General features: G+C 52.1%; 3 protein-coding genes and 1 long non-coding RNA gene across 10 annotated transcripts; all 4 read left to right on the top strand.

Annotated features, from left to right (window-relative positions):
- The first annotated feature begins 643 nt into the window (after positions 1–643).
- Entpd3 (ectonucleoside triphosphate diphosphohydrolase 3) lies at positions 644–25,012 on the top strand. 5 transcript variants are annotated; one of them, XM_003476859.5, is made up of 11 exons: positions 644–765; positions 992–1,092; positions 3,658–3,788; positions 11,049–11,166; positions 17,990–18,140; positions 19,523–19,682; positions 20,091–20,324; positions 21,275–21,547; positions 21,693–21,803; positions 22,137–22,274; positions 24,216–25,012. In XM_003476859.5, the coding sequence occupies exons 2-11, from the start codon at positions 1,053–1,055 to the stop codon at positions 24,450–24,452; spliced, it is 1,593 nt and encodes a 530-aa protein (XP_003476907.2). In that variant the 5' UTR covers positions 644–765; positions 992–1,052; the 3' UTR covers positions 24,453–25,012. The 5 variants fall into 5 exon arrangements, with proteins under 5 accessions (XP_003476907.2, XP_063117021.1, XP_005006865.1 ...); XM_063260951.1 differs by having other exon boundaries at positions 654–713; XM_063260952.1 differs by lacking the exon at positions 644–765 and adding an exon at positions 869–890.
- Positions 25,013–34,277: 9,265 nt separating this feature from the next.
- Rpl14 (ribosomal protein L14) lies at positions 34,278–38,150 on the top strand. The gene is made up of 6 exons (XM_003476998.5): positions 34,278–34,496; positions 34,863–34,964; positions 35,381–35,475; positions 37,251–37,350; positions 37,441–37,494; positions 37,774–38,150. The coding sequence occupies exons 1-6, from the start codon at positions 34,293–34,295 to the stop codon at positions 38,104–38,106; spliced, it is 888 nt and encodes a 295-aa protein (XP_003477046.2). The 5' UTR covers positions 34,278–34,292; the 3' UTR covers positions 38,107–38,150.
- Positions 38,151–41,086: 2,936 nt separating this feature from the next.
- Positions 41,087–47,763, top strand: Znf621 (zinc finger protein 621). Of its 3 annotated transcripts, none has more exons than XM_013140793.3 (5): positions 41,087–42,722; positions 43,099–43,170; positions 44,457–44,639; positions 44,982–45,056; positions 46,702–47,763. In XM_013140793.3, the coding sequence occupies exons 3-5, from the start codon at positions 44,504–44,506 to the stop codon at positions 47,670–47,672; spliced, it is 1,182 nt and encodes a 393-aa protein (XP_012996247.1). In that variant the 5' UTR covers positions 41,087–42,722; positions 43,099–43,170; positions 44,457–44,503; the 3' UTR covers positions 47,673–47,763. The 3 variants fall into 3 exon arrangements, with proteins under 3 accessions (XP_012996247.1, XP_003476908.2, XP_023416111.1); XM_003476860.5 differs by having other exon boundaries at positions 41,111–42,722; positions 44,513–44,639; XM_023560343.1 differs by lacking the exon at positions 41,087–42,722 and having other exon boundaries at positions 42,729–43,170; positions 44,513–44,639.
- Positions 47,764–99,659: 51,896 nt separating this feature from the next.
- Positions 99,660–105,076, top strand: LOC134478612 (uncharacterized). Its single transcript, XR_010051364.1, has 2 exons — positions 99,660–99,816; positions 103,908–105,076. It is a non-coding gene; the product is annotated as an uncharacterized LOC134478612 (long non-coding RNA).
- The last annotated feature ends 35,076 nt before the right edge of the window (positions 105,077–140,152 follow it).

Here is a 140,152-nt window from a genome sequence, read left to right on the forward strand (position 1 = left end):
AGGACATGGGGACATGGCTCAGTAGCAGAGCAGCCCTGAGTTCCCCCCCATGACCAGAAAGGGAGAGGAGAGAAGGAGAAATAGGAGGGACAGAGAGGGAGAGGAGAAAGAGAGAAAGAAGTAGAAGGGAGAGACACCACTCCCAGATCCTCAGAGCCTGGAACCCCAGGCCTTGACTCCCTCGTGGGAAACACAGCTCACCCAGCAAGCCTAGGGTCAGCCAAGGCAGGAAGGTCTCTATATAGTACAGTCCTCACCAGGAAACAGGACAAGAGGCCTGCTATGGCACCGAAAATGAAGGAGGGACCCCAATGTGCTCCTCGGAGAGGCAAGGTACAGTCTTCGGCCTTGGGTTTTTCACCTGGGCTTGGGGCGATCTCCGCCCTACGATGGATGGGGACGGAAGTCTCCCAGTTGTGGGAACCCAGGTCATGGACCCTGAGGCTAGGGAGAGGTGTCATGACTTCGCCCCACGCCCCAAGTTCCACCCAGGGCCTGACCACACCCTCATCCACCTCCCGAGGAACATGCTCCTGACGCTTACCCACCTCCGCCTCGCCACGCCCCTTCGCCTCGCCACGCCCACTTCTCGCCCCGCTTCTGCCGCCCTCCCCGCCTTTTCTTCTCGCCACGCCCCCAACTCGCCCCGCCTCCTCCTCGCCCCGCCCGGTGCTCCAGGCCTGCGACACCTTCCGCGAGCCGGCTGCGCGCAGGTGAGATCGGCACCGCGCCGCGCTGAGGGTTAAGGACTGGGATCCCGGAGAGGTAGGGAGCCGGGGAGCTGGGCCGGGAGCGGCGGCGCGCAAGCCCTGAGCCTCGGGAGCGGGGCGGCAGGAGGCGGCCCCGTCTTCCCGGGCTCCGGGTGCGTGGTCTCGTTCCGGGGGCCAGAGGTGCGCCCTCGGGTCCGCGTGGTGGAGGCGGGATGGGGGCCGAGGGATCAGCGCCCGGAGCTCGGGGCTCCCGAGGCTGACCGCGGCGCTCCTGGTTGCAGGTGCTAATCCAGAGCGCGCCGCGTCGCTATCTCTGTCGCCGTCGCCTCGCCCGCTGCCGGGATGCTCGCCGCGGGGACCCGCCGGCCGCACGCGCACGCAGGTCGGTGTCGCGGAGGCCGTCCTGACTCGGCCGTCCGCTCGGTTCTCGCCGCCTGCAGAGGCAGCCATACTCCCCATCGTAGCCACGCGCGACCCCGGCAGCCGGGTTCTCTGGGTCTTGCGAGCCGCACGTCTGCACCGTGTGTGGTCGGTCAGGACCCTGCGGCCCGCCGCGGGCACAGTGCCCAGCACGCCAGATAGAGACCCTGCAGGCCCTGGCTCCGGGACCTCTCCTCAATAAACGCTGCTTAGGGACCCCGGCTCAGGGACTCCTACTCAGTGATCCCCGCTCAGTGACCTCACCCAGGGATTCCCGCTCAGAGACCCTGGCTCAGTGGTCCCTGCGCAGTGACCCCTGTTAGGGACTCCAGCTCAGTTACCTCCGGCTCACTGACCCCCACTCAGTGACCCCCGGCTCAGTGACCTCCAGCTCAGTGACCCCCTCAGAGACCTCCACTCAAGGACCCCGGCTCAGTGACCATGGATCAGCAAGCCCTGCTCCCCGCGCCCCGGGTCGGCACTTAAGGCGGTGCTCCACAGGAGAGGCTGGATCTGCAGTGCGCCGTCCTGCGGCGAGGGCTTGCGAGTCTGCCAGGTCGGAGCCAGTCCATGAAAACTGCTGAAGCCAGGGTTTGGGCGCCGCCGCCTGCGGTCGGGACAGGCTGGTGATAACACTGTCTCCACTGAGGGGTGCAGGGTCCAAAACTGTGCTCTTCTTCTCTTCCCAGAGGAGGTGCTTGCAGGCAGTAAAGACAATCTCTACATCCTATGTGAACTGTTTTTGTAAAGGAAGATTGTGCTTGAGCTGGCTTGCTTTGATTTTGAAGTTTTTCTCCAAAACACTGTAAACCTTAACATATGCAGTGGCATCCCGCAAGCTGACGAATCAGGTTCATTCCTTCCTAAGCCGGGCTGACTTGGCAGTGACAGCTCTACCACGTGTTGTTTGGGGTGGGGGTGGGGGGTCCCCACTACTCCTCTATCACTGGCACTGATGTAGGCATTCTTGGAAAGTTAGTGGCAGAATGTTCCTCTGGATTAACTGGTTCCTCCCTGGCTCCTGTTGTCCATTTGGGGTCACAGAGCCAGCTGCACGTTGGCCAGCTCTACTCTTGGTCCTGTTACAAAGGATTCCATGACCAGGAGTCTGTGTACAAGAGGGTAGGTGGTGAGGGACGCCAGCCTTCTGGAAGTGGGGTCTTGGGTCAGGCTGTGCCCTCCCTTAGTACTGGATGCTCTGCTCCCAGTGAGGACTATGCTGGGCACTGAGAAGTGTCCATGACCACATGCCTGTCATGGAAGTCAGACGGGGCAGCAGAAACTGGCTGGCGGGCCTGAGCCCTCTCACTCTCTTCCACTCGCCCTGAGTAGTGACTGCTGTGAAGGGGGGTGGATGTGGGTCGGGTCCGTCTTATCATGGTGGCATCTGCATGTCCTCACTGTCCTCCAGGAAAACCTGGCAGTCATGAAGAAGCAGGGTCTGGGTCATGCTGATCCCGGAGGGAACATCTGGACTGTCTGTGTGATGGACAGCCATGCTGGCCAATGTAGGCACCACAGGGCACTTGTGGCTGCCGGCAGCTTGAGGTGTGACCAGAGAGGTTGAGGAACTGCGCATGTTTAAAATTCAACTTAGTTCACACTGGACGGCCAATTGTAGGAGACACTGGGATTTACTATCTTTCTGTTACTCTGGTGTTTATAGTGTTTCAGCCATTTGGATACCATTTATATTTATGCCTTAATAGTTCTACCTAGGCTGCTATTTATCAATATTTTAATTGAGTGCTTTTTTTTATCTTTTAGAAATTTAGATATAAAGTTAGGTCTATCTATAGACGTATGATGTAGATAGACCTTAAGTCTTAACCCTAAACTGGGTGTTCTTGCCCTCTGAAAGTATGTATAAGAATAGTGGAGGAATTTATAAGCATTTTTTAAAGGAAACTGTACCTGAGAAGCCGATTTGCTTTGATTTTCAAATTTTCTCCAAAGGATTTGAGAGGCTTGAGGAAATCTGACAAATCACGCCCCTGTGTACCCCTCGATCCTATTAAATGACAGTATTTCCATCACGTGGGTGCCCCCAAGAGTGCCCTTGTACCCTTCCCCAGGAGTCTCCACCCCAAGTCATCTGTCGCCGTCCTGACCTCTACCACCTGCTTGCTTTGGAGCATGACAGAAAAGTCATTGCCATTTACTAATTTTCTCACAGCATTAATTTCTTTTACATAAGATTATTTTGAAATAAATCATCGGCTTTAACAGTAAACTTGAAATAGAAATCTGCATTTTGAATGCTTCTGTAGACCCCCCAGGGAGGAGCAGTCATTTGCATAAAAGGATTTGAGAACTTCCGGAAAACCAGACCACAGATGCCCTCCCTGCCAATGCTGTCTGAGCCTGCGGTTTGAGGGCAGGAAAAATGGGCCACTACCACATCTTAGACTTGTGGGTCCCACAGAAGCCAGGCAGGTGACTTGTGTGCGTGACTGTGGGTCCTACCAGGAGTCCAGCGCCCCATTCCTGTTCTTCCCTCATGTGTCTTCCTGCTTCTCCCATACAGGCCTCCAGACCCTCTCCCGAACCCCAGCCATCGTGGTCAGCTTGGCAGTCCTGCTGCTGAGCGTCATGGTGCTCACCACGCTCACTCTCGTCCAGACCCGCCACTCCCAGGTCATCCCTCCAGGGCTGAAGGTAAGGGGAGCGCACTGGCAGTGAAAGACAGGATGGGCGCAGCCTGACTGCTCCTACCGTGACCTGCAAGAGGACATCCTCACCCTGCCTCCTTCTAGAGCAGGAGAAAGTGGCGTAAGAAGCAAGGAGCAGGCCCACACTGCTGGGTGGTGACACTGGGGCCACTGGTTGGGGGTGAGGCTCCCCCGAGGACCGCATGGTGTTGCTTTGTCTTCTGGCTGTGACTGAAGAAGACACAGCTGATAGCCAAACACTGCATGTGGCCTCCAAGGTTTGCTAGTTGGTGAGTGCAGTGCCTGTCTCTTCCTGCGCGCCCTTGGCCATGTGCGAAGACCAGGAGAATCAGCACCTCTCCCAACTTAGCCTGGACAGACAGAAGTGAGGTCCTGGGAAGGTCTCCTTGGGCTGCAGTAGTGCCAGGTCCAGTGCATGTGCCGTGACCCCTGTGACACTCTCCCTGTAAAACCCCAGGACCTTGTGCCGGTCCCAGCACCAGCAGCCTTGATGAGTCTGTCTGCGGACAGCCTCTGTGTGGGAGAGGGAACCCTGTGTACTCCGAGAACACCCTGGGGAGGAGCTCATTGCGACACATGAACCTCAGGTGGCACTGGCACTTGCCCACGCTGTCCTTGCTCTGCTTTCCTGCTTTTGCCGCAGTTCAAAGGCTGCAGTTGAAATAGGAAAGAAACTGATATTGCCCTGAGTTCAATCTAATGGTCCATGGCCACTTTCTACAGGGTCACAATAGAGTCTCCTCTGGAGAATGGTATCTGGTTCTTAAGAACTGTGTCTTCCTGAATGATTCTGCAAAACTGTGCGGGCACGCACCGAGAGCAGATGGGCTAGACCTGAGCTGAGGCCGGGAAAGCTGTTTCCAAGCGTCAGGCCCTGCCTTCTTCTCAAAACTTTGTCCCAGATGAGCTGTGATACACCAAGTGCCCGGCTGCCCAATCTGCCTCTCTGCAGAGTGGATGTGGGCAGTGCACTTGGCAGGTTCATCAGGACCAGAGCTGGCCCCTGGTCTCAAGGCCAGGCTGTCTCTGCTGACTCCCCAGCAGCTGTGGGCAGCGCATGACCTCATCTGGGCAGGAGTGGGTTTGGCAGGTGTGGGCGCAGGCTGTGGTGTTGGGTGGGAAGGCAAGGCTGAGACCGCCCTGCACTCCAGCACCTGCCCAGCCGTGATGGCCCATTTCAGAAGGAGCCGCTCTGGCTGCACTCCAGGGTCCTCTCCACCAAGGACGAGGGAAAGGGCAAGCAGAGCCCACGCTTCCCTTGCAGATCAAGCTGAGGTACACCCAGCACCAGGCAGGTGCTGCACTACGCACTGTGTTCTGTTCCCGTGTATGATGTGCAGGTCTCCTGCTGAGTCTACCAGCAGCAGGGGTGTAGACTGGGTGTAGGGACGGGGCAAGCAGTACCTGCAGACCCTAACCCTAACCCTAAGTCTGTTCAGATTGGCCAGGTGGGAAGAGAGCGAGTTTGGCTGGGGCAGGGCCTCCCATCTTCCTCCAGCCCTCAAGTGCTTGGATGGGCAGGAACAGCAGTGCTGGCTGGCAAATTTCCCTTACTCTGGTGGTGGACAGGACCCCTGGACAGAGTGTACACGGAAGGGTAGAGGAGGGGGCTGATGTACCATGTGACCAAGTGGATGTGCACCCCAGTCCTGGAAGGGCACAAAGTCACTGAGACAGACCTGCACCCAGGACATTCCCACTACAGTGTCAGAGTGCAGTGTGTTGCCCACTGCTCCTGGGACACTGGTGTCCACAACCTGCTGCACTGCCACCAGTGTGACACAGCACAGCAGGCACAGGCAGTGTCACCCTGCACACAGCCACTCTGCTCCTGTTTCTCCTGTGTGTGCACTGCATATACACAGTGCTCTGCTCCTGTGTGTTCACTGCATGTACTCTGCATGTGCACTATGCTGTGCTACTATGTGTGCACTGCATGTGCACTGTGCTGTGCTCCATGTGTGCACTGCATGTGCACTGAGTGTGCTCTGTGTGTATACTGCATGTGCACTATGCTCTGCTCCTGTGTGTGCACTGTATGTACTCTGTGCACTATGTGTGCACTACGTGTATTCTACATGTGCACTGTGCTCTGCTCCTGTGTGTGCACTGTGTGTACTCTGCATGTGCACTGTGCTCTGTTTCTGTGTGCCCTGTGTGTACTCTGTGTGTGCACCATGCTCTGCTCCTGTGTGTGCACTGTGTGTGTACTGTGGATACTCTGCATGTGCACTGTGCTCTGCTCCTGTGTGTGCACTGCATGTACACATTGCTCTGCTCCTGTGTGTTCACTGCATGTACTCTGCATGTGCACTGTGCTGTGCTACTATGTGTGCACTGCATGTGCACTGAGTGTGCTGTGTGTGCACTGCATGTGCACTGTGCTGTGCTCCATGTGTGCACTGCATGTGCACTGAGTGTGCTCTGTGTGTGTACTGCATGTGCACTATGCTCTGCTCCTGTGTGTGCATTGTATGTACTCTGTGTGTGCACTATGTGTGCACTACGTGTATTCTTCATGTGCACTGTGCTCTGCTCCTGTGTGTGCACTGCATGTACTCTGCATGTGCACTGTGCTCTGTTTCTGTGTGCCCTGTGTGTACTCTGTGTGTGCACCATGCTCTGCTCCTGTGTGTGCACTGTGTGTGTACTGTGGATACTCTGCATGTGCACTGTGCTCTGCTCCTGTGTGTGCATTGTGTGTACTCTGTGTGTGCACCGTGCTCTGCTCCTGTGCATTGTGTGTACGGAGTATACTCTGCATGTACATTGTGCTCTGCTCCTGTGTGTGCACTGCATGTACTCTGAGTGTACACTGTGCTCTGCTCCTGTGTGTGCCCTGTGTGTACTCTGTGTGTGCACCGTACTCTGCTCCTGTGTGTGCACTGTGTGTGCACTGCATATACTCTGCATGTGCACTGTGCTCTGTTCCTGCATGTGCTGTGTGCATTCTGCATATGCACTGTGCTCTGCTCCTGTGTGTGCACTGCATGTGTACTGTGTGTACTCTGCATATGCACTGTGCTCTGCTCCTGTGTGTGCCCTGCGTGTGCACTGCATGTACTCTGCGTGTGCACTGTGCTCTGCTCTTGTGTGTGGTCACTGAAGCGAGCACTGCCTGCAGGCAGCCTCAGCCGAGTTCTCAGGACTGGCTGGAGGCCGTGGTCACCCTCGTAGGCAGCAGCGCTTGCTAGTGCCCAGCAGAGGACCAGACAGGAGGTGGAGGTGGAAGAGAGAGAATGAGGACTCTGCATCTTAGTTTTTAACAAAAAAATTCAAAAAGTTATAAAGAAAGCTTTGTTTTGTGCAGTGCTGGGCTTTTACATTGAGTTCTAGCCTCAGCCCTTTTTACATTCTTTATTTTGAGTCAGGATCTTACTGAGTCACTAAGTTGCCTAGGCTCATTCAAACTGGCCATCCTCCTGCCTCAGCCTCCCAGAGGAAAGAAAATACTTTCATACAGCTGCACAATACTTGTGCATTTTGAAGTTACCACAAAAGAGTGAAAAGGTTCACAAATGTAAATGTTTATAAAATAAAAAAATTGAGTGTGCTAGGATTAACTTACTACTGGTAAAGAACAAACATTTCAGAGCACAGTGTGGCCTGTGTGGCCCACATGGGTAAAGCCCATGGCCTGCAGGGTGCAGGATGGGCCTGGCCACCTGCTGGCCACGTAAGGCATGAGGTTTTAAGTTTCCTGCTCTGTCTTTGCTGCGCCCTCTCTGTGTTAGAGCTACAAGTCCCGTTGCTCCCATCATGTTCGCCCGGCCTGCAGCTCTGCAGCCAGTGGGTGTAGAGTGGGCTGTCCCACGCACTGGTCCCACCATGCAGGGACACCTGTCTGTGAGTCTCAGGCAGTGACTGCCCAGGGCACTGGGAAGAGGGACATCAGGATGGGTCAGGTCCCCTGGTCAGGATGGGGAGTGCTTAGGCCCTGGGCACCATGCAGGATGCAATGGTGGGAAGCTGGACCTCAAGATATCCCCTAGAGGGGTGTAGGGACCTGTGTCCCTGGCCCCACTGCAAGACACTCGGCCTGGGTCGGTAGCACTGTTATCCCCACTTTGTGGCTGAGGAAACCAAGAACAGAACGGACAGCAGTGCCCTGTGGTCATGTGGGAGGTGGGGAGAAGCAGTGAGACTATGGAGCCCCAGGGACAGGGTCCTGCCTGCGAGCAGACTCCCCAGAGGGTCGGCAGCCTCTGCAACAGCCTCCTTGTGAGCTAGGCAATGTCCCAGCCCGAGAGACCCTGTGGCCTCCCCACTCTGCCCCATGACAGCCAACACACCTGTGACTGTGCATCAGTGTTGGGCAGGGAGCACTGAGGTTGAGGTGTCATCCTGTTGTCCCCACTGTGGGTACCTAGGCAGCCCCGGCCTCTCAGGGCCCTCACGGATGCCTGGGCAAAGCCAGCCAGTCTCAGGCTTGCGAGTTGAAGAGCCGGCTGTTAACCTCAGTGGGGTCAAGATGCCCCTACCGGTCTGGCTTGCTGTGCAAGTCCAGCAGGAGCCCAAGGCTACTGCTTTTATTCTCTCCCAGACTGGTACATATTCCTTGGCATCCTCCTGAGGCCCAGCCCTCCCATTGCAGTGTCCCCACACTGGGTGTCTAGGCCCTGCAGCTCTAAGGCATCACTGTGGAACCTGGGTGGCACCAGGCTTCTGGGACAGGCTGTGCTGCCTTGGTTCCCCATGTTGGTCCCAGGGCCCAGGCCGCACAGCTCCCTCGGCATAGCCTGTGGGCCAGCCAAGCCCTGAAGCCTGGGTTTCTGCAGCTGTGGGCCCTCTGCCTCCTTGGAGAGTGGAGGTGGGTGTGTGGGTTTCCCCTCTTCTAGAAAGCCCAACTTGTGCAGCTCAGTCCTGCAGTAGACCTCATGTGCCCCTGAATCGTGGGTACCAGCTATTAGACAGCACCCACCCTGCCCAGGCACAGGGAGAACATGGCACTCGGTGTCTAGCTCTGCCCGGCCCAGCCCCAGGTCCAGCCTGTGCACTGAGCCGGACAATGCTCATGGAGGAGGTGGCTCTTTCCAAAGCACTGGACTCCCTGGAGCCAAGTGCTGGGTCGTGCCGGCTGCTGTCATGCTCCCTCCAATACCTCCTGGGACAGGGCTACTGGTGACTTCATCAAAGCCACCCACTGTCCCGTCCCCCAGGGGACCCACACCAGGGTCCTTTGATTTGGGCTAAGGACTCTGCAGCTAGCCCAGGCTCATTGTCCTCTCATGGACACACCACAGGGTGGGCCAGGATTGGGTGGATCGATGGCCACCCTTGTCCACACAGCATGGGTGCTGGCTCTGGGGACACTGGGTGAGGTGGTGCTGCTGCTGCAGAGGACACAGATACCACGGGTCACTCCCAAGAAACAATAATCTTCCTGCACAGCTTCAGAGGTGGGGAGGGCCAGGCCAGCAGGCACCACAGGGCCGGGGAGTGTAACTGACTCAGCCGTAGAAGGGAATGGCAAGATGGACACCTGCACCTGGCTTCCTCCTGCCCTGGGCTTCCACTCGCTTTAATTTCACTGTGGCTCCGCCTGGGCCGAGGGTGAACGGTGCCACCCTGTTCTACACAGGAGGGTCACTCAGGTCGGGATCTCCAGCCACAGGTGCAGCCAAAGGGCAGGCCCTGCCCATGCCCTTCTTTCCTGGGCTGCCAGGTGCTGCCCTGGCTGGGCCCAGTGTACACACTGGCCCAGTTCCTGCTTCGGTGCAGGGCAGGGCCACTCCCATGCGTGGTCCCCTGTTACTGACTCAGGCCACCGTGAGCACCAAAGGCAGCACCTGCCTGGAACCAGCAATTGCGCGGCAGGCTCAGTGTGGCTCCACACAGGTGGCTGTGTGGGACCCTGACAGCCGCCCATTTTTACCGCAGGGAGAGAGGGTGACAAGTACTGTTCAGCAAAAGCAAAACACCGTGTCCTGTGTGAACCCACGTTGCCCTAAAGACAGACACGCAGACACGTGTGTGCGCAGGTAGCCACACGCACAGAGAACCTTGGAGGAGACTAGCGGGGTGAGGCCGGGAGAGGCAGGGGAGCTGTTTGCTCTGGTCCTGCTTTTCCTCTTGGGTTGCCAGGGATGAACCAGGGTCTCAGCGAGCAGCCGGGAGCCCCCCAGAGCCGCACCCCAGCTCGCCCCTATCCCTTTTCTTTTTGCCTGATCATCTTCTCTGTAGGTAGCAGCCTTTTCCTGAGCAGCTGCTGTTCCTTGCACCCGGCTGCTGCTTAGAAAGTCATCCAGGGAGGTGGGAACACAAAGGCAGCACCACACCCAATGCTGGAACTCCAGACTGGGGGAGCCTCGTCTCTTGGGAGCAGAGGCCCCACCCAAGACTGGACCAGGACGCCCTGGTGATCCTGCTACAGCCAGGCTGCCTGTGGCTGCTCATGCCCTTCTTCCCTGGGGCCGCCGAGTGCTGCCCTGGCTGGCCCTTGTCTAGGTGTCCAGGCCCTAACCCGCCAACACCGTTCACATTCTCCGGGGTGGAAGCCATGCCAGCGTGGCTTTCTGGTTCATTCCTTTCCTCTTATGCAGGAGCACTTTTTGTTTTGCTCTTATTATTTCTCTTTTTGTTTTTAAAGACAGGGTCTAGGTCTGTGGCCCAGGCTGGCCTCAAATTTGTAGCAATCCTCCTGCCTTAGCCCCTTGAGTGCACACCACCAGGCCCCATTAACTCCGAGGGTGCCTCAGGAACTGACTTGGTGCCTGCCTCTTGACGGCTTCTTTTTGGTAGTTTAGTACATTTTTCCAGCTTGACCCACTGGCGAGGTACAGGCACGACTGTGCCCTTGGGTGGCCCTACCCTGGTGGTGAAGAGATACAGTCTTGCATGAGCTGTTGCCAAGGAACCATGGTTGGCTGGAGCCGGAAGGTATGAGAGGCAGGAAGTAGGGCCCTGTCATAAATCTGGGGGAGTCCTGAAAACCAGGCTCCTGGTGACCGACCATTCCTTCCCCCCTGGACCCAGGGCTGCCGTCCTCACGCCAAGGACTCAATGGGGGTCAGGACATGGCTGGAATCTCCTGGGACACACAATCCCTGCTGCTGCCTGGCTACACTCCAAGACCCAGTGTGCTGCCAGGGAGACTAAGGGCCATTTCCAGGATGAGCCAGCTCGCCTGTCCCCGAGGCTGGCGCAGCTGGTTTGGAGGCAGAGTCCTCAGGGTCACCCACCCAAGGTGTCTGGACGGTGTCCACAGGGGCCCAGCCTGTACCTGACTCTGTCTCCTTCAATTCAGTATGGGATCGTGCTGGACGCGGGGTCATCCCGGACCACAGTCTACGTGTACCAGTGGCCAGCGGAGAAGGAGAACAACACGGGAGTGGTCAGCCAGACCTTCAAGTGCAGTGTGAGAGGTGAGGGCACGGGGCGGCCATTCTGCCCAGCCCTGCTGGTCCCATCCCTTCTCCCCTGCCTCAGTTCCCCCCCCTGTAAATAGTGGGTGTCCAGCGTTTGCCCTGCCTCACCTCCATGCAGTTTGTAGAAGGGCCTCGCAGCAGCCAGTGCTGGCCTTTTCCTGTGCCTGCCATCCATTCCCAGCTTGCACAGGGCGATGTGAGGAGGGAGGTAACAGCGCTCTGGGTGGGTCATGGGGAGAAGAGCCTTGAGAGGGGGGCTGGGTGGAAGAGGGTTCAGGACTGCGGGCAGCAAGTCTGCCCAAGTCCTGGGCAAACACCGGCAGTCACCTACAGGGGGCGCGCTGACCTGCCTTCCTGAGAACCCGTCCTGGGGTGCCTCTCACAGGAGGAGGGGGCCCCATTCCCGTGGAGCTTCACCTGTAGACCCTGGAATTTGGAGTTTCATATAATCTCCCATGTCACAAAGTGCCACTCTCTTAATCACCCCATGGAGGAAAACCTAAGCTCCAGGCAGACTGAGGAGGAGGAGGGGGCTGCGCCAGCACCCTCTGTCCCTGCCCCCACACACCCCGGCTTCGTGCTGCTTGTGGCCTCGCTCTTCTGTCACTTTCCTTGTTCAACTGTGAGTTCGGTGCACGGATAGTGCCTGACGCTCGGATAGCGGCCTTGGCATTTCCACGAGGTTTGGGGCAGCGCGTGACCTCGGTGCATTTGTGCAGCCACGGTGTGATGTTCAGCACCGGCGTGCAGCGTGCAGCATGCGGCCGGTCATGGGGTGATATGCAGTTCTGTCTGCGGAGAGGACGCCAGGAGCCTCGGTCCTGCTCGTCCTCCCGATCCTCCAGCCCCCGGATCCCTTCCGCATGCTTGGAGCCATGCCGTGGCTTCTCCATAGGGAGTCCCGTGGCGTGTGTCCTCCTGCGTCTGATTTCTCCCTCTCCGTGGTGGGCTATGGCCAGACCCATTCAGTGCTGGGACCGGCGCTCCTCCTCTGCGCGGCCCAGGGAGATTCCTCGGTGTGCGCACGCTGCGTCCTCTTAAAGAGGGAAAAGGGAGCGGCTCCTGTGGGTCGGCGGGGTATAAGTTGGTGCAGCCCATGGCTGCTCCTGAAATTGCTGAAGCCAGATCTCCATGCAACCCCCACCACCACCACCTCTGGGTCTGTGTAGCCCCGGGAGGTGAAATCAGCACCCCAAGGAGACCCCTGTAGCCATTTGTACCTATTCAGCCCTGTTCTCAGCAGCAAAAGTGTGGGACCGTCTTGTTCTTTATAGTTTCTTGTCTTTGTGTCTTCTTGAGACAGTTTCCCGAGGTAGTTCAGGCTGGCCTTGAACTCACGGTGTAGCCCACACTTGCCTCATGGCCATCCTCCTGCCTCAGCCTGCCAAGTGCTAGGCTTACAGGTGTGCACCACCATACCTGGCTCTTTTGTAGTTTTATATATTTAGTTTTAACTGTTTGTGAAAAATCAAATCAAAAGTGCACCTGTGTACTCAAATATATTTTCTATAATTTCCCTTAGTCGCTGGCATTAGAGTTTCAAGATCCATCAGTTGTTTTTATTTTTTCTGGTCCTGTGCAGAGGTGGGGATCACACTCTGTCCAGGGAGTGGGTTTGTGAGCACAGCACGTCTTCATCTTCTCGAGGGCCTCCTTCCATCTCTGATGTCAACAGGAGTGGAAGTTGCTCATTACCTTTCCCCTGTTACTGGACGTTTCCGTTTCCCTGGTTACTAATAAGATCAGCGTCTCCGTGTACTGATGGCCGTTTCCATCATCCGTGCGTGGTGGTGGTGTGAGATTGCTGCTAGGAGCTCACTGAGGTGGTCTGTGTTGTCTGAGTCCCCTGTACCCCGGGTAATGGAGGCCTGAGTTCTTATGTTGGCGCAGGTGCTCGCCAGTTCTCGTGCGTTGCTCCCGCGTGCGGCTGCCTCCCCATCCTGCAGTGGTAAAGACAAGCTGTCACAGCTCCGAAGTTTTGCCTTGTGAGTTCACTGTGGAATGTGTGGCCTTTCTGGAGCTTCCCCTTACTCTGTGAAGGGTGACTGCAGCTGCACGGGGCCCTGGGTCCCACATGGGTCACAGGTGTCCCCACTGTGGGGCTGTGGACCTGATCAGGTGTTTTCTGAGTGTTTCATGTAATAGGCCTACAGTCTCAGCAGCTAGCCTGTGCTGACCCAGCCAGCGACCTCAAGCAACTCAGTTCAGCCACCTTCTGAGCCGTCTTCCTCCTTGCGAGCTCCTTTCCCAACTCGGGACACAGCAGACAGTGTGGTACCAGTGGCCTACCCTCCGCCCTATGCATGAGTACAGGCATCAAAGAGCTGCACCCCCTCCTCTCTGAGATGAGAGAAACAGTAACAGTGGCCCGGTCCTGGCCAGGGACTGGAGGATCAGTGAGGAACATGCATAGGAGGTGGCACATGCCCTCCCGGCCATGGCCCTCAATGATTTCACCACCACCAGTGCCCCTGGGCATCCTCCTGCCTCCAGCTACTCTGTCTCATGACTCCAGGCTTTCTCTCGCACCCATGAGTCCTGGTAGCCCCATGCCGCAAGGTCACTGGCAGGGCACAAGGAAGGCCCTCGCCCACACTGGAGCATGTGGCTTAGGGATGGGACGTGTGGTCCCAGAGTTGGCCATGCTTCCATAAATGGACCTTCCTGACTTTGATCACAGTGGCCGCAGGGATCCGTTTACACTCGGGGTGGCCCAGAGGACCTCAAGCCATAGCGTAAATTACAGAGCAGATGTCTGGTGGGGATCGTGTCCTCCAGGACACGTGGCTGTGAAGCCCTGAGACAGGGCTCTGGCTTGCAGACTTCCCAGGACCCTGCCCTGGCAGCCTCACAGGGTGGCTGGACATTGCTCGCTCTGCAGGGCCCCACGTGCACTGCCCTCAGTCCCAGGGGTGCTGCTCCTCAGCAACAATGTCCCCCATACATTCATGGGCTCTGCCGGGGCCTGGTCCTCATGCTCTGGGCCCAAGGACAGGACCTCTCTGCACTGCCCTCCACTCCTGAAAGGGCTCACGTCTGTTGCTGCCTCTCCCTCCAGGGACATTCAGAGTGTTTGTGCTTTAAACCAGCAGTCAGAAGTCTCCGAAGTTCCCTGGAACCTGGTCTCTACTGTCCTCTGCACTGAAACACCCCAGGGGGCCGATTGCAATGGGGCATCACAGTAACAAAAGAGCCTGTGCCCTGGTCGGCTGGCACAGGCTGACCACAGGACTCCACCCCTGCCCCAGCACAGAGAGCCTGTGCCATCCGCACAGCCCCTACCCCACAGCAAAATAGCAGGTCCGGTCACAGTATCTGACCCAGGTGTGGTGAGGCTCAGCTTTTCTTTCCCGAGAGGCCCAGGAGATCCGAGGAGAGGCCCCAGGTTGAGACCTGGCACCCGTCACGTGCTCTCTTGCTCTTGACCTGCCTGGCAGAGGCAGCACTGGTGCACTGTGCAGCTAACCCCAGGCTGGACTCACAGTCCCCTTGCTGCAGAGCTGGGTGCTGGTTTAACAGTCACTGATTGATTGACGTGCTCATTTAGAAACATTTACTGGGTCTGCCAAGAAGTGTTCTTGTCATTGGAAATCAGAAAGAAAAAAAAAAAGCCACAAAATTTGTGCTGGTGCATGCTATAGACCCTCCCTCCAGCTGGAACCTGGTGCATACCTATAACCCCGGCACTGAGAAGGCTGAGGCAGTAGCATTGCTGTGAGTCCAAGGCCAGGCTGGGCTACACAGCAAAAACCTGCTCAAAAAACCACAAAATGAAATGAATAAAATGACAGAATACTTCTGTTCCGGTGAGGGAAGCAGAGAGAAGATGCGTGGGCAGCAGGGCGAGGTGGGCCTGGGACTGGCCGCTCAGTCAGGAGGGAGGTGGAGCAGTTACGTGATGTCCAGGGAGAGGAAGGGCACCTTGCAGGTGTCTGGGGAGCCCATGTTGGACAGAGTCATGGTGGGGAGGAGGAAAGGGGAGGCTGCCCCCCATTGCTGGGATGGATGGGGCACCACTGGGCAAGCAGGATGGAGGGAAGTGAGAGGCATCCAGCTCCTGAGTGGCCGGGAGGAGGGAGGAGGCAGCTCGTGCTGCGCTCATGTGGGCTGCAGGAAGGCGAGGGAGGCTCTGATCCTGAACCACTGTGAGGGAAACAGACCCCCAGTAGAGAGTTCTCCTCAGAGCCATGGTGAGGAGTGTTGTGCCCGGTGGTGGCAAAGCGGACGTCATTGCCCAGAACACAGTGGTCGGCACTGGCGTCATTACAGCTCCGAAGAGCTGAGCTATGGTGGGGGTTCTGGTAATGAGCATTTCCAGCAGGGAAAAGCAGGCTGCAGATTAAGATGGAAGACGCTAAGTCAGTCTTGTGTGCAAAATTCAAATGCGTGATGCATGTTCTCCTAAAGTTTTGTCCAAGTCTGTTTGCCACAGCTTGGACTGAACACACTAGCTCCAAAACTTTGGGTGCTAAATACTATTTATCAATGAAAAGAACCACGGGTTCTTGGGAGAATGGTCAATTCCAGATCAGACAGAGAATGTACAAGGTCGGCTGACACCACATCAGAAAGCCACCAGGCTTGGGAAGATGTGGGGATTGAGTCTGAAGGCTAACGGTCAAAGACAGGATAAGAACAGTAACTCAATGAACAGAAACATCAAATACTTCCAGGCTACAGGTTCTTGAAGGAATCAAAGTTCTCGTTGGATAGATGTGTGGCGTGGTGGAGATGCAGCTTATGTTTCTAAAGCTGATGAGTCAGCAGGAACTTACCTTCCCTTCACTGCAGAGATGAGCCATAGTGCAACTGACCAGTGCCATGGCGAGGTCTTCCTCATCACAGAACACAGTTAAAATCCTGTATCTGCACCCCTCACATATCAATCCGTCTAAGCTGTGAGCATCGGCGACTGCTAATGGCACTGGAGGAAATGTTCTGTGGAAATGCATGCTCACCCATGTAGTATTCCTTCCAGAAAATTCAAACCGAATCCAACCAAGCTTCAATGTGTACTAAGAGTTTACAGGGAACCAAGTAAGCCAGATGTCAGATGGACTGCGGGAAATAGTGGGAAACTGCAGGACAAATGAAAATGCAAAATAATTTTAAAACTCTAAGGAAAAACATAATGGAAGGAAAGAACCAATATTAAAAGAGACTTCTGGTCACAGTGTAAGAATGTGTTGAGACTCTGATTCACCAGAATGAGAGCGAGAGGAGGGAGAAAGATGAAGGCACCTAGCAGAGGGGGAAGGGAGGAGGGTAGGAGGGGAGAGGAAGGGTGTGGGGGCAGTGTGAGCCGCAGTCGGCCCCCAAGGGCCAGGATGTGGACCCAGCTACCAAAGGGGAGCAGGTGGAGACCGCGCCCGTGCACAGTGGAGGGTGGTGGGCTGCGTCCAGCGCTGTGTTACACAGACCAGGCTGAGCGCAGGCAAACTGGCACTGCATGCCTCCGGACTTGTGGAGCCGGAGAAAGTCCATCCTCCCACAGCTGAGTGTAGAGCAGCGGCTACGATGTGGGGCGGGAGCCAAGGCAAAGGTTAGAGCAGAAGGGTCGTCTCTGGGTTCCATGGCCCAGTGGGATGGAGGTGCTGAACAGCAGTACCGAACAGCTCTGCAGACAGCTCAGAGGATCTGGACTGTTTTGTTACCATAAAGAAATGAGAAGCGTTGAAAGCGGCAGATGTGCTGATTACCTTGATTTGTTCATTACGCAGGGTGTATGCAAACCAAGACATCGGGTATTCCCTCATAAATATGTATAAATATTTTGTGTCAGTCAAAAACAAAGATAAAATTATTTCTAGTTTTCCTGATGTCATCATGAAACTCTAGTTATGTTGTTTTGTTGTTGTCATTGTTTTTTGAACCTGGGATTGAACTCACAACCTTGTACATGCCAGGCAGGCACTGTTTTGTTTTTGGTTTTGTTTTTGTTTTTTTGAGACAGCGTCTTGCTATGTAGCCCAAACTAGCCTCAAACTCAAGGCTCCTTCTGCCTCAGCCTTCCGAGTACGGGGATCACAGGTGTGTGCTACCACACCCAGCTTTGGTTATGTTTTTTGTTTGCTTGACAGGGGTTTGTGTGACAGGGTCACACTGCAGGCTGGCCCTGAACTTGCTGTGTAGTCCAAGCTGACCTGAAACTCACAGTGATCCTCCTGCTTCAGCCTCCCGAGTGCTGTGATTACAGGTGTGCGTCACCACGCCAAACTGATTATGCTTTTAAAGGGATTTTTCCAGTGATTGGCACTGAGGCCTTGGGCCAGTCGTGCAGCCAGTGCAGCCTGGCTCTGTGGCCCTGGCCAGGCACATGGTGTCCTTGGAGCCGAAGGACAGGAAGGTGGGCCCCACTTCAGTCAGCACCTTCAAAGCTCTTGTAAGGCAGATGGACAGACAGACAGATGGACAGCCCCTTTGTCCGTATTGTTACCCAGCGGTGTTGTTTCCCAATCCTCTCAGCAAATCAAGTTAACCAGCACATCTGCCGCCTTCGATGTTTCTCATTTCTTTATGGTAAGAACAGTCCAGATCCTCCGAGCTGTTTGCAGTGGACCCAGAAACCTGGTCCACTGCATGGGGCTCCTTTTCTTTCTCTGCTTAGGTCTGGGTTTTCCCTCAGGAAAATGTTTCTCAGGCAGCTGCAGGCTGACCTCCTTCGCCATGTAGTCCATTTTCCGCTGGGGCTGGGCAGGACAGCATCTGTGACTGCCATATCCAATCAGCAGCCCCCACAGACCCAGGCGTTTCCAGAGCTGCTTTTTCATTTCAAAGTTGTCCGGAAGACCTGTGCCAACGCTGACCACTTGCTCCCCAGGCCCCGGGATCTCCAGCTATGGGGACAACCCGCAGGACGCCCCCACAGCCTTCGAGGACTGCATGCAAAGAGTCCAGCAGCAGGTCCCAGTCTCCCTGCACCGGTCCACGCGAGTCTACCTCGGGGCCACAGCGGGGATGCGCCTGCTCAGGTGAGGGCTGCACGGAGCTGGAGGGAATGGCTCTGCCTCCGGGCGGCCACAGGGAGGGCCACACGGCCCAGTGCTCTGGCGCTCACAGGGAGCCTGTGGTCTTCAGTACCCAGAATGCAGCAGTTCTACACCCAGTCCTCTCCCTTGATTTTCCAGAGAACTCTGGAAAGACAGAGAGACAGAGATAGAGACAGAGACAGAGAGGGACAGAGAGTCAGACAGATGGATAGAGGCATCAGCGTCTGGGAGGTGATGGCGTCTGCCCCTGGGTTCCTCTGCTTTGTTAGGGGCGGGCTGTTTGGAGCCCCGTGGACACCAGCTCAGTTGTGCAGCCAATGTAGCCTGGCTCTGCGGCCCTGGCCAAGCACACGGTGTCCTGGGAGCCGGAGGACAGGAAGGTGGCCCCATTTTAGTCAGTACCTTCAAAGCTCTTGTGAGGCAGATGGATAGACAGACAGATGGACACTCCCTTTGTCAGTACTGTTACCCAGCAATGTTGTCTCCCATCCTCTCTGTCTCTCTCTGTGTCTCTATCTCTGTCTATTTGTCTGTCTGTCTGTGTGTCTGTCCTTCTCTGTCTCTGTCTCTCTCTGTTTCTGTCTCTCTGTCACATGCTCGCACTTTTCCCTTTATTGTAGTTTCTCCTTGATCTTGAAATAGAAGCACAGCAGGAACAGGTGAAGAAGGAAACATCCGCTGAGACCTACCCAGAGTAGAGCTGCCCTGGGTCTGAACTAAGGCTCTCACTAGAAGCCGGTGCTGTGCCACCTCGGGCACCCGCAGGTTATAGGAGTCTGGGCATGAAGACCGCACAAAGGCGTGAATCAGCCTGTGCTGTAACATGGTGCCCGGGAGAAATCCTGGCACGCAGCTGGCAGGCCTCTTCCGGGAGGCTCCCTGCCCGGGCCAGCTGCCCATTCTGCCTCCCAAGTTCCTTTCTACCCACTGCCGCTGAGGGGAGATCATCTCAGAAGTGAGCAGGGGGCCACGGCAGTGCTGTGCTGTGGGGACCAGACCATGGGACAGAGCACAATGGTGGTCAGTCCAGGGACAGCGTGGGGGGCCCAGGCCCCTCCCAGAGTGGAAGGCCACTCCCTTGGCCTGTGTGGGCCAGGCACTGCCAACGGAAGCCCTGGGTTATCCGATGGCTGGAGAACAGGCCAGGAAGAGGGAGGGAAGGGGGACGGGCTGTCCTCTGGAGCGATGTTTACCCCCTGGCAGTCTGACAGGTGACAAGTTCATCTGGCAGTGTAAGCTTCAACTTGCAAAACAGGTTGCAGCGTCAGGCTGTGCAGTCCCCTGTGCGATTGTCCTTGCTCCCTGAGGGAGGCTTTCAGGCTGGTGTCCAGGACTCAGCCCTTTGGGTTCTGTGCTTTCCATAGGCTGCAGAATGAAACGGCAGCTGAGGAAATCCTCGCCAGCATCCAGAGCTACTTCAGGTCCCAGCCCTTTGATTTCAGGGGCGCTCAGATCATTTCGGGGCAAGAGGAAGGGGTGTACGGATGGATCACGGCCAACTACATTCAGGGCAACTTCCTGGAGGTGTGTGGCTTGTCTTCCCATCCCTGGGGGCTCTGTATGTGGTGGAGCAGGGGTGCTGTCACTCTGCAAGGCATGTGGAAGAGGCCTTGCTTCCAAGTCTTAGCAGGAGCAGGGAGCTCGTGCCTCCCATCCCACATCCCCATAGTACCACCTCTGCACTCCCTGCTCCTGGGAACAAAGGGGAGTCACGTGTGCCACATCGCAAAAACCTAGGGCACCAGGCCATAGCCCATTCGAGGCCCCTCTGTCCCCTATTAAATTCATGTTTTAATGTTAAATTAATGGCCAACTTGAGAAAATGAGCCACGAAGGCCCGCTGGACCTCTTCCGCACGCCCTGATGCTGGTGGCAGAGCAGCACCAGCCCCTGCTGCTCAGCCCCGCACCCCCTCACGCCCCTTCCCTGCAGAAGGACCTGTGGCACACGTGGGTCCACCCGCACGGCGCAGGAACCACTGGCGCCCTCGACCTGGGCGGAGCCTCCACGCAGATCGCCTTCGCTGTCGGGGACACGGGGATGCAGAATGCCAGTGACGTCGTGCAGGTGGCACTGTACGGCTACACATATGTGCTCTACACGCACAGCTTCCAGTGCTACGGCCGCAACGAGGCCGAGAAGAGGTTCCTAGCGCTACTCCTGCAGGTGCGCGGGGCCCAGGGCTTCCCGACCCGGCCAGGGTGGGGCTCTGTCTGCCTGGGCCCCTCCGCAGTCTTGGGGGTGGTGCAGTGGTGCACGCTGCACCTTGCGCTCCCGCCCCTCCCGGTCCCCTCTTCGTCCTCTCTTCCCCCCCCACTCCTGTCCTCCTCTCATCGTCTCTTCCCCCCACACCACTTCTGGTGAGTCTGAGTATGGAGGCCAGGGAAGTTGCCTGGGCTACAGATGTCTCGAAAGAGGTTCAAGATGAACCTGGGCTTTCTATGTGGACCCCAACTGTTTTCAGCTAGTTGCTGAAGAAGCCTGAGGCCTTAGAGAGCCCTTGGCACATTAGAACCAGAGCATCGAGGGTCTGGGCGGGAGCGGGCGCAGGTGCAGCCTCTCAGGATGGGCCTGGAGCCATGGGAGGACCGGGGGGGGGGGGGGGGGATGGAGGACCTGAGGGCTGCCCAGAGACGCGTATTGGTTGTAAGATACATTTTTAAGTGAAAACGTGAAAGGCAGAGCAGTGTGCCTAAGGCATCCAGCTGTGTGATTTAAACAGAGAGGAGGAGAAGGAAATCTGCTCCGGGGGGGGGGGGGGGGGTAGACCCCCGCAGAGATGCCTTCCAGAGCCCATCTGGCCGAGGGGGCAGGAAAGTGCTTTTTCCTAGTACATCTGTTTGTACCTTGTGGGTTGTTTTCACTAGACAGAGACAGAGTCTGTTCAAAATGGTTTGTTGGTCTAAAGATACCTGTTTTCCTGACCAAAGCAGAGGTCTCAAGACCCACTTGCAGGGGCTGTCACAGGCAGGTGTCATTCCACCCTCCCTTCCCTGCCCGAGTAGGCTTCTTGCCTGGTCCCAGACAGGGTGAGGCATGGTGGTGCTGTCCAGGCTGTGTGCTGTGTTGGAGGTCAGGAAGAGGAACCAACTCCCACCTCCCTCCTGTGCCCGCAGAATTCCTCCGCTGCCACCCAGGTCACCAACCCCTGCTACCCTCGGGGTTACCGTGTCACCATCCCCATGGGCCAGGTGTTCGACAGCCTGTGCACTGTCCAGCAGAAGCCAGCCAGCTATGATCCCCTCCATAGTGTCATTTTTAAAGGAACGGGGGACCCCGGGCTGTGTCGGGAGACCATGGCCTCCATATTTGACTTCAGTGCCTGTCGTGGCCAGGAAGACTGCTCCTTCGATGGGGTCTACCAGCCAAAGGTCCAAGGGCCATTCGTGGTGAGAACACACCCCTGAGGCTGGGCTGTGAGGCTGAGAGCTCAGCCCTGGCCTGTGTCCCTGCTGCACCCGGCCCTATGCTTTTCCCCATTTACATGCTGCCGTGGCCCCGGCCTGAGCCCCTCTCTTCGTATGCTGTCTGCAGGCCTTTGCCGGCTTCTACTACACGGCCAGTGCACTCAACCTCTCAGGGAGCTTCCCCCTGGCTACCTTCAATGCCAGCACCTGGCACTTCTGCTCGCACACCTGGGCTGAGGTCAGTACCAAGGTGGACATCGGGGTCCGTGTGACAGTGTCTCAGGGTGTTCTGTCTGTGCACTTCTGCAAAATCGGGACTAGGGAGCCCCTTTCATACTTGCTTATGTGGGGTCCTGGCCACATGGCACAATGGTCAGAGCTGGCTCTGCTGACCCAAAGATCCCCATTGCTTCACATGGCTGTGCCCAGACAGCTCAGTCATTGCTCAGCCCTTTGTACCATAGTGGGTGGTGACATTTCCACAAGAACAGGTGCTGGCCCAGGTGTCCTGGGAGTGCTCCTTGGGGTGCCTACCTGCACCTCCTTTCAGGGGCCCTAACTTCCTCGGCAGCTCCCTATCCTGCTCCCCAAGTTCGATGAGGTGTACGCACGGTCCTACTGCTTCTCCGCAAACTACATCTACCACCTGCTGGTGCACGGATACAAGTTCACCCACGAGACTTGGCCCCAAATCCAGTTTGAAAAAGAAGTAAGTGGAACCTCAAGTTCCTTTCCCTTCACCTTGAAAACAGGTTCAGTGCCTGGGAGGGGCACACAGACGTGGAGGGGTTCACAGCGTGCACCCTTGGAAGTGGGTGACCCTCCCAGGAGAACAGAGAGGGCTGGGGATGGGGAGATGAGGTCCTCCTCAGAGGAGGAGAGGAGGCCAGACCGGATGAGGCAGCTGTGGGAATGACATCGCCTCCCAGCTGCTTATTCCCAGGTCCAGCGCAGGGTGGGACTTTGCAGAGTGGCTGCTGAGGCAGTGAAGAGCTGAGACTTTCATCCTAAAAGAAACCTCAACTGTAACCTAATTTTAAGCCAATAATAATAAGTTGTTCCCACTTTACAGTCAGAGTAAGATCACAGCTTGGAGCAGGAATTTGCATTATCGCATTAGCACATTGCGCAGGAAGCTCCTCCTTAGAGGAGCCTGTGCTTTCACAGCCCTCAAGGACCTTTGGGCTCAGCGTTGTATGTATAACTTGTCCCTGCCTATGAGTAATCATCACCATGTGTGAATTTATGTGACAACTGTGACTATTGTTAAGGACCAGCTGCCTGCAAAGTGGAGGGACAGCTGTTAGCAGCCCAGCAGGACTCCGCCTGGTGGAGGTATGGCCAGCCCAGCCCTGACCCAGAGGGGCTTCTTATTTCAAGAACAGTGAACCGGGGTCCTGGGGATCTGAAATCAGCCTGCTGGTACCAGCCTCAGATCATTAGATTAGATCAAGCAAGATCCTGCCTGAGGCTGGAGCAGTCTGTTTTCCCAGAAATAGAACTGAGCCATTATAGATGTCTGGCAGTGGTGTCCATCGATGTCTGAGCTTGGCTGCTGACAAACCTCTTGCTCCTGAGGGCACAAGGGTTTCTGTGGGACAGCAGTCTGCATAGGATGCTCTGGCTTTAAGTTCTTTTCCTTTAATCAAAAAATTTTATATGCGATTGAGGGCAGTGGTACACACCTGTCACTCTGAGCCCTATGCAGCAAGATCGTAACTTTGAGATCAGCCTGGGCAACATAGTGAGATCCACAATCAAAAAGAAAGTGCTAGAGAAGAATATGGTATCCAACCAAGTTAGTGCTTAAATATCAGGCTGTAAAAAGGCTGGAAATTGTGCCCCACTGAGACTTACCCTGGAAATATCTGTTTGGAAGTAGTAATCAAATAAGACAAATAAATCCAGGAAATGTTACAGAAATATAGGAAGTAAGAATAGGTAGTATGAATAAAGAAAAATAGAAGACAAATATCCATCCGTATAAGACATAGCAGCCTAAAATTCTTGTTGAAAGGAACACACAGATATCATTCTGAAGGCAAGAATGGGAAAAGAGATAAACAGAGCAAAATAACAGTAATGGAAATTGTTAAAGTAATTTGCTAGAGAAAAGTCTCTGTGTAATCATGCACAGGCTATGTCATCAGATTTTTAAAAATCTAGTCCAGTGATGCCTGAGCATAAGGACTTTTCATATGCAAACTGTTGGGTGATAAACATGACCTCAGCCACCTTTTCCCGAATCACGAAACGAGTTAGTCTGTGAACCCAGGGACCCCTACACCTGGCAGAACCATCTTTACAGTACAGAGTGTCCTTTGAGACGAAAGGCCACAGCATAATGATAGAAAGCTCAGTTCTCTTACGAAGCAAGACTTTTATGTATTAATAAAATCGCTTAAAAACGTGAAGCCAGAATGAGCAGAACCAGGTGAGAAGCTGGCACAGCTGCTTCTACGCATCGCTGTCCTTAGAGAAGAGGTCTCTCTCTAGCCGGGGGCGCTGCTGCCCTGGCACAGGTGGGCTTTGCTGCCTCTGTAGTGCTGAAGGCAGCTGGTCCTCCACAGCCCCCAGGGTCCAATGTCCCTGGGCCCCGTGGGTGGACATTGTGTGCCCAGGCCTGAGCCTTGACCCCTCCCCTCCGCAGGTGGGCAACAGCAGCATAGGCTGGTCACTTGGCTACATGCTCAGCCTCACCAACCAGATCCCAGCCGTCAGCGCTCTGGTCCGCCTGTCCATCCCGCCACCTGCCTTCATGGGCCTCCTCGCCTTCTTCACGGCCAGTACCTTGCTGAGCCTGGCCTTCCTGGCATTCCTGTGCTCTGCAGCCAGGACAGAGAAGCGCTCTGAGCACGCCCTCGAGCATGCTGTGGATGCCGACTGAGATGGGGCTGGGCTACACAGGGACACCCACCCCTCGGGACACAGCTGTCTTTTGGGAGCACAGCTGTCAGGCATTGCCTTCCTCAGGTTCACCCTAGAGCCCTGCACCACCCAGCACCACTCCTCCGGAGAGCCCTGCCAGCCTGGAGGCATAGCGACACCCCGTGCAGGGCAGGCACTTCGCCCATGTTCCCACAGAAAGGGGGTATTGGAGACGCAGCAGCTTTTGTGGGGGACCCAAGGCCAAGTTTCCATTCCCTCCTCCGTATCTCTTCTGGCAGTACAGAGGCCTGCAGTTACACAGTGACTGTCCTGACCCAGACTCCCCGTGAGCAGCTCTGAGCTGGGGACCACAGCAAGGGGTGGTCGCAGGGGCTGGGCCCTTTGTCCTCCAGGACCCAAGGCAGAGACTGCTGTGTCCCAAAGCTGTCTTCGCTGGCTGAGACTCACTCTCACTGCACTCACCCGGGGACCCGAGGAGGGCCTTATAGGGCAGGAGCTGCCGTGTGTCAGGCTGCGGGCTGGTAGCTGCCCCGTGAATAAAGAGCCCTTTCTGCCTTGTGCTGTGTGTGTGAACTCAGCTGCCCTGCTTCTAAGGGCCCAAGGCAATTGTTCAAGAAGCTAATGAGTGAGAGTGATACACGTGAGCATCGCTTCACTCCAGAGTGCTTTCGCTTATTTAGAGCGGGCTGCCGGAGGTCCCCAGGCCACATGCGGCCCTCTCTGACCTTTGCAGTTGCTAGCACCAAACCTCTCCTCAGGTCTCGACTCCCTGCCCCAAACCTGGCCCTGGCTCCTTGCTCTCAGCTGCTGCCCTTCAAGGTCCCCAAAGTGGTCCTCACACTGCCTGCACACTGCCTCTCCCTGCTCAGCCGCTCTCTGGCACTGCTCCTGCACATTCTAGTTTGTCTCGATGGGGCTGATTTCTAAGTCAGTCGCAGACAACTCAGCCCCTGTCACACATCACTCACTCACTGAAGACTCCCAGCAGCACCTCGGACGCGTCTCACACTTGCAAGTGTGACTTTGAGTCTGGGTTAATGCTGTGAGCCCAGAATTTTCTCATGTTGACTGGGTCATTTCCAAAAGTGACAGAAGGACAGGCGATGTCAGACATAACAGCACCCAGAATGCCAACAGTGTGCAAGAAAAGACTGCGTTATGGGGGCCCAAGGGCCAGAACCCCCACCACAGGCGCCCTTGCAGCACCCTCAGCCCACCTGGGGGTTCTGACACGTCATTCAGGGCGCAGTGATGACATCGACATCTGGGGGATGTCTTGGTGACTGAGGCAAGCAGCATCCTGAGACGTCCCCAGCACCCGCACTGCTCTGTGATCTTCCCTGACCATGCAGCCCCAGGAGCAGTCAGCATCGTCGGCCGAGAATGGGAGGCAGCACGGCCAGCCTGGCCTCAGACAGGCGCTCACCTGCAGCGGGGCATTTTCCCAGGAGCAGAAGTCAAGTTCAAGGGGCTGGGGATTTAGCTCAGCGGCATAAGTGCCTGCCTTGCAAGCAGGCAGTCGTGAGTTCGATCCCTGGCACCGGTAAAAATGAAAAAAACAAAAAACAAACAAAAAAAAGTCAAGTTCAAGCATGAAAAGGTTCCTCTGCTGCAGCCAGCTTGCAACTGGAGGGGGCCATGTAAAAATGGACAGAGAATCAGGGTGCCTGGCATCCTGGCACTATGGTAAGTTGAGGCAGGAGGACTGTGCAGAATTCAAGGCCAGCCTTGGCTATATAGTGAGACCCAGTACAAAAACTACCCTGGTGACGGGCTGGGGATGTGGCTCAGCGTGAATATCCCAGAAAAGAGGGCAAGTAAGGGTCTGAGAGCCACCTCAGGAACAGGGTGCCCCTGCTGACAGGCTGCGTGTGACACAGGCACTCCATTCTGCATGGCAAGGAACTGGATTCTACTGATGGCCGAGAGACCCTGATTCTCCCAGGGCCTCCAGGTGGATGTCCACTCAGGCAAGTCCACTCACAGGTGACCACAGATTCCAGCCCAGGACCTGGCGCCCAGAAGTAAGCTGAGCCTGCCCACTCTGGACTGAGCAGCCGGTGCTGTTTGAAGTCCCAAGCTCGGCCAGTTTTAGTCTCAGAAAACTGACACAGCTGTGGAGCAGGAGCCCCAGCCCCAGCCAGAGCACAGACCGCAACCAAGTGCTGGAGAGAAACCTCCAGGGAAGCAAGGGTGTCTACTCCCTCCTGGGAGCCAGGGGGACACTGCATACAATGGCAGCCTTGGCAGGGGCCTCATGAGCTGAGCCCCTGCCTGACTGTGGTGCAAACCCGTCACTATTTCAGAAGGGAAGGAGACCAAGAGATGGAGGGGGGAGTGGGGGAGCATACAAGCAATCATGATGTCACGTGGAGGCGCCAGCTCCTTAGGTGACACGAGCGCTATGTACTATACACACGGATGAATAAAATATGTTTAAATGCTGTCCACATGGGCAGTGGCGCAGCTGGCCGAGGCCTGGCTGAGGACCTGCAGTATGACAGGCAGTTCACAGGCAGATGTCTGGGGCTCCACAGAGGTGTCAGCCAGGCTGTGGGATAACAGGGAACCTGGGGGTCCCTGTGTGGAGAAAAAGTCAAATTCAAGTCCTTTCTCACTGTTTGCAAGATCCACGCCGAGCTCTAAGAGACAAGCTCTGCAGTTAAAGGTTTCAGAAGAGAATCCAGCAGAATCTCAGTGTTACCTGGTGTGTTAAAGGACAGTGTCAGCCTCGAGGATGGCCAAGAGCAACGTGTCACCAGGAAGCAGCACAGTCTGCCCCGCTGTCCTTCATCTGGCTGCCACACACTAGTGAAGCCTGGCCCCGCCTATGGCCAGGGTGCTGCAAGAGCATGACAAAGTTCTTCCTCTGAAACCTGGGCCTTGAGGGCCCTCTGCTGGCACCAGGAGAAAATCCTCTGGGCTGATCTGAGTCCTGATTTGCTTATTCCTAATTAAAGGTGGGAGGGGGCACCGACTATTAGTTCAAAAAACCTTTAGGGCTGGGAGTGGAGTTCTAGCCTTGCACACACGAGGCTGGTATGCACATCCCCCAGAGAAATTAGCTTTGTGCTCTGCATGTGTGAGGTGCACTATACAACACATTTTAAATATATTCATCAGCATATATTAATTTATCCTACTACATTCTAAAACACGAGGCTATTGGACACGTGACTACTCAGTGTTACCCAGGAATAACTGCTAACCTTTGCTAAGGTGAGGCAACGTGGTGTGGATTTTTTCCCCAAGAACACTTAGTGTAGAGCTGCACCTGGCTGAAGATCCAGCAGCCCTTCCATCCCGTTCTGCAGGTCTGTAGGTCTGCAGGTCTGCAGGCTCACAACCCAAACCCAGACTGACCTAGAGTCCATGCAACCCCGTCGAAATTCCCACACTCTGTGTTATAGAGTGATGCGGTCACCTCTAACTACAGGCAAATAAAAGGACCTATAGCCGCCAGGAAGGTCTCAGAGCTGGCACCGTGTCCCTGTGCAGAAAGCTGTCCAGGACACTCATAGCAGCTGTAGTTACGGCCCCATTCCAGAAAGTCCCAAATGCCCATCAAGAGGAGAGCAAAAGACCAATGGGACAGTCATAGAGCAAAGTGCAGCTCAGCAGCATGTGGGGTTGGACACCAAGCACCCAGAATGACCCAAGCAACTCCTAGAATCCCACTGGGCTGGCTCAGTGTCAGAGGGCATCAAAACAGTTAGTGTGTGCAGGCAGAGGCAGCAAGAGGGGTCTGCCAGGCCGGGTGACGGCAAGGTGGTAAAGGAAGAGGGACAGGTGGGCGCGAGTGTCCCGCTGTGCATGGCAACCAGGACATGAGACCTGGAAGCTCATTCCAGTGCAGGCTCGAGGTCCATGCAATTGTGCTTCAGGGGAGAGACAAAAGGACAGAGGGTTTCTAAGACAGACAACAATGGAAGAGTGGTATAGGGATGAAAACTTCCAGGTCAGGAGTTTGTATACAAAGGCTGCTTTAAGTGTAAGCCAAGCAGGCTTTTTTCTTATTTTGTGTTTTTAAATTTTTTATTGGTACATTTTAGGTATACACAATGGTCAGATTTGTCATACGGAATTTTACCTGTACATGATTCCCCTTGATTTTTTTCCCATTCCACGCCCCACCCTTCAACCCCTCTTCCCACTGTGTCAATTTTTTCCTTCTATTCTCTTTTGCAGGTTCTTTCAAAGTTACATGATTTCTTCTCAGCAGACACAGTGGCACATGCCTGTAATCCCAGCTTGCTGGGGTGCTGAGGCAGGAGATTGCTGCAAATTCAAAGCCAGCCTAGGTCCATCGTAGGGTCAAGCCTACTCTGGACAACACAGCTGAGACCTTGTCTCAAAAACACCAGAAAATAATTATTTCTTCTCCAGGAATGTGCTACTGATAAAATTACGTTAAAATTTTAGAACCAAATATTGGTTTTTCTTTTTTTGGTACTGGGGACTGAACCCCTTTTATTCTTTTCTTTTGATATGAGGTCCTGCTAAGTTGCCCAGGATGGACTTGAATGTGTGACCCTCCTGTCTCAGCCTCTTGAGCCACCGATTACAGTGGTGCTCCATCACATCCAGCTCATACCTCATCTAACACCAGCTCATTTCAGTGAATAATTCCAGCGGGCTGGTTCCAGCCACCCATTGTCCTACCATTTGTGGCTGCTTCTGCTGTAAGCAACAGGTGACCTGGTATAGCCAACGCTGTGTGTCTAGCAAAGCCTAAAACATTTACTACCACGCCTTTTACGGGCAGAAGTTGTGCCGGGTGTGGTGGCACAGGCCTGTGAGCCCAGCACTTGAGAGGCTGAGGCAGGATACTCACAGAGTTCAAAGCCAGCCTGCATGATTGCAGTGAGTTTAAGGCCAGTGCAAACTATATAGTAAAACCTTGTCTCAAAAAGCCAAGAAGTTGCCAACTTCAGTATAGTCTGTTTTACTGTAACATCCCTGCAAGGCTCACTATTTATTTTTTGAGACAGAGTCTATGTATTTCAGGTTGGCTTTCAACTCACCATGGAGCCCAAACTGGCCTTGAATTCATAGTGATTTTCCTGCCTCAGCCTCCCTAGTACTGGGATTAAAGGCCTGAGCCACCACACCCTGGCTCTAAAATACCTGGACACAGGCAAATTCAATTCACAAGCAGAAGCCAAGTTCAAAAACAGGACCGTGGGTGCACTTTGCAGTCGAGGACAAATGTCACCTTCAGTCTTGCTTTGCTTTGAGTTTAGCAAAGCAGCTTCATCTAAATTCCACCCAGAAGGGATATACTTCAGTGGCACAGCACCTGCTTGGCAAGTGTGAGGTTGTGAGTTTGATTTCCAAAACCAATAAATAAGTAAATAAATTCCACTGCAACTTTACGTTTTCACAACCCTCTGTCTCTTCCTTTTTGGTCAACTGTCCCGTGGTCTTGGGCACAACCTGCTCAGGTCAGTGGATCAACAGACCTGATTTTCATTGATTACGTTTGTTCCTGGTGGTCTCAGGCTGACTGGGTGTCCATACTACGATGCTCAGTTCCAGGGACTGCTGATCTTTTTTTTTTTTTATTTGTACATGTTTGTGGTACATAGCGATTACAGTCACTGTGGAGAACTGGCACTTGGACATAACAATCTTAACCTTTTATATCGCCTTCCCCTCCTGCAAAGTTTGAAAGTATACATCACACACTTTTCTCCGTTAGATATCACCAACCCTATCCACCAGGCCCAGCAGGAACTGCCTAGGATCCACACAGCAGGGCAGATGATTCGGCTGACATTCAATGGGACACTTTGAGCATCTAGCAGAGGATCCCAAAGCTCCCAAGAGGGAGGGCACAGCGCCCGACCACCTCTGCCACGCACACTCTCCCTGCAAGGCAGCATTGCCCCGTTACTGCACCCCCTAACTATGCGCCATCGCGCGACAACTAAGGTGGCACAAACACTTTTAAGAGAGTCAGAGTTCTGGGAGGCTGCGGCTCGCTGCTGGGATGGGCTTAGACCCCTTTTTCTTTGGGCGCCAATAAATATCTCGTCTGAGAAATGGAGGCTCCAGCTCCAGGGAAAAAACCAGGGACCAGGCGCCGCCGGCCACGTCCCGACCCACGAGCAGCAGCAGCACTGCGGTGGCTCCTAGCCTGGCTCTGCGAAATGCCAGAAATCGTCTGAGACGACCGGACGTCCGACGAGGGCAGCCTGGCACAGAGGCCGAGACCGATCCGGCCGATCAGGATACCATCATAGTCTCTGATGGCACCCTTCATCCCACTGATTGGAAGAGCCAGTGAAGCGCACCGGAAGGGGCGTGGCTGCGCAGCTAAAGGCCCACGAAGCAAAACGGGAGCCTGTGAAACTACAGTGATTGCCTTTCTTTCTTTACTATAATTAGTCTCTATTTTTGTTTATTTAATTGGTACCGGAGATCGAACTCACGATCTCGCGCTTGCTAGGCAGGTGCTCACGCAGCTGAGCTAACTCTCTGGCACGTAATTCCCTTTCTCTCGCTGATTGGAGAAACAAAACGCACGAGAAGGGGCGGTTCTACAGCTAGCCTCGAAAAGAACAGTTAGCTCCTGGAAACGCCCTCTAACTGCCCTTCCTCCCGCTGATTGGAAAAGATGATGGAGCGTATTGGAAGGGGCGTGGCTATGCAACTAGGAGCCGAAGGAACAGAGAGCAAACTCCGTGCGCCATCGTAGTTCCTGGCGACACCCTTAAACTGCCCTTCTTTTCGCTGATTGATCGAGTGGGACGGGCCTTCCAGGAGGCAGAGCGCTCTGTGTGGTCGTCTGGTGGATGACAGCATTTCCGTGGAGAAAATGGCCTTGCCCCAGTAATGGAGCACGGGGGAAACCTGAAGTAGCCCGATGGTGCTTGAGCGGGAGTCTAGAACTGCGATGACACTGCGGAAGGCTTAGCAGTTTGTCCATCCTCGCGACAAGGGTGGAGGGGGCGATAAAAGCGAACGCCTGCAGGAGTTCAGACAGGGTGACGTCACCGTTAATCAGATAATCAAAACCTCTCTAATTGTGTGGACTCCCAAAGTGCATTTAGTGAGCCTCGTGGGGACCTTGTTTTCAGACGCAGCTTATTACTCCGCCCCAACCTGCAAATTCGATTCTCTGATGTATTGCCAGGAAACTCCCAATAGAAAAAAAAAAGCATACATTTGGGAGGAAAAGGACACAGATACTAAGAACAGGGCTTTGAATTTTCACAGGCTCACAGCCCCCGACCTCAGCCACTGCGATTAACAGCCAGGGTAAACAGAAGCGAAACTTTTCACATCCAAACGTCAGTTCTGCCTGTCTTGAATTTTATATAAATAAAATCATACAGGAGCTACACTTCATGTCAGCTCACTTCACTCAGTATTGTAAGATTCGCCCATGTTCCATGTAGCAGTTGGGGACCTGGCCACAGACTGCCACGACTGATTCATTCTCTAATGAGTTTTGGGGAAGTTTAGAATTTGGGGCTGTTATAAAGAAAGCACCAACACTGCTGTTTTGTTCATGTGTTTGCTTTGTAAATCATAAAGCAACATAGCAAGACAGACTAATTCATTCCTACATATTTATTAGGCCCCTTACCAAGCACTGTCAAAGGTTTTATCAGGAGATAAAGGATGGTCAAGGTCCTGACCTCATGAAATTTACTATAATTGGCACAAAACAGCAACTCAAGTGAGTGGAAAAATACTTTGAACAACTGCATTTGCTGAAGGTGGTAGTACATGCTTGTAAACCCAGAGGCAGAATCACCTGTTCAAGACCAACCTGGCAACTTAGCATTTAGTGAGACCCTATTTTGGAATCAAATACAAAGGACTGAACATGTAGCTCAGCACAAAGTCCTTGAGCACACATACACACACACACACACACACATCAAAAAAACCCCATAATTGCAAGTGTAATAACTCAAGGAAAAAACAACTAGTCAAGTGATGGAGATGCTTTTTTTTTTAATTTAATGTGACAAGTGGGTCAATGATGGTGAAATTTCTGGAGCTATCAATGATAACCAACAGCCCACTACCACACTCATTCCATAGGTTTGCAACCACTGAACCAGGTTGTTTTAGAAAAATAATTTGGAAAAAACCAGGGGTTGGCACTGCCATACAATGTGTATGAAAAAAGGCAAGGCAGACACCATGTACAAAGACCACACAGCAGAAGAAAGCTTAGCCCATCTGAGAGCAGTACAACTGAAACAGTAGCAGGGAAGAGATGCCCTAGGGGTGTTTGGATAGGAGGATAATGGTATGACAAAAAGTCAGAGTAAGAAGTTTAGGTTTTATTCTGACGTCTGTGAAGAGCAATATAAATGCTTCAATCTGATGTAATGTGGTATGACTGACTCTTGTAGAAGATCCTTCTCTAGCTGGCCATGGCAGTGCACACCTGTAATCTCAGCACTCTGGAGCCTGAGGCAGGAGGATCTCAAGTTAGTCTGGCTACATAATGAGTTCAAGGTCAGCCTGGACAACATAGTGAGAACCTCTCTCAAAATACATGCAATACATATATACATACATGCATAAAGACAAAAGATCCGTCTCACTGCTGAACAGAGAATAAAGACAGATAGTCACTTAGGCTGCTAGCATAGTCCCAGGGAGATGTGCAGCCACAAAATTCAGAGGAAAAGCTTGAAACATTTAGAATTGGCAGCTTAAAGATCACACCTTAATCAAATGATGAGAAGTTAGGGACCACCTGGAACATGTGTTCTGACGTGATGCACAGAAGCACAGCATTTCTATCAAATGTATGATCTGACTCTAATCATAAGAAAACTCCAAAATACCCATATAGATACAACCCACGAAAGCTGGCCTGTTCTCTTAAAACCAGTATGAAAGGCTTAGTGTTACAGATTTAAAAAAGAGACCTGAGAACTAAATTCAATTTTAGCTGGACGTGGAGGTGTAAACCAATAATCCCAGCACTCTGGAGACTGAGGCAGGAAGATTGCTAAGAATTTGAGGCTATCCTGGGCTACATAGTGAGTTTAAGGCTAGCCCGAATTACAGAGAAACCTGTCTCAAAGAAAAAGAAAGAAAGAAAGAAAGAAAGAAAGAAAGAAAGAGAAAGAAAGAAATGTCCAATTTGTAATTCTCCATTAGATGATAGACAAGGAAAAATGTTCCTTCCAAGTTTGTTCCAAAGGACCTAAGTGAAACAGATGTAATGGTGCACACCTGTAATCCCAGCATTCCAGAGGCTGAGGAAGGGAGGCTCACAGAGAGCTCAAAGCCAGCCTGGGCTACATGGTGAATTGGCCAGCCTGAGCAACATGGCAAGACTCCATCCCAGAAAAATAAATAAAAGTCCAAAGTGAGGCAACTGAAGCAAATAAAGGCTGTGTATTAGACAATATTATGTAATTTCCCAATTTTAGTAATTGTAGACGATGTAACAGAATACCTTGTTTAGAGACATTTAAGAGGTATAGATAAAAGGACATCATGTTTGCTATTTCCTCTCAAATGGTTAGAATACAATGACAAAGCAAACGCAAAATGTTAGTATGTGGGGCACATAGAAAGGCTTATGAGAATTATTTGTACTATTTGGCAACAAATGTGTGAAATACTTTAAAAAGTCAACGAAGTTATTGCGATCGCATAGACGGAGTGAGGAGCCAAAAAAAAAAAAAAAGTAATGACTAACATCCGGAGTGCTGGAAGACAAGAATATTTAAAAAAGCAGTCTAAGGAGATGGGCAGTTCCATGAGAAGGCAAAGCCCTCCTCGTCCTGACCCTAGATTCTCAGAGCCGCCTCTCCTGAGACTCCCTTGTCCTCATTCCAGGTGCCCATCAAGCTACATGTGCCCAGGGAAGAACCCCAGTCTGGCCGGAACAGCCATATTTCCTACGGAGCCGGCGGGAGCCACGCACGCCCGCTACGCACGCACGCTCGGCCAATCAGCGCATACGCTGGGACAGTGCCGCGAGGGCGGGGCCATTACTACACATGCGCACGGCCGCGCAGGCCTCTTTCCTTCCCTCTCGCCGCGCGCCGCCGACATGGTGAGTCTCGCCGCCCGTGGCTCCGATGCCCGCGCTCATGCAGCTTGGCCTTCCTCTAGGCGGTGAAACTAGGGCGCACAGTGGCGCCTGCAGGCTCCTAGCAGCGCGTGGGGAGACCCCGGGCCGTCTCGGAGTGCTGCAGCGGTGGCGTGGAGGCCGGCGCCCGGGATCCGCGTGCGCGCCGGCGGCTGAGTGCCGACCGACCTGCAGGGCGGCGGGGAATGACATGCTGTGCGGCCCTGATCCTGGAGCTTGGGCTTGGCCCCGTCGTTCCCCGGAATGAGCTATGTTGCCTACGAGCTGCGGAATCTTGCAGAGGATCACAGAATGCTGTTTGAATATAAGCCTCTGTTCTCTCCCGCGTAGGTGTTCAGGCGCTTCGTGGAGGTCGGCCGAGTGGCGTACGTCTCCTTTGGACCTCACGCCGGAAAGCTGGTCGCAATAGTCGATGTCATCGATCAGAACAGGGTACTTTTGGGATCTAGATCGCTGCTCCGTACCCGTTGTGGCGGTGGCTGGGACCTATTCCGCGTAAATAGATAATGGTTCCTGTGAGGCGGCTTAGGGTGTTGGCCTTACTACCATCGAAGAGGAAGAAAGTAGGGATCTTAAACACAAACTGTAGCCAGCTGTGACGGATGGACTAGTGCTTGGGTCTTTAACCAGGTGTGGGTTAGATGCTGGTGGGTTCAAATGAGTTAACGCTTAAAACGAGTTTAGAGAATTATCCAGGCACACAGAAAGTAATTTGTGTGCGCGGTTGTGTGCCAGTGCTGAAATAGTCCTGTGAGTTTGATGGTCCAGAAAGGTGACACAGACAATATGAAATAATGTTTTCCTTACTATGAGGTGTTGGACTGAACAATCCTTGGGCTCTGTCCTAGGCACTGGTGGATGGACCCTGCACTCGGGTGAGGCGGCAGGCCATGCCTTTCAAGTGCATGCAGCTCACCGACTTTATTCTCAAGTTCCCACACAGGTAAGCATCCAGTGGCGCCTTGCCACTGTACTAGTAAATGTTCTAGCTTACTTTAAGTCTTCTCGTTGTGTTTTTATGTTGAAAATGTAGTAAACAGAAGTCTGAGCAGTTGGAGTAAAGGAATTTACATTATAAAGCAAAGAGGCATTCTCAGTATGGGATACACACCTATAATCCCAGGATTTGGTTCGAGGCAGGATTGCCAGAGTTCAAGGCCAACCTGGACTGCTAGGGAGACTCTGTTTCAAAAAAAAGTACATAGATATCATTTGTGTTTGGAATGTACTGTGGTCACTTCTCCACCGGGGACATTCTGGGTTTAGCTTTATTCAAGCTTAGAATTCTATTTCTTTGTCGACCCTTATTTGACTGGAGGGGTCTTTTTGAGACAGGGTCAGACTGGCCTTGCACTCACTGTGTAGTCCAGAAAGATAATCTTGTTTCAGTCTCCCCAGCTGCTGGATTACAGGCATGGGCTACCATCCTTAGCTTTTTTGATACTTACATATGAAGTTTTTAAGAAATTTGGGCTAGGGCTGGGGATTTAGCTCAGCCGCATAAGCGCCTGCCTGGCAAATGTGAGGTCATGAGTTAAAGTTAATCCCTGCTACCAAAAAAAAAAAAAAAAAAGAAAAGAAATTTGGGCTCATTATGAGGCAGTCACATTCAGTTTAGAACAAAAATGCCAGTTATATTCTCTTTCAGTGCCTACTATTGTTAGATGAATTTAGAGTATCTTGTCAGTTATAAAATAATCTAATTATGCTTCTGCTTATGAACAGGGAGTTGAGGCCAAGAGCAGTTCTTTCTCTCATAGGAAATAAAATTCTATGATGTGTTATTGTACTGTTAATATTGACCCACAACAACAGTTGGTTATAGTGGGACATAAAACAAGGTGGTTATGAGTAAAGAGATCTACGTTGTATAATTTAGCTGTCTGTGTGTGCCCAGAAGATAGTTATATTCTCTGTTTTAGGTCACCTCTTCCCATCTAACACAACTCGCTCAACAAAAATACCCAGTGGGCGGAAACCTGCAGTGTGCTGAGCATCCCTGGCTGTTGGTGCACACTGTGGATGTTCCACCACTGCCAGTGGAAATTCCACTCGGCTGAACAGATGTGTCCCTGCCATGGCTGCACTTTGTTTGAAGGACACTTCGGGGTGCTCTTGCCTAATGGTTTTTGATCTTGAGTGGTAGAGGTACACACTGGTTGCTTGGCCATAAATTAAACCTAAGGATTGACTTTGTATTGCTGCTTATTAAAAGGAAATCATCTACTACCCATCCACTACCCTAACTGGTATTTGTGTAGTGAGATGGTTTTGTTGAACCCTTACGTGCCTAGTGCCAAATTCTTGTTCCTTGAATTTTTCTAGGTAACATGTGAGTTTCATGCAAAAATTCAAAATATTTCTTTGGCATAAATGGGTTGTCTGTAACATGGATGGAAGAAAGGTGGACTGAATTGCAGTTTTGTTTACATTTGTACAAATGGTGATACATGTTTGTGATTGCAACTCTGAGGAGACTGCGACAGGAAGATTACTGTGAGCTCAAGACCTGTTTAAATTCAATAGGGACCCCCCCAAAATTTTTTTTACCCTTGAAATCATAGTGGCTTTGTGAGTGCTGTTCAGTAGGTAAAAGACATATTGCTGGGTGATCTGTGTGCTCTGTAGACAACTAAAAGAGGGATATAGCAAGAAACGTGCTAGATTCTGTGTAATTTCTGTGCTGGATGCTTAATCTGTGGTCTTGGACTTTTCTAGTGCCCGCCAGAAGTATGTCCGACAGGCCTGGGAGAAGGCGGACATCAACACAAAATGGGCAGCCACCAGATGGGCCAAGAAGATCGAAGCCCGAGAGAGAGTAATGTCTTAGGGTCCTGGAATTCTGACTAATTTAAGGGGTTGAGAGGGTGACTAGAGAAAGACAATTACGTCTTCTTCCTTTTAACAGAAAGCCAAGATGACAGATTTTGATCGTTACAAAGTCATGAAAGCAAAGAAAATGGTAAGTTTTTACTTGCTTGTTTTTTATTTTGCTTTGGGGGAGGGGGGGTTCCAGGGAAAGTAATGTTTTTAAGTCATAGTGTATGACCTTACTTCAGAATAGGACAGCACTAGCCAAATTCTGGGGAAATTGTCCTCATGTGCTGTATTTCACAGCAACCTTGAGGAATTACTACCTTTATTCAGACTTACTTGGAGGAATGATTAATGCCCTTTTTAAGATACTCGCAAAGATAAGTGCTGTGCTGATCTAGTGAGTGCTTCCCCTGACATTTTTCAGAGGAACAGGATAATCAAGAATGAAGTGAAGAAGCTGCAGAGGGCTGCTATCATAAAGGCTTCTCCCAAGAAGGCGTCTGTTGCGAAGGCTGCAGTTGCGGCTGCTGCTGCTGCGGCTGCTGCTGCTGCTGCTAAAGCTAAGGCTCCAGCCAAGAAGCCAGCGGCTGCTGCTGCTGGCAAGAAGGCATCAGGCCAGAAGGCAGCCGGGGAGGACAAAGCCAAGGCCAAGGTCTCTGCAGGGGAGAAGGCTGTGCCTCCCCCCAAGGCACAGAAAGGTCAGAAGGCTCCAGCCCAGAAGGCGCCAGCTCCCAAGGCATCCGGCAAGAAAGCATGAGGTCCTTAAAAGAGAATAAAGGTTCTTTTTGACACATTGGCAAATTTGTTAAGTCGATTTCGAGCTTGATTCGATGGGATTGTGGATGTCATCAGAGGAGCCTTAAATTTCCGCTGAGGAGGCAGTGTCCCCAGGAATTGTATCCACAGCAGAGCAACATTTTCCCCTTGTAGAGATTATATCGGGGTTGGGCCTTGTCCATCCCATAGGAAAACTTCCTACCTCTTTCAGGTTTTTGGTTTTTTGGCTCTTTGTATGCGTGGTATGTGCCTGACTGTCACAAGTTCTTTTTTGGGAGAATTGTTCAAGTCTCTTTCTTTGTGGGCTGGCAAAATGAGTCTCTGACAGCAACGCTGTGGAAGTTTGTCTGCCAGAGACTTAACTGCAGTCCAGTGTTGCCTTCAATTTGGAATCCCTCTGCCTCCACTTCCAGAGTGCTGCGATTAGATTCCGGTAATTTGAACAGTAGGAAAACCTCAGTGCTCTTAAGAATATAGGACATCTGCCATGTGTGGTGGTGCATTCCTATAATCCCAGCACTTGGGAAGCTGAGGCAGGAGGATCATTACAACTTCAAGATCAGCCTGGGCTACAAAGTGAGCCCCCTGCCAGCCTAAATTGCATAGTTGAGACCCTGTCTCAAAAAGACAAAAAATTTCAGGACATTTTAGAAATCTAGGAATGTGTGAAATGTGATTTTCTGATCAAAAGCTGTCTTCCTGGCACTAATCCCAGCATCTGGGAGGCTGAAGCAGAAGAGTGACATGGATTTAGCAAGACCCTGTTGCACAAGTGGGTTGGGAATGTGGCTCAGTGCAAAGTCATGGTCCAGTTCTAGGTGCCACTAGAAGAAAGCACCAGCTTCAGCATCATTGAGGTAGAGGGCACCCAGGCAGCCTCCTGGCTCTGCCCTCAGCCAGCTTGGGCCTGTCCTTCCTGCACCCCACTGTGTAGCTCTTAAGTTGGCATCCCTGATGATTGCCTGGGCGTGGCTTCACATCCTCCAGACTCAGGTGGGCACTGTGGCTGTGACTGGGATCAAGTAAGGAGCCCACGGTGCTTTGGTTGAGAGCAGAGGAAGAGAGGAATCAGGATATGATACAGAAAGCAGGACTGTAAAGAGCAACCCATGTGGCTCGAGGTTCTGGGGTTGAAGGATGGCCAGAGGATGAGAAAATGGAAGACAAACCTGGGGTCAAGTAGAGCCTGCCCTTCTGATGGGAGGAAAGGAACTACCCCTCACTGCAATTTTGGCAACTTGCTGTCATGTGACACCATTGTCCTAGCAACCTGCTGTTGGCATGGTTTTGGGGCGATGTGTTCTCTTGGCTGAAGCAGTAGCTTCTCGTGGCTTTCCGACCCTGAGCACTGTTCTTGGAGTGACCAGCCCTGCACATGTGGTAATGTGTAGAATGGTTCAGGAGAAGCAGCTAACTGAAGGAAGCTTGGACATCCTGATAGGGTGGCACATGCCTGTAATCGCAGCACTCAGATTGGAGGCTGAGGCAGGAGGATGACATGTTTGAGGTCAGTCTGGGCTACATGGGAGACTGCAAAGTGGGTCCAGAAAGGCAGATGGGTGAGCTGAAGAAGAGACGGGATATAGCTCAATAAATGGTAGAGTGCTTGCTTGGCACTTGTGAAACTCAGATCCTTTCTGTTCCCAGCACTGCAAAAGCGGAGGGGGGCGGGGTTTGGAAAAGTGCACATAGCTCTCGCCCCTGGAGGCCATCGCCTACATGGGGTGTCCATGGGACAGGTGGGCCACTGTGCTGGGCTGACCTGGAAAGCAGGTGCAGCTCCCAGAGCCCCTGTCTCTGCAGCTTTGCTGCCAGTGGTCCCGCTGGGTGAGATGATGTTCATCTGCTGGACTTAAACTGAGGGACCCCCAACTCCAGCAGGTAGCTGGATTTTTTTTTTTTTGTCTTATCGGTACCAGGGATCGAACTCACGACTGCCTGCTTGCAAGGCAGTTGCTTATGCCGCTGAGCTAAATCCCCAGCCCCTAGGTAGCTGGGTTTTTAAAATTAGCTGAGGCCAGCTGAGACAAGATTGCCACAGGTACAAGGCCAGCCTGGGCTACATAGTTCAAAGCCAGTTGGAAATATATAGCGAGACCCTGTGTCAAAAAGAAACCACCTGCCTCCTAAATTCAGATCACCTCAAATACATCTACTCGGTGGATGACTTTGGCAGAAATGAAAACACTCTTTGGTCACTTGTACTTGTGGCTGTATGCAGGGAAAGAGCTGTGCGTGCCCTCCCCTCTCCCCCTCCTCCCCTCCTCTCCTGTTCCCTTCCCCTGTGGGTACCCGTGTGGAAGCAGGCATAGGACTTGCATCTCTATCCCACGTGCCCTGTGACCTGTTTGGGGAAGCTGTCCTTCCCCGTGGGTTGGTCTTCGGCCCCATGTTATTAGCCAGAGTTCTCCAGAGAAAGTGATGGGACAATTGGGCTGTGTGCAGATGGGAGATGATGCATGACAGATGGGTGGAGGGGAAGAATGGACAAGTGCACTGGTGCCAACAGGAGAGTTGCCCAGTCTGTGAGCTCGGGTCCCTGCTGCCATGGCATTGTTCACCTGCAATGGGGATGCAGCTCTGATGTGACCTGTGCCAGAGGTGAAGCCTCAGGTGTCAGCACAGCACAGTCCACAAAGCTGAGCCCCTAAGCTGTGGATCATGCCCATCCTCAGCCACCCGATTCCTACTCCAGCAGGGTGATAGTGACGGGTGCCGGGCTCTGTGCTTCTAATGCTTGCTCTTTTTTTTTTTTTTTTTTTTTTTTTTTTTTGGTCTTTTTCATTTTTATCGGTACCAGGGATTGAACTCACGACTGCCTGCTTGCAAGGCAGGCGCTTAGGCCCCTGAGCTAAATCCCCAGCCCCCTAATGCTTGCTCTTGATATCTAGTGACAGGCTCCAAGGGTCTTGCCACTTGCTTTCATGTTCAGTGCTTCTATGCATTTTTTTCTCAACCCAGGGAGCTCTCCACCACAGCAACACATCCTAACCTCCCCTCCCTGTTTTTTTTTTTTTTTTTTTAATTTTGAGAATTGCTAAGTAGCCGGGGTCACTTTGAACTTGTATCTTTCTGCCTCAGCCTCCCAAAGTAGTTAGGGTTCATCCCCAGAGCCACAAAAACAAAGAAAATACAAGAGAACTATGGGTTTTTGTGAAACTTAATTTGTTTTCTTTTTTCAAGACACGGTTTCACCATGTAGTTCACACCAACCTTGAACTCACTGTGTAGCCCAGGCTGACCTTGAACTTGCAGTGATCCTCCTGCCTCAGCATCCCAAATCCTGGGATTACAGGCATGTGCCACCATGCCTGGATTTTTATAGTACCGAAAATCTTAAATGTCCATATCACTCAACTCTTAATTTTTTTTCTTTTGTTAATTTCTGTTCTGATAGAATTTTAAAATTTTTATTTGGATTTTGTATGCAGGTGGTGGTTATAGCTGAGCTATAATCTCTATAACGTATGGCAACGGAGGGGATCAGCAGAGACTGCAGGCACATGTGAAGGCAGCGTGGTGTGGAGTTTACTGTGCCTGGATGCAGGCAGGCAGGCAGAGCGCCAAGACTGTAGTGAACAGAGAAAACTGTCCCTTTTATAGGCATGGAGAGAAGGCAGGGGATACTAGGTAGGAAGATTAATAAACATCTGTGGTCAGAATTCTGGCTGCCTTGCACTGCAGTGGGCAGAGTCCTGGAAGTGTCCGGTGTAAAGTTTTGGGTCTCCAAATGTCAGGGATCTGCAGGATTCCTTGTCCTGTCTTATCTCCTTCATGACATCCTGTGCTTGCCCGTGACAACTTGGGTGCTGAGCTGGATTCCCTGCAGAGAGTAGCGAGCGCTTCTGCTGGTACACAGGTCGAGGGCTAGGTCAGTCTGGTCGGATTTGAACCTTATAATCCTTTGTTATTTTGAGACACAGGGTCTTGGTTAATTTTCCGAGCATGCGTGCTAACCTGAAGTTACTTATTTGGGACTTGGCGCTTTGGTGAAAGAACAGCTTTTTTCCCCTTTTCCCCCGCTCAGACGGGAACTTTTGATCTTGCCCAGGCCACTGAATATGAAAAATAAGACCCTGCAGTTCTGGCCCTAACTTTTCTCCTCCACCTGCCGCCAGACCTGCAGGGGACTAGGAGCGCCCCCAGGCTCTCATTTGTGGAGGTGTGCTTCACGGTGACCTTTTACATTATTTAAGCACCAGTCAGCAGGCGAAGTTGCTGTCGGGTTTAGAGACTCCTTGAGAAGCTGAGCAGGGGACGGCAGGGCCCGCGGCAGCTGAGAACAGCTCGACCAAGTGCTCTGGATCACAGCGAGCCCCCGGACAGACCGCAAGGCGGGTGCCCTAGGCTTGGGGACCGGGTTGCGCCTGCCTAGCTGCAGCCCTCTACACCCCGCGCGGACATCACCGAGATGCGGGCCTGCCGCGGCCTAGAGCGGCGCCGCCGTATTTCCGGGTCGGCGCTCGGTCGGGTTCCTACGGTTCCGGCGCCACGGGTTCCGGGCTCCGCAGGTTCCGGGTCCTGTGGGTCCCGGGCGGGTTTCGGTGTCCACGCCTCTCTGAACCCAGGAGACCCGGTGACCCATCGACCTTCTGCGTGTGTACTGGGTCCCTTGTGTCCTGGGTGGGGTCTCCGGGCCGCTTTCCCCAGACAACCGAGGACCTCGTGCCCTGATTGCACTCAGCCCTGTCCCCGTCCTGGTGTCCTGTGGGGTCGGAGTCCCTGTCCTCGTGTCCCGTGGGGTTACGGCCCCTCCACTCTCCTATGGGGTCGCAGTTTTCATGTCTGTTGGGGTCAGAGTTCCTGTCCCCGTGTCCCGTGGGGTCGGGATCCTCGGGATCTCCCATCCAAGGCCCCCACTGCACAGGCGGCCAGTGCTGATGCCGTTCTGAGTCAGGCACAGGGTCCCCTCCATGGGTGCCGGCAAAGAGGGACAAAGTGGCCCCACTGCTCACAGCTGTCCTTCCCTTAGTACAAGGATGTCTTGAACCTGAAGACGGCGCAGAGGCAGACATCCGCTGTGCTGCAGATGGCCTGGCCACGGGTGAGCTGCATCCTCTGCCTGTTCTGTCCTCAGCCCTGGGTCAGGAAGGACAAGCTGGCCTTGGCTCCTTGCCTGAGCCCTGCAGGTGTACAGAGCTGGAGGACACCAGCACTCTGTGTGAAGAGCGGCGGGCTTGGGAGTGTGGAGGGCCTAAGACCTGGCCAAGCATGCTTTCTGAGCTGGAGTGCAGGTTCTGCCTCAGGGGTGTAGGGAGTTCCTCCAGGCCCCCTGAAGTCTGGGAGAAAGCTGCTGCTGTCTGCGTGGGACCAGCACGGGTCAGCAACGCAGGACCTGGTGTCCAAGTCTCAGTGAGACAGGCTTCCATCTGGACCCAGTGTGCATCCTGAGGAACTTGGAATGGGATATAGGATGGTTGGGTTTCTGTATCAGAAGGGTCAGTTGATTTTGGCAGGGGGATCAGACTGGGAGGATGTTGTAGTTCAGGTCTTTTATTTATTTATTTATTTATTATCTTTTTGAGACAAAATTTAGTGCATGCAGTTCAGGCTGGCTGGCCTTGAGCTCACTTTGTAGACCTCCTACCTCAGCCTCCCAAGTGCTAGGATTACAGGCATGCACCGCCACACCGGGCTTCTTTTATTTATTTTTAAGATTGTCTTTGCTTTCAAGAAAAGTGTTGGACTCAAAGCAGAATTAGTAAGAGAGCACCGAGTCCCTAAGTACCTTCTATCACCACACATGCACTGCCCTGTGCGTCCTGCCTGGCTGGTACCCTGGCTGGGGGAGATGAGGCTGCCCTGACCATTGATCCCAGAGTCACCCACACTGTGCTGTGCCTTCTCCTACAGGAGGATAACTTCCAGTTCAAGGCCAGTCTAAACTACATGCAAAACCCTGTCTCAAAAAAAAAAAAAAAAAAATACAGAAGTGGCAAGAACAATGCAGTGGGAGATTTTGAGGGGGATTCACATCACTGTTCTTTACTATAATAAATTTTTAAAATTTAAACATGCTTTAGTCACTCCATATATGATCTACTGTGTGGGTTTTTGTGCAGATGTGTTTCAGCTCTGTTAGTAAAATATCAAAGAGAGTGATTCTGGATCCTGCAGCAACCCCAGGTCGTTCTGTGAGAAGCTGCTTCACTGCCTTCCTAAGTGTCTACATTTTTTGCATTGCCACCTGGTGGCTGACATTGCCCTTGTGGTGGAGGAGGGAGCCCTGGCTGCGAGGCCTTGGGTTGGGGTGACTGTGTGGGGCCCCAGAACTGTCTTGCCACACCTGGGTGGCCGGGCATGAGGTACTCATGTCGCCCATCCTCCCAGGGCTCAGGCCCGGTCCCTACTCGCACTCAGCAGCTGAGTGGGGCCCCATGTTTCAGGAGCCGGTGACCTTTGAGGATGTGGCTGTGACCTTCAGCGCAGAGCAGTGGGCCAGCCTGGAGCCTATGCAGAGGGCTCTGTACCGGAAGGTGATGCTGGACAACTACGCCAATGTGGCTGCCTTGGGTGAGGCGGCTTGGCTGTGGGGGGTAGAGGTGCGGTTACTGTGGGCTCCAGCAATGTGCCCACCTCAGGCTTTGGGGATTCTGGGCAGGGAACCCCTGGCCCCTGGGCTTGGAAGCCCCAGGTAAACCCTCTGTCCCTCAGGTTTGAGACAGGGTCTGGCTGAGGAGCTAAGTTGCTGCCCTGGGCTTTGGGGGGTTCTAGGAAAGGAAGCATCTGGCTTGCAGAGCCTGTGCCCGTAGTGCAGCTCCCTTATCTCCTAGGGCCCCATTTCTGTCCCCTCAGCAGAGAGGCCCAGAGGCAGCATGCCATGATCCTCACTGGCCACCCTCATTCCTCCTGCAGCTGCCTTTCCAGTCCGAAAACCCACTCTCATCGCCTGGCTGGAGCGTGGTGCATGGGAGCAGGAGGCCCTCGAGGGTGAGTGGGCTTCTCCAGGTGGGATTCTGGGCACGCTTTAGTGAGGGTCTGTGCCCACCTCTCCAAGGTCCCAGGCAGAAGGCCAAGACCACAGGATTCCAGAACCCAAAGCCACCTTGTTCCTTACTTACCACTGGAAATTCTTACTGTTTTTGTGACATTTTGGCATTTCAGTCAAATTTAAGGAAAATGCGATTCTGTGGGCCAAACTAATGTGTGTCACAGCTATAAATATTTTTCTTTCTTTTTTTTTTTTTTGGTACCGGGGATCGAACTCACAACCTCGTGCTTGCCAGGCAGTTACTTATGCCACTGACCTAAATCCCCAGCCCAAATATTTTTCTTCTTATATACTGGGGGACTGAACCAAGGGCCTTGCCACTGTGCAACATCCTCAGCCCTTTTCTATCTTTATTTTTTATTTTGAGACAGGGTCTGGCTGAGGAGCTAAGTTGCCCTTTTAATCCTCCTGCCTCAGCCTCCCAGAGTGCTGCCATCACATGTGCACCATCACACTTGGTAGAACTATGGATTTAATTTTTAGGCTTTACCAGTGAAAAGAATGATTTTATAAATTTAATTTTTTAGGTACTTTTGAGATGGGGTTTTACTGTAATTCAGGCTGGTCTGGAACTTGCAGCAATCCTGCCTCAAGCCTCCCAAATGCTGGGATCATGGGTGTGCACCACCACGCCTGTCTTTGTGGTTTTTACGTCTAAATCCTCTAAAATTCAACTTCCTGTAACCTTAGCTCTATACTGTGTTAGAGATGGGACCGTGGAGAGAAGTTGGGCTGGGAATCTTACCCAGCACAGTCCAGGATGCACAGGAGTGCTCACCCACCTGGAGCACCAAGACACCCTGCAGGGGGCGGGGGGGCGGGGATCGTGGTCCTGGGTGGCCTTGGCGAGCTAGGCATCTTTCTCTGGCAGAGCTCCAGCCTTGACTGCTCCCTTGAGTGGGATTTGGGGCACAGTGGTCCCTTAATTCTGCAGAGGCCCACAGACTTTTTTGTTGTTGTTATTAGCAGGGATGGAACCCAAGACCTCAGGCTTGCCAGGCAGGCACTGTGCCACTGAACTACACCCTCAGCCCCCCACAGACTTCTGTTCCCAGCTGCCTTTTGAGAGTAGTTTCGTCCACCCTAAAAAAATTTTTTTAAAGACAGGGTCTCGCTGTGCCATTCAGGCTGGCCTTGAGCTCCCTTTGTAGCCCAGGCTGATCTCGAATTTGCAATGATCCTCCTGCCTCAGCCTGGAGACTGCTGGGATTACAGGTGTGAGCCGCCACACACGGCTTTCACTCTAGAATTTTATGTAGAATATTTAAGAGTAATATCCAGGGTGCACTCCTGGGGGAGGTGGGGCCAAATCCGATGTTGGTTGGGCCTCTGTCTCCTACCTCGTGACCTCTCATGCTGGGTCTGTCCGCCCCCATTTCCTGCCAAACCCGCTCATCTCACCTTATGTACCCCGTGTTCCGGCTGCCCATACACTCCTGCTGTCCCTGCGGCCCTTCCTGGCCGACTCATTGGCTGTCCTCAGCGTCTCTGTCCCTCCCCTCCTCCTGCACAGTCGGCGTGGCCATCTGAGGGCCTCCCTAGCAGCCCCCAACAGTAACTAGACGCCTGTGCTCTCTCGGCCAGGGGCTGGGTGCTGGGTCCTGAAGGAGGCACCGGATCTGGAGCCGGAGGCCACGGCCGAGTCACCAGGAGCGTGCCCTGGAAGCAGCACCCCGAGCGTGGGTTCTGCGAACCCGAACCTGATTGTGCGCGGCGGGATGAAGTTCTACAGGTGCGCCCAATGCGAGAAGCTCTTCCGCTACAACTCGAAGCTGCTGCGGCATCAGATGAGCCACAGCGGCGAAAAACCCTTCGCGTGCAAGGAGTGTGGCAAGGCCTTCAAGTCGCGCTACGACTGCAGCGTGCACGAGAAGAACCACGCGGGCCAGGGGCCCTATGGGTGCGCGGTGTGCGGCCGCGCGCTGAGCTCCAGCACGGCCCTGATCCAGCACCGCAGGGTCCACACGGGCGAGAAGCCCTACACCTGCCCGCAGTGTGGCCGCGCCTTCCGCTGGAGCGCGGCCTTCCTGCAGCACCGCCGGCTGCACACGGGCGAGCAGCTCTGCCACTGCCGGGCCTGTCGCAAGGCCTCGGGCTGCCGCTCACTGCGCGCGGTGCCCCCGCCCGCCGCCCCCGGTCCGCAGCGCTTCCCCTGCCTGCAGTGCGGCGAGGCCTTCGCGCAGAAGGCTGCGGCCGCCCAGCACCAGCGTGTACACGCCGGGGAGCGGCCCTACGCCTGTGCTGCGTGCGGCAAGGCCTTCCGCTGGCATAGCAGCTTCCTGCAGCACCGCAGGCTGCACCACGTGGGCAGACCCGGCGGGGCACGCAGGCCAGGTCCCCAGGGCAGGCAGGTCGTGGCCCAGTCCTCATCGGCCTTTGCACATACCCTGCTCATTCCTGCCTCCGGGCCTGTTCTGCTGCTGCTGCTGGCAGCCCCTGCCACCTCGGGGACCCCGGGGGAACCTAGGGCACCAGTCCAGATAGTGCGGGGCCTTGGGCCCTCCCCTAGGCCAGCCCAGCCCCTCCTGGAGCTTCCCTTGCCTGGCGGAGTTTGAGCTGCTTTCTGCCTCTGTGTCCGTGTTTTTAACTATTTCTGTCTATGCTGCGTTGTATTTATATAAATAGGTAATGTCCGGGTTTGTAAAAGCTCTCTTTTTTTCTGAGTGGAAGTGGGAACCTGGGACACCAGTGGCCGTGTCTGTGACTGCTGTGAGAGCCAGAGGACTGCTATGAGAGCCAGTCTGGAGGTGGCAGCGTGTTTGGGAATTTGGGACAGCAGATCCACGTGCTGGTGGCTGGGGTGAAAGGTGCTGAGGGAGGAGGAAGGGTCCACATGGTGGGGAATGGAGAACTGGGGTGGCTTCCCATTGTGGAGCTGGTGGTTCACGCAGGCTGTTGCGTGCATCAGTGTCTAGGTGGAATATATATATATATGAATATATATATATATATATTTCCCCCTACTACTGCAGATTGAGCGCCCAGGGCTTTGCACTGAGCCACATGCCCAACCCCCTTTTTTATTTTGAGACAAGGACTGGTTGAGTTGCCTGGCTGGGCCTGAACTGGATGCTTCAGCCTCCCAGGGTGCTGGGTGATGGGTGGGGGTATTAACGAGTTCGAAGCCAGATCGTGTTGCTTCCCGTGTCTTACTGCAGAGTGGCTTCAGCCACTAGTAGTGACTGCGTGACCGTTTTGCGCAGGCCAGGACCGTTGGGTTCAAGCCGGTGTGGGCAGGGGCAAGGAGGAAGAGACCGGGGGGAGACAACAAAGAGGAACAGCAGGAAGCATGTGTGGGGACAGCCAGGACAGAGGTGGCCTCTGGAGGGAGCAGGAACCTGCTCTCATGTCCTGGGCGGTGGCATGTACAGCGCCACCCTTGGTCTGCTGTGTGACAGCCGTGCCTGTCCTCCTCCTGCAAGTGGGCACTGACTTCTTGTTCTCATCTGCCGTAGCTTGCATTCCTAGAAATGTGGTTTTAGACTCTGCTTTGGAAAGCAACAATGCACAGAAACCCCAGACTGGGAAAATATTTAAAAACATCAGCTGTAAATATCAGATATAGCCAGGCGTGGTGACACAGACCTCTCATCCCAGCACTCGGGAGACTGAGGCAGGAGGATTGAAAGTCTGAGCCCATCCTGGGTAACTCAGCAACTTAGCAAGATGCTGTCTGGAAATAAGGCTGAGGATGCAGCTCGGTGTGCAGGCCGTGTGTGTGTGTGTGTGTGTGTGTGTGTGTGTGTGTCCCAGATGTTACACTGGATGTGATGATCATCAAAAACTGAACAAGAAAATATTTTCCAAATCCCAGAAATAACTTAACTTGCAAAAATGAAACCAAAATAAAATAAAAGGATACACTGTAATATATGATTCATAGAGATTTTTAAAAATCAAAATGTACTGTTTAGGAACGTGACATTTTATCTGAAATCATAAAATCAGAAAAAATGGAGAGGTCAGGCATCAGTTGGACAGGTAAGAAAATACAAAAGAGCCTTCCTACCTAGTTTCTGTCAGTATTTTTCTCTTTCTCAAGTATATTTCAGAATACCTCATATTAGTGGTTCTCAGCACTCTGTGGTCTCTTGGTACAGAAGCCAGAGTCTGAAGATCCCACCCTCCAGGGTCCGTGGAGCCCTGGCCCCGTTCTGCCCTCCGCCAGGCTGCAGGGGGGGACAGCCCTCCCAGCCAGGCAGGGACATCCCAGCCGCAGCCCCACTGCCTGCGTTTCCCCTCCCTGGAGCTGGAGCCGCGCGGGTCTCCCAGCTGCTGGGCAGAGCTAGGCGGACCTAGCAGTTTAGCAATCATTCGCTCTTAGAGCGAGGAGCAGCTTGGTCCATGGAGCAGAAGCCGGTTACTGCAAGAGTGGAGATGTGAACGCGAGTGTCGTGCACGCGGGCAGCTTGGGAAGACAGAGCTTTCCCTCTCCCTCGCGTCTGCTGGGCCGGGACCTAGATTACGTATTTCCCGCGAGAGCTGTGCCTGATTGTTTCATGAAGCCTGGAAGAGATGTTCACACACTTCCCACAGCTTGTCCGTTTTAATCTCCGATTAGGTAAAGTGGCCTTTCAATTTAAATTAATAAAACAGTTTTCTGATTATACAAAGGTAACATCTTCAGAGCACAGAACCGTCTTGGAGAATGGCTGGGTGGCCCTGTGAAGGGTCCGCTTTTAGCGCCTGGGTGAATGCGCGTGTGCACAGCTGACCCCCAGTGCACCCACGGACCGTGACCCCCGCTTCCCTTCCGAGGCAGGGGTGCCTCGCTTTAGGCACAAGTAACGTGCATGGCCCACTGTGCATGGCTAGGAGAGGCCCTTGCTGCAGCACCAGGGTGATACTCGCAGTGTTGTCAGGCTGTTACCTGTAAAGACTCAGATTAGTTGGGATTGGGCGCTCTGAGGGTATAATGAATGACCCCTGCATACACGATTGACAATTGTGATTTTAAAGCTGGTTTTTGTAGATTAATTAGATGGAGATCGCTTCTGTTGCTTTGCTCCCTGTCCCCCCCCCCAAATTATTTTTCTCCTCAGTTAATAAAATATAGCTTTAATAACAATACATACTACTGCCTGGCATCACTTCATACATGGAAGTGTACACAGATGCTCTTGCTCCAGGGGCACTGGATGGTCCTGCTCATGGGTTCCTGTTAGTTTTTGTCCATCAATCATTTAGCAACTTCTTAAAATTAGCAGCTGGGTATGGGGTGCACATCTGTAATCCCAGCACTCAAGAGACTGAAGCAGGAGGCTTCTTGCTTGAGGCAAAGCGCTAGAAAAGCTCAGCCAAGTCAGGGGATGTTCCCAAAAAGGGAGGCCTGGTGTCCAGGAAGTGGAGGAACCGCAACATTCACTGTGGTGAGGACTGCTGTGTACCTGTTCCGGGTGGCAGGTCACAATGGAGCTGGAACCCAGAGAGGAATCCTGGAGACAGCCCAGCACAGGACGGCTGTGTCAGCACCTAAGGGACAGAGCTAGCCTAGCTCCCGGGGCTGGGTGGAAACCCGGTCACCCGGGGGCTGGGTCAGGTCAGCGCCAGGCTTCTCTGCAGCTGGGGGAAAGCAGCTTTCAGCCTGAAATCCCACCCGACTCCCACTGTTCTTCAGCAGCAGATCCGTGCAGGGTCCAAGGCCAGGGAACAGCTTTCCCATTCTGGATCCTCCTCGAGGGAAGCCAGGAAGCTTCCCATCTGGTTAATTTCCAAAGATACACTTTCAGCAGCAAATACCTGCTTTTAGGGATTTTCCTCACATTGGTAGACTCCAATTGAACTTTCTGTCTTTAGAAACACAAATACTTATTGACTGCTCCCAAGGAGAAAGAAAGCTCCAGATTCTTTTTGTATTTTTGATATCTGCCTACTCTCCTGGGAGAGAAGATAGCTTTTGCTCTTTGATGATTCATTAACAATGGCAAAAGCAAGAAAACAAGTCTTAAGCCAGTCTTTAAATTACCTTGCTGCCCACAGTATGTGTATTGTATTAGTTCCTTTATGTCACTGGGATAAAATACCTGACACCTTCACCTGAAAAGAGAAGAGGGTTATTTCAACTCACAGTTCCAGTGGGTTTAGTCCATGGTTGGCTGATACAGGTAGAAATTCGTGGTGGAGGGCATGGAGAAGGACAGCTCTGGGTTCAAGGCATCCAGGAAGCAGAGAGAGGAGAAAGAACCAGGGAGAAGAACACACCCTTCCAGGTCACCTCCTGGTGTCACCTCTTCCAATCAGGCCATCTCCCAGGAGCACAGTCAGGTGTGAACTCATTCATGCATGAGTCTCCTCATGAGCACAGTACCCCATTATCCAGTCGCTTTACAACCAAACACTCAAGGCATTGGGAGACCTCCTAGATTCAAACCCTATCAACATGTACAATCCTTGCATGAGCCTTTTATGGTGTTTCCTGTCCTGTCCTTGACTGATTTACTTTGTCTGTTACAGCATATTTCCTCCCCTCTTCAAGCGTGATGCTAATTCTATTTGATTTTCCCCCAACCAAAACTCTGAGCGGATACTGAAAAACAGGCCGGCAGAGGCCTCCAGGAAATATCAGCAGACTCCCCAAAAGCTTTGCCATTGTGGCCTCAGAGCACAAAGCTTTTCTTGCCATCCACTGACACCCTACCCCAGTGGGCACCTTCTCTCTGCCCCGAATCCCAGGAGGTGGTTCCTGCCCCTTCTCCAGCTCCTCCTTAGCCCTGTAAACCAGCAACCTTGCAGTCACTGGGGTGAAGCCAGGCTAACACTGGTCACCGCATCACCTGAGTCATGACCCTGGAAAGCCCGGGTCACAGGGTGCAGTCCCTGTCCACACTGACTCAGAGCTTAGCTCCCCATACAAGCACAGCCTCGTCCCTGAGCATTCCCAAAAAACTCAAGTAGCAAAGTGAAGCTTGCAGGTGCCTGAGGCTCTAAAGCCAACTTAGGGAGGCGAGAGCCAGGCAGAAATCTGTGCCATGGAAGCCACGGGGTACAGCAAGCTGGGGTCCATCTGGGGGGCAGTGCACACGTGCTGCACTGTGCACGTCCAGGAAAGCCCCCAAGGGCCCTGGCTGCTGACCTTGGACGACCTTCAGGCCTGTGCAGGGGAGGTGAAGGCTAAGGTGGCCCTCAGGGAAGGAGGAAAGACCTTTTCTTGGGCTAACTGCTCTTTAGGTTCCTGTCAGCCTTCACAGGTTTGTGGATCCTGCCCGTCCTTCCTTACGGCTGTGAGCAGTGGTACGTGAATGAAAGCCCTGCCCACGCTGGCCTGGCATTGCCCTGCACAGGATCTGCATGGCGACTGCTGCCAGGCCCTCGCTCCTCCCCTTCCCATCTGCAGCCTCGACTGGGAGCTTTAGCCTGGAGGTCTGACTAGGTCCTGAGTGAGTGTTTCTGGCTGGAACTCTCACATCAGTGTTGGGTCTTTCTGTAGCACCCTGGTGGAGGACCCTGAGGCCAGGCATCGTGCCTCCAAGGAGGCGAAGTTTACCGCTTGGCCATGGTGCTGGCAGCTGCAGCGCTCCACCTCTGAGGTTCATTTTCTCTTTGAATGTGTTATGTGACTGATGGGTGACACATTAACGTTATCTTAATTTCTTATTCCTCCACTGCCCTTTATCTGATAGTTTTAGAGCCATTAAGGAGCCCTGCCTGGCCAGTCATAGTGGCGCATGACTGTTATCCCAGCACTTGGGAGGCTGAGGCAGTAGGATCCCTAAGTTCAAGGCCAGCCTAGGTTCCATAGTGAGTTCAAGGGTGGCCTGAACTAAAATTGAGATCCTGTCTCAAGGAAAACAAGGACTCAATCATAAGAAGTTACTAAGGAGTGATTGTCCTATTCTGTTATTTCTTCTGCTTTATTAGCCAGCACAACCCCGTAAAGATCACTTGAGCCCCTTCCACCATGTGAACCACAGGGGACTCGGTCTGCAAAAATCCGCCACTCAGTGCGTTGTAATTGACTTCAGTCATCTCCATAGAGTTGCCCAGGCCCCTGTCATTCTGGATCCTCCCCATCTCCATTAATTTTTGAACTTTTTTTTTTTTTGTCTTTTTGAGACAGGGTCTCCATGTGCACAGTTCAGGCTGGCCTTGAGCTCACTGTGTAGCCCAGGCTAGTCTGGAACTCTCAATGTTCCTCCTGCCTCAGCCTCTCAAGTGCTGGGATTACAGGTGTGAGCCACCACACCTGGTAATTTTTGAACATTTTTGGTCTTTGTGCAACACAGTGTCCCACTTCTATGGTCCCTGCAACCCCAAGCCTGGAGCCAAACATTTCTCCTAGGACTCAGATGTGAGAAATTAGACACCAAGAGCAGGAAGAGAGAGTTATGTGATCTCCAGTGTTTTCTCTGGTTCTTTACTGAGCTTCTCTTTACAAAGGCAGAAGGTGGGGAGGGTGCTGGGGATTTAGCTCAGCTGCATATGCGCCTGCTTTGCAAGTGCCTGATCATGAGTTCAATTCCCCAGTACCAACAAAAAAAAAAAAAAAGAAAGAAAGAAAAAAGAAAAACAGAAGCAGGAAGTGGGAGGGGTAAAGCATGGATAAGTGAGGACTTAGTTGTTTACCTATTCCAGGGGCCACTTGCAGCATTCCAGGGAGACCAAGGCCCTGCATTGCCATCTGTCTGTCCTGCAGAGTGTCTTTGTCCAGCTACAGCACAGAGCCCCTGGGGCGACCTTGGGCATGGTGTTGCACCTGAATCCCAGTATGCTGGGAGGCTGAGGCAGGAATGAACTAGTTTATGCTCATCTGTGGCCACGCTGGAGCACAGATGTTGGCAGCTGGGGGTGCTGGTTCAGTGTGTTATGGGGGTGCAGCCACCTTCTCTGACCTCCCGTCCAGCTCCAAATGGAAACCAAAGTGGGGACAGCTGTGAGGTCAGCACCAACCCTCTCTTTCCATTGCAATCTGCAGCCTCTGTGGGTGTTTAGGATGAGAAAAGAGTAAGGAAATTGTGATGATGGGCTGATATAGCTAACTAGACCACTGTCTGGTTTCCACAAAGCCAACAGAGTGCTTGGCAGGTTGAAGGTTTTCAGTAAGTGCTTTTTAAATAAATAAAGTGCTAGAGCATCTTTGTGCAGTTATTGCCTTCCTCATAATTTAGGCCTGAGCTTACTGTCATCAGGAGATGAAATATGAATATACGGAGGTTCCTGAGCTGTACATTGCTATTGATTAAAACTCAGACCATTAATCGGTGCAGGTCCTGGTTTGTTTAAACACTGAGGAAACAACTGCAAATCTGGAGTTACTTTAAGGAGGTGAAGGAAAGGTATTTAAAGCATTAGATAGGCCTGGGGAGGTGAATGTTGTCAGCAAAACAGAGACCCAATGTTTGGTCTTTGTTATACACAAGCCGGAAATTTGGCAATGTTGACAGCTCTGTCTCACCCCAGGTTCTAAGAAAATTCCATTCTCAAGACAAGTGGTAGTGACTAGGAGACCCTCCTCCCTGCCTCCCTGCGTGGACAGAGGCCCAGAGAGCAGCGACTGAGAGGAGGAGAAAGCTTCAGCGCACCTCAACAGTAAGCCTTCAGGGACAGCCTGGGTCTTTCATCCCTGCTGAAACAGGATCCCACAGGCTTTTGTTTTACACATGCATGTGAGCGTGTACACACACTCAGTCTTTTTTTCTGTTTGAGATTAAGTTGCAAACATCATATCCCTTCACCTCCAATTACTGTTCAAAAACAGTAACATTTCCTTATTTATGCAAACTCAAAACTGGGCATAGTGGTGCACTTGAATCCCAGGATGCTGGGAGGCTGAGGCAGGCGAATTGCAAGCTTGAGCCAACCTGGGCCCTTTAGTGACTTGGTGAGACCCTGTCTCCAAAAATTACAACTCCAATTACATTAAAATTAAAATTAAAACGGGCAGGGGATTCCTGGGCATGGTGGTATGTACCTGTAATCCCGGCACTTTTAAAGCTGAGGCAGGAGGATTGCCCCAAGTGTGAGGCCAGCGTGAGCTGCATACTGAGGCTTCTCACCCTCCACCCCCCAAAAGAGATGGTGATGCAGCACAGTGCACAAGCACTGGGTTCGGTCCCCAGCACCATTTAAAAAATTAAAAGGAAACCATGCAAACATGGTAACTAATGTAGTTACCAAACTCGGAAAATTTAACACCGTTTCAGGTCTTTTTCCAGGCTGACATCAAGATCACAGTCTTTTCACTCACCACATTAATGTGCTTGACAGCGCTTTCCATGCCTGTGTCTGCACAGCTTCCTGGGGCTTCCATGCACTCTCGTGACTGTGATGTGACTCAATGTGCTACTGCCTGACATGGTCCCACTCTAGGCTCTGATGAGAACTGCATGTGTCTGCCAGGGTTTGTAGGTGGCTCCTGTGTGTCCACTGCCCCATGCTGGCAGCATGGTCCCTGGCATGGCCACCCAGAAGGTGGTCGCACCTTCAAGGGAGGAAGTGGTCAGGTCTCGGGGCCACTGTCCCTCAGGGACGCTAATGCTAGCATCAAGACAATGAGTTCTTGCTAGAGCAGCTTGTAACGAGAAGAGCAAGAGCGGCCGTCTTGCCCTCTGCATGCTTCTCTGCCTCGCTGGGGCCGCAATGCCCTCGGCTGGGTTGTAATGTAGCCAGGAGGGTTCCCACCAGAGGCTGGGTATGGTGCTGCTGATCTGACTTTCACCCTCCCGCTGTGAGCTGGTAGCCTCTGATTTTATCTATTTATTTACTTTTTTAGCTCAGTGGCATAAGCACCTGCCTTGCAAGCAGGCAGTCGTGAGTTCGATCCCCGGTACCGATAAAAAGGAAAAAGACCAAAAAAAAAAAAAAAAACTATATATTTATTTACTTTTTGAGACAGAGTCTCACCATGTAGCCCAGCCTGGCCTTGAACTCACAGTGATCCTCTTGCCTCAGAGGCAAGAGGTGCGGGCATCACAGGTGTGCACCACCACCTGTTCTTTAAAAGGAGCCCAGCCTCAGATACTGTGTCCTAGCAACAGAAAATGGGCAGGTGCAGTCCTGCCTCACCGGCTGAGGCCTGTGTTGTGGGTTTGTTCTGTTATCACCAATACCAATATTGATTATTTGGCAAATATGGCATACATCAGGTTTTTCCATTACTGAATTACTATTTTTCCTTTGATAATTAATAAGCACTTTGATGTGATGCACTTTGAGTCTGTGTAAATATTTTATTCCTCACCAAACTTTCCCCCGTCATTGCCCGAAGCATCTCCCTAATTTTAAAATACAAGTGAGGTGCACTGGCCTGTACAGTAGGGGGAACAGGAGATGAACCCGAGGTTGAGTTTTACAGTTCGACTAAATTTCCCTGGAGGCTAAAACAGCTGCTAGAACTTCAGCTGACTGCTTCTGTAGACAGGCAGATGGGTCAGATCATCACAGGGCATAAACAACCCTACGGAACACATGACTCAGGAGCCTTGGCCAGCCTCTCCTGGCCTTCAGCGTCGGGCAAATCCTGCCCAGGGTGACCCTTCAGCCTTGTTTTCTCAGACTGGAAAAAGCTTTGTCTCTGTGGAATGACTGAATGTTTATTTTCAGAAGTGGTTGGTTTCTTGGCCAAGATTCCTTCCTGGGGTGGAGCTTCCCTTGTTGAAAAGCCTGAAATGTATAAAGATGCCTGGAGGTCCCACCAGCCCTGAGACCGCTGGTGCCCCTGGCTTCACAATGCAGCCAGTTTGGCTACCTCTGTCCTGGTGAATGTGGCACAGGAGCCTCCTTTCTAAAGGGGGCGCTGGTTTTATTGCGTTGGTTGTAGGTGATGTGATTTCCAGGCTTGCAGCATGTGAAGCAGCAGTGATCAGAGGGAAGGTATCAAGTTAGTTGGTCAGCGAGTGTCAAAGTTTTGCTGGGTTTTTAAGGGCTGGGGCTCTAAGATGAAATTATTCCCACAGAGCAATGACAGAATTATTTTCACTTATTTGCATGCTGGCAAACAGAATTAATACATATGTCTTACACAAAAATTAAATATAGGAAAAGACTCCATAGTTGTTTTAGTTACTTTCTTGTTGATGGGGCAAAATATCTGATACCCACAAGGTAAAGGTGGAAAGGTTTATTTCAGCCCACAGTTTGCAGAGGTTTAAGTCTGCAGTTGGTTGGCTTTAAAGCAGGGCAGCATGGCAGAAGGGCATCACAGAGGAGACAGAATCCATGGCAGAGAAGGTGGACAGGAAGCGGCCACAGGCCTCCCTTTCCCTTTTATTTCATCCAAGCTACAAGCGTATTGATCGGTGCCACCTGCACCCAGATCTTCCCATTATCCAACCCAGAACTATGCTAAATTAATCAGTGGACCAATATAGTATCACACCCTTAATGCAGAATCCCATGCCCATGGTCCAGCCACCTCCCCCAAAGCTTCTCTGTAAGTGCATAAGGATTTGGGGGGCTGTCTAGATATGAGCCATAACAACAGCATTAATCATAAAGAAAAGGGACAAACAAGTGCTATTTAAGTTTTAAAAAAAAGTTGTGCAGCAACAGACTAACCCTTGCTTTAATTTAAATATAATTAACTTCCATGGGAGGCAAATATCTTGAGCATTTGATGAGTTTTGGCTTGATGGACCACCATCCAAAAAAGACTTTTTGATCACCCTAGAAAGCTCCCTCTTATCACCTCCTGTCAACACCAGTGCTCAGAGAAAGCCACTGCCCCAATGTCTGCCCTGTCCCCAGGAGCTGACCAGTGTCCTCAGAGGTTGGTTCAGCGTGTTACTGATCTCTACATGAAGGGGTCATACAGCATGCATTCTTTGTGATGCTGAGTTTCTATGACCAATATCACCTTGAGATTCATCCATGTGTCAGACTTTTTATCTCTGTAATGGGACCCAATGTTATTATGAAGCAAATTCCAGACAGTGTATCATTTCACTTATAAATATTTCAATAGGTTACTCTTAAAGCTAAGGAGTCTAGGAAGTCCCTACATTATCATACCTGAAGCCAGTGAGTACAGCTGGCTGTACTCACTGTGGTACTTACTACCACAGGTGTGGTAGGCCACACCTGTGACCCCAGGTATTGGGGAGGATAAGTCAGGAGGATCACAATTTTGAGACTTGCCTGGATGATTTAACAAGACTATATCCCAAAATAAAGACTTGAGAGGGCTGGGGGAAGTCTGCAGGGTTCAAGTCCAGGTCTGGGGTGCCTCTTCCCACATAAAGGAGTCAGGAAAGAGGGCTGAGGATCAGTCCCTTGGGGCTGTGGCCCATCCGTGACAGGGTGAGACATGGGAGGGCCAGCACTGGGGGGACCCCTGGGTGCTTTGGGAAAGGTGGGAGATGGGAGGGCGCCCAGCACCTCCTTACTGGAGCAAGTGTGTGGTGGCCCTGGAACCCCATATGCCAGGGGCCTTTTGGGCCTTTGCCCAAAGATGATTCTAAAGGTGTGAGGTTTTTCTGTTATCTTTTCTGCTGTTGTTGTCATTCAACACACAGAGCAGATGGCATATCAAGTTGGTACAGGCTTTTGCACCCAAAACAAAATATATCATTCAGGACAGAGAAGGAAAGACACCTGTTCTCCTCTTCCTGCTGGAGATACAGCACTTGATCGGATCCCCTGCTGACCCGGCCAGGACCATACAGCCCCTACAGCCCACCAGCAAGCTGGGCTGTCAGTCCACACCAGTTCTGGGAACCAAAAATTCCAATTCAAAAAATTGATTGAACCTGGACCATATGTGGTAGTATCTGGGACTGCGGCCTGTGGCAGCGAAGAGCGGGCGTGTGGACTGAGACACCTTCCCTTGCAGTGTGTGGGATCCGGAGAGGCTGTGTGTGCTGGGGCCGGGCTTCACCACGCCCAGCACCCAGCACGGGAGCTGCTGCCCAAGACCCCAGGAGGGGCTGGGGAGCTGGCACCTCAAGCAGGGCGGGAAAACCAGTGCAGCTGCGGTGAGGGGGTGACCTGGGCCTAGCACTGCCTGCCCGGTAGCTGTTGACCTTCCCCACTGTCCTGACATGAGGCCCATGCGTGCACGTGTTCAGTGCTGCCCGCGATGCAATGCCCGAGAGTCTTCCGCTTGAGCTTGTATGGGGTCTGCTTGTCTGCACCGATGGGGCGGTGGTGGCGTAGGTGTGTGAGGCGCCCCTGGGTGGCTCCCAGCCTTGGTCCTCGCATGAGACCAGGTGAGCGTGGCATGGATGTGACATCCTGGTGCTTCCTTCTGTAGGCCGCGCCAGACAGCACGCCCGGCGAGAGTCCGGGAAGGCGGGGCCCCACAGCGCAAAGCGGGTCGGGACAGGGTTTCTTTGCGCAGTGTCTGCATGGGCTTCTCCTTGCAGAGCCATCGGCCGGTGGGGCACGGTCCTGAAGCTCTGTCTGGTTGGCGGGCGCCTGAGGGTCTCTGAGAGGCCACGCCTGGGGCCACGTGGGCGCCGCCTGCCCGGGGCTCAGGTCCCTTGCTGTCCCAGGTTCTTTGGTTTTCTGGTGCTTGGTGACTAATGAGGGGCAAACCTGTTTTAACCGGTTCTGCAACCTGTTTAGATTGTGTTTTCCTTTCAAGAAGGTTAGGACTTGGTTGTTGGCTTAGTCATTGTTCTGATTAGCTGAGTGTTATAGATGAAATCCCTTTTCTCTCTCTCTCTTTTTAGTACTGGGATTGAATCCAGGGTTTAATCCAGGGCTTTTTTTTTTTTTTTTGGTACGGGGGTGGGGGGTGGGGGGGGGATCGAACTCACAACATTGCGCTTGCCAGGCAGGCACTTGTGCCACTGAGCTACATCCCCGGTCCTGAATCCAGGACTTCTGTCCTGAGCTACACGCTCAGCACTTTTCATTTTGTTTTTACTTTTTGTTTTTTCAATCGGTACCAGGGATTTAACTCATGACGGTCTGCTTGCAAGACTGGTGCTTATGCCGCTGAGCTAAATCCCCAGCCCCTTTATTTTTACTTCTAAATTTGAGACAAAGTCTTGCTAAGTCATTAAATTGTACAGGTTGGCTCAGATGTCCAGTCCTCTGGCCTAAGCTCCCCAGAGTGCTGGGGGTTCCTGGTGAGCACTGGCGGCCTGCTTGGCGGCTGAGTCATCTGGGATGGAGTCACCGGCCTGCAAGGTCAGGAGCCTCAACACAAAGCTCACTTTGCCCCGCAGTGACCCCAAGTGATCCCAAGTGATCTTCAGAATTATTTGTCTTATTTACTTCCTGTTTCCCTCTGGTTTTGTTCAGGTTTTTTTTTTTTTGAGACAGGGTCTCACTATGCAGTTCATGCTGACCTTGAGTTCACTTTGTAGCCCAGGCTGGCCTCAAATTCGCAGGGATCCTCTTGCCTCAGCCTCCTGAGTGCTAGGATTACAGGCGTATGCCACCACGCCCAGATCTGTTCTGTTTGTTTGTTTTTTTTAAATCTGTTTTTAAAGTATCTGAAATATCGTCTTACTCATTTTACATTGGGATAAACCAGATCTCCGCATCTGATACAGTTTGTGTACCACGCCTATTTGTATACCAATGAGTATTTTCAATTCCTTTCTTCCCAGTTCAGCAAGCTGTGTTGGTAATGAATTTTTATTAAAGTGGTGCAAGATTGGAAAATAAAATAAGCTTCGACACATTTTCCAGAATAATCAACACAAACTGAATGTGAGAACCAAACAATTATTACCTCTAGAATCAGCTCCAGATTATTAAATGCAATTACACTCTGAGGAGTCACCTGGCAGGGGGTTTTGTTTATTTTCCTCTCAGTCCTCTTCACACATCTTCTCAGCATCCAGGGCACTCACTCTCCAAAAATTGAACCATGCACAGTGCTCAAGCATACAGAACTCATTTCTTTCCCTATTGATTTCAAAACTACCAATAGAGAATCAGATCCATCAGGTTGTCTGCAGGTGTGTTTCACGTGATGCTTGCAGCGTGTCAGACACGGCAAGCCTGGTTGTGATGTGAAGCCTTGCCCATCGATGCTGGCCCAGCAGCTTCTTCCAGAAACCTGGGGACGCCGGCGGCTGACCCTAGAGGGCTGTGGCCTTCAGCAGTGTCCCTGAGGACACACAGGGCCCAAGTTCCAGCATGAGTCTTGCTTAGCTCAATCTGGAGTCTCTCTGCAGAGTGCATGGTGGTGGCTGGGGTGCCAGGCAGGGGACACGAGGCTGAGAGGGACCCAGCCTTTGCCAAAAGTGCACAGCTTAGCAGGATGAGGCTGTGGTGTCTGAACAGGGTGGGCTGAGGTAGGGGCGGATTCAGGGAGCTTGTGCAGGAGGCCCCTGCATCCCAGGGTCAGCTGTGGGGGCTTTGGGGAAGGGGAGGCTGGGGGAGGAGCCAGAAATTGGGTGCCTGCAGAGCCAGGGTGGGTGCAGGGGTTGTGGCCCCACTGTCCATGTGTGGCTCATCTGAGTGCTGGATGTGCCACGTGTGTACCTGGCAGGGCTGGCACTGTCACCCTGGTTTTCCAGGCACAAGAAGCTGGGGCTGGGCAGTCACATGACTCCTCCTAGCCACCAAGCTGGGGGATGTGGTGAGAGATTCTTCCTGTCACACCTGGGGGCTGCTATGCAGCCCTGGCAGAGCCTTGCTGTAGTCCAGTTTGGAGGGACCAGGAGATCTGCTCAGGGCAGATTTGCAGTTGACCAGGTCAGGGTTTCTGGGAGGAAGCTATGGAGGTGTGAAGGGCAGGTTAGAGTGGATGCACACTCTGGAGCCGCCCTGCAGTGCCAGCCGCTAGGTGGCGCTCTGAGGCAGGCACAGCTGTGGTGTCTCCAGGAGCCTGCAGCTGGCAGATGCTCCCCACCCCGCACAGCTGCAGGACCCCCACACCTCTAAACTGAGAGTCCTCGGGCTCTGTGTGCTGGAACCTGTGAGGCTGCAGGGACAGAGCTTGTCCTTGGGAGGCCTGTGTCCCTGTCACCACAGGTGGGACTGTGCCCACAGGGCCTCAGCATGCACAAAGCAAGTGGCAGGCAGCGGTGTGGACTGGGACTCCCTATCCAGGCCGGGCTTTAAAACTCCTGTCTCTGGGCCTCACCCTACGGCCTCCCCTGCTCCCATTCTGTGTAGCCATGGAGCCACAGGGCCTCCTCTATTCTGGGGACTCTTCTCCAGGCTCACGGTGGCCAGCATCTAGGGAGGAAAGGACTCTTCTCCTTAGTGCTAGCCGGGGGAGGGAAGCATGGGCAGGCAGAGCGCCTCGCAGCAGCACCCGCTCCCTGTCCCAGAGATCTCCTAACTGTACACCCTGAAGCTGTGGCCGTGGGAGGCAGGTGCTGGCTTTGTGTCCTAGGGTGGGAAAGCAGGGTTGGGCCATGAGGGGACAGGATGGGGACCCAGAGGGTCTTATGGCAGTGGGGTGTGGCTGCTGGCTCCTTTTGAAGACCCTGCTTTCCCCACCCGGCTGCTGGGGCTGAGGGTGGCTGGGGGCACTCGTTTCTGTCCCGGCTCACACCCCCCTAGGGATGTGGGTCGGGTGGCTGTTTCTATGTGTTTTTGTCAGGTTTGTCACATCGCCTGAACTTTTCTCCTTTGGGAGATTTGAGCCGAGAAACTGTTAAAAGTAATGAGAGTTCAGTAAGGCAGCCAGTTACAAAATAAATGTCCAAAAATCAATACCTTTCCTATTTCCAACAGTAGCCACTTAGAAAAAATAATGGAAAAGAAAGCTCATGTTCACAGTAGAGACGGTGACATTGATCCCCGCAACATGGATGCGCAGGAGACATAGATGCAGCTCTGTGTCCTTGTGGAGGCAGACGCTGTGTCCACATCTCTGTTCCCCAGGCCTCCAGGGTCCCAGTGGGCTTGGGGAGGTGGCCGAGTCATTGCCTAGCTGTCAGGAAGAGGTCACAGGGTGAGTGCAGCCAGCGCCGTGGGTGACAGGCCTGGGAGACGCAGGGCAGGAGGACTTGGGGGTATCCCAATGTGACTGCAATGGGTCACATCTGTTCGGTGCGGACTGAGGCTGTTTTACTCCAGGAACATTTAAGGACATCCCGGCAGCTCTGACAAAGGGCAGACAGGTGTAACCACCTTGCCATGCAAAATTACATCACACCAAACAAGGTGACCTGCTGCCTTCCCAACACTGCGTACCAGTGCCTGTGACCTGGCCTCATCCACTGTCATGGTGGCCAGCAGCAAGCAAGGGACAGCCTGGCACCATGATGGCCTGGGGGACAGCACCCCACCACCTTGTGTCCCTGAGGGTTTCAGTCTGTGGCCTGAGCTCACAGGGGTCCAGGTCCCGGCTGACCCCCACTGCTGTGCCATCCCATCTCCTCTGTGGCTTAGTGCCCTGTGGATGTCTCTGGGGTCACTTCCTGGTGAAACTACATGGGAACCCTTCTTTCTGTGTCTCTTTTAGGGTGAACTGAGTGGGATAGAGAGAGAGACAGAGACAGATGTAGACAGATACAGTGTAGACGCCGTTGATAGAGACACAGCATAGGCCTTGGTGGATAGAGATAGACATTGGGAGAGGAGGTGGTGTGCGCTGACCTCAGTCTTTGCAGGTGGAGTCTGCTGCAGCCCTGCTCTGTGCAGGTGGGAGGCAGGGGACACTCATGCTTCTGCTGGGTGCCCAGAGCCCCTGCTGCCTGGTTCCGTTCCCCGCAGCTGGAACTTTCCTGCAGTGCTGGATCTGTGCTCTTCTGCTCCCTGCACAAAGATCAGAACTTGTTTCTGTCAGGCGCCCTGAGGAGAGCTGAGATGCTGGCCACGGCTGGACCTTGTTCACCCTGTAAGCCCAGGGCATGAGGTATGTGGCTGTCTGTGTCCCCAGAGTCCATGGCAGAGGTGTGTGGCCATCTGCATCCCGGGCTGTGGCTCCCGTGGTCCGGCCTAGGCAGCCTCCTCCTCCCCTTACCCTCCCAGACTGCTCACAGCGAGCGTCTACACTGTCCACATGGCAGGGGAATGGGGCAGGGACAGCACAGCTCCCAAGGCCGGCAGGGCCCCTGCTCATGCCTGTGTGGAACGATGCCCCAGTGGTTCCTTTCTCTCTAACACAGCTGCCTTTCACATGTCTTCCTAGGATGGAGAGGACGACGCAAGGGGGGCACAGCTGCTCCTGGGCGGTCAGCAGGTTCAGGATGTGGCTGAATGAATGGTTCTCAAGTGCTTAACGTTTCTTCAGCCCTAGTTTTGGTGGTCAGCAGCTTATGCTTAGGATGTGCATATTAAACAAGGAGTGAACGGCCTGTAATTAAACTGTTACAAACTTAAAAAGTAATTTCCCTAGGAGACATGCAGAAGCTCACTCACTGATTAGAGCATGTGTTTTAAGTCTTTTATTTGACACACTGTCAAACACAGATCCATGAAAGAAATATGTGATGTAACGTGAAAGTTAACAAAGAGGGTTTGCCCTGTCAGTCTCAGGTGGGTCATCACCTTAACGCACATGAGCTCTCCAGAGCAAGTGGGTTATATAGTATATGGTAAGCCAGACACTGGATGAGAAAAACATTCTTTGCACTGAGCTCCTCCCCCAGCCCTTTTAATTCGTCTTTGTCGTTGTCTTCTTCCTCTTCTCCTTCTCCTCCTCCTCCTCCTCCTCCTCCTCCTCTTCCTCCTCCTCCTCCTCCTTCTCTTTCTCCTTCTTCTTCTTCATTTCAAGATGATCTTCCTAAGTTGCCCAGGCTGGGCAACTTGTGATCCTCCTGCCTCAGCCTCCCAGAGTACTGGGGTTTTAGACATACACTGGGACCCTTTCTTATTTTCGACTCCCACTGTCCCATGGCCTTTTGTGGAGAGGACAGTGCCTTACACTGGGCCTGTGGCGCACCTCACAGCTCCCATCCCTGCCCCTGTCACCTTGCTGAGGACTCAGAGTCCCGAGTTCACCAAGCCAGGTGCACACTGCTACTGTGGCAGGGAACCCAAGGTTCGACGTGGGTGCCCAGCTGGGTCCGACTGGCAGAAGCCCCTCGTCCATTGAATGCGAATCTCCCTCAATTCTGTACCCGTGTCTTGAGAGAGACGTGGCTGACAGAGAGGGCATCTGTGAGCTCAGTCACAGGCGCGATGTTCTGTTAGTGCGGCCCTTTGTCTTGGGAGCTTCTGTCATGGTTTTTATCGTTTTACTTCTGTTGGTCCACGTGTGCAGCCACAGTGGTCACCTTCCTTGGGGTGCAGTGCATTGACACGACACGTCTCCAGGCTTCCCGCTCCCTGAGCTCTGCACCCAGCATCTGTTCTGCTGTGGCCATGCCACGCTGTGGCCCTCATGCGCTGCATTCTGCCTGAGCTGGCTGCTTGCTTCTGGGCCCTGGCCCAGCCCTGAGTGCTGCTGCCCAGGGATTGGTGCCAGAGTGAGGTCATCAGCAGAAGACACAGGTGGATACAGGGAAGGACATGTGTGCTTGGTGACGGTGGCCATGCTTAGGCCTCAGGGTCACGCACTCAGGGACCCTCAGCAGCCTCTGCGGTGCTGGCCTGAGGGCAAAGGTGCGCAGCAAATCTGCACACTCACATCCGGGCTGTGGTTCAAGGACGAGGCTCTGTGCGGCTCCCAAGAGCGGTCATCAGGCCCTGGATCCCCAGTGTCAGTGCTGATCTTTACACATGAGGATGTTTAAAGGTCTGAGAAGAGAGGGTGGCATTGCCGAGGCCTCCTGAGACTCGCACGTGTCTCTGGCTGTGTGCACTACAGAGAGGGCAGGAGCAGAGCAGCCGTGAAGACGGTACAGGAGCAGGGTGGCTGGCATCGGAGGACGCCTGCCGGCAGGGTAGACAAGCTTCTGGGCCATGCAAGGGGCCAGGCCTGGAGGGGGCCTGGAGGGGTCTGGAGGGGACCACGGAGATGTGTCCTTGACACTAACACATGTTTAAAAATTTACACATTCACCATAGATTTGGATCATACCTCACACCTTATATCTCTAAAATGTAAATGTTCTTTGTAAAATACTCCTCAGTTGCCATTGTTCCTAGATGTTTTGGGGAGAGGTTGTTTTGTTTTGTTTTGTTTTGTTTTGTTTCTGAGTCAGAGTCTCACCATGCAGTTTAGGCTGGCCTTGGGTTTGCAGTGTAGCCCAGCTGGCCTCAAACTCACAGTGCTCCTCGGGCCTCAGCCTCCTGCAATTATAGACATGCGCCATCACCCTGGGCCCAGGTTTCTTAATATTATTGAATATCCAAAGTTCACTATTTTCAATTATCTTATTAAAATAATAATAGATTCATGCATTTAAGCATTTAATATATTTTAATTTGACATAATATAGTTAATGTCAGCGATGCTCACATTGGCCAGTAGGAGATTTCCAAACCCACTCGGTTTCAGTAGCTTCCGTTTTCCTTTTTCTTTTGAGCGACAGTCCTGCCATGCAGTTCAGACTGCTCTGTGCAACAGCAAGCCGAGAGGTAGCAGCGACTCCCAGCGTCTGGAGCAGATTCATCTACGCCGACTGGCACTGATCGGGATCATTCCCAGAACATCAGACCTGGGCTCTGGTGGTCAGGCCTTCTGTGGGAGAAGCGAGCAGGAAGTGCAGACCGGCTTGTCACCTGGGCCTGGGTGCTGCGGTGTGCGGCACAGTGCCTGGGGTTCCTAAGAGGCAGGAGCACGGGCAGCGGAACAGGACTGTCACCTGGGCAGCCGAGAGCTGAAGTACACTGGCGGCAGGGACGTGTCCTCCGCTGCAACCGAAATCACTGTGTAGTCGAGCTGAGTCTGAGCTGTAGGGACCCTCCTGCCTCAGTTTCCCGTGTGCTCTGGTGGAGAGCGTGCAGCACCGCACTGGCTCATGGGAGTTTCTTGCTTCCCGGTACAAGCAGCTGTTCCAGGCCTCTCCTGGCTCTTCCTCCGGGCCTGGGGTCAGCGCCTTGCCCAGGCAGCTTTGGCTCTGCTCAGAGATGCGTGCAGGGCCGATCTGAGATGTACGCCGAGCGGGGCCCAGGCCTCTTTCGGGGTCAGTTTCTGTCTGTCATCTGCTTGTCATTTCTATGTGGCTGCCTACTGTCACCATCCTCCATCACCTCTCTGTCACTTATCTATCATCTGTCTATCACCCATCTCTCTATCTGTCCATCTGTCTATCATCTGTCCACCGATCTATCCCCTACCTGCCTATTTGCATCTCCCTATCTTTTTCTCTTTCTTATTGGAGGTGGCTAGAGCTGGACAGAGCCGAGTTTGACTTTTGACTGTAGAAACCGTCACCTCCCACTGCTAGAAGTGGTGGCACTCAGAGGACAGCATCCCTGTGGCTCAGCTTCTCTGTGTGGAGGCCTCACCTTCCGGTGAGCTCTCAAACATTGGTGCAATCATAGCTGCTGCTGCTCCAGCCATTGCTCCACAGTCCAGAGGAGGAGGAGACTCACTACAAGAGTGCTGTCTCTCCGAGAGGAAGTTTCCTTGTCTGAAACCTACAAAAACCTATCTTCATGGCCTGAACCTGGCCACTGGCACATTCCTGGGTCAATTTCCTATTTCAGAGAAATGCCATGCACTGGTTGGCACAGACCTGAAAAAACTGGACTGGTCCCTTTTTCAGAGGTATAGGACGAGGCTGGCTGGGTTAAGGCAATAGAGCACTGTCTCCACACAGCACCCAGATTAGGGTAGACTGCTTTCCCCAAATGCCTGGAAACTAGAGCTGGAAGGAAAAGGTTAGGAAGGCTGACTCAGTTTCCCATCTTGCTGAGTGCTGGAATTGTCCTTGAACGCCCCCTTTTTTCATGCCCACTCAGACCCTTGCTGACTCCAGTAGGCCTCTCCAGACAGTGGGGGCCCCTCACCATACACCAGGGTCCTTCACACCCAGGGGCCATCCTGACCAGCTCTCTACACCTAGGCCTGCCTGCTGGGCACTGGCTCCAGCTCTCTTGGGCCTGGCCCATCTCCCTTGGAGTGGAGGAGACAGCCTGGATGTGCTCCTGTGGGGGACCTGTGAGCCATGGAGTGGAGCTGTACACTGTGATGTGCACTGTGGCATGGACCTGTGCACTGCAGTGAGGCAGCATGAAGAGCAGAGAACCGGACACATGCAGCCTGGCTCCAGGGTGGCCCTGCAGCAGGTCACTCAGCCCCAGGCCACGAGCAAGGTGCAGATAGAGGTTAGCAGCCCTCTCGCTGACACAGGTATGGCTGTGCTGTGGCTTTAACTAATGGTGGGAGAGGAGACTGAGGCAGCAAGACCAGCAAGAGGTGGCTCCAGGAACCCAGGAAGTGAGGGAGAGAAAGGGGAAGCATGGGGCTGGGGATGTAGCTCAGCGGCATAAGCACCTGCCTGGCAAACGCAAGGTCCTGAGTTCAATTCCCAGTACCAAAAAAAAGTGGGGAGCAAGAGTGGCCATCTGTGGGCGAGAGTCAGTGTAAACAACGGTGTGGTGACATGGACAGGGTCGCAGCAGGGGCAGAGTCTCAGTTTCTAGTTTGTGTGTGTGGCTGGGGCTGTTGGGGAGAGCCTGAGGCGGGAGCAGAGGAGGAGCTACAGGCTCTGTGGGTGCCACGTGGGGTGTCTCGGGCTGTCACCAGACCTCTCCTGGAGCTGGGGCACCCCGCTGGTCCTCAGTGAAGATGGCTGGGACAAGGCTGGGCCACACATGCCCTGCAGCTGAGCCATGACACAGATGGTGGGGACCCAGCCAGCCAGGGACACCGTGCAACAATGACCAGTCCTTCTGACCTAGGGAGGCCTGTCCTCCTGACCACTATACATGGCCACTTCCCATAGCAGTTGGCTCTAGATGTTTGGAACAGGCATGGTGGGCTCATGCTTACCATCCCAACACTCTGGGAGGCTGAAGCAGGAGGGTTGCAAATGGAAACCCAATCTGGGTAACTCAGTGACTGAGAGTCTGTGTGAAATAAAAAATGAGAAGCTGGGTGTGGTAGTGCACGCCTGTAATCCCAGCACTCTGAGGCTGAGGCAGGATGATTTCTTTGAGTTCGAGGCCAGCCTGGTGACTTCTAGGAGGAAGGTGGAGTGGCCTCTGGGGAAGATAGGGGAGAAACTTCAACGCAGAAGAAAGAGCTGGCAGGCTGTGCTCTGTCCCTGAGTTAGACTCACACCTGGGAGGGGCGGCTTGAGTCTGCAGATACACAGTGAATGCTGGTGATGCCAGACACATCTGTGAAAAAGTGCGCCAGTGGACAGAGCAGGGACACAGTGGACTGCAGTGGCTGGTGACTTATTGGGTTCAGACACCCCCCAGAGAGGGCAGCTGGCTGATAGCCACCTTGGAGGGGCAGGCTGAGCTCAGAACTCGGAGCAGCTTGGGGCAGCTCCATCCAGCGGCTCCTGGTGTCAGGGTGAAGCTGCTGGGTTCCAGCAGGCCGGAGGTGCGTGGAGTGCTGCAGGCTGACCAAATCGGGCTCCAGCCTCACATCCAGAAACCAGCCTGCGCTTCTGTGGGAACGGAGCTGCCAGGGTGATCCCACAACCCACTTTCCTTTGGGTTCTAAATACTAGCCACAAAGCAGTTCACCATAGGCAATTTGCATGCATCAACTAGGAATTAAACTAAAAGAACAGAAAACAGGAAGACATTTGAGCAAGGTGTGATCCCCGCATCCAGCTCTTCAAAGGCAAACCCACGGGGATAGTTTGAAGGTTGCCCACCTGGGCTCTCTGAAGGAGGACGGGTGGGAGAACCACAGATGGACAGGCTCTAGTGGCCAGCCTGGGCTACGTGGCAAGATTCTGTCTTGGGACAAAAAAGAAGAAAAGAGACCTGGAGTGCTCCGTGTGAAGACCCTGTCAATTCTTAGTACCACAAGCCATCTGTCCATCAAGCTGCCCCGGCTCTTGGGGAGCCTTGCTGTGCTTCCGCTAAGGTTGAGAAGGACGCTGCTGCTGGTGCTTTGCAGTCTAATCACGAGCAGATGCTGGAAAAGGGAGGCAGAATGCGGGCTGGGCCCGCTGTCACTCGAGGTCCCGCCGTCACACGGGGTCCCGCTGTCACTCGGGGTCCTGCTGTCATTCAGGGTCCTGCTGTCAGCCAAAGTGAGCAAGAGTGGCGACCGGAAACATCAGAATGCAGCGCGAGGCGCGTGCTCAGTCATAGTAACATCGGTGATTTTTTACCAGGTTGCCAAACAGTTTCAAATCTTATTTCAAAAATCCTACTTAAGACAGGAATATAAATACAGAGATCTTAGGGGCGGACGCAATAAGAAGTGTGCAGAAACAGTGTGTGAACACAAAAATGTCTGAGAGACATAAAACAGGGATGATTTACACAACCTCGTACTCTCAGTCAACACACACAGCACACACTCATGCTCTCACTCACTCACACTCACACTCACACACATATCAGCTAAACAGCTTGGTAAGACAGGCAGGGACAGCTAGGCCCTGCCCTGTGGTTTCCAGGTGGCTCCTGAGTTGTGATGGGGAGGACAGGAGGCCACAGCGCAGGAGAGAACAGCGCTGCCCCTGCCCCTGACTCCCTGGCAGCCTCCTCACGCCGAGGAAGCCAGGCCCGCTATAATGACAGTGTTTTATTTTTATTTATTTATTTATTTTTGGCAGTGTCTTAAAATGTCGTGCTCACCTGCAAAGGCGGCCTCCTCCAAGAAGAGAGAGAAGCAAACATGGAGAAGTCCACATGGCTCCGGGCCGTCCTGAGGCTGTGTGGGCCAGGGGAGCAGGACCAGGACAGCACAGGGCTGCCCTTGGTAACCTCTGGCCCAAGGGAGCTCCACAGACAGCTCTTTTCTGCTCTGTTTGTCACAGGAGAAACACAACCAACTCAACAAAACCACCACTCTGGCTCAGCCTGCGTCCAGCCCTGGTGTGGGCTGCAGTGCCCGTCCTCCAAGGGTCTGCGTCTCTGGCACAAACCTCATCTGTCCTCAGGAAAGGGTGGGGCACGGTGGGCAGGGCCTTCTAGCCACCACATGTGGGATGCAGGGGCCTCCGAGGCAGGGAGAACAGGGCTAAGAAGTAGACATAGGCCGGGCTCAGTCAGGTGGGTGCATAACCTCGGGGCCCCTAGGAAAGATCCCTATCTCCTTTCCTGCTAGTGGGGGTCCACCTTGGGGCCAGGAGGCCATGTGAGGAGCACTGCAGTGGCCACTGGGGGCCGCCCACACTCTCCCTCAGGACTGAGTCCCCTCCAGCTTCTCAGTGCTGCTGTGTTGCCGGAAATCCAGAGCCTGTGACACAGGCTGGTCCTCCTGCCCCCAGGAGACCGTGGTCCACCATCTGCCACAGCACCAGACTGAAGAGGCGACTGCATAGCCATGGTGTGGTGCTGACCATGACCCAAGCTCACCTCTTTGGTTCTGTCCCAGTGTGTGTTTGTGCTCACCTCCATGTCCTGCACCTGTGTCTGCAGCATCTGCCCCTACTCTCCTCCTCCCCTCCTCCACCTCCTCCCACCCCTACCCTGCAGGGAAGGCTGAGGTGGGTACCTGGTTCAGCAAAGGCTTCCTTTCCACTTATACTTGGCAAGGGGGCCGGACACTGGTTTGGGCTTGGGCTTCTCTGCCCCAGGCTGGCTCCTCAGCCTCCCTCCTCTTCCCTCCTCTCCTCTTGGGAAAGAACTTAGAGGCTGCTGGTGCACATGTCTGCCTCACCCTTCTAAACTCCCTCAGGAGACATTGTGGCTGGTGTGACCCGGAGGGAGGACGGGACACTGTCACTGCCTGGTCACTTCCCACCGCCCTTCCTGGCCCTCTGTCCCAGGAAGTCACCCCCTGCAAGGAAGCCTCTTCCTGGCTGCCTCTCCCACACCCTCCACCATCAGGTCCCTGCAGACAGGGAAGGGTTAAGCGCTGGCTCCGCTTGTGCTAATCCCTCCTGCTGTTTGCATTTCAGTGTAGTGTCTTTCTTCTGCTGCCTGCCGGCCCCCTGCCGTGCACCAGCCTGAGCCGCTGCCTCGCATCAATTTTTCAGCACTTCCTCATTGCTCATTACAGTCAGGCCTGTGGCCCCCCCACCCCACCCCCGTGCCTCCCTCAGCCTGCCACGAGTGCCCTTCCAGTCTCGAGCCTGTAGCCGCCTGTCGCTTGTCGCGGGGCCCCACCATGATTAATCACAGGATTAATCCCGGCCAAGCCAGCCTCCCCAGCCTTTCCGTCCACATGCTGGGGTGCCTGCCTGCAGAGAAGTCCTGCCTCATGGCCAGGGCCTCCACTGCCCACCCGGCTGGGACAGGCATGCAGGGCACAGACCCGTGGACACCAGGGAGCGCAGAAGTGGGGAGCTCACAGGAAACCGCGTCTCCTTTCAATGAGGATACAGGACCTCGGATGAAGTTATCTTTAGATACCAAAGTGGGCGGTTGTCATAGCAATTTGTGCATTATTAAGAGTTCATCCTGGCAGCTAATCTGATAATGAGGCTGGCTCATTATCCAGTCCAAGCGAGTTAGCCCTCGCTTCCTTTAGCTGTGGGCTGGGGCACAGGGGGGTCCCTCCTGCAGCCCCAAGCTGTCTTCTTCCTCTGTCCAGAGGGACAGAGCCGGTTGGGGGGACCCAGCCGAGCTCCTGGACTCTGGCCTAGCGGATGCCCCCCACCCAGTGAGCCTGGCTTGTGAGCGGTGCACACACAGCCGGCCGCAGCTGAAAACTCAGCTCGCTGGGCGCAGGCAGCTGCCACCCCCTCAGCGCCTGCTTCTGGGGCACAGTCGGTCCTGAGGCTCGGGAGAGTGAAGACAGGCAGGTGGCAGGCGGGAAATCCAAACTAAATTCTACTTTCAAGAAGACTGAAGCTCCTGGGCCCCAGTGCAGCCCCAAAGGTGGTATTTAGGCTCCTTTCCTTGTCACCCAAATTCTTCAGGATCGGAGGCCCATAATTGGCTTAACTGGCTGAGTGCAGGGGAGAACCTGAGCCTCAGGCAGAGGAGCACGTTGAGGGTCCAGAGAGAGCTTGCTTTATCCATCCTAAAGCAGAAACAGGGCTGGGCCCATCACTGTACACTGGGTCAGTGCTGTCTCAGGTGGTTGCCTCCCACCCTGGGGTCTCCCCACTCTGACGGGCCCAGATGTCCCCGTCCAGGGACCGAGGTTTCTCCTGCTCCACGCTCTGCTTCCTCTGAGGGTGCACCTTTACCTTTGCTTGTCTCTTACCAGCTTCCGGGAAAGGGGCCGGGACCCTGCAAAGCTGTGCCACTACAGTCTCAGCTTCTGGGACCCTGGCCCGGCCTGCGGGATCAGGCGGCACCAAATCCACCGTGGTCTTGGTTTGTTGGCAGCGCTGAGGTCCCAGGCTCGCTGCAGTTTCATGAATCTCGGTAGTGGCCCTGCTTTCTGAGGTTCGGGTGCTGGGTGACCCTCTCCCTCTGTGGTGCGATGTCCCCGCACTTGTAAGTCCATTTGAGGACCTTTGCCATGGCTTTGTCTTTTCTTGGGTTTTTCATGGGTCTCTGCAAAGGCAACTGGGCTCAAGCTCAGATTTCAGGCTGCACATGATTTTCATCCTTTTCTTGTCTTTTAAAATTAAGCTGCTTCCGATTTTGCTCACCATGTGCTCAGAGAAGCAGCTGCTGCCAGGGAGGAGAGCAGACGGAATCCCTGCCGCACGGTGCCCTCCAGGGGCCTGGTGGCCTCTGCACCTTTATTAGAGCGGTGTCAGGCTGCGTGGACCCCTCCCCTCGTTGCCCAGCCCCGCCCTGCTGTGTCCTCCCCCTCTCATAGCTGGGCACCCCGTTTTGGCAGGTTCTCAAAGCGGGGTCCCTGGCATTATCATCACCGGCCTGGGTCCCCTCTGCTGAAGGTGGATACACAGGTTTTTCCCACCGGCTTTTCTGCCTGTTTCACTTAGTAGAGTTTTTCCTTTTCCTTTTCCTTTTCCTTTTAAAAAAGCAATCCAGGGCATGGCAAGGCTGGTTCCCACTGCAAACAGGAGAAATCGTCGAATGTCCCTGTCTTGGGGACATCTGTGTCCTGCATCCTCCGTGTGTCTGTCCAGATGTCCCTTGCACGAATACGTGCAGGATCCCTTAGAGCCCACACGCTGCAGCACCCTGCACACCCCATTCTCCCCCACCTGCTCCGCGCAGAGGCCCGACTTGGCCCTTGCCGGCTCTGCTGTCTTCCTTGGCTTGGCCTGTACACGCTCGTGTGCCAGTGCAGCTCGCTCCATGGGGCTACAGCAAAGTTTCCTGCTACAGCAGGAACTTTCTCCTTAGACTTCAGGAACACGCCGGGTAAATCCACGGCAACCTTCGGGGACACAGAGACACTCAGTATGTTTAGGTCCATTCTGAGCCTGTTTCGGTTGAGTGTCCCAAAACCAGGATCCCAAGGGTGCTGCTTTATTGGGGGACCTGGAAGTAGAAGTAGAAGTAGAAGTGGGAAAGTGAGACAGCAGGGAAGGCGGCCGGTGGAGGGGTATTGAGACGGTCAGCACCATGAGCCACTGGGGCGCAGCCCGCTGGGCACCACGGGGCATCCCTGGGAGTAGGTGTGGAGCCCCCTCGGAGTTGTCACACAGGAAGGTGGGAGCCAGACAGGCTGCTTGACAGCAGAAAGTTGGGTGTCTTGTCTCCCTGCACTTCTACTCTTAAAGGGCCTGATGGTGGTGCCCCAACAGCAGCTGCCACACACCTGGAGGCCAGCACCCCCAGATTCATGTCCATTCTCAAGAGGAGTGGCAGATGCACCCCAGTGTGAAGAATCTGAGCGGTGCACTCCGTTCCTGCTCTTTCCTGTTGGTTGGTGGTCAGGAATGGATGGAGTCATCAGACATTCATAGCTTTATTTTCTTCACCTACTTCTCAGGATGGCTTTGCATGTTTAATGTTTCTGGTTTGGGAACAAGACTTTCGGAGTACTGAGTGACTGTCACTGACCACCCCCTCGCCGGACATACACACAGGGGCTTGTCCAGAGCTCCCCACTCTCAGCAGTGCCAGAGCCTCTCTCCCTGAAGTCGCGCAGTTTACTGTGCGGCATGAACTTCATCCGCTCCTCAGTTCTGGGAAAGATGGCTGTCTTGTGTTCGTGAGAGAAAGATGGCCACAATCGAGTTTGTCACCAAATGCAGAGTTCACAAACAAAAGCATTTGTGAACTGAGGTACCACTGTATTCTCTAGAAACACAAAGTCAAATTCAGAGCAAACTCTGTGGCACCAAAACGCCAACACAAGAGGAGCGAAGTGATTCCTGGAAATCTTTCCGTTGCAGGAGCAGCAAATGTGCTGACCCTGCAGCACTGGGGCCGCCATCTTTGTTTTTCTGGGCAGCCTGAACTTCGGAGCCAGAAAAAGCCTTTAACTCTGTGCAGTCCACTGTTTCCAGCACTTTTGGCCTCAGGTCCCATTCTTTGATGAGCATTTCTTAGAAGGTTCAAAGGCAGAGTGCTCCTCTGGGGGAATCTGGTGGGAACCAGGCCCCCCTGTGGGCCTGCACACCCACCTCCCCTGGGCTCACCCTGCAGGCCAGGCAGTGCAGACTGGCAAGCAGCTGGTCTGGTTACTTCATTTTCAGTAGACAAAGGAAGAGATGGCGCCACTGACATACCGTGTGGGGCTGCTTTAAATGGGTCCAGGGCACCTAGGCAAAGAGCGCTCTGGGGAGGAGAAAAACTCAGAGATGGCTGCAGTGTCCCTGCCTCAGAGGGGGCAGTGGGTGGAGACCCCAGCCCCTTGCTTGGAGTCTGCACTGTGGGTTCCTCCTTGACTTCCTTTTCCTCCACGGCAGCCCTCCTCTGAGCCCGGTCTGCCCCTGGGTGCATTGTCCACTCCCTGGCCATCTGGACAGTCTGTCCCTGCCCATGGCCTTTGGCTTCCTTCATGTCTCGTAGTGTTTGTCTGTGGGCTGGATGTGCCATGTTTGCTGTGTGTATGTTTATAATAGTTATTTCTTCCTGTTGACTTGTCTCCTTAACCAGTGTGCCGTGATCTTCTCTGCCTCCTCTGACCGGTTTTGGATTGAGGTCCACTTGGAAATTTGGTCTCTCTCCTCTTCATTGGGAGACAGGGAGTCACCCCGAAACCTGTGTGTCCCCACACTGCCATCGTGGGTAAGACGAAGGATCCTGCTCCTGCCCTGCTGGGGAGGTTGGTCAGCTGTGTCTGCCCTAGGGCCCTAGTTTCCGGTCCCACTGCACCTGAGTCATGGCCTTTGCCGTCCGGCCTGTGTCTGTGGAGATGCCCCTCCCTGTCCCCAGGGCTCCATGCCTAGCTGCTCCTTTCTTCCTTCTGTGTTTTGCTCTGTGCTCGGATTCTCAGCTGCTCTGTAGTTGCAAGTTTTCCTGTGAGCTCCCTCTGGATCCCCAGGAAGCGACTTTTTTCTCTTTACCAAATTGCTATTTTCCAGCTGTCCCTACCCGAGTCCTGGAGAGGCTGCACTTTGCTGCTGGTCTCTGTGGCGCTGCCTTTGACCCCCAGCCTGTCCTCCTGTCTGGCTGGCTCCAGGGAAAGTCCCGATGGGCCCACCTTCCCCTGCTACCTGGGGGACTGGTTGCAGGGAAACTAGACTGAGACCAGAAGTCATCGTCCTGCCGTCTGCGTGTATAAGGTCCACATGCACACAAAACAGTGTGTGGTCTCCTTCCGGGTCTGGTTTGTGTTACTCAGCATGATGCGCGCTGGGGTCCTCCCTGGTGTCAGTGAGGCAGATTTCCTTCTGTGTCACGGCTGAGCAGTGACCTGTGTCACCCAGTGACCTGCTGCCCCTCGCTGTCCAAGGTCCAGGTCCTCCCATGTCTCCTGTCATGTGTCACACCCTGCGGGCCACACCTTGCTTGTGGGTACAGACAGTGTGCACCTCCCCTAAGGGACAGGGTCACCAGATCCACGTCCAAGGGTGGCTGCTTCTGTCCACGTGGCTCCTGGTCAGTCAAAAATGTGGCTGTGACAGTTGAGTGTGATCACTGCGGGCCCAAGCTGCCATCACATTGACACCGCCCCACCTGCTGCTGTCCAGGGTCAGCAATGGGCAGTTTTCCTTTGGGACCAGTGCTTGCTGGGGGTCCTCGCTCACTCGAGCTGTGGGTGCCCCCCATCCCTGGCCCTCTTGACTCCCAGTTTGCTCTCTGTTCCCATGGCCTGGCCCCGGCAGCAGCTGAAGTGCTGGGCCATGAGGTGCAGAACAGACCCAGACAGCACCGTTGCCACTGCACTCCTAGCCAGCAGCCCAGCCCCCAGCTGCCGCCTGGTGGAGAAGGTGAACCCCACCCCAAGGCTGGGGCTCAGAGCAAGTCCTCACCTGCTGCTGCCATGGCTCAGGGCTGCTGTGCTTTGGGGACAGAAATGCGACATTACTGTTCCAGGGGACAAAAGTGGGCACTCTCAGGGCGGGCAGTGCAACCAGGCTGTGCTGGGCAGAGGGATCCTGGGTCCCTGTGTGGCCCTCCCCATGCCTCTCTGACCCCAGGATGTGATGTAGCAGTGGGGACACGGGGGCCCAGCTGACACCAGGAAAGATCTGCACTTGGCGGGGACAGCTGCGATCTCCCCAGAGGCCATGGTCCCGCGGGTTCTTTCCTCTGTACCGCTTAGATGTCCAAAGGTGATGTTTCTGGTATGAGTTTCGAAACGAGGTCTTGTTTATAGTCTAAACCATCCTTGCACTCACTCTGCCCAGGGTGGCCTTGAACCTGCGACCTTCCTGTCTGGGCCTCGGTGTGCTGGGTTCAGGTGTGCACACAGGCCTGGTGAAGGATGGCACGTTAGAATGTGTTTACACTGCAGTGCCTTAGTTCTACCACCATGATCGCCTTGCCCAGGAAACCAGGAAGCTGTTGGAGCTCATTGTGCCCCCACACAGCCAGCCAGTTCCCTTCTGGCTTTGGGTGTGGAACACTGATGCCTGCAGGGGGATAGAGCTCTGCACAGACACGCTGGAGTCCTGGGGCAGGAGGGCCTCTCCCCTGAGCTGGGATGGAAGAAAGGGAGAGGGGATGTGGGGACCTCAGGCCATGATGGTTCAGAGAGGGACTCAGGGGTGCCAGGAAGCCAGTGGAAGTGTGGGTGCTGTGCCTGGTTCCTGGGCAGAGCCGGGGAGGTGGCTGGCTGTGCAGTTTGATGCTACAGTTCAGTAGGAAGCGTCCCTTGCACCCAGGCTGAGCGTGGCATAAAGCCGCATGTTGAGCCCAGGACCACCGCCCGGGCAAGAGGAAAGTTTCGGCCATGGAGCCTGGTGACGGGGCCTGGCTGGTTGGGGAACCCTCAGCGGGCACCTAGGGGGCTGCAGATCGATGCTCTGCCTCCTTTCTGCTCACAGAAGCTGAGACATGAGCTGTGTTATTTTGAGGGTCTGGGGAGCAGAGCCTGAGGCAAGGGTTTCTGGTCGGTCCTTCACATGGGGGTCCCAGGAAGTGCGAGTGGAGGAGCAAAAGTGTGCAGGCGGCACTGGGAGCAGGTCCTGCTGTGGGGCTCAGCTTCTCGGGGTCCAGGAGGAGGGAGGGGCAGCAGCGCACAGAGCTCCCAGCCCTCCTGTCCTCTGCATGGTTCTGGGGCCCCAGCCCCACGGTGGCTGGAGCTCAGGTCCCCGTCACCTGGTGGGCTGAGCTGGAAGCCTGGGGCATGTGTGCTGTCCAGGTGCTTCTTAGGTTTCCTGAGAGCTTTATACGAAGGGTGGAGATGCCTCATGTGTGTCTGGTAGAATGGGATGAGCGTGCATGGTGGGGTCTGATGGGATCCATTGAGTCACCTCTCTGCTTATGGCTCTGTACCCCCAAACCAGGGATGCCGGTGCCAGCTCAGCACAGAGGGACTGGCAGGAAGGCCCGGGCCTCTGCAGATGCACCTTCTTCCTCATTCCTCACTCCCTGTTCAGGAGAGCACTGGGCCTCATCTCCACCAGCCAGCGTGATGATACCCACACCAGGGGAGATCCTGACCCTGCCTCAGTGTGTGATGTCCTGTGTCCACGGCTCTGCGTGCACAGGAAGAGGCGGCCTTGCTGGTCTTTGGGTTAAGTGGAGGTTGGTGAGAGGGTCCTGTCCTTCTCCCCTTTGTAGTTTCGATGATTGGACTAAGGGAGTGGAACTCCCCTTTGGATTTGCAGGCAGGCAGGACTGAGGTGGGAGATTGTCTCAAGCTCCTCCAGCCAGGCCTGAGAGACCCATGCCTGAGTGTGTTGGAGGATTCGATTTCTGTGGAGAAGTCAGGAGTCACTTGGTACCTAACATCCCAAGGCAGTCTCAAAGTGAGTTTTACAGAATGCATGAAAACTCAGCCTTGTTTCGCTGGCTGGGTGCTTCCAGGAGCCACTCCCTCTCAGCGCTGCGCGTGGTAGAGTTTCAGCTCTGCAATTGCATCCTCACAGTGATTCCCGCTATGTCACGGGCTCAAGCGTTCTGACGGATGTGCCTTGGGCTCCTCTGTGGGTCCCTCTGAAGATTCATGAGGCTATGATGCCACCCCAGCTGCTGCCACCTGGTGGGCAGCCCGACTGGGGACACAGGAAGGACAGGCAGGGTCTGTTGTCATCTATCTAGACAGTGAGGTACAGCGCCCTTCCAGCAGATGCTTCCCCTCCAGCGTGGGCCAAGCCTGGGTGCACATGGGGTGCCCTGGGGTCCAGACTCCCTGTCCTGCAGCACCCAGCTCTTTCTCCATGCCTGAAGCCCCTCATGTGGCTTCAGGAGGGGAGTGGCACCGTCCTGGTGGAGACCTGGGATTCAGTCTTGGGGTACCTCATGGCCTTGCTGCTGGGAACACAGCTGTGCTCTTGCATCCAGTGAGGGGGACTGGGAAAGGCCTTGCCCAGTGCCCACACACAAAGATGCTATTGCAGTCTGAGAAGCAACGTGGGCCCTTCTTCCTTGGTGCAGGGTGTAAGCCCCAGGGCGGAGGACCCAGGGCAGAGCTGAGCCGGAATGGGCTGGGGGTGGGGGAGGGTGTTCCCAGTCCCAGGAGCCTGGAGCTGAGGAATCCACACAAAAAAGGGAGCAGGGAGGGATACCAGGGTCTTCTACAAACAGGCGACACAGAGGTCCTGTGTCTCCCCGTGCCAGGGAGTGGCTGTGTCCTTTTTTTGGGGGGGGCCTCCCAGTTGAACCCCACCCTCCCACAGCCACACCCCACCTCCTTTCCTGTGCAGCAAGGCTGACTCAGGGTTTCCCCTCCCATCTTTCTTCTTCCATTTCCTCCTGAATCCACTGCAGAGGTCAGAGAAACACATTGGCCAGCATAAGGGCCCAATAGTCCCCGGCTGACCCAGGATGGCAGGTGGGGGAAGCCACTGGATAGAATGAAAGAGAATCTGAAAATTCCCTGAGTGCAGCCCCAGCATGGGGCCTGATCAAAGCCGGGGCTGCACTCTGTGGTGGCTGGAAAAGCTGGGGTTCTGCTCAGCCTCCCTTCTTCCCCTCCTCCTCCTCCTCTCTCCCTGATGGTGATGAGGAGAGAAGCCTCCCCTCCTGTCCTCCTCCTTCTCCTCCTCCTCCTCTCTCCCTGATGGTGATGAGGGGTAGCTCACATAGCCAGGGGCCATGGCTGTATCCAAGACCCTGGCCTCAGGAGAGGAGCAAATCCTCCAGGCAGGGTGTCCACAGTGACTGAGGGTCCAGGACATGGTGTCCACAGTGACTGAGGGCCGGGACATTCCAAATCCTGCCTGGCTTTTTCCAAACCAACTTGGAAAACGCTGAAAATAAAAGCCAGTCCCTCCAGAGAGCAGAGCCAGCTATAATGCCCTTCCTCGGGGGCCCTGCCCCGGCCACCCCGACCCTTCTGGAGGGCATCCAGGCCATTTGTTCCCCTCCTGGGGGTCAGGGAGCCAGTGTTCCTCACTGTCTGTGTGGGGCCATGAAAGTGGGATCAGAGCTCATCTGCCCAGCAGTAAAACCACTGCAGAGCCGTCTCCGAGGAGGCTTTTCTCCCCCAGATCAAAACCATTCTCACAGCTCTCATATAACACTGGGTCCTCCCAGAGATCCCAGCTGCATCCTGAGAGGGCACAGCATCCTCCGAGGACGGGCAGAGGGTTCCGGCTGTGGGAACCCCACATGCCACAGGTGCTCAGGTGTCTGGCTGTTGAGGGGCTGCTCAATCATACAATGCAGTGTGGGCACACGCATAGGATACACGTGTGCTGAGTGTGCGTGGACAGAGAAGGCAGTGTGTCTCTGTGTGTGAGTGTAAGTGCTCAGGATACCTTTTCTGCTTGTGCCCAAGGAGTTCTGAGGTGGCTTCCTCAAAAAAAAAAAAAAAAAAAAAAAAAAAAAAGAAAGAAAAAAAAGAAAGAAAGAAACAGGATAATAATAAATACAGGGTAAAATTAAGGGAAGAATGCAGGAATAGATAATGGCTTGAACAGGTCACCATGCACAAGAAATTTGGCTGTCACTTAAAAGTTACAGGAATTTGGCTCTGCGTCCTGATTTACTGGGCTGTTTGCCATCACTGATTACTTTCTGGTTGCGGTGGGTAGGGCAACAGTAACTGGATCCAGGGGAGGAGAAAGTTTTGCAAGTTTCGGACCTCGATGCCCGTAGTGCGTTGGGTTTGTCTTTCCCCTCAGCTACCTTTTCCTCATCATTCTTATTTATTCAGCAATACTGACAAGGATAAGTCCTTATTTGTCAGCCACTTTCCATATTGGTTTTCTGTGTGGCAGAGATATTATTCTGTCTGCAAACCCAGAGAGGCTAAGAAGGTCTCGTCCAGGTTTGAAACTGCAATGATTTGCCCATTCTTTTATTTATGGACCGTGGAGCTGTCTGCACTTTGGGCCTTTTATAAAGCCCCTATGAGCATTCTTGTACAGGTCTTTCCGTGCACGTATGTTTTCTTTCTCTTGAGTAATTACCCAGGAGTGATCTCAGAATTAGGTGAGTGTTTGTTAGAAACTCCAGACATTTTCCACATGCATTTACCGGTCCAAACTCTCACCGAGGTGATGGAGGCTGATGGAGAGCTCTGGTTTCCCCATATTCCCACCTTAGTTTCTTTCCTGTTGCTGAGACAAAAATGCCCAACACCCAGGTTAAGGAAGGAAAGGGTTATTCTGATTTATGGTGTGTAGAGGTTTCAGTCCTGAGTTGGCTGGCTCTCAGGCAGGGGGCATTGCAGAGGATAAACTGTCCATGGCAGGGAAGGTGGGAGGCAGAGAGCAGTCCAGACAGGGGGAGTTACGTGCAGTGGGTACCTCAGCTCACCAGCTTAATCATCCCACTTTTCCGGGGAGGATGACTGTGTTTATATTCACGCAGAGAAGATGGCCACAGTGGTGTTCATAACCTAATGTAGAGTTCAAGAACAGAGGCAAAATTTTGCCTAATGCTTCTGTGTTTGATCGCATTATTCATGAACAGAAGTGTTATTGTATATATCAAATAAGCCCTTCTAGGCCACACCATAGTGACCACCTCCTCCCACCAGGCCTCACCTCCCTAGGTCACAGGCAGCTACAAATCCACCAGTGGACCAATCCAGCAACACACGCCCGTGACCCAGCACCACATACCCGTAACACACAACCACATGACTCAGTTGCCTCCCAAAGGGGACATCTAGAGCCGATGCATCATCAGCCTTGTTTCTCACTATTGCTGTGGGTGTGAAAATGTCTTGCTGTGCTTCTAAGTTGCATTTCCTTGGTAACTAACAATTCTGAGCACCTGTGTGTGTGATCTGGCCACTGGAATTTCTTCCTCAACACCACGAGGAATGAACTCCTGCTGCCCAGAACAGCATAAAGTAACTTCACACATATTATGTTTATGTGAAGAAGCCAGAGAGCTGGGCTGTAATCCCATGGACTTGGGAGGCTGGTGCAGGAGAGTTGCAAGTTTAGCAAGGCCCAGTCTCAAAAATTGGAAAGGTCTGGGGATGTAGCTCAGTGGTAGAGCATCCTGGGCTCCATCTGCAATGCGATGGTAACAAAAACAGCAGTCAGGCGCGGGAGCGAACACGATGTACAATTTCCTTTCTCAAGAAAGCAGAGGACAGATAATCCTGATGGGAAGAAATGGAGGCCAGAATCACAGAGCTAGGGGTGGGAGGAGGGGCCTGAGGGAAGTGGGGTGGTAGCTGCAGCAAGCTGGGTGCAATTTCCCAGGGCTGCTTGTCTGTGTCCAAGGCCAATGGCGGGTGATCCCTGACTCATAGCCCTTCCCGAGAGGACAGGAGAGCTAGACCTGAAAACCCTGCAGCCCCCGGCTGGCTCCTGGGGTGTTACCCTTCCCTGGCAGCTCAGCCATGCTTGCTGGTTGCTCACCATTCACCGAGTCTGTGGCCAGCACTCCCTGGACCCTGACACTCACGCTGCAGGTCCGGCTGTGTGGCCAGAGCCTTGGACACTGTGGGGAGGTGTGACACTGTGGCTGACACCAGCTGCCCAGGACAGAGTGGGACAGTGGTTCCCTGTCACTTGGTGGGAGACAGCTGTCCCTAAAGAGAGGCTATCGGGGATATCACTATGCCACCCCTCCACTCTTCTTCCTTTCCTTCCATCCGTCAGCCCTGCCCCACTGCTTTTTGCTCCCTGGCTGGTGACCAGGGAGCTGGGTGCCCTGCCGCCAGGGATGCGGCCTCCACTGTCTCTTTCTGCTCCTGCCTCTGGCTCCCCCCATCTCTGCCCAGGCTGCATGCTGCATTTCCATTTCCTGAACGGAGTCACAGTTTTGTCCCTGAGCCATGGCCACCAGAGAACTCTGGTGAAGCACAGCCACTTCCCATCTGGGCTCAGAGAACAGTCCTTTTTTTTTTTTTTTAAAGACAAGGTCTCGCTATATAGTTCAGACTGGCCTTGAACTCAGGGCAATCCTCCTGCCTCAGCCTCCCTAGTGCTGGGATTACAACTATCTGACACCATATTTGGCTTCAGAAAACAATCTTATGGTACAAAATAGGAAAAACAAGAAGAGTGGCTGCCTTGCATCTGCACAGCACTGGAGCCACTTCTAAACCGTCTTCCATTAGCTGTTCTCCATGTGACCCTGAAGACTGATGCCTGCAGCAACCCTACTGCCTCCCCTCCCCCCATGACCCAGCCGCTAACTCCTGACCCTCACAGAGCCCCAACCAATCGAAGGGTCAGCGGTCACCATGAAATTAGCCATGCATTCCCAGGCCCCTCTGGGGACAAAGGAATTCCCATCGACCCCTGCACATTTGACTGGCTGGCCTGGAGGTAGGAATCTAGGCTGGTGGCGCTGGTGGCAACTGAAGGGTTGACTCCATGAGTTGCAGAGCTAGGAGAGGAGGACAGGAAGCCTGGAGAGACCTGCTGGCTTGGGAAGCGCCAAGAATAGAACTTGAGTGGGTCATCTGGTGCCTGGTCCTCTCGTAGCGATGGAGCAAACACTGTATTGCAGGAGTTTTGTGAAAGAGGTGACTCATTTCCTACCCATATTTTTAAATTTTTCATCTGGCGATGGTCTTTGCAGAAATGAGACAAAAGCCTAAGGGAGCTGGGCCTGGAAAGCAGTGGCACTGGCCCCCAGTGGAGTGTGTGTCCCTGCCTGGGGCAGGAGGGAGCAAAAGTAGGGGACAGTGGGGCCAGAGGGGGCCCCTGCTGCTCAGCTGAGGACCCAGTGAGCGGGGGCTCCTGTGGCCCGAGCGGGCACAGACCTGAATCCTGGTGCTCTGAAAACAACAGACCGAGGGAGATGACCCTGCCTGACCTGGATGTGGACCTTGTGGAGCTGCTTCACCCTGGGGAGGTCTGTCCCAGAGAAACAGGTGAGAGGGTGGCAAGAGGGTGGCCAGGGTGTCCTGTGTCCCCTGCTGGCCTGGCCTGGCCTGAGAGCCACCACTCGCATCCACTCCGGCAGTGAACATAGAGCACTGATCACTGTTGCTCACGTCATCCAGGTCTGGAGACTCTGTCTCCCCGCAAAGGCTCATGATGTAAGGAACCAGCTGAGGAACCAAGCTGGGGGACCCCACAACCTCAGTGCAGTCATCACCAAGGCCCAGGGAGACCCAGAACTCCTGGTTTCAGTGACCAGCGTCTACTATCCTGACTGACACCAGCTTGAGAAGAGGCACAGGCCCTAGGCTCAGAGGGAATTGATTTCCAAGGAATTTAATGAATTTATTTTTCATTTTAATTGTTTAAAAATAAGACAATATATTTACATGCTTCAAAAACCGAAAGAAGGGGTGGAGATATAGCTCCGTGGCACAGTGATTGCCTCACAAGTGCAGGGTCCTGAGCTCTATTTCTGGTACCAAAATAAATAAGAAAATGAAAAGGGATTGAGAGCAAAAAATCCCCATCTCAACTGTTTGTGAGCCAGGGAGGTTGTCTTTGAAGGCAGTTAGATACTTCTCCTGCATTCTGCAGAAATATTCTGAGTGTGTGCAAGCACAGGGTTCGGTATGAGTGCCGTGTGCAGACACCCACATAACACATGTGGCAGCACAGTTTCCGTGCTGTGGACTCTAGGAATCGTAGCACTGAGCTTTGACATCATTCCTTATTGTTTATTTAGCTGCATACAACTCCATTGGTTGGGCGTATTATTTTTAATTTAATCATCTCCAAGTTGGTTACTGTTTGGCTTATTTCCAACTTTTCCCAAGATACATAGTGCCACGATAACCCATGGTGCACATACACTGTTGCTTACAGGCTGACAGTATGGAAATATTAGTGGACCAGAATCACTAAATGTGATGCCTTTATATCAATGAAGGGAGTCTGCAAATTTCCCTCAATAGGTTTTATGATTTACACTTCTCTTTTTTTGTACTGGGATTCGAACTCACAGCCTTGTGCTTGTCAGGTAGGTGCAGTCCGCTGAGCTAAATACTTTGTCCTTGATGTATGCTTTTATTACCTGTGTGTGAAAATGACAAGTTTTTTACTACTTCTCCAACTCAGTGTTAGTATTTTGATCTTTGGGAAACTTCACTGTTGCAAGTGCACTGTGAATCTTTTCTTGGGTTTAAGAGTGATTGATTTTTTTCTTGGTGGACTCTCCATTATGTGTCCTTTTTTTCCTATGAAAAATAGAAAAATTTCTGGGGCTGGGGATTTAGCTCAGCGGCATGAGCGCTTGCCTTGCAAGCAGGCAGTCATGAGTTCGATCCCTAGTACTGATAAAAAGGAAAAAGACCAAAAAAAAGAAAAATTTCTAATGGACTTTGATGATTGGACTTGTGAGTGACTGAAAGCCGAATGATGGAGCTTGGGAAAAAGTAATTTGACCTTGAATTCCTTTGGAGCTTGGTTCCTACCCATGGCTCTCCGGGTTGGTGACCCTGGCACCAAGTGTCCCTCTGTGGCATGGGCTAGGAGAGACCCAGGGGCAGCTCAGGAAGGACCTTATGCCGTGTATCTTTCTGCAGTCCTGGGCTTGATCTGAGCGTCGATGTATGTTTCGTGGAGGCTGGTCCTCCAGCTCCCGCTTGGCCCATCACCTTCCTGCAGCAGGGCAGATTGTGCCCGGTGTCATAGATGGACTCTGTCCCCTTCTGCTGCCCGAGTGCCCCCTGGGCCTCATTGTTGGAGTTGCTCCCAGGAGAACTCCTGTGGTGGGGCCGCTTGCTGGCTTTGGGTCCCAGTGGAGCCCTGAGCAAACAGATTGGTGCCCACTGCTCATCTGGACGAGGCAGGCAGGAAGCCAATCAGTTGCCCTGGTTGCTTCTTCAAGAGGCTCTGGGATAGTGCAGTCCGCTGACTCGAAGCAAGAAAGGTAGGCTATTCATGCACGCATGCAGCTCGGCTGGCTTTTCTGGCCTGCAGAGGGTTTCGAGGCAGGGGCTGAGTCAGAGGAAACCTCGGATGCCCCAAGTGCAGTCGAGGGACATAGTGGGCGCTGGCATCTTTCATCTGCCATTGACAGGGCCTCTCCAAGCCCAGCCTGTTCCTCACTGGGTTCCCCCCGCAGTCACAGTGGTTTCTCCAGGAGTCGAATCTCCCCCTTTCTTTCCTGTGCACAGAGCACAGGTCAGAGGCCCAGGGCCCAGCTCCTGCATCTTGTCCAGCTCTGTGCCTTGGAAAGGTCCTGGGTTCTCATCTTGGCCTTATGCTCGTGTGGCTCTGGGTGGCATCTGCCTGCCCTCTTGGTCCCGTGGTGGCCTGAGCCCTTGGGCTCCTTCCTGCCGAGTCTCAGCTCTTGTGCCAGGTGCCCAGAGATGCAGGGTGCAGAGGCTTGGTGGGAAGGAAGGAAACATGGGGTCTCTTTGCCCTCTGAGTGTTCTGCCCAGTCTGCTAGGGTCCTGCCAGGCCCTCTAGAATGGATAGCTTTGATGTAGGAGGAGGGAGGACGAGGTGCAGTGGAGACGCCTGGCCTCCTCCATGCTGTCCTCTGCTTACCGCGCTGTATCTGCATTGAGTGTCACTTGTCCCCTCTTCCCATCACAGGAGTGTGGCAGTGACAGCAGCCAGGCCGGGGCACAGGCAGTGCCAGGAGAGTTGGCCCTGGGACGAGGGAGCAGAGGCCTGGCCCTGTCCCACTCGCCTTTGCTCCTGCAGGGAGGCACTGTCGGGAGCCGGACAGGGACATGGGAGAAGCAGACGGGACACTGTGGGCCTGGAGGAGACGTCCCAGAGTCGCTCCTCTTGCCCTCAGTCTGACTCACACTTTTGTCCTTGATGACCCACCCAAGACCCACTGAGAGTCAACCCTTTGCCACCACCCAAGGTCATGGGGTCTGGGCGACTCAGGCCTGCAGCTCTGTGTGATGGAAGATGGAAGCCCCAGTTGCTTCTGTTTGTGGGGTGCTCTCAGCCACACAGAGAGGAGAAGAGAGAAGCAGACACAGGTGTGACCCTATGTGGAGGTGGTGGCCGATGAGATGCACCAGCCATGGCTCTCACCTCAGGGCATCAGCCTTGGGTGCAGAGAGGCCACAGGGGCTAGGAGGCCAAGGCAGTGACAGGCTAGAAGGGGCCTAGGGTCAGGCTGGGGAGCATCAGGAGGCAGAGGCCGAGGGGAGACAGCTTCCAGGGAGGCCGAGGGCTAGCAGAGGGGCAGGGGTGGCACTCACAGAGCTGCAGCCATGGGAGCAGCGCATAAACCTGAGACCAGGGACATTCGGCCTCAGGCCGAGCCCGTTTCTTGGCCAAGGGCACTGCCAGGTCAAATCCCAGCCTCCTCTTTCCTCTCTGCTCTTCTCCATCCCTGAAGGCTGCACAGGGCAGGGGCTGAGAGGGAAGGGGCCGAGGGAGGCTGAGGCTACGGTCATCTCTGTCCACTGCTCCACCCCAGGAGCCCAGCACATGGGCTCTGCATTCTGCATCACAGCCAGGGAACTAGGTTAGACCCAAGGAGGAACCAGGAGTGCTCCTGAAAGAGCCGCATTGGTTGCCATGGCAATGAGTGACTCTTTCCCTGGAGGAATTTCAAAATAGGTCACACTTTCGCGATGATTGTGGGGGGCGGAGAGTCCTGCAGGAGCTCGGGAACAGGGAAGCAGGCTCTGGACCCAGTATGAGGGCGAATCTGTGGGCTCCCAGAGCCCTCGGGAGAAGCTGTGCACAAGGATAGCCCACCGTGCAGCGGTTATGTGCACACAGCAGGCCCCTGTGCTCCACGTGACAGAGACCTGCGGCTGTCACAGGACATCTCTGGGGCAGATCTCCCTGTCACGGGGCAGCGCCATCCCTTTCCTGTGGGGCTCTGTGTGAGGTCCCCTCCAGAGTCACAGCTTCTCAGCACTGGATCCTGGTGGATTCGCTGGCCCTCCTCATCCTCTCAAAGAAGGAGCTGCTGGGAGTGAGGCACAGCCCAGGTGGCGCGGAGCACCGGCAGCCACTCAGGCCTCCCCTGTCCTGGGGAAAGTCACCACTGAGGACCTGACTGGTCTAGGGCTCCTCTAGGCAGGGACATCCCCCGGAAGCCCCACCTCCCGAGGACCCGGCCCTGCTCTGGTCTCCTTCAGAGGTGTGCTGGAAGCTTAGAACACAGATCAGCACCACCTGTGTGGTGACAATGCCCCTGAGGGAGGGCAGGGCCTCCATGGCCACCTTCTTTCCGTGGTTCCAGTGCCCAGCACACAGTAGGGCTCCAGAAACCTTTGCCAAGTGAAGAGAGTAATGGTCACAAGTCCTGTCTGGTGGTCGTCTGAGCCATTGCTTAGCCAGACTCAGGAAGTGAAGAGTTGCCATGTAACAAATGTGATTTCTCTGGGAGGAAGAGGGCCACCGTACACGGGGTTGGCAGATGTTGATAAAGAGCTGACTGGGCTCCTAGGGGTGAAGACGCAGCTCTGGGTTGTGGGCGGGCATGGGTGGCTTGCTCTTGTGTGCTCAGGCTGGGGAGCAGCCTTCAGGGTGGTGCCCACCACCTCCCTCCATGGCTCCGAGGCCTCGGCTCGGCCTGTCTCAACTGCTGTCCAGAGACCACCTGGGAGTGTCCCTTCTCCTACTGCACGGCCTCAGCATCCTTGCCCTGTGCCCGCCGTGTTTAGATGTGGTGCTCGCACACACATGCACACAGAACGCCGTACAGGAGCATGGTCACACACAGCAAGACAGAAGTGATGCTGTTCTCTGGGGGCAATGTGGGATTGGAGTTGGGGTCCCATGGTGAGAAAGAGCCACCACAGAGGACAATGTCACCTGAGAGGCTGAGGGGCGGGTAGCAAGGAGAGGCGGTCAGAGAGGAGTAATGAGCCAGGAGGTAACTTTGCCTAGGCACCTGGAGGCTGGGCTGGTGAGGTCCCCAGCTTCCCCAGTCCCTGGACCCCGTCTTTCCTTGGGGACAAATAAGCTTCTCTGGGGCTGAAACACTCCCACATGTTGGAGCTGCAAGGAGCAAGGCCCTCAGTGTTTTGTTACATGGGCCCCATGAGGATGTGCTGTGTGACTTGTGCACAAACCCAAGCTGGCCCAGGATTGTCCCGGGATTGGCTTGCAAACCCAGGGGTAAGCGTAGCTGTGCACGGTGACTTGGGTGTGCTCAGAAGGGCTGGGTCCTTCCAGGAGCCCCATGTGCTCTTCATGCTGCTCTTCTGCATGGCCCTCGAGTTGCCACCCATGGCCCTGATCCCACTCACGGACAGAGGCTCTGGATGCCGTGGCTGAGGCCGCTCCGGGAGCTGAGGGTGGATGTCACTGTGACCGTGGGCGGGGCTCTGCACTTTGAGAAGGCCTGAGTATCTCAGGTGTAAATGGAGAGCATCTCGAGGACTTTTGAAAACAGCGAGTTGCACAGCCTGCTGGGGAGCAGCACAAGGTGGGCACTGGGAAGGAGCCGCAGGTGTGCAGAGAGGTGCTGTCCCTCCTCGAGGTCTATGTGCCTCTGTGGGCTCCTGACATCCGCAGGACCAGCAGCAGACCCTGTGTTACGGGGAATCCACCTGTCAACGCTTTGCCTCCACATGTGGGTCCAGCTTGGCAGCGCCACACCCAAGCGGAAGTTTTGGGTTGAACAGGAGCCGAATTCATAACCCAGAAGGACCACAAGTTCACAGAAAATACCTCAGCCTCCCATTTGGCCAAACCAAGTGACCAGGTCAGGGTGACTCAGGGGAAGCTGAGCAGGGTGGGTTCTCTCTGGCTGCTAGGCAAGGATCTCCCGAAGCCGCAGCCACTGGCCTCTGTGAGTCCTGAGGCAGCCAGGTCTCAGAGAAGAGATGGCCTTAGCTTGGGCACCTGCTACTCCCAGACCCCAGCAGTGAGCCGCTGCCCACAAAGCTCTCATTGTGCAAAAAAGACAGCAGGGAGACTCTGCTGGGCAGAGCATGGAGCTCCCATGTGTGGGTGTGGAGTTGTTGCTGTGCACTCACTGCCTGGCCACCCTGGTCCTCTCTGCCTTGGGCACCTGCCTGTGGGTAGGGTGGGGCCACCAGCGCTGAGTCCTTTATTTAATTTCAACTTGGAGAGCAGTGATGGGAAGGTCACTAGCTCTTTGGGCCTCTGTCACCCATTCTCCAGAATCCTACTAGCTTTGGATATTGTCTGCCTCTAGCCTGGCTGTGACCCAAGGTTGAATCTGAGCTCAAACACCCACCGCCAGACTCCCCAGTCACCAGTGGGCAGGGGATGGCAGGGATGCATGGGCAGGCCCTCTGGGGCACAGTACCACCAATTCCCCAGCCTCTCCCTGAGCACAAGCTCCTCTCCCACCAGCCGAGCACAGTCTAGCTCCATCCTTGGCAGACCAGGTCCTCGCACTGACCCAGAGCAGCCAGGACTGGATCTCAGCTGCCACCTGGTTTCTGGCCGTCCACGAAGGAGGATGTGCCAAGTCCTGCCCACGACTTGTTACTGTGTGACTCTGTGAAAGGCCTGCAGCCAGCACTTCCCCCTGCTGTTAGTCTGCTCCCTGTTACTATGATGAAATGTCGAGACAATGACATGTAGCCAGAGTGAAGGACATGGAAGAGCCCAGGGTCCTACGGTCCCCCAAAGCCGGAGGACCCCTCTCCAGGCCCCAGAGCCTGCAGGCTCTGTCACCTCCCTCTGGTGGCACCCTGGGGCCCACGCCTCACACATGTGGGAGGACGCTCAAGACCAGAGTCCAGGAGCTGCTTTGGACTGCAGCTTCTGTCTGCGTGCTTCCTGTGAGGATGGGTTCCTGGTACTTAATTATTCATCCTGCTGATATGTAAAGACCTCAATTTAGGGTACAAAGACGAGTTAGAGACCACGCCAGGCATGGCATCAGGCTGAGTATCTCCAGGGCAGTGCATAGAGAAAGCCTCCTGCCACAGAGAGGTGAGGGCATGCGTTCCTGGGGGTGGACCAGGTGTCCATGGGGTGCAGAAGATGACTCCTCACAGCACCCCTCAAATGAGGGGTCGTTTTCTCATTTCATCAACAGGAGACCAAGGCTTGGTGGACTCCTCGCAGACCACCATGCACGTGCTCAAGGAAGTCCTGCTCCTCCGTCACTCATCCGAGGTGATGCTACAAGCAGGGACAGCCCCAGCCTTGCTGGGTGCACAGAGCACGGACCGTGAAAGCCAGAAGAGGCCACTCCCCACCCAGGCTCCTCAGGGACAGGGTCTCTGGCCCTGTCCTCCCCGTCTCCTGCAGGCAGCAGCTGCTGAGCAGTGGCTTCTGACAGGGATGAGTCCTCCGGGGACTGGGCGCCATCCCTGGCCCCTCGCTCTCTGCTCCTTTATGTCCTCTGCCCCTTTTCCTTGACCTCAGTTTCTCAGCAAATGCATAAGGAATGGGATGGGTAGAAATGGTGGGGTGGGAATAAGGCTGGGGGAGGTGAAGGCTGGCATGTTGCAACCTGGCATAACTGGTGCCATCCTGAGCCCTGCATTTAACTAGTGCCCTGTATTCGACCCAGGAGAATGAAAAATTACCTAGAGTACAAGTCCCATGAGAAAAGCAGAATGAGCTGCACCCACAGGAGAAAAATTCACCTGTTCAACAAAGAAGCAAGATACAGGTGTCAACCAAAAATGAATGTAAGATTCTAGCTAAATTTCTTCCAACAGGATGTCTTTTTGTGGTTTTCTGGGAAGTTCTGTAACTTTCCAGTTCAGTGCCACTCGGTGGGACTCTGAAATGGGTTTATGCAAGTGGACACTGAGCTCAGCTAATAAAATCCCAAATTTATCAGTTAGGTTGCTTAGATTCCTATATTGTTCATGAACCTACTTCAGGTGAGGCACAGGACATGTTCCGGAATATTCAGGTCAACAATCCCAGACTGAGTTCAAATGAAAGGTCAAATGAAGGTCCTGGCCAGTCATCCCTGAGTGTTCGAGGTGCTCCGGGTTTTCTCTCTGTCTTCCTTCCCCCGGGAAGCTGAGTGCATCCCCACTCTTCGTGTTGCTTTGGAAATGCCCGTACCAGCCTCATCTCGAAGGTGCTGGACTGACACCCGTGAGGGCCCACATGACGCAGGCACTGGGGTTCATGCCAGAGAGGGTGAGGGCAGAGGCTGCCGGGTTAGTTCCCCCAGGAAAGTGGCACCCACAGGTCTGTGTTTTCCAGCTAATTAATGGTGGCAGAAGCTGCCTGAAGCTGGGCTGGCTTCAAGAATAGGAAAGAAGGGAAACAGGGAAAGAGAGGGAAAGCACGGTTTCCAGGGGAAAAGACTTTTTGGAGGAATTCTTCCTTCTAGAGTAAAAAAGTTGGATGGAACGTTTCTTTGGGCATGAGGACAGTTATTCCAGGAGAAGGAACTGCCAGCTTATCTATACTACCTTCAGTGATTTTTCAAATCTACACACTAGCAAGGTGTTAATGCAATATTTATAAGCATTTCCTGGTGCACGTTCCTTTTACACTAATCCAGGTAGAAATCAACCACTGTCAAAAATCCTAGTGTGTTTCCAATTTCAGGTGCAAAAGGGAGCAAAGCCAAGGACTTTATGAGGAAACAGAGAGAATTTTGCTCCCGGCTGCTTCACGTGGAGCCTTGCTGCTCATTGATCACGTTTGGCTTCGGGTTTGCTGCTGCTCAGGGTCCTCAGATGCTCAGGCCAGGACCCTCGTGCTGCAGGGAACTTAGTGGCTGCCAGGCAGGTTTCTGGCTTTGTGCCACCTACTCGCCTGCCTCAGGTCTCCAAGGGCCCGGGCTGCCATCTTCTGCTCAAGTGAAGGAAGCATCTGTCTTCTGACCCTGCACCACACCCAAGGGCCCAGCGTGGTGCAGGAGAACGGAGCCTAGAGAAAGCTGGAGAAGAAGCACCATGCCTGTGGGTGCCACAGCAGTGGCTGAGTCCTGAGTCTGTAGTCTCAGCTATGTCCTGTCAATCACTTCCACAGGCGTGACTGGCCAGAGCCCCACCGTCCAGTTGTGGTTTTCTTCCAGGACAAGTCTGGGTTTTTCATCCACCAGATTGGCCTTTTCCTCATTAGACTCCCCCCTGCATGCAGGTACCAAGGTCCTTTAGCTGCAGGCTCTGCTCCCTTCTTCTCCTTCACACTCAGATGCTGCCTCCTCCTCCTCAAGCAGGTGCAGGCGGCCACAGCTTCTGACGAGGCAGAGGGAGGAGAGGAGCCGGCAGGGTATCATGCCTCCCCCTCCACAAGAAGCCTTCCATCTGCAGAGCTGCTGTGAGCAAAGGACTCCTCCAGTCAGCACCTGTGCCCTGGGAGGCACCTCTCCTTCAGGAATACTTGGAGGCCTCTTAGGCCAGCCTGCCACACGGTCCCACAGAGAAAAGCCCAGTGTAGCCAGCATTGGCCGGGAGCTGCCTTTTATTGGAAAGACGTTTATTTATTCAGTACTGGGGACAGCCAGCAATTTCCTGTGGTCCCATTCTGATTTTAATTAGTGCATTCATCAGTTACACTCTACAAAACTTTGGCTAAAAATTCACAAAGCAATATACTAATATTCCAGGGAATAGAGCCAGTTTAATTTGTACTAGATTATTTTGCCCCAGGTCAGCATTAGAGACTTATTGCTGCATGTCTTATGTAGCTATTACTATTATAAATGAGCATATCATGTGAAGTAAAGCTGTACTTCATGCAAGGAAAAATCTCTGCTTGCCTGAGCCTGGTGGCGCTGCACCTATTCCCAGGGCAGTTTAGGAGTTCGAATCCCTCAGGGTGAGCCAGTGAGGAACCTGAGCCATGAGCCTCCCAGTGATGCAGGACACAGCTCACCCCTGCTGCAGTGGCACTGGGGGCGCAGAGGAGGCCCGGGTGGTGATCATCACAGCGCTTTGGGCACTCATGTTCATGTGACAGATATCATGACATCATGGCGGGAAAGGGAGCCCTGTGATGTTGTTGGTGAGGTCCCTGCCTGCTCTTGAGTCCAGGAAAAGGTCCAAGTGGCTATGTGGTAGGGGCGCATGAGGATCGGCAGGACCAGGACGGGGGCACAAGGGCCTGGCCGTGGAGACCGAAGCAGGATCAGGAATATGAATTTTACTACGAGGAGCCCCAGGAAGCGGTGGGGCTTGCGGGAAGATGGTGGTGTGCTTTTCTCTGGGACCCTCTGTCTATGGAAGGGAGTGCGTTTCGGAAGGATGAGCCATGGGGGCAGAGATGCGCACAAGGATGTCGTGTCCACCGCCAGGCTCAGGCCAGGGTGGGCGGGAAGCAGTTCGGGCTGGAAGGCAGGTGGGAGAGGCCTGCACAGACGGGAACAAGGCTGGGACGGAGGTGGCCAGGGGCTCTAGCAAGCCCCGTTGTCTGCAGACACAGGTTCGAGGATCAGGAACGGTGACGAGTGCAAACCTGGGGGTCCAGAGCTGGGGGTAGGAGACACAGTAATCCCGAGTAGCCTGAACGTGGGGTCAGCTCATCAGGAAAGGGGCTGGAGCGGTGCAGGGGTCGCAGAGGCCCTAGGCGGGTCTCCGAGGGAGCACCCAGGAGAGGTGCCACTGGGGGAGTCCTGGGAAAAAGGGTACTGGCCACGTCCTGAGGGAAGGGGAGGCAGTGCCTATGTGGATCCTGACGGGGAGTGGGTGACATGGTCCAGGGAACCCAGAAGTGTGGCCACCTCTTGTGCTCTGGGAGACACACAGCATGGGTACAGACAGGCGGTTCTGGTTCCCAGGAACCTGATAACAGTCCTGGACCATCCACGATCTGAGTCCAGCAGCCAGCAGTGTCAGCCCCTCCTGTCATAGCACCCCAACGTCTATTTAGCTGTTGCTGCTGGACGTTGCATAATCTCCATAAACGAAAGAATGGTATGGTCAACAGGTTGGGGTTGGCAGGAAGGGGCTCCCCTCCAGTGCTCAGAGTCTGTGTCTCTGACAGGAGCCCCCTCCCAGGGTTAGGAGAAGGCGTTTCCTGCTGGGAGTTGATCCAAAAGGACATTATTTGAGCTGGGCCCTTCTTCAAAGAACAAACTTAAAGCTTGAAAGAAATCACTTTTGAAGGCCTTGAGATGAAAATTTCCCTCTTGTGAGGTACTCTTGGAGGGGCCTCGGGGTGAGGACCTGGGACGCCTGTCTGGGCCTGTCTGAGTGCGTCCAACGAAGATGTAACGGGCCCTGAATCCTGCAGGAAATGAGCTCAGAGCAGACCCAAGATCTGAGCTTCACAGCTCAGCTGCTGCTGGATTCCAGCCCTCGGAGACCTGGAGGATGAACCCAGGCCAACTGCCAGGTCACAGGCGTCTGCTTTTAAAGCTACTTCATTTGCAGCAGCCTGGGACTTGGTGATAAAGGCGAACACATCTGGAACTGGTCAGGGAGGCACCTCCTTTCTCTGTCCCACACCCACCGACTTGGAATCTTGGCTGGGGCCTCGAGCCTGGGACAGTAGTCCTTATGGAGCTCCAGAGCCAGCCTGCTTCACAGGCCAAGATGTCCCGCCGCTGTGTGGTAAAGAGAGGTGATAAAAAGCAGTGACCACTCAGGGCCCACTCGGGGAAACCATTTGCAAATGTATCGTGGTGCAGAACTCACGTTCAGTGAGTGATCGTGGAAAGGCAGAGCCGGACCGAGCAGAGCCTGGACTCGCTGTAGCTGGGCTTAGACTGCAGTCTTCCCAAGCCAGACAGTTTACCTTTCCTTTCCTCTCCTCTCCTCTCCTCTCCTCTCCTCTCCTCTCCTCTCCTCTCCTCTCCTCTCCTCTCCTCTCCTCTCTCTCTCTGTTTCTTTCTGTCTGTCTTTTGATACAAGGTCTTGCTATGTAGTTCAGGCTGGCCTTGAACTCACTATGCATCCCAGGTTGATCATGAACCACAGCAATCCTCCTGCCTCAGCCTCCTGAGTGCTGGCATGCAACAGGCATGCAACAACAATTTCTAGCTTGTGGGAATGAAGTGAAACTGTAGCAACTTGGTATCACTGGGCCCACGTCCAGTGCCTGATGGTCCCCATCCCTGAGGCAGTCGAGTGAGGCCAGACAGGGGCCCCTGTAAGGCCGTTTCCAGGCCTCTTGTGCATTCACACTTAGAGTTCTCTTCAGTGGCTGCTGCTTTGTTAAATCTCCTGCCTGTTGACAAGTGAGTGATGTAGAAAGCAGCCCACGTGCACTTTCCACTCGTAGCTGGCCGCACGTGGGCAGCACCAGGGGTCACCTCTCTGCAGCGGCCCTTGTGTGATGCACGACCGTAGCAGAAAGACTGAGCAAGTACCCGCATGCAGCTTAAACTTCACTTCTGTCTCCTTTTGGGGAACAAACAGGCAGAAGCAGGGCATCTCAAGTTCTCTCCCCCACCCTCACCCCGTGCACGGCTCTGCACCCCGACTCTGTGCCCTGCCCACAGCAGGGCACAGCGTTGGTCCACGCTGTAAGGATATGGTGATTGTGCTGGGACGTCCCCCTCCGAACTTCACCACCTTCCTCACTGGGGTCCTCCTCACTTTCTAAGGTCTTGTCTAATGCGTTCACCAACTGAACGTTATCTTTTTATTAAATACACTCACTCGAAGCAAAATTCCAAAACCTACACAGTAATTCTAAGAGAAATAACGCAGAGACTCCTGAGTGCTGCTTTCGAATCTGACCTCTCTGGGGGGACCCGCCAGGGTCAGCCTTGCCTGACATTTGGGTGCTCTGCAACCGGCTGCATCATGGAACCCAGACACTCGTCTGCAGTATCTGTGTGTGTGTCACTCTCCGCCCGGTAGCCTCCAGGGACGAGGTTTCCTGTCCTTGCATGTGGGCTGTCCGTGGCTCTCTCTGCCTAGGGTTCCATCTGCCATCAACCTGGCCTGGTCCTAGGTGGCTTGTTTCTCCTTCAGTGTCCACGTGTCCCTGTCACTCTCCCATTTTGTCCCCCCTCCCGTTATTTTGCTGCTTAAATCATCTGAGTTGGAATCTGGGAGTCTTAGGCTGTTCATGGACGGAAGCCTGATCCAGCTGACCTGCCAACCAGGGGCTGAGGTTTTGGTCCTTTTCTCCTCTCCCTGGCCCCAAGAGAGTGGAAGCTTTGTGGCAAACTCCAGGAACTGTCTTTGACCTTTGTCTCTGGCCCTGTAAACAGAACCTTCCACAAAAAGCTGTCATAGCTTTGATTGATTGATTGATTTTTGTCTTTTTCCTTTTTATCGGTACCAGGGATCAAACTCATAACTGCCTGCTTGCAAGGCAGGCGCTTATGCCACTGAGCTAAATCCCCAGCCCCCATAGGTTTGATTTATGAAGAAGTAGGTATCTTCAAGCACTGGTAAACTGAGGAAAACACAGAGCAGACGGAGGCAGTGCTGTCTCTTGAGCACACCCCCAAGTAGCAGGCTTTGCTGGAGGAAATCTCAACGGTCCCTGCCATGAGAGCTTGGTCCTCGGCCCACGGCCACCGCGCCTGGCTGTGCAGGTCCCACTCCAGGCTGATTCCTTGGGGTCAGCTTGGCCAGGGTGATGTATGCAGATTCCCTCATCGAGTTTTTTTCTGGGCCATGAGGCAACACTCACAGCTTGCACTCGTGCTCTGCTTGGATTCCTTGATTCAGGCGTAGCTCTTTCTCTGGCAACTGCGCTGGCTTCATCTCTGTAGTGCTGAGCCCACCATGGCTTTCTCAGAAAGTGTCCTCTGGAAACTCCTGTCCAGGTTGGGTCTGCCTGTGGCTCTGGCATAGACCCCTCTCTGCATGGCGGGCGCCCCCAGCCTGAGGTCCTGTGCCACGGGCAGAGGGTGGAGGACAGCAGGGGACGTGGGAACAGGCAAGCGCCAGAGCCACAGGCCTCCACCAGCCACACGCCAGCATCCATCTGCTCTGCAGAAACTGTGTTTTCTGTGCTCTACCAGTGTTTTAAAAATATCTCTTTATTTATAAATCAGAACTATTACAGCTTTTCCCATGTATCAATTTCTGCATCTACATTAATTAGTTACGCGCTTGTTAGTTTTATTTTGTGGTTTTTAAAAATAGCTTTCTGAGTGTTAGTGCGTTGTTCTCTTTTTACTCGTGTACTTGTTTTCTTTAAGTAGTCTTTGCTTGCCCAGGGTCTCAAACGTCCCATCAGAGTCAGAAGCCACCGCATTTCCTGCACAGCCCCTGCAGCCTTTCCCTCCACGTGCAGCCCAGGAGCCGCCCCGAATTCCTCGTGAGGGCCGGGTGCTAGGTCTGGGGGTGATTCAGATGTCCAGCATTGTGGATTGGAAATTAACTCCTCCCCCTGCAGGGCTGCATTCGGAGGTGTGGTGTGTGTGAATGTGAGTGTGTGGGTGTGAGTGTGTGTGCACATGTGGTGTGCAAGTGTGTGTGCATGTATGGGTGCACCATTTCTACACTCTCTTCTCTTCCACCTCCTATCATCGGTCTCCGCTCTGGAACCGCATCTTGGCTTCACAACGATGACTGGCGTTGCTAGGATTTGTCATCCAGCTCCGCAGACTGGCTTGAGGATTCTCGGTCGACTACATTTCCATCTGTGTTTAGAATCAGGGTCTTCCTTTCCAGGCTGGGCTGATCCTTCCCATTCCCTGCCACCAAAATCTCACACATCCGTGTCCTGAGCCCTGGGTACTGGTGACTGTGTCGTCACTTCCGGGGAAGAAGGTCTTTGTAGACGTGACTGAGTCCCACCTCCTGAGATGAAAGGCTGTCTGGGGCTACCCAGTTGGATCCACCTCTCATCACAGTCTCACATGAGACAGCAGGTGGGAGTGATCCACTGCCCCAGAGGAGCCAGTAGTATGGGGAGGGAAGAAACGGTGGCCTTGGGAACCAGGGGGTTGGGCGACAGGGCCACAAGCCTAGGGGTGCTGGCAGCCACCAAGGGCCTGGAGACGGAGGGTGCTGCTGACAGCTTGGCTGTGGCCCAAGGTGGGTCTCTGGGCTCTGGAAAAACGTAAGGGAAGAACTTCTGTTGTTTTCAGCCCCCAGCTTTGTGCAGTTTGTTACAGAAGCCCTAGGGAACTGATTTCCGAAAAGAGGCGGGAATCTTGTGGGACTGCATTGCATCTACACAACACGATGGGAGGAGCTGCGTCTGCAGAGCAGCGTGTCTGTCTGTTCCTCCCCTGCTGCTTCCTGCTAGCTCGCAGTGTGATTTTTACCTTCGAGAGCCGAGCGAGGCCCAGGGCGGCTCCATGTTCCTGTCCTGTGTCCTGATGCATCCCCTGTGTGGGAAGTGTTTGCCCGTGGAGACACAGGCAGAAGGAGCTGACCAGGTATGGAGGCGCAGGCCTGTCATCCTAGCACTTGGGAGACTGAGGCAGGAGGACTCATAGTGGGCGACATAGTGAGCTTATGGCCAGCCTGAACTGCACAGAGACCTTGTCTCAACCTCCCCCGCAAAAAACAGAGGGAGCCAAGACAATGCCAGTTATGCTGCACTTTCGGGGGCCTCGCGGCACTTGCGGGGTGTGGGAGGGCGGTCCTATCTGAGGCTCCTTGCATACTTCCTGTTTAGAACCAGGACACCATCTGACAGTACTGATGCCCAAGTACACTTGCAGAGCTTCCCTTGAAGTTGGCACAGCCTGGCACTGGGCACTGTGTGTTTGGAGGCTGCTCAGGGTACCCTGAGTACAAAGCTGGGACTGAGGACCAGAGCACTCAGAAGAGATGGAATCCTGTGACTACAGGATCAGAGGGAGAGGAAAATTAGAGCCTTTTTATAAGAATGAGAAAGCTCTGAGTGTGTGCATGGGTATGTATGTGTGCACATGTGTGTACACGTGTGTGTGTGTGTGTATGTGTATGTGGTGAGGGGGTAACACACAGCAGGAGGGAAAGTGGAGGAGCCCAGACCCCAGGAAGTACCACCTCAGCAGGCTCCAGGCGTGTGAGACCAGGAGCGGTGGCCTTGCTTGCAGTGGGTGACCACGTGGAGGCCAGAGTGGAGTCGGGATTCAGGGCATGGAGCCTGGGATTCTGCAGCGGCCTGCGCTTGCCCAGAACGGAAACTGGATGTGGAGGGAGCAGAAGGTTAGTGAGCAATTCTGGTTTCTAGAGGACACAGAGGAAACCACCAGCCTCCCGAGCGCTTCTCCTGCTCCTTCCTTTCCTCTACGCACTCACAATGATAGAGCTGTTTTGTGTGTGTATGGACACATGGGTACATGCGGAATGTGTGCTTGCACAAGTGTGTTACATGTACAAAGGGGATGTGTCACTGAAGAGAGACATGGCAGCTGGACAGCGGCAGGGCATTCACCACCAGGAATGGGTGACGGAGGTGATGCGGGGACTCCTCAGCACCACGTGTAACCTGAGGATCAAGGCAGGGCAGATTGGAGCCCACATGCAGTCTTCTCCCTGTCCCCTTCCAGGAGGACACCGAAGCCAGGAGAGGGGTCCCCTGCCTAGCATCTGTGAGCTGAGGCATTGCTGTGTCTGGGATGCACTGGGCTGAAGTCCTCCGCCAGCCCCGTGTGGGCTGGATGCTCTGAGCCCACCTCCCCTCGGGCACAGGATGGGGCTGGAACCCAGCTGCCCTTGTGCTGGTGACAGAGGGTGATGGGAGTGTGCTGGGACTGGGCTGGGAGTGCAGGAGGAAGAGGCCCCATGCAGCCCTGGGAACAGGCAGGGACCCTGGGCAGGGACTCAGGGGTGACCTGTGGCCCTGACCCACGCGTGGTCTGCCCCAACCTCAGGAGCTTCCAGCGGTGGGAAAGTATGATGTGATTTTCTTTAAGAAAAAGAAATTTCAAGATAGCACCTAAAAAGGAGGATGTCCTCTTTGTCTTTCCAAGTGAAATTTTAGAAAACCTTAAGAATAAAGCTAATGAAAATATCGCCATTTGTGGGATACGGCTGAAGTGGTACACAGAGTAAAATTCTCTCCTCAAATATGATAAACAAGTGATAGTGAAAATGAATGAGCAAGCCTCTAATTCAGTAAGTTAGGAAAAAACCACACAGTACACCTAAGAAAAAAGAGGAACAAATACTATAAAAGAAGAGGAATAATGAGGTGCCAAATAGAAAATGATAAAATAAATTTTATTTATCTATGTCCAGAGTCTTTGACAAAGCCGACAAGAGAGATAAAACATTCTTGATTCAGTTCAGGAAAAATGGAGGAATGCAAAATTACACAAGATAGAGGGTGTTAAAGGGAAATCAGACCAGACATGAAGGAAATTACAGGAACACAAGGGCTTCTTAAATATATCTGCACGTTGAGACGAAATGGTAACATGCTAGGAAAATGTGCTTTACTGAAGTTAAGTTGAGGAAGCATAGAACATCTGAATAAACCAAGAAGCATGAGGGAAAAGGGAAAGCTTACCGAAGGCCTGTCCCCCTGTAACACTGGCAGCGAGCCGGTGCTTTGGTTGAGAAAAGATGAGGGGTAGACCATTGTTAGGCTGAACCTGTTGGCTGCTGGTTGCATTTGGGAACTTGCTTCAGTGATAACAGAAGGGAAACTGAGGCAAAAGCACGCTTCCTTGGGTAGGGCTTGGTGGGGCTTTGGAAGCCAAGGAAGCTGGAAGGACCTCTGCTTGCCTGCTGAATGAAGATGCCCTTCTCAGGGGTGTACTGCACAGATACCCCAGGAGCCTGTTAGGGTGTCCACACTGTGACTGAGAGCCATTGCGTGGGCAGTGCTGGCCTTCTGCATGATGGACATGAAGCTCTCCACACGTTCTGGGAGCCCTCAGCTGCCTCCCCGAGAGGGAAGAGTGGTGGTGGCACTGTGGTCAGTCTGGGTGTCCGCTGTGATCAGGGAGTGTCCCTGCGTGGCGGCTGGAGTCAAGGACAGACAGCTGATTGCTCCCCACCCTGGGCTCCCCCACCCCACTCCAGGCCACTCGGGGCAGCAGCAGGCATCTGGGAGGCTCCTCTGAGCCAGGGTGCTCGGGGCATGAGAGAGCATGTCTGTGACTGCGGGGAGGGATGCTGGACACCCTCCCTGTTCAGAAGAGAAACTAACACACTTGCCCTTGAGACAGGAGGATGGTGACGCGCATGTAGTCTCTCTCCTGTGACTTCGGTTCATTGAATGCAAAATCCTTCTCAGGACAAAGTTGGGACAGTGTGGTAATGCTGGCTGTACTGTGGCAGATGCCACTGGGGCCACCACCCTCAGTGCACACCCTTCCTACCACCCATGCCCCTGAGGTGGCCTGTGTGACCTTCAGATGCACGCTTCCCTCTGGCCCCTCTCTCAGTAAAGACCCAGGGCCCACAGAGGGTGAGGGCTGGGGTTGGGGTTAGCATTAAGGACTTCGAGTCAGATCCGGGGTACGCGCTTGGAGTGGGTAGGGCCAGAGTGTAGTGGTTGTGGTGAGGGTTAGGCTGAGCACCTCAGAGCCCTGGTGGAGTAGCCCAGACACATCAGGATGAGTGCTGCTGTTGTGTCTGCTCAGTGCTGTTCCATGGATGTGTGACACAAGCGTGGTATATGATTTCAAACCTTCTAGTGGTGACGTTAAAAACATTTACGTGAAACAAATTTTAATAACTAACCTTAAAATACATAACATCTGATAAAGGTGTGGCCATGTAAGTTATTCGGCCTGCCTCCCACGGTCAGTTTATGCTGCTGTCGCGTGAAATTGGTGTAGAGCTTGCACTCCTGTCACACCTGCCGCGTGTCCAGTGCACTCTGGCCTCCAGGCTGGTGGCTGTGACCCCACGTGACCTCTCCATAGCTCCCCACCTGCGCAGGGTGCCTCACCCCCTGTCTTCTCATCTGCTGAGTGAAGAGGCTCCACCCCACAGCTCCCCTGAGGACAGGGCTGTGACGAGGGTTCACGCACGCACGTCTTCTGCCCCGCCAGGGCTCCGGCCCGAGCCCAGCACGGTCCCAACCCTGATGCAGAGGGACGTAACCCTGCTCTACATGGAGACACAACCCTAGGGACCCAGCCCGGAGGCCCGCATGTCGCCTGCTGCCACCTCACTCTTGCCAGCTGAGGCCCCAGAACTAAGCACTCGCTGCCAGGACAGGGGCTCTGGGTGCCGCCTGGCGCCCAGGGGACCCTGGTTGTTGTCACCACCTGTCACCAACGCTTGGCTGTCAGTGCTTCCTCCTCCTTCCGAAGGCCAGGGCGGGCAGTGGGTGTCTGCAGATGAGTGCATTTGTGCTTTATGAATTCATGCTTTATTTTTCATTTAAATTTCATGTTATATGTTTTCTACTAAATATTTTTATTTACATTTGTTTCTTTTTTCCTTAAGATACTAATCCACAGCTAACGAGAGTTACATAATTTATTTCTTTCCTTTCTGTCTTTCTTCCTCTTCTCCTCCTTTTTCTCTATTGCTCCCTCTTTCTGTCTCTGTCTCTCTGTCTCCCTCCCTCCCTCAGTATCATCTCACCCTTGGCCGATGTCTCATGGTGCTGGAACCGTGGTGCAGGGTTTCCAAGCTCGGCCTGCTCACTGTCACAAGTGTGAGCCCTCACCCTCCTCCTCAGAGACATGTGGCGGGGTCAGATGTGACAACACAAACTCAAAGTAAAGCACCTAAAATGGGCACAGTGGTACACGCCAGTAGTCCTAATGCTCTGGGAGGGAGGCTGCGGCAGGAGAACCGCAAGTTGGAGTGCATCCTGGACAACGGAGTGACTCAACAAGACCCCGGATCAAAACAAAAAAATTTAAAAAGGCTGGAGGTGTAGCCCAGTGCAAGTCCCCTGGGTTCAGGACCACACCCACATGCACACACGTGTGCATGTATGCACACACACGCACACACCACGTAAAGAACCTCAAGGCTTCTGAATGGCTCTGACCACACAGTTTGAAAGAAACTCATCACCAGATCTTTAATTTGCAAACCTTCTGTTTCCGACCTGATTCGTCTGAGGACACCACTGAGCTGGCGACTGGTGTCTGGTTTCATTGTCTGGAGGGGGCATGCACTGCGCGTCTGCCTGTGGTGCCCCCCAGGAGGTGGCACCTGAGAGAGGAGACACAGGCCTAGTCCCTCAGTGCTTAACTAAGACTCCACGCTCCACGGGTTCTCGTGTCTCTGTGCAGCACCCGCTTCATGTCCGGGGGAAGAGGGCGGCCAGGAGAGCCTTAAGGTAGACTGCCCAGCGTCAGCCAAGACAGCGTCTGCAGGAACACCGACTGCTGGGGGGAAAGGGGGCACTCACAACGAGAGCCACATCCAGCCCCGCTCAGCACCACCCCAGGTGATGGACATGCCACCCAGACTTAGAAATCGGTGCTGCCACGTTGCTTAAACCCATGCCAGGTGTGTGGGACTTGCCCCAGCCTCCAGACGACAAGTAAAACCCACAGTTTCCAACCTCAGGCGACTTATTTAGATGCATGTAAGAAACCACTTTAACATCCATTTATGAAATCATATCATGAAATAATCTAATGATAGTGGATGCTTATTTTATTTTACCACATAAAATCCTTCATATTTTCTTCTAATCGACAAGAATAATATTCTAGCTTCAGGACTAAGTGCTTTCCTTTTTAGCAAATACCTTTCCTTCATTAAATGCATATTTAAAAGTTAGATCATGTTACATCTCATTAAGAGATACATTTCCGATTATACTTAAGACTTTATGCTTAAAAGTTACCAAAAATTGGTAGCATTATTACGTGGTTTTAATCAGTTCATATAGTTTAATCCAGAAGAAATGTTTTCAAGCAAGGAGAACCTTGAGTCATAAGAATAAGGCACATTTTGCCCGAGGACTTAGCTCTGTGGTATAAGTGCCTGCCTGGTAAGTGTGAGCTCATGAGTTCAAACCCTGGTGCCCCTCCCCCCAAAAAAATAATAAGGCACATTTTAATCCATTAAACCATATATTTAATATATTTTGGTGTATGATAAGTGATCAATAAAATACTTTCCAATTTTAAAAGTCTATTAAATTATATGAGATAGTTGTGGAGGGAATAGAAAAGAAACATGAATTCAAGGAAAGATGTAAAATTTCTCCATATTAAAACAGTGTATTCATGTATTTTAAATCAGATAGTGATGGGCATGAAATTATTATAAGCTCCAAATTCTTTTTAATATTTTATTGAAGACTGATAGTTTCATGTTTAACTGTCAATATTTACAGTGAAATGAAAATTACATTCTTTACAATCACTTATGATGAAATTATTTAGCAGTGAATTTAAGATGGGATGGTGTTGTGCCTTGTTTTTCAAAATTCTTTCCTTCTTTATTTCTTTTTTTGTTTCTTTCTTTCTTGTTTTGAGACAGGGTCTTACTAAGTAGTTCAAATTGGCTTGAACTTGTAGCAATCCTCCTGCCTCAGCCTCCCAAGTGCCAGGATTACAGGTGTACGTCACCACACTTGGCTCACAACTTTTTTTTGTGGTGGTACTGAGACTTGAACTCAGGGCCTTGTGCATGCTAGGCAAGCACTCTACCACTGAGCTGCATTCCAGCCTTCTCAAGATTCTTTTTTTTTTTTTGAGATGTGCAGACAAGCAAAAATTTAGACTCTCAGTCACGTGGAGAGACACAAAGTCAAGGTGGGAGGTGCTGTTTCCCCCTTGTCTTAGTCACTTTCTTGTCACTGAGACATAACACTCAGTACCCACAAGGTAAAGGAGGAGAGGTCTACTTTGGCTCACAGGTTGAGAAGTTTCATTCTGTAGTCAGCTGGTTCCAAGGCAGGGCGGCAAGGCAGAATGGAGCTGCCCACGGCAAGGTTGCAGGAAGCAGAGAGGGACGGAGGGAGGAAGCAGGAGTTGGCTCCTTCCAGACTGACCTCGTGACAGTGTGTTCCCGCTAGTGTCACCTTCCGCCCTCACATTTCGCGATAACACACCAGTGCGTTAATCCAGTCACCTCCCAATTACCCACCTGTGAGCTCATGAGGCTCTAGGGGGACACCTGGATGTAAACCTGAGCACCCCTCCTGTCCACCCAGCCCCCTCCCTCTCGGTGACCAGTTCTTTGCCGTGACTCTGAGTGTCTGAAGCACAAGAGTTGCTCTGCTTTTCCCGTCAACTGCTGCACAGTAGTAACAGTGACAACAAATAGCTCGCCATTAGCAATGACCAAGGTTATCCCACCACAAATGGGGAGCAGCTGCCATGGTGAGGGCCTGCCTAGCCTGGGTTCCATCCGCTGCACTGAGGGCAGACAAACTTTGGGCACTCCAGGCCATCATTCAGGACCTGTACCCCAGGCCAGGAGTTGGGGCTGGTGGGCAGCTCCCGCCCTGAGCCTGGGCACCATGGGTCTGCAGCCCTGGGACGCCCATCACCTCTCAGCCTCCTGGGAGACCGGAGACTGCATCACAGTGGCAGCTGGGTGGGTTTCTAAGTTGGAAAAGCATGCCCAGCACCAGCTCCATCCTTTCTACACCCACAACCAGAATGGTGTCGCAGGCTGGCCCAAGTCCCAGGCTGGCCAGAAAGTCACTCCGCAAGCGGTGAGACACAGGCGAAGGGGAGAGTCAGGCTGCTGTGGCAGTGGATCTGTCATAAGCAGCAGCGGTGACGCTGGTGCTCGAAGAGTGCAGTGCTATGATTAGACACTAAGCGGTGACAGTGTCTGCTCCTCTGAGGGCAGAGCTCTGCCCAGGGCATCCTGTGTGCCAGGCAGCTGCTGGCTGAGTCTTTCAAACCTGTGGCCTGGGCTCTACTACCCAGGGCCAGCAGGTGCTGCCCAGCTGAGGGGTTGCAACAGGTGGGGACCCAGTGGGCTCCGCCTCCAGGGTGTGGCCTGGCTGGCGGGTGGCTGGGTTCCTGCCCTGGCAGCCTGTGCACCTGGAGTGTCCTCCCTGCTGGCAGGTGGCTTGTCCCCAGGCCTTGTCCCCAGGGCTCTTCTGGACTGAGTATCTGTGAGGCCATGCAGCAGAACCCAGACCACACAGGCCTTGTGCCTCCTGCTTCTCTGACAAATAAGAGCTCTGCTTTGCAAAGAACTGGGTCATTATTCTAAACCAGACACTCCTGGCTTCGCTTGAGGGACATGAATGTCCCATTTCCTGCCCTGTTCATCCAGCTCAAAGCTTCCATTGCCCCTGGACTCATCCCACTGATCATCACTCAAGGGTCCAAGCGGTCAGGAAGGAGCCAGATAAAGACAGGAAAAGACGGGTGTGGGTTGGAGAAGCAGGGCCTTCGGGGCACGTCTTCCCCAGGGCCTTCCGGGGCACCCCTTCTTGTTCAGGGCTGGGGCCTGCTCAGGGGAAGGCCACGTCCTCATGGCCATCATCAGTTCGCCCCTTAGGCTCCCTCCCTTCTCTCCTGGGAAGGTACAGGAAGAAGCTCCCCCTAGGCGGAAAGGAGAGGCCCCGAAAAACATGTGTGAAGACCCCTCATTTTGGGGTCTCAAAGAAAGCAGGGGCTGGTGACCTGTGACACAGGCATGACGGGAGCCCTGCAGTTCCTTCTGTGGGTATGTGCTATATTTGAGACTTCGAGGCTCTCAGCCTCTCCCCGGTCTCACAGGCCCTGGCCCCTGTGACATCCATGTGAACTTAGCAAAGGGCACTCTGAGATGGAGGGGTCCTGAGACTTCTAGTTCTCCCAAAGCAGATGGGAAGACAGGGGAGGTGATCCTAGGAAACCCCAGAGGTGACCGGAAGTGGCTCCAGGAAGGAGCCAATCAAAAGTGCATGTTGGCCACTGGCCCCAGGGGTACTGGAGACTGATCCCTCAGGAATCCTGTGAGCCCCTGAAGGGCATGTTGGAGTCACCTGCTGGGAACCCACAAGACACCCCAGCTCAGCCTAGCCTGCCACAGCCATGCCCGCACAGGCCTGTGGTGTGAGCATCTCACAGAGTTCAGAGTTCAGAGTGGATGGGTGGGTGTCCTCTTATACTAGGGGAAGTTGAAAAATGTTTTGTCAAACTGTCCTTCATCCGGACCACCCACGTCCCACTTGTGTCTGCATCATCCAGCAGATACTGACTGTGGCCCCTCTGGGCATGGCTGGCTCCCAGCTCTGGGGGGGCTTTAGGCAGAGATGGGGAACGCTGGAGGGAATGGACGTGATAAGAAGTAAGCCATGTGGGCAGTGTCCTGGTTGGGGTGTGGGAGCATCAGGGCCCATGGGAATGGGAGAGTCCATCTGATTGGGAGGTTGTGTCCCAGCCACACAGGTCCTCTGTCCCATAACCTCTTTTGGGCTCATTTCTTGAGGTTCTGGGGCTCGCAGCTCTACATAGACTCCTGGGACCGGACCGGATTGGCCCCTTCCTCTGCCAACCTGGGCCCACCATCCTCCCACCGTGGTCAGGTCCTCCCTCACTCACCATTTCCAGGCATGGGCTTATCTGAACCCTTTAAAATTTTCATTGTTGCCTGACTTTTGCCACAGTACTCGTTACACTGTTCTGTTTCTGTTTGTTTTGGAGACAGAGGTCCCACTATATAGTCTCTAGTAGTATCTAGCATGTCTATATTTTTGCACATGATTTAGATTTTTTGTCCTTGAGAATGTATATTTTTACAGCGAGAGGTTTAACTCCACGACAGAGGCCTTGCCCAACTTTTGCAAGACCTTGAGTTTGAGCCCTGGCACCTGCAAAAGAAAAATTAAGTAAAGCTATGCAAAATACACACAATTCTTTAATTGTATCAAAGATGAAAAAAAAAATCTTATTAACACTGTAGTGACAAGATCCCAAGTAAACCACATGAATCAGGGAGCAGCTTGCAGAAATCCTAGACTTAATTTTCAAAAAGATTCCAGTGCATTAAATTCACTCCAAATAAACAGTTGTAGGCTGTCTGTCACCCGTTGGCCACTGTATTTCCAAGCAGAAGGGCGTGGCGTCCCTTTCCCGCTAGTCCTTGCAAGCCCAGTGGCTAGAGACACCACGAGGAAACTGTGCCCGGGGAAACATGGTAGAAATGCACTCTGAGGAGGGGAGACTTCCACTAAAACAGAGCTGACTCCACAGTGTGAGAGGCCTGGCTTCCTGCCATCTGAGATTGCAGTGGAACACATGTGCACTCAGGGAAATGAGGGAGGCAGCCTGTGGGACAGGGCTGGGTCTGTATGGAAGGGCATTGCTTTCCTCTGGGCTATCCACACTCATGTGCATACACAAACATTCCCCACACTCACCCCAAGTTCAGCTACCTAGGTTGCCATGGCAACCTTTATAGCCAAGTTCCCAGCAGAATGACTTTCTCCAGACTTCACCATGTTGCCCTGCACTACACCCACCAAGCTGGGCTGACTTGGACCAAAGAGCAGAGCAGGGCCAGAGGGAGGGTGATGGGTAGGGTCAGTGGAGGAAGGCTGCAGATAATTTCAGAGAGGATGAAATTGCCCTGGAGCCCCTCTGGACACTGCACAGGATGTGGCTATCAAGAAGAGCCTGGCTCTGGTGCCCAACTGCTGGCTGTACATAGGTGCTGTCTGGAAAGCCTTTGCTTCCTCCTCCCCAAACCCAACCTGACCTAACCCAACACAACACCACACAATACAATCCAACTCAACCCAATCAAACCAAACCAAACCTAACTGAACCCAACCTGACCCAACCCAACTCAAACCAATCAAACCGAACTCAGCCTAAAGGATAACCAATAAACCAAACTAAACTAAACTAAACTAAACTAAACTAAACTAAACTAAACAAACTAAACTAAACTAAACATATCTTAATGGGAACAATGTTTCTGACCGCCATTTTGTTTCCAGGATTAGTGCTGCTTGCTGCTGTTAAAACACTTGTCAGTTCCACAACCCCTACCCCGAGGCCTAGACACACATGGGGACCAGGCACAAGGTCCAAGTTCCAGCAGGAGGTGAAGGCTCACCCTGGAAGGCCCTGGAGAGGAGACGAACCTGTTTAGCTCCCCAAGGGTGTGTGGCATCAGCTAAGTGAGCCCCAGAATGTGGGGAGCTCCCCACGGCCTCCTGTCCACACACTTCACTCAGTGTGGCAGAAAGCCCAGCCAGGGGCTTCTCGTGTCTGTTCCATGGGGAAAATGTACAACCTTGGGGGGAAGCAGCAGAGATAACTGATTAAAATGTAGAGTTTTTGTCAAAAAACTAAACCTACCTTCTGTTCAAGATGCTAGACAAGTTAGCAAGATAAACTCACAGATTTTAACATGCAGGATTCAAATCTTGGCTCTGCTCTCACATCGGCTAAGACATTTTCGTCTAGTTCAGTCATCTCTCTCAACCTCAGTTTCTCCGACTGTAATGTGGGTATACATATAAATACCCACAGGACTATTGTACAAGTTGAATGAGATGCTATATGCAAAGATGCTTTGTAACTGCTATTACTATAGAGCATATTAGGAAGGATGATTATTAATGTGGAAAGGTACAGTATGTGCATACAATCCCATTTATGTCAAAGAAAATGTAGCTTGCATTGAAAAATGTGTACTAATAGCTACCAGTATGTTTAAATCTCCAGGTAGGATGGTATTTCTGGGTTGCTCCTGCCCCTTAAATTCCTGCCATCTCCAAGGGAGTCCCCCATTACCCTCAGCGAACCAGACACCGACGTGGCATGTACTGGTCTGATCCTGTGCTGCTCTGCTGTCCCTGCCTTACCTGTGTATATTTTTGTCCCGTAATGGGCCACATTGCCCCATCTGTCACTGCGGGGTCTATGGAGAACAGAAATACAGCAGATTGTTTTTTCTGCTTCTTTTGTGTTTTCCTCTTTTATTTTTCTGCTTCTTTTGTGTTTTCCTCTTTTATTTCAGGCCATTCTGCCCCTCCTTCTGCCCTTTCTTCTCTTATTAATCCCGCGTGCTGTGTGGCATTTAGACCACTGTCCTGATTTCAGAACCTAAAGATGGGTGGGCAGTGCGCTGGGGATCTCCAGGCCCCTCCGCTGGTGGAAGGGCGGAGAGTCCTGGACTCCGTCTGCCTGAGTTTCCAGCCGGGCCCTCTCCTTTGGGAGTGGCCAGCAGCGCCTCGTGTGACCTCCTTGAGCTTCCATGCGCTTCTCCACAAAAAGCAGCAGCACAGTGGGGTCCCTCCCTGCACACCGCTGACCGGGTCCTGAGGCCTCCCGCACCCGGTGCAGGTGGGCGCCGACCTATGGGCGGTGCTGGCAGTGGAGACAGTGCCCCCCACTCCCTGTCCCTTTTGCACCTGACCGAGTGGGTGTTTATTTGTCTACCGCTCTCTCATCCTCCCGCAGTCTTAATTAAAAACCTAATTTCTCTATTACCATAACAATGAGTAAAACAGCAACTGATTTGTTTCGCCAAATTAATTCTCCTTTGGGGAACCTGGGAGAACATTATTCATCGGAGCAGCAGATGAGACTGAAAAATGGAGTCATCTCTCCAACACACAGGCCAGATTTAGAAGCCGACGAGCTGACGGACTGGGCCTGGGCATTGGCAGGCACCTGGGGGGTCGTGGGCGATTACCTGCTGACTGATGGGGAGCTGGAGCTCCCCTCAGCCGCTGCCCACTCGGCAGTCTAAGGCCTGGCGGGTTTAATCTGCCACCACAATCGGTCCGTGTCTCCTGTGTTTCCGCAATTGGGAGTGGAGGACAGGAGGTTCACCGTTCCAAGGCGCCATCAGCAGGAACAGGCTCCTGGGATGTAACCTGGTATGCCAGGGACACGCACACTCCAGAGAGCTGAAAGCACCAGGTGTTCCCCATGTAGACTGCGTAGCACCTGGGGTGAGGCAGCCTCGGGACCAAACCCACATGGCATGGAGATCCCACAAAGTACTTTAACACTTACACTCAAAGTCAGTAATTTTTTTTTTTTTTTAATTAGGAATTGAACTCAGGACCTTGCGCTTGGCAGGCAGGCACTTATGCCACTGAGCTGTTCCCGGCCCCAAAGGTCAATTTTTTTTTAAGGCCAATGTTTTTAAGTGTAAGGTGAATTTGACAGTTTAAGGGACATCTTTTCCCTATGTTCTTTGTATTTTTTTATGGGACAGGAAAATTTATTGTAGTTTTGAAGTTGAACCTGGCAAGGAATAGAAATATCTAGTTCAAGATATTTTAAAAGTATTTTTACTTTTTAATGGACACAGTAGCTCTAGGTACTTATTGGGCACAGTGCAACACTTTGATCTGTGATTACGATGCATAATGACCCAGATCGGGTGACTGGGACATCTGCTACCTTAGACATTGATCGTTCCTTTGTGTAAGCACATTCAAAACCCTCTGCTACTTATTTTAAAACATTCAAGTATTCAGTTAATTACTGTCAGGCATAGTCAGCCTGCTAGGCTAACGAATGTTAGAATTCCTCCTATACCTGCACCTCTGTTCCAAGAAATTTTCAGCATCTCACGATCTTTAGTTCTCATTTTTGCATATTTTAAGGCTTACTGTATAGAAGTATTGAGTCAGAATGAAATGAAATTATATGCCATCGATCGTGGGAATCAGCACTGCCTCCCTCGGAGGAGGGCAGGCGAGCCAGCCGGCTGGGAGCTGCGGGGCCCTCCAGGGTGGATTCTGTAATTCCCATATCTTCTCTGACTGTTTTCGGGGCTGAAATTCACTGATTCCAGCTGCATCAGGGCTTTGCCTGGGCCTTCTAGGGTGCAACTTAGGATCATTCCCCGTCTCAGTGTGCAGTCTGGCAGCTGGGTCCTGGAGCCACATGGGTAGGCGTCCAGAGTGGGAGCTAAACAGAGACCCAGCAGTAGCAGCGACACCCCAGAGAGCACCCAGGACCACCTGAGGCTTTCTAGGCAGCAGGGTCCACTGTTCTGGAAGCAGTTTACCTGCAGACTTTGGGGAGATGGCAGAGCAGCGACGGCGGCAAAGCAGCCTCTCTGGCTGGGAATCCGGACACTGTAGCAAAACAACCTGGGCAGGAAAAGAAGGCTGGAGGTGGATCCCCGGGACCCAGGCAGGATCCAAAGGGAGACCTGGAGCCCACAGGGAAATGAAGAGAGGACGAGAAGGAAGAGAGGAGGCAAGCAAGTCCCCTAAAACCACAGCAGCCAGGGCGGGCCCCGTCCAGCCCCGGGTCCCCACGTCTTCCAGCTGCTGGCCAGTGATCTGCTTGGCCCACAAGGCAGAAGCTGATGTATCAGGCACTGATTTCCCTGCGGGCACCTGAGCCAGGGCCATGTACAGGAAGGTGAGAGCCTGGGCTGAGATGGGGCAGGGCCCTGAGTACCCCACGGCCAGGCTGAGGGCGCCCGCCCATGGACTCCCTGGCTCCAGGATGGATGCTGGCCAGCCTCCAGGAGCGGGCGCTGCAGCTGACAGCAGCCCTGGCTGGGTTTCAGGACCAAGGCCCTGGTGTCCAAGGCCTTGGCTGTGTGGAGGTCACCCCACACTCTCTCCCACTCCCTCCCTCCCCCGTTTGGGGCCTGAACCCACTGGGAGAGGGGGCCTGACGCTCCTGGAGTCTAGTTCCCAGGTGGCAAAAGCAGCATGGTGGGCTCTGTACTTTGTGGGAACATTTAGGAGAATTTCTGCTAATAAAGTGCACACACTGTAATAGCTGTACACTCACACACATTTACACACGTGTGTGCTGAATGTTTACACGTGTGATGCTGTACAGACCTCTGGTAGGTGGAAACCCAGCCTGCTAGACTGAGCGGCGCCCAGGAGTCTGAAAGGCCGGTCACCTTGGTGACCAAAAACCAGGCAGGGTGGCAGGAGCTCCCAAACAGTGTCACCATTTGTCACAGCAAGTGGCACCACGCAGCTGGGGTCAGCGTAGAGGTCTCTTCTCTTTCTGGAAGTTGGTAATCGCAGGTGCACATTTAACAGAAACAGATACTGACTACTTACTTCCAACGTCAGTAGTAAAACAGACAATTCTCTACAGGAAGAGAATGCATGGCGCGGGGCCTCTCCGTCTGCTCCTCCAGTCCCCGTGGAGGAAACACACAGTGGCGTCCAGTGCTGTCCCCATCCAGCCCACCCAGGCCCAGCCTCGGCTGTGCTTATCAGCATCTTTGGGGCTGGAGACCTTTGCTATTCATCCTTTGGGCGTCTCTGCAAGAACAAATGACCTCAGTACAGGCTGCCAGTGGGTGGAGGCTCCCGTTGGAAGCCTGGGCGTCAAGAAGGGGCACCTTGGCTGGTGCTGCCCACCTTGACCTGACCGTGGATGATTGTAAGTCTGTCGGACCTTCTCCCATGATGTCCACTGGCAGCTGTCTCATGCTCTGGGTGAGTTGTGTTGGGTCCCAGAGCCTCAGCTTTCCAGGACAGGGTTGTCCGCAAGCCCTTTTACCTCCAAACTCCTTGTGCATGCACATGTCAGATCCTGGCTGAACCCATTTGAGCTGCGCCCTGATGTCCATGTGAGGTGCCATGTGTCCCCACTGCGCTGGGTTTCTCTGGTAATGGAAGGGAGGTCTGGTATAGATTAAATAGAATCCACAGATAATCCAAGCTCCACCTCAGCCTTTGGTTTTGATTGCCTGCCTTAGGGCAGGGAGCACACTGCAGAATTGGCCAATTTGAATTCTACCTGTCCCTTCCCCTTCCAGCCTCTCAAAGACACGCTCATTCCATCTATAGTGTGGCCCAAGGGCAGGTAGGAGAAGGGAGGAGAAGCCAGAGGCATGGAAAATCCCCAAACTGGATCAGCCGCCCCTGGATAATGGGCGCAGCCTGGATGGAATGCACAATGAGGCGGCTCTGTCCTCAGCCTGTGGTCCCTAGGCCGGGAGATCTCTAATCTCCATGGCAAAATGTGTCAAACCGCAGAGCCCTTTGGGTGGCAGGCGATGTTTTTGCATCAAGGCCCTGGTTAGCTGCCCTTGGAAGAAGCAGGGTTTTGAAAACACCTCGTCCAAGGCCAGGAGCTGATGCTCCAGGCTCACGGTGCCAACAGGGGCCTGGGAAATCAGTCACGGTGCCTTCACGGTGACAAATGCCCTTCATGCTGGTGAAGATCCCCGTCAGCACTGCATGTGCCTGGCCTGAAGTCCCCACTGGCCTCTCCTTGTCCTATGGCCTTTGTGGTGAAGGGTGGGACAGCACCCTTGCTGACCAGCCACCTTCACACAGTGCTCCTAGGCCAGGTTCTGGCTCTAAGGACCCTGCCACCTGCTGCCTCAAGTTTCCATGACAACACTGGGTGCCAAGCAGGTGCTGTGTGCCTGGGATCCTGTGCAGCAAGCGACCCTCATTCCTGTCCCCAATGCTTTCCAGCCTGCTCTGTTCTCTCTGTGGTTGTGATAGCTCCCTGAAGACCTCTGGCAAGTGCACAGACCTGCAGGGTCCAGGGTCACCTTGTGGGTCAGTGGATTCCTTTCCCAAGGTGCACAGCCAATCACCGCAAAGCCACTGTCAGCAAACAGTTCTGGACTCGGTGTGTTCTGACTGGTTCTGCTTAGGGTCTCATGTGCCATGTGGAATTCTTGCCTGAGGTTCTAAGGGCAAGCCATGCTCACTCATAGCCAGGCACATACTCTGAGAGGCTGAAGCAGAGATCATAAATTCAAGCCCAGCCAGGGCAACTCAGTGAGACCTTGTCTCAAAATAAAAAAATGTAAAAGGGCTGGGATGTAGCAGAGTGTGAAGGCCCTGGGTTCCATCCTAGTACTACAAAAAACAAAACATGACAACTCCTTCATGTCGCAGAGTCCGGCTCCTCTCAGTTGCAGGATAGAGGCCTCTGTTCTTTCCAGCTGCGGGGCTGGGTTTGTTCTCAGTCCTTGAGTATAGTCACCCTGCAGGCCATCCAGCCTCTTCCATGGTCTCCAGGGCCACACCAGCCCCAGAAACTGGTTCCCACTGGTGCCTCCACCCTACTAACCCACCTGACCTGCAGACCGGCTCTGATGGGCACAGGAGAGTGGAGGAGGCTGGGGAAGGACCTTTTCCTCCTAAGCCTAGGGACACAGCCCAAGCCCAGGATGACTTTGCCCCTTACTGACATGAGCAGCCTCACCAGAGACAGGAACAGGGTGGACAGCTTCAGGTCTACCCACCACAGCTGGGTCCCCATCTCCTGGCCTCAGTAGTGGCTACAACAGTCTCAATAGTGTTACTACAACAGTCTCGCTGGCACCACAGTGAGAAATGGGGTCCTGGGGCTAGACTGTTGAAAACTTGCCCAAACTTCCAGAACTGAAGCCCAGCAAGGGGCCCAGTGTGCAGCCTGCCAAGGGGTGCTGTGGTACTGTGAGCGTCTCTGATCTGCAAGGGAACAGCCCGACCAACCTCTCCATTCTCTACGTGTACACACACACACACACACACACACACACACACACAGCCCTGTGTGAATGCTCTCACGTAAGCACAGGTATTTGGGGTCACAGTGCGTGTCCTGCTCATTGCTCAGAGCTTGTGTCACTTCTGCACGTTAAGTTAAGCAGGCCTCACCCTGACCCCACTGTGCCCAGGCCCCAGGCCTGGCTGTACTGTCCAGGGCTATTCTGGCTTGAGAGCCACCTGTCCCTTCTGACCCATAGGGTGCTGTTCTGCAAGCTGGAGTGGTGACTACACCTGTTTACAGGAAGTCAGTGAGAACAAGGCGAGTGTCAAAGGAGTTAGATACAGCGACTGCGTGGAGCAGAGGTTCAAAGTTATCTACTGTTTTCTTCATCATTCTCCTGTTACAGATTTCACTCCCTTACTGAATGTTCTTATTTAGCGAAATGGGCTTCTCCACCAACCCGCTCTTCCATCACCTTTGGCTCTGCAAGACAGAACTGTTGCATAGCAGTGAGGCAGGAGTAGCTGACCTCATTGTGCAAATGCACTCCATGCCCCTTGCTGCTGTCCCTACAGAAAGAGGTCAGCTGGAAGCAGCATCAAGAATGGCAAGCAGGAACTTTAATAGGGGATAGTGAGTTTGCTGCTTTCTGTTTTATACAAAGATGTTTCAAGGAATGATCAGTGCTTACACAGTCTTTTACTTTGAACTCTGCTCTGAATAGTTCCTATCAATGGGTGACAGACCTCAAAAGTTACCATCCCTACCTGTTCTTACAACCCAGTCCTCTGTGTGGTGGGTGGTCATGTTGGTCGAGTGTTTAACTAAACGGGCCTTTGGAGGACAAATGTTCTTGTGCATAAACCTTGCATCCATCTGATGGTTCCTGTGGTAAGGTTGGAGGTGCTCCTGTGCTTGCTGCAATGTGTCCTGTAGACATTGTGCCCTCATGCCATGGCAGCAGAGTGAGCGTGTCTGTGGCCACCACATCCTGACTGGCATAGGCATGCAGCCTGTGCACATCCAAAACTCGGATCCTCCAGCTTGATCTGAAGCCAGTTCCTCAGGGGGTCTCACAGAGGTTACTGTGGATTGGTGAAAGCCTCCATGTTTGTAAACTATTTCCTTTTGGGTGTAGGGTAGAATGGATTCCATGCTATCTACAAAACACTGGGCTCCTTGACATGCATCCTGATTGGCTTTCTGTAGGAACAGTCACAGCTGTAATAAGGTGTTTTTTTTTGCAACTAGGGAAAAAAGAAACAACAAAAGTTATAGCTTTACAAGACTCTAAGTGCAGGGATTGTCCTTGGGCAGGAGAAGGGAATCCCTTCCTTGTAGTCATTGAGTCAGTTTCAGGTTATGAGGAAGGAAGTTGAAGATGTTGAAGCCTCAAGATTGCTTTTTTAAGAAAAGTCAAGTATCCCACAGAGACAGTAACACTCTCTGGGAGATCTACAAAGGCATGCAGCTACCAAGGGAACTTGTCCCCAGGAGCTGTGTTCTCACCTGATTCCCAGCAGCCTGATGTTGTGCCGGGTTAGGTTGAGATCATGGACAGCTGGGTTGACCCAGGACAGGGGACCAGCAGGGAGGAGGACTGAAGAATGTGATCTTAAGGCAAAGAGCATGGAGTGTCAGATCACAGCTGCACTGAGAGGAAGCCAGGCTACCTGGGGGTGGGGTAGAAGGAATGGGAGGGGACGGACAGTGTCCAGGTGAGGTCCAAGTCTGCAGGGCAGATGCTGAGCTCAGAAAGAGACCCAATAATCAAAGCAGACATTCCTGAACTCCTGAGCAATGACAGGTTTGCAATGTGGGCTGGGAGGTGGATCAGTATTGCTGAGATTGTGGATTAAAACAACAGCAAGGATAGTGGAACAGGTAGAACTGGATCTCTCAAAAAAGCTATGAGCAGGAGGCATTGGTTGGAGGTCAAACCCATCCTTGCATGAACAGAACTAGCAAAGTGGACCTCAAGCTCCACTTCCGAAAGGAAAGAGCTCTTCAGCAGACAGATCCGATGCTAGGATTAAACCAGAGCTGCTTTCCTACGCTCTCCACTGTTCACTGTTCTGTGCCCTGAGCCAGGGGGAGTGGCAAATCTGTGTCCCCAGCAATGGAGTCACTAGAAAAGACTCACTGGAGCTAAGCAGTGCAGCCTTTCATTCTCTAGGTCATCCTGCACTGCACTGAAGAACCTGGTTGAATCTTCTTCCTCACATGACCAGTGTACACTTCTTTAGTGCTCTGTGTCAGACAGCAAAGTTAATTCTCTCCCAGGAGGCGAGATGGAGTCACCTGACTAGAAAGAGGAACTGTTTTAGAGTTCTCTGGAGACACGGGTGTACAAAGAGAAAGTAAGGTAATCAGGTAAGCAATCTACGTGTCCCCAAAGCCTAAAACAGCTAATTGAGCTAGAAGTAGATTTCCTACACCTAAATTATGTGCCTGGTTTTTTTTTTTTTTACTACTATGTAGTTAAGTATAGAGTTAGTAAAAAAAAAACATAGAGCTTCAAGAGCTAAAAATAACTTGCCAAGGATTTTAACCACATTGTCTAATTTACACCTCTTATCAACCCCGCATAATAGGTGGAATCATTTCCATTGGGCGGGTGGGAATCATCCTCCTCTCACCCTTCAGGGCCAGCTTGATTCTGGGCCAGTGAGGGAGGCTTGGGAGACCTGGATCAGTGCCCTGGGACAGTTGGACCCAGGTATTTGAGATTGGCATGAGCTGTGCCAGGAAATAGGGCCTCAGGGAAAGTTTGAGAGCTGGCTGGTGGGCAGGAGTCACCAAGGTGCCACATGGCTCTCTGGGTTGCCCAGTAAAGGCTGCCATCAGTTGCCAGGGCCCCTTCAGGTCCTAGGTGCCCTGCAGGTCCTGCATCTTGTGGACACCTGTTTTTTTGATCTTCTATTTTCTAACAGCCATGCATTTCTCTAGCATCTTGTCTCATTTCTAGAGTGTTTATGCAGATTCGGAGCATGTCTGGGGTCAGGGCAGCATCCACTGAGTCCTGCCGTGGCCGCCTCAGCCCTGGCCAAGCCCTGGGAGACTTGTGAGCCAAATGGGCATACGACTCTTGGCACCGTGTGAGCTTGATGTGAAAAGAAGATGCTTCTCAGCTGTGAAGATAATGAGATTCATTATAACGCCCATTCTCGTTGACTTTTATCTATTTTTGAAGACCTACAATGTCTCCAATGTTTTGGTTTTTTCAGTTTTATTCTTTACTGTTTTGTTCAATTGTATTGTAACTAACGATATAGGCAATTCTATTAGAGATAGCGGGAGGCATTATGGTAACCATTGTTAATCACCTTGTATTATGTTTTCACATTATCTATTATGTCCACCCTTTTGACTTGACCGATTCTGTTCTGTTATGTCACATTTGGTTTTACTCTCTTCCAAAAAAGTAGTAAGAACCATGGGAGCAATGAAACCCAAAATGTGTAATAGTCATTGTACAAAAGAGAGGAAAAGAAAGTGCTCTATACTATATAACTGCATGTATATTTAAGTGTATAAGATAGAAAATGATATCACAGAGTTTTATTGGATCATTGAACAGAACTGTTTGCAGTATCATTGATGGAATGTCCACTTTACAAGCTTTAATTTTGTGACTTGAACAATTATTTCTAAGATGACAATATGTAATCCATTAACTAGTGATTTCCTACTGTTCATTTTTTTTCTGCAAATGTGTATAACTTGTACCCTTTCTCTGCTTTTTTTTCTTTTCTCCTTAAATAAAATTAAAAAAAAAAAAAAGAAAAGAAGATGCTTCCACCCATTCTGTCTTGTCGTTGCCTGGGCTGGTCGAGGACGGGAGGAGTAGGCGGGGTCCTTCAGAAGCTGCTGCTTGAATGGACTGATACCACGGCTCTGTCTGAGCCTCAGGAGACAGCGAGAGTCCTGCTGCTCTTGTCATTTTCTTTCTATGTACTCTCCTATACATTTTACCTTGTTCATGACAATTCCTGACTGATTGACAAAAAACAATATTCTTCTCACAGTATGCACAGGTTCCTCCCTTTCCTACTGTAAGGACATCTGGAGGCCAGCAGTTCGGGAGGGTTGCTGTGGCTAAGCTATCGATCTGGTTTTGGAGTGTTTGTATTGAGGCTGCCACCTCATCAAGCTGTTGGGTAAGCTCTGTTGAGTTTTTGATAGTAGTTTAAGAGGTTGTAAGGCCCCCTGCCCTGAGTCCTGGCCATACTACAGAGAAGACCCCCACTCCAAGGAGCAGTGGACTAAGCCGCCCTGTCAGTTCTGTGGTGAGGCTGCAGGGTTGGTGTTGGTTTTGGTGGTTCCGGATGGTATCTGTCCCTGGGTGGCTAGGGAGACATGTCAGTTGAGGAACCCTATTGTGCAGGTGCCAGACCAAGAGCTCGGGAGGCATGTGTATGCCCCCCGGGGCATGCAAAGAAGGATCTTGGTGGGGGACAGGTGGGCCTATATGTGTAGGGGGGTGTAAGTAGAGCATTTAGTCCAGTGTCTCACTTGAGGGCCACAGAGCTAATATGAGGTGTTGAGAGGTAGGAAAACGGGCTCAAGGTGGAGAATGGAGAAAGCGGTAGTGGACCCATAGGTGTGGAGTTGTCATTTGCAGTTAGACTGAGTGGAAGCCATGTGATCAGTTGGGCCAGCATGGGTTTTGATTGAGTGGAGAGGGGGCAGCACTGGGTCCAGTTTGTGTGGTTAGGAGACTGTAATTGGTCAGATGTATGATTGTGGGGCTCGGGGACAGTGGAGGAGCCATGTGCAGAGGTGGAGGCGAGGTGGGACTATTGAGAATAGGCATCTTTTTTGGTTTTGGTACATTTTTTTATGTGTATGATAAGTTCCGTAACAGAGAGCCTGATCATCCCCCCACCACCCCCATGTGGCCCTTTAGCTGGGAGGAGTCTGAAGTTTGTTTGATTTTTAAGGTAATGAGGTTACAGGAACCAAAGTATTGAAGATTGTGAGAGAGGGCTGAAAAACCTTGAGCCAGGGGTCCCGCTGTGCCCAGGAGTTAGCAGGACCTGGCTCCCAGAGGCCAATAGTCTAGTAGCCCCCTGAAGGGCAATAGTAGTGGTGGGGGCTAGAACAAGAGGTTTTTTGTTGGTGAGGGCAGAGGTAAACCCTGACCTGGCAGAGTTTTCCTTCATGTAAGATCCCACAGTGGGGAAAGTTCTGGTGCTGATGACTTTTCTGTTGGCAGTGGTTCTGGTGGAGGAAGGCCAGATCCAACACAGATCAAGTGTAGTTTGCAGCTCAGCAGAACAGAAGCTGCTCCAAAGGACCTCTTGAATCTGGAAGTTGTCTGGAGATTTGGAAGGCAGAAGGAAGGAGTTCTGAGGAGGTTTGTAAAGAAGCTGGAATGGGGAGGAGTAAGAGGGTTAGGATGTTTAGAATCATAAGGTTTTTTATTTTAGGCAGTGGAGAGCGCTTAACCCTAGGATTGTGGTGAGAGACTAAAGGACCAGGTCGGCTTGGTATTGCTAGGAGAAACAGTTCAAAGTATAACAGCAAATATGCAAATCGTGGTAGAAAAACAGCAACAGAGTAGCAGAGCATTAAGATGCAGGGACATATGAGGCAAAGATGAGTAAGAGACAAAGTGTGATGATCACTTTGGGGACAGGAGTTTGGGGTCAGGAGCATCAAGGGGATGGGAAGTCCAATGAAAGGCCAATGACATTGACTGCTGCTGGTATTGTGAGGATGGCCAGAAGGGGTCCCATCCAATTGGGCTGTACTCCTGTGGGCTTGGAGGATTTGAGCTATGTTAAATCTCCAGGAGTATGGGAAGATCAAGTTTTGGGTTGCCTATTGGTGTGGGAGACAAAGATTGGCATGTTGTCACAGAAGGTATATCAGGAAGGAAAGTACTGGGATGTACTCAGTGACGGGGAATGTGTGTTTTGAGTTGGTGTAGGTATTTATGACTTTGTCTCTGGCCAGTATGAGGGTCCATGTGAGGACAGTAAGTTCTGCCTTTGTGGGGATGGACGTGCTTTTGTCTCCCTAGACCCACTGACTGTGGCACATCCTGCCCTTTTCTGAGTGTCCGCATTGGCTGAGCTGCCTCCTGTGAACCATGGGTCAGTGGCTGCAGGGAGAGGAGTGCTGTTAGTGTGGGGGAAGCGGGCAGGGGACATTTGTAAGACTTCAATGCAATTACAGTGAGGAGTCTCATCAGAAGTGGGGAGTAAGGTAGCCAGATTGAGGGGACCTCTGGTGGATGCTTCACCTGAAGGGTCTTGGTGAGTTTTCAGTGAACATGTTGTGGGTGGGAAGGGGTCATTAGGCAGGGAGTGTTTTGTGGAAAATGAACTCATTTAGGTGATGAGGTAAGCGGACTGTGATTGATTGCCCTAAAGTGACCGTTTGTGCCTCTTGTGTTAATGTGGCTGATTCGGGCTAGAGCCCAAAAGCAGGGAGACCATCCACATACTGTGTTATCTAATCCCTTTGAGAGGTACGCCGTGGCTTGGAAGGAGGTCCCCTTTCATATCCTAGAACCCCCAGAGCATTATGATCCTGAGAGGTGGTACACAGAACAAAGGGTTGGTCAGGTTTGGGATATTGAGGCCTGGGGCCCTTAGAGGGCCTCTTTCAGCTTACAGAATGAAGAGTGTGTAGAAATAGTGAGTGGTTCTGACAGAGAACCCTTGGGTGATTTCCAGAGGCATCAGGCTAGAGTTATAAAGCTAAGACTCCAAAGGCAAAACAAGTTAGCTAGACCAAGAAAGGACAGAACTTACTGTTTTGTAGTTGTCCTGGAGGTCATGGAGGAAGGTTTGCAGTTGGTGGTGATTGAACAAGTGGTAGAGATGAGGGTGAGTCCCAGATATTCAACTTTTGTTGAGGTTATTGGGGCTTTGGTGGGGGACACTCTATATCTGCAACGTGAGACAAAGTTGAGGAGAGTAGCTCTATGTTGTGTGGCTAGAGCACTGGATGAGGAACAGAAATGGAGACCATCTGCATATTGAAGAAGAGTGCTGGGCTTGAGGTCAAGGGTCACGAGGTAGGTAGCCAGGGCTTGGTTAAAGAAGTGAAGGCTCTCTCTGAACCCCTGAGGCCCCTGAGGTAGGACTGTCCACATAGACTGTGAAGACTGGAGGCTATCTGAGTCCGTTCATATGAAAACAAAGAGGTCTTGATAATCAGGGTGAAATAGTGAAAAAATGCATCTTTAAGATCTAAGACAGTAAAGTGGGAAGTGGACAGAGGACTATGGGAGAGCATATTGTAAGGGCTTAGCACCACTGGGTGAATCGGTGTCACCATATTGTTGATAACCTTGAGATCTTGAACCAAGTGGTAGGAGCCACTGAGTTTTAGCACAGAAAGCGCAGGGGTATTGCAGGGCAAAGGGGCAGTCCTAAGGAAGTCATTGGTTAGTACACATTGGGTTATAGGTGCTTGAGTCCTGTTGGTGTTTGGGGGTCACTGGGTATTTGGATATGCAGGGAAACACTGAAGAATCTTTGAGGCGAATTAGCACTGGGGTGATGTGAGTGGCACAGGTGGGGCTAGAGGTGTCCCAGATTATAAGACTGACAAAAGTGGGAGGGAGTGGGGAATGGAACTGGAGACACGTGGTGAATGAGTTTGAAGGACAAGGGCCATGGGGAGGATAAAGTGAAAGAGAAGTTGAGCTTTTGGAGATTTCTGCCAAAGAGGGGTATGGAGTAGGTTGGGGTAACAAGGAAATTATGGGTGAAGAAAAAGGCTTGCAAATGGCAGAGGATGTGTCCCATCTGGAAAGTTTGTGTAGGCTGGCTGTTAACTCCCACAACAGAGACCATGGATTGAGCCTGAAAATTCAGAAAGGACACTATACATGGCCCCTATGTCAGCAAGGAAGGAGAGTGTGCGACCTAAGATAACTAGCAAAACTCAGGGCTCTGAGAAATTTACTTGATGGGGCCAAGACTTGTGCCCCACCACTCTTCTTCAGTGATGAGATCGAGCAGGTTGGCTAGTGATGAGTCCAGCAGCAGAGATGAGATCTCCTTGAAGGTAGGGAGTTAGATGACTTACCCACTCTCTGGTGGACAGGGCAGCTCAACTTCCAGTGATCCTCCTGGTTGCAGGTGGGACAAAGTCCCAGTAGTGGCAGCAGGTTGAGGCAGGTTCATGCCCAATATCCTTCCTTCTGCACTTAAAGCATGGTGGTGGGGGCCTCCGGTGGTACCATTTTGTTCTGTTTTAGTTTTCCCAGAGGCCTTGAGTGCTGCAGCCAGAAGTTGGCATTTAAGTTTGGTGTGTTGTTTATCTTGCTTTTGTTGTTCCTGTCTATTGTTGAAGATACAGGTCAGATTAAGATCCCCCTGTGGGCTTTGAGGGCTGAGATCTGTCTTTTTTAGTTTAGTGTGGATGTCAGGGGCAGATTGAGAAATGAAATAGGAGTTGATGAGGCTACTCCCTCAGGGGATGGGGGTTAACAGTGTGTTTGGTTAGTGTGTCAGTAAGACAGGAAAGAAATTCAGCAGAGTTTTCACCAGCAAGCTGGGTTTGTTCATGAAGTTTCTGGTATGAGTTTGTCTGTGGAAGATTTTGTTTAGGCCCACAACGATACAATCAATCAATGTATGCATATATCATGACCCATCCTTTCCCCGATAATCCCTGTGGGAGTCTGAATTTGGTGCTGCAGCAGCCCCAGCAGGATGGCCAGGGTTAATTTGATGCCTGTGGTCAGCCTCAGCTTGGGCCACTTCCCATAGCTGGGCTTTTTGTTGAGGAGAAATGGTGGATATAAGGATGAAACAGAGATCCTTGTAAAGTAAGTCATAGGAATTAACTGCCAACTGGAGCTCTTTTTTATATAGTTGTAGGGATCAGTGAGAGATGTGGGACAGGTCAGAGAATGTAAAAGAGACGTGAATACAAACCAGTCTCCCAGGACCAGCCATCTCACAAACAGGAAGAAGGGGTTGGGGCTGAGGAAATGCTGGCTGGCTGGCCGTATGGTGGTGGTTGTGACAAGATGGCCGGAGGTGGAGAAGTGAGATTGAGTGTAGTGTGCCAAATGGGAAAATGGTGGCCAGGGGTGGAGGAGGAGGAAGGGGTGGAAGTGTGGGGTGAGAGAGATGGCATGTGTGAGGTCAGCTGAGGAGACTGAAGGAGTTCCTTTGTATATGGTAGAGGGGGAGCAAAAGCAGAAAGGACTCTGCCAAGAGAATCAGTGGGGTTATCAGGTAAGAGATTTGCTGACATGGAGCAGGGTGGGAGTATTTGGGCTCTCCACACACTCGAGTGAGAGGGATGGCCCTGAAAGCAAAAAACACTTGCATGGAAGGGATTTCTGACCATTTGCCCCTGTGATAGCAAAAGTCGTCTAAATCGTGAAGGACATTGAAATTGAAAATGTGTTCCTTTGGCCAGTGGCTGCCATTATTGAGTTTGTTTTGGTTCCAAGCTGTCTGGGAGTATAAGATTAGTTGTTTTGGTTTGATGGTCTGCTGGAGACCTATGGTGTTTAAGATTTTTGGGGGATGCCTGGGCAGTGTTTTGGGGGTAGGGAAGGAATATTTTCCATAATGACTGAATTGAGGGCAAGTCAAAGGCAGAAGACGGTCACAACCCCTAGAAGGATCATCACCCTTGTTAGGGGTGTGATAGAGAAGGGTACTCATCAGTCCCCACTGGTTGTCACTTAGGGGACAGAGGGACATCTCAAAAGATATGAGGGTTTCCTGATGTGGGTGTATGATTTTAAGAGAGAGAGAGAGCAGCAGGACCCCCTGGAATGAGGAGTGGCTCACTTAGGGGAAGAAAAGCTGGCGAGTGTTGGATGGAGGCTGGGATCGGTAGAGACAAGAGAAACAGTAAGAGTTGCTTGTTTGTCAGGGGAGCTCAAACTGGGGTAGCCCCAACTGATACAAGTCGTTGCACCAAATGTTAGGGTTTATTGGCACAGTTGGGAGACACAGACAGAGGTAAGAAAAGGCCTTTATTGCTGGCATGGGAGGGGTGTGCAGGAGATCATGGGGGCCCTCAAAAAAGGGGAAGCTGGGGAGCAGCTTTTATGAAGTTAGGCTGGGAGTGAAGACTTCGTGAGTGGGCAGGGCATTGTGTTGGGAGAGGACTGGGGGACCTTTGGCATGCAAGTCAGTGAAAGAAAAGTGGGAAGTTTATTTTGGGCTTGGAAGAAGAACACAGAAGTTAGTAATGGAGGGACACACTGTCATTCGAGGCCCAACACCATGTTGGTCAGGTGTCATGTTGAGCCTGGCAGAGTCTCACATGAGCAGAACACACCAGGGAGAGTGGCCATTTTCACTATGTTGGTTCTTCCTATCCATGAGCAAGGGGTATCTTTCCATTTTCTGATATCTTCATTCATCTCCTTTTACGGGATACTATAATTTTCTCTGTACAATCTTTTACTTTCTTTGTTAGATCAATTCCTAAATATTTCATTTGTTTGAAATATTACTGTGAAGTGTCTGCTTTCCTTAATTTCTCTCTGTGTGAGTTTGTAACAATGTTGTTGACTTTTGAGTGTTGATTCTGTTTGATTTTATGTTTTGTTTTTTTGCGTGGGCGGTATCAGGACTTAAACTCAGGACCTCACCTTGCGCTGTGCCACTGAGCTAAATCCCTAGCTCAGAGTGTTGACTTTAGTACCCCACTCTCACAAGTGGATAGGTCAACTAGAAAAACATCAACAGAGAAACATTAGAATTAAATCAAGCCTGAAAACAAATGAACTTGGTAGATGTCTACAGAGTGATCCATCCACAAACATCAGAATATGCGTTTTTCTTAGCTGCACATGGAATGTCTTCAAAATAGATCATAGATTAGCTGACAAAACATGTTTAAGTAAATGTAGAGGAAATGAAATCATCCCACATGTACTATCTGATCATTGTGCAATAAAACTGGAAGTCAACAACAAAGGAGCTCACAGAAACTACGTTAACACATGGAAATTAAACAACACCCTTATAACAACCAGTAGGTCACAGAGGAAATCAAAGACAAAATTAAAAATTTATACAATTAAATGATAATGCTGATACAACACACGGAAACTTACAGGATGCAGTGACAGCAGTCCTACAAGGGAAATTTATAGAGATGAACTCACACATCAGGAAAGCAGAATGAGCTCAAATAAGCAACCTAATTTTGAACCTCAAACTTCCAGAAAAAGAAGAATATATCAAACCCAAATCTCATACAAGGGAGGAAATCGCAAGGTAAGAGCAGAAATTAATGCAACAGAGACTAAGAAAACAGTACAAAGAATCAGTGAATTGAACAATTGGTTTTTTGAAATAATAAATAAAATTGATAAACTATTAGTCAAACTTAAAAAAAGAAAGAAAAAACACAAACTCAATTAGGAACAAAAAAGAGGAATCACAGCAGATCCCACAGAAATCTAGGAAATTATCAATACCTATTATGAGAACCTATATTCTAATAAAATGGAAAACGCAGAAAAAATGCACAGACTCCTAGATATACAATTGAATTGCCAAAGCTACAGGCCAGTATCCCTGATGAACATTGATGCAAAAATCCGTAACAAGATACTGGCAACAGAATGCAACAAATCATCAAGAAGATTATATACCATGACTAAGTAGGATTCATCCCATGGATGTAAGAATGGTTCAGCACACACAAATCAATAAATGTAATCCACCACAGTAACAGAACCAAGGAAACAGATCATGTGATCATTTCAATATATGCAGAAAAAGCATTTGACAAAGTCCAGCATCCAATATGATAAAAACGCTACAGAAGATTGAAATAGATGGTCTTTACCTCAATCTTATAAAAGCTATCTATGACAAATGAACAGCTAATATCATATAAAATGGGGGAAAAAACCTGAAAGCTTTCACTCTAAAATCAAGACAAGAATGTCTATTATCACCACTCCTATTCAACAGTTCTGGAAACAGCCAAGATAATTAGACAAGAGAAAGAAATAAAGAATAAAGATAGGAACGGAAGAAATTAAATTATCATCGTTTTCAGATGTCATAATGCTCTACATAGAAGACCCCAAACACTCCACCAAAAAAACGTGAAGATTAATATCCAAAGTCAGCAGTGTAGCAGGATACAAAGCTGCTGCCAGCATTTTCAGTAACCATCTACCACAGTCAAGAGGTCCCCCTGAAATGGCTGCCTGGAGCTCTGGATCCTGGGGAGTCTCACAGGCCGGGTCCTGAGTGAGGGCCTGTGTTATGTACCTGCGAGCTCCCGACTGGGTAACCGCCAGGCTGGTGGTGCTGGAAGGCGCACTGGTGTGGGGCTAAGCCTGGGCTGTGAGGGCTTCTGTGGTGAATGGACCTGGTCCTGATATTCAGGGCAACTTGAACTCCTCGGCAGGAAGACTCATCACTGACATCAGGCACCACTCTGAGCTCCCACAGTGAACTCTGCACCCCGAGGGTGTCCAACTTGGACCTGCTTGGTGCTGGCTTTCCTCTCAGGCCTTGCTCCTTGGAGGTCTGTCACTAACTCAAAGGGTTTCAGCGTGGTGTAGGTCAGAGGGAAAATTAACATTAGGGCCTCATCTCTCTATCAAAGCTTGCGGCTGCCCGTAATGATCCAGCCCGGTGGGGTGTGACAGCAGCTTTGCACCACTGAGATGAGAGCAGAGGTTTCCAGGAGGGAGTAACGGAAGCTGACTTATCAGCAGCTTACCTTGAGGGGTTGGGGGGATTGGTTAACCACATTTTCAAAAGGTGCGACTCTGTAGTCTCAGACAGGGTCCATAATGTGTCAGAAAATTCCCAGGTCCACAAAATTCCAGATCAAGAACTCACAATGAAGTGCAGCAAGTTTTTATTTTTGCTGCCCTGTGGTCACCTGGTTGTTGATAAGCTTGCTGCACGCAGATGTTAAGCCTCTGCGAGGTCAGCAGAAAGCAGAAGCTCCCAGGACAACAAGCGCCAGAGCATCCGGGTTACACGGCACCTGCAGTCTCCACAGACCCTGACCTCTCAGGGTGCTGGGATAAGGCATGCATGTTACTAGTTCAAGGGCATCTCGTTCGGTTAAATGTTCAATCTCTTATTCAAAGTGAGGGCTCCATCTGTAGATTTCAAGAGAGTTGGTAAAATCATTATTGAAAGCTTTAAGGAGAGGACTGACACGTTAGATTTGTGTTTTGAAAACTCGTTCTGATGGTACTGTGCAGAAGGCTCTGGAGGGAGAGTGGTCAGCAGCTGGGGGGCTGAGTGGGTCCACTGTGATCCTGTAGAGAATGGCGGTATCTGACCTGGGCCGGTGGCAGAGTCGGGGAGGAACCCAGGATCCAACCCCATACAGCAGTGGCCAGGAGTCCAGATTGGGATGGCAGGGAGCACAGTGGGCCAGGACACTGTTCCCGAGCTCTGGCCTCAGCAGCAGGCTATGTGGAGGATGCAGCTCCAGTGGACCCCGTCGGTCAGTTATGTAGGCAGCAGGGAGACAGTGGCAGGACCGAGCTCCTCTGCTGCTTGGCTCAGAAACCCCCCATGGCACTGTGGTCAGTTCTTGCCCTCACAGTCGGGCCAGGTGCTTCAGGCCAGACTTCCTCCTTTCTTCCTCTTCTCAACTCAGGGGAACCATGGTCTTCAGGCTGCCCAGCCTCCCCGGGTCTCCTTGGAGTCCTCAAACAGGAGTTTGCCCTAATAACACCTCGGGACCTGCTTTCTGAGGAACCTGGAGGAACAGAGGGGAACCTAGAAATGGAATCCGTCACGTGCAAAGGCTCTGTACTTATATTGATTTGATGTCCTCATCCATCAGGACAACATCTGAATATTCTTGTGGAAATTTTCATTTACTTTTTTCTTCAACAAAGGCCACACTTCCTCACTTCTCTATTTCCCTCATAATTTCATTGGAAATTGGGCAGTTTCCTTGGCAATGCTGACTTAAGCTTTGTGGCCTGTGTTTTGAGAGTTTGGGGCTGAAAGGAGGGGCTGGGCTGCTGCAGGCCTCTTCTTGGCTGAACACAGCCTAGGCCATGCACACGTCTTTGCAGACTCCTGGGGTCTGCTGGGATTTTCAAGGCCCTGATGGGGAATCCCCTTCCTCAACTCTTCCTGTTAGTTTTGGAGAAGGTACTGTTTACCCAGCTGACATCCCAGCCCTGGCAGCCATGATGTCAGATAATTACAGCTGAGTGGGTGCAGATTTCCCTCAGGAGCCAGCTGAATGGAATCAGTGGTGACAGTGCTGTCACTGGATTTTTGCAGGGAGTGTGGGGGGTGATGGCAGGTCAGATAGTGAAAACGCCCACCCGAGAGCAGGGCTTCTCTGAGGACTTGAAACTCATGATGACTCCATGGCTGCTGCTTGTCACAGCTTCCAGGGATGCAAGGACACTGCCCTTTGAGGCCACTTCCAGTGTGGGAAGACAGGGACTGAAACCCTGCGGGGCCTGCTGCTTCCTGGATAAATGGTCCTTACACTGTCGCAGCCTTTGGTTCATCAGCAGTGTGCTAATAATTTCAATTTTAATACTTTTGCCACAGATTTAATTGTTTTTAGTTTTTGGCAAGTAGATTTATGGAAGTCCTTATTTTGGCAACCCGAAGGTCCTACCTGGCTTAAATTTTTATATTAGGAATGTTGTGTCTATGCTTTATAAGAGCTCAGATGATAAAAGTGAGAAAAATTATCATATGCATATCAGCACAAGCCAGCCATCACCAGAAGAAAAGGCTCACTGCATCTGTACTTTTAATGACAGATATAAAGACACACAGAACTGGATTAGGGAGATAAGGGACCAAAACTGTACATCACACACTGTGCAGGATGAACTCCAGATCAGGCCCCAGGGAGGAGAAGCGGACACAGAAGAGGCTGAGCCTGCCAGGTCCAGGAGAAGACAGATATGTTTCTTAAATCAGACAAGTGGGTTTTCATCTCTGAACAATGCAGTTTAAAACTTGATTGCAACAGCTCAGTTAAGTTGGGCAACAAACTCACACTGCGAGTCTTTCTCCTGATTGCTACGGGAATTTGAGTGGAACATAAACATCAATTTAAAAGACATTTAAAAAAGGGTTTGAACAAATTCCTCTATGGAAGATAGAAAGAAACATTATAAGCATATTCTTGCACGTGATTATTAGCCCTGATTATTTGCTACTAACAGCCACTGTTCACTGGTCTTGCCATTTTGTTTAAGGAATAGCATTATGTTGTGTAAAATTCAGTAACACAGAATATATAATGTCAACTAAGCATTCTGTTTAACAATTTTATATTAAATAATACAACAAACATGCATGAGTATCTCATGTAATTATCATTATTTCATTCCGTGATGGCAGTATTCTGCATTGGTTCTCTACAGAATGGGAAATATCCATAACCTCCACGTTAGGGTTCTTGTACCCTAAGGAGGAGATAGTTGCCCTGCCCAGCTCTGCCCAGAGCCACTGTGTCCCTTGGGGCTGGAGCCAGGGAGAGACTGGTGCTGGGTGGCCCCACAGGACAAAGGCACACGAGTTTCCTGGTGACCCGGAGATCCAGGTGGAGAAGGCCTTTCTCGGAATCTCAGTGTGCGATGAGCAGGCCCCATCAAGAACTGGGAATGGGGTCACTAATGTCAGAACCCCACAAGATGGGCTGCTTGGCACAGAAATACACTTTCCCGGTTCCAGAGGCTGTGAGTCTGAGACCAGGTCCTGCAGGGCATCTCTCCTGGGCTTGCAGTGGTTGCCGTCCCCGGCCTCTGCATAGGGCCACTCCTCTCTGCATTTAGAGCAGGACAGCTCCGTGCCTCTCTCTGCCGAAGGGGACAGCCCTACTGGGTTAGTCCCACCCAGTGCCTCACTATTCTTAGTCACCTCCTCAAGGCCTGTCTCCAACACAGCTCAGCTGAGGGAGGGGCACCAGCATCTTCACTGTCTTCAAGAGACAGCTTCGTTCACAGTGTGAACTGGCATCCACATGTGGGCAGTGCCCCTAGAGCAGGACACTGGGATGAGGTCAAGAAGGAAAGGAGCCCACTGCGGGAAGGATCAGTGGTCCCTCATCCATTCAACCCTACACACTCTCGGACTCCAGGTGGGCCCAGCTATGTGCTATCTGCAAGAGGCAGATTAAAAAAAAAAAAAGAAAGAAAGAAAGTGTATGGGAAAGGGTGCAGATCAAAGATGGGAACATGCAGCTCATCCCAGAGCTAATGAAAAGAAATCAGAGGCTCAACACTGACCTCAGAAAAGTTCAGCTACAGACAAAAACTACAAAAAGGGACCAGAAGGAGAATTTCATTTAATATTTATGCCAGGTATATACACAGGTAGGCACATGCTAGGGGCATGTGTATACTTTTTCTCCATTGTAGGAAACATTTAATTAGTATGTCCAATCAGAGAGGATTTGAATAATAAGCATCAACCAAGTTCTTTAACAAGCATCCAAGGACCTTTGTGTTCTCTAAACGGAGGATCTACAGTCTTCCTTATTGTGAACGGAACACAAAAACACACCAAGATGCCACGCTGTTTACAATACTATACAACCAGAGAGTAGTAACAGAAACTCCTAAACACACAGGATTTAACAAATGTTATCGGAATAACTCTTGAGTCAAGAAAAATCCAAACTACAATTAGGGAAATCAAATAATTTCTATAACATAGCTTCTTTTAACCAGAATGGGAAATCAGCAACCCTAAATTATGACATTAACAGACAGAATGAAAATAAATGAGCTCCCAATTCCATTCAATACGTTCAATGAAGAACATCAAATGGAGAAAAGAAATTAATGAGATAAAATGCAGAAATTAATTAGAAAGTAGCAAAGCAGGAGAACGGATAAAACACTGTTAAAGCTGGTTCTCTAAATAGAGAAAACCAGTAAAATCGAGTGCATTCTGGCCAGTTTAGAGAACACAAAGGAGAGGAGACAAAGCTGTGGAAATAGGAGCAAATGATGGATGCGTTCAACAAACAGCTCCAAAACTCTGAATCTCTGTACAAGATCTAGCTGCTCATGTAGGCTGCGGAGCTGTGCGCTCGTCCGCCTGGCGTCTGAGGCAGCTCGGGTTTTCGGCCCAGGCTGGAGTTCAGGGCTTCCCTGCTGCCTCACAGCCAAGGCACAGCTCCACAGTGAGACCATGGTACATGGGCTGCGCTGTGTTGAGTCTTGCAAAGGCTGTGGTTCTCAAACCGAGGTCTACAAGCCATCAGCATCGTGTCACCTGCAGACCGGTCAGGGCCAGCACTCAGCCCCCCCAGACCCCAGGGCAGGGACTCAGGCCTGGCTCCAATGAGTTCAGCGAGAGCTGCAGGTGACTCTGGCAAGCGCTTCAGTGTGGGAAATGCCGCAGCCTGCTGTAACCCTTGAGTGAGGCCGTGGGTGCTGAGCCTCACAGGCCCCCACATAGCACCCCAGTTTCTGCATCCATCGCCGCTGTGCTGGAGGGTTCCTCTGCCCCTGTGACTCCTATGCTTGTTCCTTCCTCCCGCATATTCTCGAGTGAGCTAATTGCACTGCTCTCACAAGCATGCACATGAGGGCCTCTGTGGCAGGACCTTCTCTGAACACAGTGTGGCTCGTCCTGGCTTCCTGAGTCCTGACTGTGATGATGGTTACACAAACCTCAGTGTATGCTAAATTCCCCGAACTATCTATTTTATGGAGAATGCTTTCTGAATGGAGAAGGAGACTCTACCCTCCCCATGCCCTTTGTACCTGTCTACTCCAGCTCGCTGACCAGGCTCTAGGAAGCTGTGTCAGTCACGCCCAGCTCTGAGTCCAGGGCCAGTGCCATGGGGCTTGAGGCTGGACATGGCCAGGGCCCACACTACAGGCCATGGGGAACACTAGAGGCCGAGATTTCACTCTTTGAGCTTGGCTTTGGACTGACTGTTCTCCCATGCAGCAGACCCCAGCATCGAAGCAGAGGCACCTTGAGGGTCTGGGGTTTGGAGGCTACTTGGAGTGGGGCAAGGATGGAGGAGGAGAGACCATCCTTATTTACCCACCTCCCAAAGGTATGCAGGACGGAGAAACTGCTGAAGGGACTGTGATGGGGTGACATTCTCCCCTTTAGATAGAGGCATTAAAGGGACAAGCGCCTCTGGGACGGACACCACCAGGAGATGGAACAGAGCTGGGGTGAGTCCCACTGCAAACCCTGCCTGGGGTGTGTACTGGCTGCTGTCGGCCTTGAGGGAGAACTGCACGCATTCGTGCAGCAGCACCGCTGAGCTGGCTCTGTGTCCTGCTCTGCAGCTGTGGGCCCTGGGAGCAGGCTGTGCCAGTGGGGAAGCCTCTTACAGGGGCTCAGGAGGGCGTCAGGATGACGTCCAGGGGAGCAGGGAGTGGGGCACCCAGGCTCGGCCAGGGGCCTTGGGAGCTGTCCCAAGTCAGGGGGCAGGTTGAGCCTTGTGTGCTCACACTTCCGGGTTTGGGAGGAGCAGAGCCACCCAGGAGAGTGACTCCCTCAGGTGTTTCCAAAAAGGAACCCCGCCGCACAGCAGCACTGCGAGCAGGGTGGGGCTGAGCAGCTCCGTGTGTCCTATGTCCTCCACTGTACAGGCCTGGGATGCAGTGATGAGCAGAAGAGATAACCTGCATCCCACGGTCACCTTTGTGTGAGGGGAAGCCACAGAGGAGCAGGACTCATGAGGAGACACCATCACAGCAGGCATCTCAGGGGAGGCAGGGCTTACAAGGGGTTTTAGTTTTTCCATTCTTACTTATGCACATTCTCTGCGTGGCCCAAGATGAGCACGCATACCTTGATTAATTATTGTATGAACATTATTCTGAAGTCTTCAGGAAGAATGTATGAGGATGAGACTAATTTTAATTATAGATATATGCAGGGCACCTGCCCAATCAGCTGTTTAAATAACAAGGTATGACATTGGACAGGCAGATCCATGGGTCCAAATGCAAAGCACAGGGGGATGGGGCTGCGTGTCACATTGTGGCCTCCGCTGCAGGATACACAGCAGAGGGCTCAGCGAAAGGACTACTCAGGTCGGGAGTCTGTGTGGCCGGCTGGGCCCTTGCCCAGTCTCAGATCTGTGTGTGGTGGAAGAGGAGCCACAGCAGAAGCCCGGGGGCAGCAAGTGCCGCCAGGCGGTGGGGGTGGTTATTAATAAATAAAGTTATTAATAAAGTGTTACTACATGGATGTGCACTCGATGTGTGATAAAGATTTTACATAAAATGAGGCTCATCCCAGATAAATTAGAGAAATATAAGTAAAGAAAAAACTATGACTAGGTTCCAAATGAATTCAATATTAATTTAAAACACACATTGACATTTAAATGTGTCCAGATCAAAAATGCTAACATTATGTCTTTAGATGCAGTTTAAGCAAAAAAGAAAATATTGAGAAATGAAGCTGAGTGTGATTTTGAGTCTCCTCACGAAGGCGGGCCGTTTCCTTGCAGAATCAATTTGCTTCCCTCTACTCTGACAGTGGTGAGCGCTGCCTTGCGTTTGGAAATTTCTCCTAAAGACCTGTTTAGAATTCCACAGCGGCAGCCTCACACATTCTCTGTGCCCCAGCTTCACACTTCACATCTCCAAAGCTCCTCTAATAGGCGGTGTTTCCAGAGCTGCGGGCTGACCTCTACCTGAGATGGAAAAGCTCTGAGAGTTTCCTGATGTTTAAGGTGTCAGGCTCACCATTACCCAAGGAAATGTTTTACCTCGCAATTTACCAAGTTTCACAAAATCATTTTCCCAAACACCAACAGTGCTTTGTAAGATAAGGGTGGAAAATTGAAGGGAAGAACCAACATCCAGTGACTTTGCAGATGGACCATTACCAGTGCTTTGCAAAATCTTGTTTATCTTGTTAAAAGTAAATTAGTTAGATACGGGCAAAATGGTTTTGATAACATAGCTGTGTCACTTTTGCTCTGAAGATCAAAAGAGCTCTAAGTGTTACATATGTTTTAGTATGAGCAAGTGACATTAATGGTATCAGTGTACACTGTTTATTCATCAGTTGCTCATTACTTTAAAATAATAATGCTTATAGAAATAAAGAAAAGAAAAAGAGAGAGAAAGTCAATATTACTCTCAAGGGACAGCTGTTGTGTTGCTAACATGTTGGGATATTTCTTGCCTTCTGTCCCCCAGGTACATGCAGACTTAGGATTATACTAGTACACGGTTGGCCTGCTTTCACAAAATTAAGGTTAGGTGTTAACTTGATTTTCGCTGTCTGTAAGTGACATTCAGGAACCTGACTTTTAGAGAGGATTCTGCACACTCACGTTGCAGTACTCTAATGCATCCATGCAACTCCTGGCTTTACAATATGGAGGCTGTCTTGGATTTTTTACTGTTGTATGTAGCATCTTTGTATGTATCTGTCAATCAGTCTACCCTTGGATTTCTTATTTTCTCAAGATAAATTTCTAGAAGCAGAATTACAAGTCAGAGAACATGGCATTTATTCTTTATTTAAAAAATATATATAAAAGGGGAGATTAAGATGAAAGAGGATGTAACAACACAGATCAGAACAGAACAATTTAAGCAACATAGTGTTTCACCTCAGGATAACCTGACATAACAGTAATTACCATAGTGTCTCTTTCCTTGAAATATTTGAGTATGCCTTCATATACTATCAAACATAATAAGACAGTGTAATACCATTCAAGAGGGTAAAAGTATTACAGGGTATTTAGAGAACCAACTAACAGAGAATGAACAACAGTTTCTGTATTGTCTCCTTGACTATAAAAATTTTGTTTATACTATCACATATAATAAAATCCAATGAGATACAGCATGATAAACCGACGGAGACAGAAGAACAAAAGTTTGATGGGATTTTAAAACAAGCTGATATTAAATCAGCACTAGCTATTATAATGTCTTGTTTTCTTCAAAATAGCCATTCATACCAACACAGACAATAAAATCAAACACCCCAAAATAAAACCATTACAATTAATGAATGAAAACATTATAAGGCTTCAAAACAATACAATGGGGAATCATGATTACCACATTCTTTTATGTATTCTTACCATTTTTTACACTAGGGAAACTATTCGGTATTTATACATGTGAGTTTGATTTATTTTCTAATAAGTATGGTCTCAAGCTGTGCCCACTTATTTATAATTATCTCAATGTGATCATTCTTTATAGCTGAGTAGTACTCCATTGTATAAAAACACCACAACTTTTTTATCCATTTCTCAGTTGATGGACACTTAGGTTGTTTCCAAGATTTGGCTATTTCAAATTGTGCTGCTATAAACATAGGTGCACATATATGACTGTGGTATGTTTTCAGTTCTTCTGGGAATATGCCTAGAAGTGGGATAGCTGAAACAAATGGGATTTCCAATCCCAGCTTTTTGAGGAATCTCCAGACTGACCTCCACAATGGTTGCACCAGTCTATACTCCCACCAACAATGCAGGAGAGTTCCTTTTTCCCCACAGCCTCTCCAGCATTTGTTGTTGGTGGTTTTCTTGATCCTGGCCATTCTTTCAGGAGTGAGATGAAATCTCAGTGTGGTTTTAATTTGCATTTCTTTAATGAGTAATGATGATGAACATTTTTTCATGTATTTATTTGCCATTTGTATTTTTTCATCTGAGAATTGTGTATTCATCTCAGATGCCCATTTTTGCACTGGATCTTTGAATTTTGGAGGTCTGATTTGTTAAAATTCTTTATATGTTTTAGACAGAAGTCCTTTGTCTGAGGGACAGTTCACTAAGATTTTTTTCCCAGTTTATGGGTTTTCTTTTCACTATGCTAGAGATTTCTTTTGACATGCAGAAACTTTTTAATAAGAGATGATCCCAGTTGTTGATTCTGGGAAGTATTTCCTGTGCAGTTTCCTGTTCATGAATTATCCTATGTCTACAAGGTTTTCTACCCCTATGTCTTCAAGGTTTTTACCCAATTTGTCTTTCAATAGATTTAGTGTTTCTGTTTTATTATTCAGATCTTTGATCCATTTAGATTTTAGTTTAGTAGACTGTGTTTAGTTTAGTACATGGGTCTAGTTTTAATTTTTGGCATAAGGAAAGCCAATTTTTCCAATAACATTTATTAAAGAGACTGTCATTCTTCCAGTGAACATGTTTGGCCCCTTTATAAAGATAAAGTGGTTGAGTGTGTTTGCAGTTGTGGTTGTATCTTTTAATCTATTGCATTGACCTTCGGCTCTGTTTTCATTCCAGTACCATGTTGATTTTACTACAGTTGCTTTGTAGTATAACTTCAAGTCAGGGATTGTGATGCCTCCTGCCTTGCCTTTGCTGCTTAGAGCTGTCTTTGCTATTCTAGGTCTCTTCTGGCTCCAGATGGATGTTAAGAGTGATTTCTCTAGATCTATGAGGTATGTTGATGGTATTTTTATTAGGATTGCATGGAATCTGTATAACAGTTTTGGGAGAATAGCCATTTTCACAATATTTATTCTTCCTATCCATGAGCAAGGGATGTCTTTCCATTTTCTGAGATCCTCTTCAATTTCTTTTTTCAGTGTATTATAATTTTCTCTGTATAGATCTTACTTTTGTGAGAATAATTCCTAAATATTTCATTTTTTTAGTTGCTAATGTGAAGGGTGTGGCTTCTCTTATTTCTCTCTCTGTGATTTGTTAGAAATAGAAATGCTATTGATTTTTGTGTATTGATTTTGTATTCAGCTACATTGCTGAATTTATTTAGTATATCTAGGAGTCTTTCAATGGAGTTTTGGGGGTCTTCTATGTAGAGAATCATGTCATCTGCAAATAATGATAATTTAACTTCTTCTTTTCCTGTCTTTACCCCTCTTATTTCTCTCTCTTGTCTAATCACTCTGGCTAGTATTTCCAGCACTATATTAAATAGGAGTGGTAATAAGGGACATCCTTGTCTTGTGCCTGATTTTAAGGTAAAGGCCCTCAGTTTTTGGCCATTTAGTATGATACTGGCTGATGATTTGTGATAGATGGCCTTTGTTATATTGAGGTAAGGACAATCTATTCCAATTTTCTGTAAGGTTCTTATCATAAGTGAATGTTGGACCTTATCAAAAGCTTTTTCTGCATCTATAGAGATGATATTGGGATTCTTACTTTTGGCTTTATTGATATGGTGGATTACATTTATTGATTTACATATGCTGAACCATCCCTGCATGCCTGGGATGAATCCCACTTGGTCATGGTGTATGATCTTCTTGATGATTTGCTGCATCCTATTTGCCAATATTTTATTGAGGATTTTTGCATCTGTGTTTATTGGGAGATTGGTCTGTAGTTCTCTTTTTTAGTTGGGTCTTTCTCAGGTTTTGGTACTAGAGTAATATTTGCTTCCAGGAATGACTTAGGAAGAATTGCTTCCCTTTCAATTTCACTGAAGAGTTTGAGGAGTGTTGGCATTAAATCTTCTTTATATTTCTTGCAGAATTCTGCAGTGAATCTGTCTGGGCCTGGGCTCTTCTTTGTAGCTAAGGACTTAATTACATTTTCAATTTCATTAATAGAAATTGGGTTATTCAGCAGTTTTACATCT

The sequence above is a fragment of the Cavia porcellus genome, unplaced genomic scaffold (assembly GCF_034190915.1).
Source record: "Cavia porcellus strain 051 isolate PalLab524CR breed Dunkin Hartley unplaced genomic scaffold, mCavPor4.1 scaffold_14, whole genome shotgun sequence".
NCBI classification, from domain to species: Eukaryota; Metazoa; Chordata; class Mammalia; order Rodentia; family Caviidae; genus Cavia; species Cavia porcellus.

What these genes read in the sequence shown, in the direction of transcription:
- Entpd3 (XM_003476859.5), top strand. Translation starts at nt 1,053, where the DNA reads ATGCTCGCCGCGGGGACCCGCCGGCCGCACGCGCACGCAG. An exon ending in TCATCCCTCCAGGGCTGAAG is followed by an intron (nt 3,789 to 11,048) that starts GTAAGGGGAGCG and finishes CCTTCAATTCAG; the next exon opens with TATGGGATCGTGCTGGACGC. An exon ending in AAATCCAGTTTGAAAAAGAA is followed by an intron (nt 22,275 to 24,215) that starts GTAAGTGGAACC and finishes TCCCCTCCGCAG; the next exon opens with GTGGGCAACAGCAGCATAGG.
- Rpl14 (XM_003476998.5), top strand. Translation starts at nt 34,293, where the DNA reads ATGTGCCCAGGGAAGAACCCCAGTCTGGCCGGAACAGCCATATTTCCT. An exon ending in ATTCTCAAGTTCCCACACAG is followed by an intron (nt 35,476 to 37,250) that starts GTAAGCATCCAG and finishes GGACTTTTCTAG; the next exon opens with TGCCCGCCAGAAGTATGTCC. An exon ending in AGATCGAAGCCCGAGAGAGA is followed by an intron (nt 37,351 to 37,440) that starts GTAATGTCTTAG and finishes TCCTTTTAACAG; the next exon opens with AAAGCCAAGATGACAGATTT.
- Znf621 (XM_003476860.5), top strand. An exon ending in CGCCAATGTGGCTGCCTTGG is followed by an intron (nt 44,640 to 44,981) that starts GTGAGGCGGCTT and finishes TTCCTCCTGCAG; the next exon opens with CTGCCTTTCCAGTCCGAAAA. An exon ending in GGAGCAGGAGGCCCTCGAGG is followed by an intron (nt 45,057 to 46,701) that starts GTGAGTGGGCTT and finishes TCTCTCGGCCAG; the next exon opens with GGGCTGGGTGCTGGGTCCTG.